This window comes from Ruditapes philippinarum, unplaced genomic scaffold, assembly GCF_026571515.1.
Source record: "Ruditapes philippinarum isolate M1 unplaced genomic scaffold, ASM2657151v2 ctg345_1_1_1_1, whole genome shotgun sequence".
Classification (NCBI taxonomy): domain Eukaryota; kingdom Metazoa; phylum Mollusca; class Bivalvia; order Venerida; family Veneridae; genus Ruditapes; species Ruditapes philippinarum.
The window spans coordinates 3,238-147,416 of NW_026857384.1; the positions used below are offsets into that span (position 1 = coordinate 3,238).

At 32.5% G+C, this 144,179-nt stretch overlaps 5 protein-coding genes and 1 long non-coding RNA gene across 8 annotated transcripts; 2 read left to right on the top strand and 4 right to left on the bottom strand.

The window, feature by feature from the left end:
* Positions 1-6,305: 6,305 nt before the first annotated feature.
* Positions 6,306-11,128, bottom strand: LOC132749553 (rabenosyn-5-like). Its single transcript, XM_060739363.1, has 5 exons — positions 11,111-11,128; positions 10,500-10,715; positions 9,792-9,862; positions 9,037-9,123; positions 6,306-8,099 (listed from the first exon to the last, which is right to left on the bottom strand). The coding sequence occupies exons 1-5, from the start codon at positions 11,126-11,128 to the stop codon at positions 7,583-7,585; spliced, it is 909 nt and encodes a 302-aa protein (XP_060595346.1). The 3' UTR covers positions 6,306-7,582.
* A 689-nt stretch (positions 11,129-11,817) lies between these two features.
* Positions 11,818-16,221, bottom strand: LOC132749555 (uncharacterized). Its single transcript, XR_009628436.1, has 5 exons — positions 16,045-16,221; positions 14,198-14,363; positions 13,794-13,934; positions 13,328-13,472; positions 11,818-12,461 (listed from the first exon to the last, which is right to left on the bottom strand). It is a non-coding gene; the product is annotated as an uncharacterized LOC132749555 (long non-coding RNA).
* A 126-nt stretch (positions 16,222-16,347) lies between these two features.
* On the top strand, positions 16,348-22,861 carry LOC132749554 (uncharacterized). The gene is made up of 5 exons (XM_060739364.1): positions 16,348-16,679; positions 17,218-17,459; positions 18,116-18,319; positions 21,380-21,475; positions 21,878-22,861. Exons 1-5 carry the CDS (start codon positions 16,469-16,471, stop codon positions 22,679-22,681), a joined length of 1,557 nt encoding a protein of 518 aa, XP_060595347.1. The 5' UTR covers positions 16,348-16,468; the 3' UTR covers positions 22,682-22,861.
* Positions 22,862-24,225: 1,364 nt separating this feature from the next.
* LOC132749556 (PRA1 family protein 3-like) lies at positions 24,226-37,864 on the bottom strand. Its single transcript, XM_060739365.1, has 3 exons — positions 37,676-37,864; positions 32,156-32,373; positions 24,226-31,742 (listed from the first exon to the last, which is right to left on the bottom strand). Exons 1-3 carry the CDS (start codon positions 37,852-37,854, stop codon positions 31,603-31,605), a joined length of 537 nt encoding a protein of 178 aa, XP_060595348.1. The 5' UTR covers positions 37,855-37,864; the 3' UTR covers positions 24,226-31,602.
* A 936-nt stretch (positions 37,865-38,800) lies between these two features.
* Positions 38,801-88,339, top strand: LOC132749557 (serine/threonine-protein kinase mTOR-like). Its single transcript, XM_060739366.1, has 50 exons — positions 38,801-38,902; positions 43,266-43,536; positions 44,008-44,243; positions 46,026-46,127; positions 46,425-46,523; positions 47,167-47,301; positions 48,281-48,343; positions 48,921-49,088; positions 49,663-49,775; positions 50,496-50,675; positions 51,376-51,668; positions 52,227-52,310; positions 52,734-52,852; positions 53,290-53,386; positions 54,366-54,571; positions 54,965-55,087; positions 55,450-55,533; positions 56,414-56,506; positions 56,947-57,081; positions 57,730-57,868; positions 58,381-58,628; positions 59,440-59,526; positions 60,077-60,244; positions 60,893-61,005; positions 61,522-61,777; positions 62,408-62,551; positions 62,742-62,884; positions 65,218-65,380; positions 66,244-66,377; positions 66,735-66,813; positions 67,633-67,873; positions 68,410-68,603; positions 69,085-69,192; positions 69,816-69,941; positions 70,417-70,548; positions 73,373-73,491; positions 74,077-74,308; positions 74,574-74,671; positions 76,976-77,072; positions 77,404-77,625; positions 78,046-78,228; positions 79,043-79,177; positions 80,198-80,372; positions 81,380-81,515; positions 81,811-81,958; positions 83,562-83,684; positions 84,190-84,272; positions 84,598-84,745; positions 85,235-85,370; positions 86,043-88,339. Exons 2-50 carry the CDS (start codon positions 43,311-43,313, stop codon positions 86,384-86,386), a joined length of 7,410 nt encoding a protein of 2,469 aa, XP_060595349.1. The 5' UTR covers positions 38,801-38,902; positions 43,266-43,310; the 3' UTR covers positions 86,387-88,339.
* A 6,030-nt stretch (positions 88,340-94,369) lies between these two features.
* LOC132749558 (wnt inhibitory factor 1-like) lies at positions 94,370-143,626 on the bottom strand. 3 transcript variants are annotated; one of them, XM_060739367.1, is made up of 9 exons: positions 142,656-143,626; positions 135,315-135,454; positions 113,749-113,851; positions 107,609-107,752; positions 107,138-107,242; positions 105,655-105,798; positions 99,606-99,716; positions 97,038-97,133; positions 94,370-94,896 (listed from the first exon to the last, which is right to left on the bottom strand). In XM_060739367.1, exons 1-9 carry the CDS (start codon positions 142,822-142,824, stop codon positions 94,574-94,576), a joined length of 1,335 nt encoding a protein of 444 aa, XP_060595350.1. In that variant the 5' UTR covers positions 142,825-143,626; the 3' UTR covers positions 94,370-94,573. The 3 variants fall into 3 exon arrangements, with proteins under 3 accessions (XP_060595350.1, XP_060595351.1, XP_060595352.1); XM_060739368.1 differs by having other exon boundaries at positions 105,703-105,798; positions 142,656-143,625; XM_060739369.1 differs by lacking the exon at positions 99,606-99,716 and having other exon boundaries at positions 105,703-105,798; positions 142,656-143,625.
* Positions 143,627-144,179: the final 553 nt, after the last annotated feature.

A 144,179-nucleotide genomic window follows, 5' to 3' on the forward strand; every position in this document is an offset into this window, starting at 1 on the left:
TTTTTATTCATTCCTTCATAAATAACAGTTATATATTAACACAACATTAGACATAAGCTATAATGTACATCTGTATTTATATAAAACAAAAATTATTAAATTTTATCTTTAAAAACATCATATACAAAATTATGCATAAAAGCAATACATATATCATCTAAATACACACGTATATTAAAGTTTAACAAAAAAAAGCATCTAATATCTGGTGGGAAATGTGGGGGAAAGGAGCCCTTTAAGCAGCAAAAACTTAATGGAATAATTATGCAATAAACTCTAGCAGTGAAAGGGTTAACCCATGACCGGCTGAATTTCTAAAATGGACTTTTCCAGCTTCCATTTTTGGAAATGTCCATTATCAAGTTAGGGGATATCAGAACTGAAACTTTAAAATACAGTATAAAACCTGGTCAGACTGCATGAATGTGTCCTGTTTAGATGGCAGTTATCAATATAACCCGTGCAAAGTGGCTCAGGTTATATAAGGTAACAGTCATTTAAATTAGGCCATATAACCTGTCCAAAAAAATCCTTTAAAACTAAACATATATATCTCACAAAAATGTCCCTGATTACAGAGCTATGAGACAGCTTTCAGTACATACTATCTGTACGTAATCATTTATATCTGATTGCCCTAAGAAATTATTGCAATACATGTAATTTGCATACTATTTAAAATTCAAATATTTACATTTAATTAATTTAAAAGCAATTTTTATGACTATTCCAAGATTTCTATAATATGTTTTGTAATTTTTTTTTCCAATGTACCCGCTAGATTTTTATGTAATGATTTTCATGTATTTTGTATTTAATAAAAAAAAATTATTATATGATTTCATTAAAAAAAATTCTTTAAAAAATTTTTACATTTTTATAAATCAATGTATTTAATGTTTTCATTAAATATTTTTTACATATATGAAATTTATAACATGTGTTCTTATCCCCAATAGCAATTTGGTTAATCATTTCAATTTTTAATAATTTAATATAAATTGTGTAAAAAAACCATTGTGTTTACCAATTTCAAAATACAATGTGTTTTAAAAATTTCATTAATAATTTCTTAAGTTATACCATGTAGTAATGTTTTAATGCAAGTTATAACCCTAGCAAAAACTTGTACTATATCCAAAAAATGTTTGTAAATGGCCTTTCACTTTTAAAACAATGTTTTCAAAAAAAAAACCCCCTTCAGATTCATGTGGTTTTGTTTTACAATTAATGATTTAAGAAAATTTTAAGAAATTTTTTTTTTGCTTAAAATTTGAAAATGTGCAAGTATGTCAAATAAAAATTTTAAAATGTAAAAAAGAAAGTAGAATATTTTAAATTGTAAAATAGAAAATTTTTATTTAGAAAAATAATGTATGTTAAATGAAATTTTTTAAATTATAAAATTTTTGAACACTTAATATATTTTTTCTTTCGTTTAAAAAAAAGTAATTCCCTAAACCCCCTTTCCCCCTAAAATCTTTTAAAGGGCTTGCCCTCTTTGATCTGGACAAACCCTTTTTTATTTTTTGGATGTTTGTTTATGTTAACGACTGGGTTTGGTATTTCTTGCCCAGGGGTTAAAATTTTTAGGCAATTATCAAAGTACAAACATTTTAACCAATGTAATAACTGAACAGAGAACATAATAGACGCACATCACACAGACCACACCTGGTGACCTCGCTATAAATGAATGACATTTGCCTGTCCGTATTACAGGCTGCCCCTTTTCGTTTATTGCTTATCTTGATGGTGGTAAGCAACAAGTTCAGACCAAGATCAATGGGCATGATAGTGCTGGCTGATTATCATCTGCACTGTTCTCTATACAGTCAGAATTTATTTAATCCCAAGAAGCAGCATATCAGCTGGTAAAGGTTAAATCCCCAGGACCAGTATATAGCTGGTAAATGTAAAAACCCCTAGGACAAGCATATCAAGCTGGTAAGGTTTAATCCCAGGACGAGCATATCAGCTGGTAAAGGTTAAATCCCTAGGACAAGCATATCAGCTGGTAAAGGTTTAATCCCCAGGACCAGTATATGAGCTGGTAAAGGTTAAAACCCTAGGACAAGCATATCAGCTGGTAAAGGTTTAATCCCCAGGACCAGTATATGAGCTGGTAAAGGTTAAAACCCCTAGGACAAGCATATCAGCTGGTAAAAAGGTTAAATCCACAGGACGAGCATATCAGCTGGTAAAGTTTAAATCCACAGGACGAGCACACAGCTGGGTAAAGGTTTAATCCCACGAGCATATCCCCGATTCTGTTGCCTTTCGTCACTCCTGTCTCCCCTTATCATTACTTTTTGTTTGAATCAATGTCGGGTTGAGAGGTTAAGGTTAAAGCCCCAGGACCAGTATATCAGTTGGTAAAGGTTAAAGCCCTAACGACAAGCATAACAGTACCAATAATGCAAACAAGAGGGCCATGACGCCCTGGGGTCGCTCACCTGTACATAGGCCCCCGGGGCGGGGCGCATTTTTTTTTGTTTTAAACAAAGGGCTTTTTTATTTGAAACAAACTTGGAAGACCACCCATTAGAAGATGTTCATGATGTTAAGTTTTTACTTATACACATATAATGAAAAACAATGACGCTTTTTGCCCACTCCCCCCCCCTGGCAGGGCAATTTTAACCCAAGGGTTTTATTTGAACAAACTTGGTAGACACCCATTAGAACATGTTTCCATGCTAAATATCTTAGCTCTAACTCTTTGGGTTTCTTTAAAAGAAGATTTTTAAGTTTAATTACTAATATATGCAATATAGGGGAAAATCAATGACCCTGGGGCGGGGCCAATTTTGAACCCAAGGGGCTTTTATTTGAACCAAACTTGGTAAGACATCCATTAGAAACATGTTTCATGCTAAATATCTTAGCTCTAGCTCTTTGGGTTCTTTAAAAGAAGATTTTTAAGTTTTTACTCTATGTAATAATAGGGAAATCAATTGACCCTGGAGCGGGGCCAATTTTGACCCCAGGGTTTATTTGAAACAAACTTGGTAGACACCCATTAGAAGATGTTTCATGCTAAATATCTTAGCTCTACTCTTTGGGTTATTTAAAAAGATTTTTTAAGTTTTTACTATATGCAATATCGGGAAATCAATGACCCCCTGGGGCGGGGGCCAATTTTAAACCCCAGGGCTTTCATTTGAAACAAACTTGATAGACATCCATTAGAACATGTTTCATGTGCTAAATACTTAGCTCTAGCTCTTTAGGTTCTTTAAAAGAAGATTTTTAAGTTTTTAACTACATGTATATAGTGAAAATCCAATGACCCTGGGGGGGGCCAATTTTGACCCCAGGTTTTATTTGAACAAACTCGGTAGACACCATTAGAAGATGTTTCATGCTAAATATCTTAGGCTCTAGCTCTTTGGGTTCTTTAAAAGAAGATTTTTTAAGTTTTTACTATATGTATATAGGGAAAATCAAAGACCCCCTGGGGCGGGGCCAATTTTGACCCCAGGGCTTTTATTTGAACAAACTTGAACAAATTTGAACAAACTCACTAGAAGATGTTTCATGCCAAATATCTAAGCTCTAGCTCTTTTGGATTTTAAGAAGAAGATATTTAAAGATTTTTCTTTTGGTTGCCATGGCAACCAGAGTTCTGCATGGAATGGAATTCTTTGAACAACTTTGTTAAGGCTTCACACAAGGAACATCCCTGTGAAGTTACATTATGATCTGCCTTATGGTTTCAGAGGAGATGTCGTTTTAAAAGTGTGAACGGACAATGGACGACGGACGAAGAGTGATCCTAATAGCTCACCCTGAGCATATGCTCAGGTGAGCTAATAAATGGTCACTTTGGCCAATTAACAAAGCTAAACACATCATCTTACTATAAAGAAAAGTGCAAATATCTATTTTTGGCATTAACAAAACTGACATGAAATCCTATCCCAGGGGGAAGAGCTCTATAAAAAGGTGCTTTATTTGTGATATAAGAATCATTATGTGTGATGTGTCCTAAAAAAAAATATATCATAAAATGCAATAAAAAAAAAATGGAAATGTACTAGTATTGCATAATTTTACATTATTGTTATAATGAAATGTAAAATGTTTATACATATGCATATTAAATACAGTATATGTAATATATTTATATTATATATATAATATTGTAAAAAAACATAAATAAAGGAAACTGGCATAAAGCATCAAGCTATCACAATAACAAATACATGTAAATTTTACATGTATATCTATAAACAAAGTTAACTCCTTAACCTGCTGGTACAGAAAGTGACTTGCTTTGCCACCAGTATAGAGCCAGACCAGCCTTAAATTCTTGCAGTCTGACCAGGCTCTATACTGTAAGGAGCTTTAATGTTTATATTTAGATAATAAATCCTTAAACTTTGAATGGACTGTTCCAAATTCAGATCCAGAAGAACTACCACTTCACAGATCAGCATGTTAAGGTTCAACTGCCATATATACTAATAAATACTTGTCCATTTACAGTTCATGGACATTTAGGTAAAACATGTTTTACATTTTGCCCCTTTACAGAATGCTCAAAATTAGACTTGTGGTAAGAATATTTTATAATTAACTTATTTATAATCTTGAATTTTTGCGACTCCGTAAAAAATGTATGCGGACTGCATATATTTTTGATAGAGTTTTTGCGTTAAATAACATAGGGTTAAAATGCCGCTAAATGTTAGTGTTATATATAGACATGTCAATGAAAAATGATTCTTTTTCACTTAAACGGTTTTACTTTTGGAATATAATAAATAGAATATTAGTTCATTACTGATTTATTTTGAACTCACATGAAAAATAACATTATGCTTGCCAGAGGCCTCGCAAATATAATTTTATTAAACTTCATTCAATAATTCAGTATTAAATTACACTATAAAATTTAAAAAAAGTGTCAATTTTTGATGACTATTTAGTGACATACTATTCCTTTATTTTCGGGTTTGGGGAAATTAGCCATTATGATTTTTAAAAAGGTGTTTTTAACCAATAATGATAATTACAAAAGTTTATGATAAAATATTAAACTCTAAAAATTAAAAAAAGCGTTCTTGCCCCACTTGAAAGGGTTTTATGTAGAAATTTTCATGTGCCAATGGGTTTTGAATTTATTATAAGTATATGTAATTAAAACAAAAATGGAAAAAAGTAAAATTTATTCAAAAATTTTTCTTTATGTTAAATGATTAAAAAAAAATTTTTTTTTTTTAATTGATTATATCATTGTTGAAAAGAATAAAAAATAAGTTTAAAGTAAGGTATTGATTGGGGCAAAACAAAATCCTAGCGTTTCATAATTATAATCAGAACCCCATTTTTTAAAGGGTCTGAGAAATTGAAACCCCTTTTTGAGCTGTTAAAGGGGGCCCGTGTATTAATTTTAGGGTTTTTTTGAGTTCCCACATTTGGAAATCTTTTTTTTATTTTAGAAGTACCGCCAAAACGGGGAAATTAATGATCCCCCCTCCCCTTAAATTTATAAATTTACATAGCAATTAAGTATTGAAAATTATCTATATATCAGTCAGAAGAAAATATGTCATAATCGGACAAAATCCATCAGTCCAAAGCCATAGGGGCTTAAAATCACCGAAGGTTCTAATATTTTACCCCTAATACTACTACATGCATATAAAACTTCACCTTTTGACAACATTGTGTTAATTCTTCTTAAGCAATTTTTTTTCAAACTAATTTTTTTTCTGAAAGTATATAAACTTTCTTTACTCAATATTTCCTATCAGTATATCAATTACAAAAGTTCTTCGAAAGAAATACTGTTCTGACCAAAATTAACTGAAAAACTTTCTAAGAATTTTATTGGGATAAAAAAAAAAAATCTGTCCATATGTTGAAAAAATGAAATAAGACTAGATAATTTCTGAGGTAAAAACAGAATTGCTACATGAAAATATTTATCTCATCTAAAGCACTCACCTGTATATAGGCCCACAGAGCGAGGCCAGTTTAAACCCCAGGGCTTTTATTTGAACAAAATTGGTAGACACCCATTAGAAGATGTTTCATGCTAAACATCTAAGGTCTAGCTCGTTGAGTTTTTAAAAAAAGTTTTTTAAGTTTTTACTATACACATATACTTAAAGCAATGAACATCCTAGGGCGGGCCAGTTTTTGACCCAGGGCTTTTATTTGAACAAACTTTAAAGACACTCACTAGAAGGTGTTTCATGCTTAATATCTAAACTCTAGCTATTTGTTTTTATTCAAAGAAGATTTTTAAGTTTTTTGCTATACATACATGTATATAAGGAAATTAATGTCCCCGGGGCAGGGCCAATTTTTGACCCTAGGGCTTTTATTTGACAAAACTTTGAAGACACTAACTGGAAGATGTTTCATGCTTAATATCTAAACTCTAGCTATTTGGGTTTTTTCAAAGAAGATTTTTTTAAAAAGCTTTTGCAATACACATATAAGGAAAATCAATGACCCCCGGGACAGGGCCAATTTTAACCCAGGGCTCTTATTTGAACAAATTTGGTAGACACCCATTAGAACATCTTTCATGCTAAGTATCTTAGCTCTAGCTCTTGGTTCTCTCTAAAAGAAGTTTTTTTAAGTTTTTACTATATGCATATAGGGAAAATCAAAGACCCCCTGGGGCGGGGCCAATTTTGACCCCAGGGCTTTTATTTGAACAAACTTAGTAGACACCCATTAGAAGATGTTTCATGCTAAATATGTTAGCTCTAGCTCTTTGGGTTCTTTAAAAGAAGATTTTTTAAGTTTTTACTATATGCATATAGGGAAAATCAATGACCCCCGGGGCGGGGCCAATTTTGACCCCAGGGCTTTTATTTGAACAAACTTGATAGACACTCACTAGAAGATATTTCATGCCAAATATCTAAGCTCTACCTCTTTTAAAAGAAGATATTTTAAGTTTTTTCTATCGGTTGCCATGGCAACCAGAGTTCTGCATGGAATTAAATTCTTTGAACAATTTTTAAAGGTAACCACCAAAGGAACATTCCTGTGAAGATTGGATGAAATTGGCTCAGCGGTTTATGAGGAAATGTCATTTAAAGTAAAAGTTTACGGACGCCGGACGAAAAGCGATCACAAAAGCTCACCCTGTCACTTTGTGACAGGTGAGCTAAAAAGAAATTATATGCAAAGACTAGAAAGTTAGTTTGAAATAGCATTGAAAATGAAATCGAAATCTTGATTAGTTGATACAATGCCCAATTACTTAAGCATTTTTATCAAATAAAATAATAAAAAGGTAAAGTTGTGAAACAATATCAATGAATAATTGATATAAATATCTATTGTTCAATACAGATTTGATGAAAAAAAATATTGACAAATAAAATGTCTAGAATTGAATGTAAAAAAAACCCCTAAAAACATCACAGCTTTTTCCATATCTTTGTATTTAACACTAACAATTTTGCTTACGCAAAAAAATGAAACACTTGGTGATTAAATACAAATATGTTAATTAGCAAGTATGTTCTTTTTTTAAAATTTTCTTTTATGAACATGTAAAAGAACCAGCACTTTCCCTTGGCCTTTTTTGTATGAAATTGAAAAATCAACACTATGACCAGGTCTGTTTTTGTTGACTAGAATATTCTTTCTGCAAATCTTTAAGATTTTGTTCCAGCATATTCACCTCGTCCCATTTCTTTGCTTGTTTAGCCTGCTGAATATAAACTCGTATAATTTCCATTTGCTGCAACATAGGATCCTCATCTGTCCCTTTCACATTATGTTCGGTAGGTTTCCAACCGTCACTTTTATTTCTAGAGTGTTTCTGCGCGCTAGGTCGCTCGTCGTCCCGACTGGAAGTTCCGTGCTTTTCCTTTTCGGCCATTTTTTTCTCTTCGGCTTGAGCCTGTTGGACAGCTTGCCTTTCTATGGCAATTTGTCTCTGAACTTCAGCTGTGTGTTTCTGCTGTAATTTTTTATATTGTTCCTCTGATGGCAAGTTTTGCAAGCCCATCATGTTCTCCTGCATAAAATTGGAAGCATACACGCGGATCGACTTCTGCAACAAAGCCTCTTTCGGTGAAAGCCCCTCCTCTTTGTCAGAATCTAGTAAGGCAATTCTTTTACTGAAAGAATACACATGATATTCAATGACCAACAAAAGATTCTTTTTTTACAATGTACATGTGCAAACATGTAAAATCTTCAAATATTTTGTTTCATATTTCATTTCAGAACATTGTATATGTGCATAAAATGGAGAAGATTTCTAAGAAAAACAAGTTTATTTCTTATAAAATACGATGGGATAGTGGTGCCTGGCCAAATGGTTAACATACAGCATACTTGTAGTAAAGTTACTGGCCTGCATTGGGTTCAAACCCGTAGGGCAAGCCATTGTTTCTTTGTTGCAAATAAACAACAGCACTTACTGCTTAGTACTGGTTGGTACCAGGAATAGAAAAAACAGAATATTACTTTAAGTTTGTAGCCTACTACACAATTAAACTTTGAACTTTAATACGTTTTGTTTACACTTGTGTTCTGCAGTGTTTTCCACAAAATTGGGAACATCACCTTCTTCAGTTACAAGTATGAAAACAATGTCCGTATCATTATCTGTAGACATAAACTGCTCATACATTTTAAAACAATAACCACCTTTAGTGCAACTGTCAATATCGCCTATAAAAACCCTGTACTTTTAATTGTAATTTTCAAAATCTTAATTAAACTTCATATTAATTAAAGTGTTTGTCATAAGCACTCTTGAAGGAGTCAACCACAGTTCATGTTTACCATAAATGCATATAATTTAGACTTTGGCATATGTTAACCAAAGTGGGTCGGAGTTCAACAATAAAAAGTTGGCTACACAAAAAGTAACTGGTTGATCAAGTGAATGATCGAACATCCGAGTATCAATAAACCTGATTGTATCTAACTCGATTGTCATTTTGGTGATTTCTGGTGACCCCAAAACATTGAAGATGATCCCCTGACTTGCTATAAATATGAAAAGTCCTAAAAGAAAGCCTTGAACAGAGAGAAAAACTAGTTTACCTTATTTGATCGATGATTTCATATTTTTTCACTAACTCCTGTCGTCTTCTTTGGGCAGTACTTAAACTGTAAGTTGACTCCCCTAAACTGAAAACATTAAATACTAACATATGATACTCATATGTACATGTAGACTGCATTTAAACGTTCAGAGAACCATTTAGTAAAATATTGTTCCCAATATTCACATAAAAGGGTCTCATTTATGTCATGTACATAATATTAAATTATGTAAATTTACCCTATTTATAATTCAGTGTCAATTTAAACGAAACATTCTATTTTTCATGTTTGAAGCATTTTACTCTGTTTTTTTTCCCCAAAAAAATATTGAAAATTTACACCTATCAATGGAAGACATAATCATTATCCACTAATAAACTTTTTTTATATCTTTCAAACATTAAAAAAAATATCATTCATGTTTTAATACTTTACAATTATGGAATAAAAAGTCACTTTTTCCCCCATTTTTACTACATTTTTATATCTATTTATCCCTCTTCTTTTTTGCTAAGATTTTAAATTACACATGTACACAGATACTGATAAAATCACAAGGTCACTTAAGGTAATTCGCACACATACCTCACTGTATTATTTCAGGTAAATACCGGAGACTGACCAGAACCATTGTCTTCCGTAAGTTAGCATGATGTCTACCTCACAAAAAAATATTCAATTTAGCCATTCCAAAAAGATTCGCATATAAAATTACATATATTTTACTGCATAACAAGTGTAGAAAAACTTACCTTAGAGATTCAACCATTGGCAAGTAATTTTCTAGCATCACTTCACACTCTTGTATACACATTTTCATTTTCTGAATATAAAATAGTTTTATGTAGTACTTTTAACTTTATATTACAACTTAATTAAAAGGCCCAGTCAGGCTAGTTTTTTATTTAAATTATGCCAACAGTTTTAAAATCAAGCTTGCCAGTTTTTTTCTATGCCACAAGAAAAGCATCAGGCCAGCCTATAACTTGCCATTGCCACCAGTATTGAGTCAGGCCAGTCTGTGACTTGTCATACACAAGGAAACATCAGACCAGCCTGTGACTTGCCTATGCCATAAGTTCAGAGCCAGGTTTAGCCTGTGACTTGCCTATACCATAAGTTCAGAGCCAGGTTAGCCTGTGATTTGCCTATACCATAAGTTCAGAGGCCAGGTTAGCCTGTTGACTTGCCTATGCCATAAGTTCAGTCCAAGGCTAATGTGATTGATTTTACTATTCCACCAATGCAGACAGACCACCCAGTCTGTGCCTTTTACTATGCCACCAATACAGAGTCAGGTCAGTGTAAGTCTTGCCTATTTCAACAGTTTTGAGTGAATAAAACCTGTGACTTGCAGTGACGTAAGTTATAACTTTACGCTGTATGGTATATCTGTTTATTTTCCAGATTTCTCATTGTTTCTATCATTTTCATATTGAACAAAACATCACAAGTTAAACCATACTCATACAATAAAACAATGCAGACTTTGAAGATTTCGCTGTTTCCATCTGTTGGTCACGCCTCTCTAGTAATTTTCTACATTCTTCGCAGGCACGTATATGTGGGTCACCCTCGCTACTGAACAGGGAATCAAACTTGAATGCTGCACTGAACGCTTGAGAAATCCTGATCACGACCTCCCTCAAAGTTAAAAGAGGGGTTTTGCAATTTTTCTAAAAACAAAACAAATGGTACATGTTTATATGTATATAATATTTATAAGAGCTGTAACAATTACTTGGATACTCAGATATTCATGGTTCAGACCATGACATCATGGTTTTCGGTGTTCGTTAAGGAACAGTCAGATCTGAAGCGTGAATCGAAGTAGATCGCCACCAAACTGGCAATAAACAGACGCTCATATCTATCCCTATAATTTGATATACACTGTATTTATAATATCTGAATAATCTTAAAAGATATTTTATGAATCATCTCTTATTTGACCTGTTCATGAATAATTATTGATCTGAAAAGTTTCAGCGCAAACTATTATTTAATTAACTTGTGTATGATTTAATATATCACTAGAGGAATACATTGGGGGTAGTATTAGTTACATTACAGTGATAGGAAAGGACATTAGCTATACCAAGATAAGTAAGGAAATATAATTTATACACCAAAGTCATATGGAAAGGTCTAGTCACCTTTGAGAGGTTTATGTTATCAATATTGAGAGGGGGCAAAGGCTACATTGAGAGGTCCAATAAACAAGGAGAGGTCTAGAAGTAAGACAATAGGGGTGAAGGAATTGGGTAGTAAGTGACCGCAATCTTTAAATATAAGAACATTTCGCTAAAAAAAGTTTACTTATCAAATCAAATATGCTTAAAATATAGCAATTAAAATGATGAAAAATTCCACACCATTTTCCAAAATTTTTGCATATTAGAAATTAAAACTGTTTTTGAAAAGATTTAAAGTAAATCGATGAAAAGTCCTATGCCATTTTTCCAAAATTTTTGAATATATGAAATTTAACTGTCTTGAAAATTTTTTCAGTAAATCAATGAAAAAGTCCTACGCCATTTTCCAAAATTTTTGAATATTGAAATTAAAACTGTTTTGAAAAAAAAATCATACCTGCTGCACATCCTAAATCAACAAATCAAACATGACATGCCTATACATGTATACAACACAAGCATTCAGGAAATAGAGGGATATTGAACAAGTGTAGGTTTAAACTGAATTTTATTGAACAAGTTGAATAAAACTATATCATGCGAGCTCTGGCACAACGCTTTCAAACTTTGGGTCATTTTTCACAATAAGAAAAAATATTCTGGAAAAATAGTCAGAGAATAATCTGAAATTTGTGCACAAAAGTCATTGGTATAGACCTATATCTTTTGGCGCGAAAATCTTGGAACACTTTGTTCGAGTCCCGTCATGTCGTAAAAACTCTCTTTATGTGTGTATGTAAAATAATGCTGAACTAAATTCAGTGCTCAATTAATATACTGATGGTTATTTAAGTCTATTTGTGCCACATCTGTCAACATTTCGTATGTAAACATTCCTTTCTAAATAGTGTTCATACATTGCACTCAAACACAGGCTGATGCAAACAAATTCTATAAAATTTTATACATTATTTGAATAACCATTCATAATACACTTGTTCAAAATCAAAGGAAATCAAATTATTGAACGAAAAAAAATCGAAACAAAATCCGTCTTTTTGGATACATGTAATAAATAATGTTAAAACAAGCTAGGCAATCCTGCAGGTACATAAAGAAAACTTACTTGCATAATCGTGTGTAAGGAAATGCGAGCACCTGTCACACATGATCCCCACAAAGTCTGCAATGATGTCGACGTCGAGTCAAGTTAAATGATCGGCCACAATATCTACAACTTTTTGCTCTCACTATCTGGCAACCACATAACAACTGTCTTCTCAAAGGCTGAGAAGGAAAACAACAATTAGTTTTAACAATATTCACAGGGATTTCATTTAAACTCAACTTTAGATGAAAGTTTATTGGGACTTCTCTTGAGTCATTTCCTGGAGCTAACAAATACTGGTGCTTTATAAAGAAAACATGGTTTTACCTCCAAAGGGCTCAACCCAAGATTCCTGGAGATGCAGACACTAGAACCACTCCGTTATATCACACAACAAATTTGCCACAATATATTAGTTTGTTTGTTTTATTTTAAACCTTTTCCCAAACAGTATTTCAGTCATAAAGGTGGGTAGTTTCCTAAACCATTGTTCCTGAGAGTTACACCAGTACTAGACTACCTTCCTCCGCGCTAAACTACCAAAGCATCTCCCGGGGATCGAACCCATGACCAGAGAGAGGTAACTGGATTAGAAGTCATCGACTCTAACCTCTCAAAACACGGAGGCGGTCGCCACAATATATAGACTACATGTATTTATACCAAGCTCTTCTACACTACAGATACATGTAGGCAAAACTTCAAGCTTCATTCATGTTTTAACCAAAACCTGCTCAAATGATTAAATGAACTTGTCAAACTTTGAATTTGGAACAGTCCATTCAAAATTTTAGGGATTTCAATATCCATATACAAAAATTAAGCTGCCAAGAGTAAAGAACCTGGTCAGACTGCATGGATATGCAGACTTGTCTGGCTCTATACCGATGACAAAAACTTATATCACTTTTGGTTTCTAGCAAGCAACAGATAATAAAGCTACGAAATTTAAAATACAAGAAAAGATTCATTTACTTTGTTTTTTTTTTCATAATGGCTCGACTGTTCTTCTGAACTAGACAAGTGAAAAATTAAAGATGATTACCTTTTCTTTTGCCAGAATCAGTTGGGATGTCGGAACTGATTAGTTTGTCTAATCGTATCAATATCTTGTTTGTTTTCTACAACATACTTGTCCACTCGCGCATCTCGTATACCTCGGAAAAAATCAGTCCAACTACGTGTCTTCCCTAAAACATCAGATAAATATTTTTTTAGCAAAATTTTTGATATTCTGTTACATAATATATGGATATATTTCTTTATCCGTTTTTTTTAAGTCTCTCAGTCTCTTTTTTTACACCTGCTACTACTTGTGTTTCTGTTATTGAAGTTGTTCCAAATTTATTGTACTATTGTTTATCATGTGGTGTCAAAAAAAACAAGATGATATTAGCTAATCATCACAATTTATGGAAATTTTAAAGCTTCAAATATAAATTTTTCTCAACAGTTTTTGTCAAGCAAAAAAAAAATCACGGGCTAAATATACAAGTGTATATGAGGTTTACCTGTATCTTGTGGTTGCCAGTAATCTACATCATACAGACTTGTTGACTGTGTAATAGAAACACTACTACTAGCTTTTATGCTATCTGACAAATCATCTTCTTTATCACCCAGAAACTTTTTCTTTGCTCTGTCAAACAAGCCTGGTATAAAGTAAAATAAAACATATAAAAAGATTAAAGTATGTTCAGGGCTTTATTTTTCTTTCGTAAGCAGGAGACATTTCAGGGAGGCTTTCCTGAAGGAATATTGTTGAAAAAATGTAGTTTTTCCATACAATTAGATTAACATCAAGCTGTTTCTTCTGGTAAAATAAACTGTCCATGATATTTAAGAACCCACAAAATGTTCTTTATGACAAAACACGAAATTAAGTGAATTCACAGTATAAGTAGAATGATGTTACCTCTGAGTTGGTTAGAGTTGCTTTGTCCTCTGTGCTATGTGCCTCCTCAAAGTGGGACTGTAACTGACTTACAGTTCCTAGATCTTTCATACACATGGGGCACAAAAACCCCTCTCTTATCTCCCCACCATGGGCTGACATGATTACCCACTTTTCACTTGCTGATCTGAAAATAGATAAAAATAATACAAATAGTACAAATGTGGTTTATTTGGCAAATGATTTGAATCAGTCTATTTTTGTTTACCATAGTCTATATAAACATTATGATCATTAACTTTGTAAAAAAAAAATTAACTTTGAAAATGCAGTTCAGTATAAATCTTAACTTGTGGTATTACACATTGAATTGAATCAAAGGAAAACATTAACATGTTATCTTAACATCAAAACCATAGAAACTTCAAAGTGGCAGATACCAACAATCACTACATTTCTTTCCATTTTAATTGAAAGACTTCCTTAAAGGGACTCCACCTTATTAAGAATTGGGGCAGGTAGAAATTTTGTATGCCAGAACAAAGAGTGGTTCAATCAGCCTACAGGTAGCATTACTTACCTTTTATGTATTCTTGGTAAACTTTATGATTTACACTTAAATAACATCTGGGTGCAAAGGGGTTTGTACATTTACTTATTATAATTACCGCATAAAGTATGATAAGCAAGGATAAGAACTTCATGAATACAAGTAAAGAAATCTAATTTCAACACTGTTTTGCATTTTCAAATTTTTACTGCTGGAAAACCAGTAACGAGTAGGTAATTTTCATGATTTCGAGAGAACAAATGCAAAGTTTTCCATGCAACCCTACAGGTAAGAGCTGTCATTGATTCATAGCAAAGCATATTGACGATACATTGATATTGGATGACATATATCGGCGATACATCGAAATATATCACTATATACTCCTAATTTCTTTTAAATAATTCACTTTCATACCTGTTTAAATGATTTTAGTAAAATATATATGTTCTGTTCATACAAATATTTTGTGTCCTATTTATAAATGTCCTTTGCTGGACTATTTCATAACCATTTTTTGTCATCACTGCTATGAAATGTGTCCATTACGTAACAAAAGTTTAGTGTTAGACATGGCTACCTGTTTCTGTATTTTTTTTAGTTAAATCCCATAATTCATAGACATTACAATAATAAATCAAAATTTTCGATATTTTCAAATGTGTATCAATAATTGTTCGACAGAAAAATATCAAAGATACATCAATATCGTATCTATGGATGACAGCTCTACTGCAGGTAAACTGGCAAAACTATCTTGCCCATTTAAAATTGAGTCTATTATTTCAAGATTAGGCCTACTTCTTTCAAATAATTTTTTTCTTCTAACAAAAATCAACAATCTGTTTTGCTTCCACTGACAAAAATATTTTGATACTTCTTTTAATGCCTATCTGTAAAAACTGGTTTAATGGCATAGCTTAAAATAGCTTTCTCAGGAAATCTGATTCATAAGGAATGTGAAACATATACAGTGGTAATCAGATCTATCATGTAGGAAATAAACTTGTATAGATAGCTACTATGTATGATCATTTGGTAAAAATGGGTGTGGCCAACACAAAATCCCTACAAATCTTCGGTGTTTATAAAAGAAAATTTCTGATATGATTTCTTCTTTGAGCTGTTGTTAAGAAAATAACCACTAACACGATCTCAGTAATATAAATTCATTTATACTTGGCGAGTTTCGTACCACAAAGTACGAATAGTTTCGATGACGAATACATTTATGATATTGCAGCTTTTATACATAAACGCAAACACGCATTTTTTTTACTTATAAAACAACAAGTTATTTAGTTCTTAACATACTCACATATATCCTTTTTACGTCGTCAAAGCCGTAAATACAGATTTTTTTCCTGGTCATTTGGGGAGTCTCAGAAAAATTATCGCTTACAGCAAAGATAAAAAAATACACAGGGTAATATTCAAAACAATTTAAAACGAAATTAAGAAATGCCTGTGTATGTTGTTTCCATATGATTTTACTTCAGCAAGACACAAAGACGTACTTATTTAAAGGTTGGATGTAAAAGTTTGATCTAATAAACTTTTAAAAGGCACTTTTGTAATAGATTAAAAAATGAAGCTTTTGAGAAACCCCCAGTCATTTTGGTTCTGTAAGAGTGCTTTCCCCTTTGTTTATGTCTGCATTTTCCATGTGTTTTCATTTGATAAGATTTGTATTTGAAAAAGAACCATGTAAGTGAAAAGTTTGCCGGTTTGCTTCATCAGAAATGGTTCACCAAGTATTCTTGCAGTACAACACAGTGAGGGCATGCTGTCTATTAAGTAGAAATTGGCTGACATTGTCACAGTTGTGTGGGGTTGATAAAAAGCAATTTTGTTCAAACACCAGTGACAGCCACAGTGGACAAAATAATGAAAATCTGCTCCCTTTCAAAGAAAAGATGATTAGAAAACATCATTATCCACAAGAGGAGCATGGTATTTATTTTTCGTATTGCCTTGGAAGTAGTAAAGTGTAATATTGTAAGCAATCCAGGCTTATTACAAAGGAACTTGATATTTAATGACAAAATATACATGTTATTTCCCCTGTGTTATAATCAGTTATAATCAGTCGGAATCTCTCTTCAAATTGCAATAGTTGCAGTTGCACATGGAATTCACCACATGTGACATTGGGAGACCATTTCATTTACATCATAGATAAGGCATTTAAGTTATTATAAGATACATGTATATATTGCACAAATTCCCAACACAGGTTAGCAAAAGTCTTGTGGCAACTGTCTCAATATAACTGCAGAAAAATGCTTAATGGTTCCTTTTTCCCCTTTACTCAAGGATTACTACATGAATAAATTCTGTATTTAGATAAACAAAATTGAATCAATCGTTTTCGTATAAAATTTACAAGGTAGCACTTGGTAAAGTAAGTTTGTTTGCTTTTATATTAACATTTAAACATTCATTTTTTGTTGCCGTTTGTTGTTAATTTGCCATGTATTTAATTTTTCAGCCAGGCTATTACAACAAAAGTTTCCAGAACCAAAGAAAGTTGTTGATGATCTGTTTGCACCATTCGAAAATGTTGACGAAAGTCTATTACCAAACATTGAGAAGACCCACAAGTTGGGAAATAGGATATGTGTAACAAAACTAAATTTGAAGTGGCCAAAATCAGTAAATATTGTTGGAAAACATGAAGATGAGAATACGTCCACGGAATATGCTTACTTGAACACCTGCGATTTTTTAACGGTATATATTTCATTTGTTGTCAATAAACTCAGTGTGTAAGTGGATATTACTGTGTGTCAAAAAGTTAGGGAATTTAAAGTTTCAGACATTTTGCATCAGGAAATATTAGTAGATCGTGCAAGAATAGACTTTAATGACAGGTTAAAGGTAGATATTTACGCAAGAGCATATTTGTCAATTTGCCAAATTCGCCTTTATTTTCGCATTGCTAACTTAACCACTTATACAGTATACTGTCTGATATTTCAAAACAGATGTAAATTGAAGTATGTAAACAAATGTTTTTCTTTTACTATACAAACAAACATTTTGATTAATTATCTCCCTTTGTTTATATTTTTACATTTTCCTAATTTTTCTCAAAATTCAAAACAGACAATCATTTCAAACTTGAAATAATCATCAAGGGTTGGTCATTCTGCCAAGCAGAATTACGCCCCCTCAATCAATTGCTTTTATTATAGTAAAACTAAGTATCCAGAACTAAGAAAAGTGGATGGCACTTACTCCTCAAACAGCTCTTGTTAAAAATTCTTTACATTTTCATGATATAGCCATGAACATAATTATAACCAGTTTTCAAAAGTCAGCAGTCTCAATAGTCTTTTTAAAATCAGAAATCAGTTTTTCAATAAAAAGTTGTATATATTTTGTAGAAAATTGGCTTGGTGAAGATTCCAATGGCTAATGAAGAACTTACAACCAAGCCATATGATGCAGATAATGTAATTAAAGTTTTGGAAGAACTAGCTAGTATGCAGACGGCTATTGCTGGCTTTGAAACAAGCAATTTCCGTGTTCTTAATCTACTGCAAAACGATAAAGAGGATGATGACATATTCTGGAGCTCCAGTATAAGGGTGATTTTGTTTACTTAATTATCTTGTGGATTTTATTTTTATGCATGTCTATTTCATATACCATTTACACCTACCGTAGTTAAGTTTTGCATATTTAGCTTTATTTTAGAATCATTTGTTGTCAATTGAAGAAATTTATCAAAATGAAAGTATTAAGCAGTCAGCAGCATAGAATCTTGTCTGACTGATCTGTGGTGATGGTTGGCTTGGCTTTACAATACTGATGCCAAAGCAAGGCCTGTCATTATCTCAGCCTGTCCTTGCTGTATATTGATGCAAGAGGTCTGTCATATCTCAGCCTGGCCTAACTGTATATTGATGCCAGAGTTCTTTCATTATCTCAGCCAGGCCATGGCTGTATATTGATGCCAGAGGTCAGTTATTATCTCAGCCTGGCCTTGCTGTATATTGATGGTAGAGGTCTGTCATTATCTCAGTCTGGCCTGGCTGTATATTAATGCGGGAGGTCTTTCATTATCTCAGCCTGGCCTGGCTGTATATTGATGCCAGTTATTATCTCAGCCTGGCCTTGCTGTATATTGATACCAGAGGTCTTTCATTATCTCAGCCTAGCCTGGCTGTATATTGATGCCAAAGGTCTGTCATTATCTCAGCCTGGCCTGGCTGTATATCGATGCCAGAGGTCTTTCATAATCTTAGTCTGGCATGGGTGTATATTGATGCCAGAGGTCTGTCATATCTAAGCCTGGCCTAGCTGTTCTCTGCCTGGCCTGTACAGTATATTGATGCAGAGGTCTTACATTATCTCAGTCTGGCATTGCTGTATATTAATGCCAGAGGTCTGTCATTATCTCTGCCTGGCCTGACAGTATATTGATGCCAGAGGTCTTTCATTATCTCAGTCTGACCTGGCTGTATATTGATGCCAGAGGTCTGTCATATCTCAGCCTGGCCTGGTTGTATATTGATGCCAGATGTCAGTTATTATCTCAGCCTATTGATGCCAGAGGTCAGTTATTATCTCAGCCTGGCCTTGCTGTATATTGATGCCAAAGGTCTTTCACTGTATATTGATGCCAGAGGTCTGTCATTATCTCAGCCTGGCCTGGCTGTATATTGATGCCAGAGGTCTGTCATTATCTCAGCCTGGCCTTGCTGTATATTGATGCCAGAGGTCTGTCATTATCTCAGCCTGGCCTGGCTGTATATTGATGCCAGAGGTCAGTTATTATCTCAGCCTGGCCTTGCTGTATATTGATGCCAAAGGTCTTTCACTGTATATTGATGCCAGAGGTCTGTCATTATCTCAGCCTGGCCTGGCTGTATATTGATGCCAGAGGTCTGTCATTATCTCAGCCTGGCCTGGCTGTATATCGATGCAAGAGGTCAGTTATAATCTCGGCCTGGCCTTGCTGTATATTGATGCCAAAGGCTCTCACTGTATATTGATGCCAGAGGTCTGTCATTATCTCTGTCTGGCCTGGCTGTATATCGATGTCAGAGGTCAGTTATTATCTCAGCCTTGCCTTGCTGTATATTGATGCCAAAAGTCTTTCACTGTATATTGATGCCAGAGGTCTTTCATTATCTCAGTCCTACCTTGCTGTATATTTATGCCAGAGGTCTGTCATTATATCAGTTGATGCCAGAGTTCTTTCATGATTTCAGCCTGGCCTTGCTGTATAATGATGCAAGAGGTCTGTCATTATCTCAGCCTGGCCTGGCTGTATATTGATGCCAGAGGTCAGTTATTATCTCAGCCTGGCCTTGCTGTATATTGATGCCAGAGGTCTGTCATTATCTCAGCCTGGCCTGGCTGTATATTGATACCAGAGGTCACTTATTATCTCAGCCTGGCCTTGCTGTATATTGATGCCAGAGGTCTGTCATTTTCTCAGCCTGGCCTGGCTGTATATTGATGCCAGAGGCCTGTCATTATCTCAGTCTGGCCTGGCTGTATATTGATACCAGAGGTCTGTCATTATCTCAGCCTGGCCTGGCTGTATATTGATGCCAGAGGTCTGTCATTATCTCAGCCTGGCCTGGCTGTATATCGATGCCAGAGGTCTTTCATTATCTTAGTCTGGCATGGGTGTATATTGATGCCAGAGGTCTGTCATATCTCAGCCTGGCCTAGCTGTATATTGATGCTAGAGGTCTTTCATTATCTCAGTCTGACCTGGCTGTATATTGATGCCAGAGGTCTGTCATAATCTCGACCTGGCCTGGCAGTATATTCAGGCCAGAGGTCTGTCATTATCTCAGCCTGGCCTGCCAGTATATTGAGGCCAGAGGTCTGTCATTATGTCAGTCTGGCCTGGCAGTATATTGATGCCAAAGGTCTGTCATTATCTCAGCCTGTCCTGGCTGTATATTGATGCCAGAGGTCTGTCATTCTCTCTGTCTGGCCTGGCTGTATATTGATGCCAGAGGTCTGTCATTACCTTAGTCTGACCTTGCTGTATATTGATGCCAGAGGTCTGTCATTATCTCAGTCTGACCTTGATGTATATTGATGCCAGAGGTCTGTCATTGGCTCAGGCTGGCCTGGCAGTATATTGGTGCCAGAGGTCTGTATTATCTCAGGCTGGCCTTGCAGTATATTGATGCCAAAGGTCTGTCATCTCAGTCTTGCCTGGCAGTATATTGATGCCAAAGGTCTATCATTATCTCAGCCTAGCCTGGCTGTATATTGATGCCAGAGGTATGTCATTATCTCAGCCTGGCATTGCTGTTTATTGATGCGAAAGGCCTATCATTATCTCAGTATATTTGTTCCAGAGACCTGTTATTATATCAGGTTGACCTGACTTTATACTGATGTCATAGGCCTGTCATTTACCCTCAGCCTTCTGGCTACAACAGCTTCTACCAGTGCAACCAGTGCTGACCAAGATCGGCCAGCACATCCATGCCGTCCCTTAATGGTTTGCACTGTTTGCTTATCTGTCAGTACTATTTCAAAATGATGAATAGTTATAAATGTCCAAATGGAAAGATGGACAAGTCAAGTTAAGATATTTAGCATGATAAGGGTAATAAGAATCGTAGAATTGCTGATGATACCTTATAAAACCCAGTATTATTTTATATTTTCAGGTTGCTTGGCCAGTATCTTTTACAGTCAATTCCAGATCAGCTTGTTTAAGTTTGGCTTACTACCAGTCTTGTCTAAAAGCTATTATGAAACTTAAGGTAAAATAACTCTTTAGAAAGTTGTTATTATCTTTCTATATGCATTTCTTTCTATTAACATTTAACCTTCTAGAACTGAAAGTGATTATTTTTTGCCACCAGTGCAGTCTGACCAGGCTCTATATTGTGGGAAACTGAATTTTTGTATTTTGGTTTCCAAAATCCCTTCAACTTTGAATAGACTGTTCCAATTTGCACATAGGTTATTGGTCAAATTTTAGTGAGCTACATCAAATGGTACACAAATCTCTGAAAAATATTTCTAGGCATGTCATGCCAAAAAAACCTCTGTGGAGTACCTTTAAAAAGCTATTTTATGACCTGATTTTAGAAATATTAGTAGCTTTTTTCTTGAACTAAAGAAACTGATAAAACATAACTGTTTTTGTTTTATTTTGTTAGGGTTTGGGATACCTGGATCAAAAAAACCATCTTAAACGAGGAATTTTACTATCATTAGAGAGGTATGGTACTTACCCATGGAGTTCTTCACAAAATAGAGACCTGACAAATCCGGATTTTGAGCTATTTGTTGATGCATCAAAACATGGAATTGGTGCCTATTTGATCTCAAAAGACGATGACAGAATAAGGTGGATGGCTGACCGCTGGGTGGAGAACAAAATCAAATTTGACCCGATGATTTGTTCAACAATGTCAGAGTTTTATGCTTTTTTAACAGCGTTTTACACTTGGAAACATAAGTTTGTGAATAAAAAGATAATCGTTTATGGTGATAACGAACTTGTAATTAATATTATAAATCAAGGGCTTTTCATGTTACAGCGTCCAAAACTTAAACATTCATTATATAAGTTGTACTTATTGCTTATAAAGATATGCCACGAAAACAATATAACAGTGGTGGGTATGCATGTGCCGAGATTCAAGAATGTAGCTGCAGATCAACTATCACGGATTCACGTGAATACTTTCAAGCAAATGGTGCCGGCAGCTTATGAGAACCCTAAGAAGTCGAAGAAACTCTGGTTTTATGACTTTACTTCAACGCAAAATATTGAGAAACTAAAAAAAGATGGTGAAAACTTGGAAGAGAAAGGTGAAAATTTAGAAGAGAAATGTGAAAATTTAGATGAGAAATGTGAAAATTTAGAAGGCAAATGTGAAAATTTAGATGAGAAATGTGAATATTTAGATGAGAAGGGTGAAAATTTAGATGAGAAAGATCCGGAACCGTCCAGATGATGTTTTTTTTTCTTTCTGAAAATATACTTCAACTGATACTGACCTGTTGTTTTTATACAAATTTTACTATTTTTTATTACCGTACATTCATTACAGAAGCATATTGTCTAGGTTGATGTAATTTTTATATAATCATGCTTTAACTTTTGTTTAATAAAAAAATAAAGTGCTCTCTCAGTCCATTGTCCTTTTTTATCATTAAAAATCCATATGTGTGATAAAATAGTAAATATTGATATTTTACAAAATGTACTTAATGAATGGAAAATGTCACATGGACCATATATTTTCTAATTAACACCCTTCCCCCATAAAACAATATCAGTTTAATATAGACCTAAGGAAAGAAGCATAGATTTTAAAGCTGCATACCTCCAGATAAGCCAAAATATTTCAAGAAAAGTTGAGAAAAATGTATAAGATTTAAAGAAAGTAAAAAGATGCAATTATTCAAGGAATAATTTACATGTCCTGCACGATTAATGACAAATATTGCAGTTTTAAATATTTTTATCACCATATTAATTGTCTACTGCGTGACTAATGCAGTAAGGACTGTTTTTGCATATGTTGACCTCTTTTTGGTATATTAAGTGGATTGTAAGTGCTGTTTACTTTCTTCGTTCACTTCACAATATTTTACTTTTAAATTATTTTTAAATACATTTTCAAACTTTTTTTTATGAAACTTAACATGAATCGGGAGACATGCTGCTTTAACACAGTATATAGATGAACCAATGGAAGAAAGCTAAAAGACAGTGAAATTCTTCACATTTTAACGTTTTCTTAGACACCTTTATTCCCGTCTGTTTAGGAAATGTAATGCCCTGGGCAGTAATCAGAGAATAAATGATTTCTATTTATCTTTTATATTGGAGACTTTTTAGTCTGTACCACTGGCATCTTATATTCGATGATAATCCAATGAACAACCAAAGTCTTCTGCTTATAATGATATCCACTGTAGCTTTTATGCCTCTCAAAGCCTGTGCCTGGAATTATCAAGCTAGCCTTGAAAGAGCCAGTGGTTTGAAATCAGTGCTCGTCCTCGAAGGGAACCTGGAATATTTCTTCACCAGTTAAGGAAATTGTAATTTGACCTTTCATAGTGTCCATATAACTGAAAACAAACCATGAATATCTTAACAGATCCACTCGGAGAATGTCCTTGTTGAAATTTGTAGAGGTAATGTTTTGTATCTTCTATTTTTTTTAAGCTGGATTTTACGTCGCCCAACAATGTAATCATACATGTGAACTCTCCCACTTTAGGCGGGAGACTCCCATTTTTTTTCAGCCATATTTTCAAAGATTTTTCTAAAAATTAGGGGTATTTTCACAAATTAAAGAAATCTCCCCATTTTTGATGTCAGAATTTACTTCTTTGTTTATTGCATATTCTAAAAACTCCCTCTTTTTGAAGAAAAATCTCCCACTTGTTCATTGAAAAAAGTTCACATGTATGTGTAATGATCCAGCAATTTGTACAAATAGCTTTGCCAATAGGTTTCACTAGTTTTGAATATAAATAAACTAACACATTTTATTTCATTTTTTTTTTATTTTTGTTCAAAAATGTATGTCACATTAATAATCAAATAAAGCAAGGAGTAATATATAAATAAAATATAAATTGCGTATTAACATGGTCCTAAAATAACACAAAATTACAGCCTGGAAAGCCACTAAGGGTTTGCTTCGGATTTTTTTTTTTTTACAATAATTATGTCAATACTTCAAAACCATCTTAAATTCATTTAAAATTATCTAGTTTTCTTTTTTTTTTAAATAAAAAAAAGGGTTTACTACAAAATTACACACGGTAAAACAAATGCAAGCCACAGCAAGATTTTACAGTGAAGGTGTTCAGTGGATAGAAATAGTTAATTATAGTTATGTTATGCAAAAATATTTAAGCAGGAAAAAAGCCTTGAAATAAGTAATTTTCAAATGTGCAGAGATGAAAACGAGTGAATAGACTAGACTCGATAATATCATATTACAGTAGACAGATATAACAATATAAATTGGACAGTATTATGTATACCCTTATAAGTGAATAGATTACTGTATATTGTTTATTTCATGTATGAACCAATCATGTTAGGTAAAATGATAAGTTACATGTATTTTCACTTTAAAACACAAGCAAGTAAAAGAGAAACTATTTACTACATTTTTGGAAATCTTTTTCACATTTGATTACATACTGTTTTAATTTCACCTTAAATTCCAACACACAAATAGAAAAAAACAACAGACTTTCATTTTTTTTGTATAAGTATTACCTCTTGAACATGAGTTTATGTTCATTTTATGTTTTTCAGTAACTATGGTAACAATTTTATTTAGTTGGCATAAGTAATAAGTGAATGTGTGTTATGAAATTGTATAGACAAATGCTCTACACACAATATTTAAAACTTCAAATATTAGGTACATGTGTGCAAAGTAAAATCTTGTGATCCTTCATGTAAAACAAATGATAGGCTGCATATTATCAACCCAACACAAGAGAAGTTACAACTATTTTGATATGTTTTATCATAAAAAGGGCACCTGTATTTGTAAATTCATTTTGAAGTGGTCTCTAAGTGCTTTAGACACTTAAGTGTTTTAGTAAAACATGTTCAAGGAAAATATCTTAAAAAAATTCCTTAAATGAAATATTTTTTTGTTCAAGTCTTTATGTTGTTTCTTTTTGTTGTAACAGTGTTTTTTTTTAAACAAGGAAAAATACCACTGATGTTATTTGTACATGTTAAGATATGTTATTTTGTACTGGGCTAAATAATTAGCAATGTTCTATAAACAAGAACAAAACCATCGCAATTCAAACAGGAACAAAAACATCTCAATAACACTAATGTTGTATGTTCACAGACAAAAATAACACAAATATTGTTTGTTCGAATCCAAATATAACACAAAAGTTTTTTTGTAATGTTAGGAAAAAATCAAACTTTTGAATGATTTACCATAAAGACTAAAATTAATGCTCACATACTAAAACAAGGTACTAGATACCTGTATATACATGTAGTTAAAAAGTAGATAATTATAATAATTTAAACTTAAAGTTAGATACCAAAACCTTCACCTGTATACATATGATTTAATTATAAATAAGGAATAACCATTACAACACTATAACCAGTATATTGTTAATATATCCATAAAAGTTATATAAACAAGAGCCGGTTGAACCGGGTGATGCTCCCCGAATAGGTTTTGGACACAGGAAGGTATACCTCTTGTTGTGTCAGAGTTATGTCACAGATAAAGTTCAAAGTGTAAAAACAACCCAAATATTGTGCACGACACATTGTCTCAATATGGTGATAATTTTTGTGAAATAGTTGTAAAATCTGATTTCAAATAACAAAGTTATGCGCCTGACATTATTTTGCTGCAAGGTCATGCTGTGACCTTGACCGTCAAGGTAGTGACCCAAATGTTGCATGCGACACATTGATTCAATATGGTGATCATCTCTGTGAAATAGTTGTTAAATCCGACTTCCAGTAACAAAGTTATGGGCCAGACACGATTTTGCTGCAAGGTCATACCGTAACCTTGACCTTCAAGGTAGCGACCCAAATGTTGCGCGCGACACAATGTCTCATTGTGGTGATCATTTCTGTGAAATAGTTGTAAAATCCGACTTCAAATAATGAAGTTATGTGCCGGACACAATTTTGCTGCAAGGTCATGCTGTGACCTTGACCTTCAAGGTAGCGAGCCAAATGTTGCGCATGACACGCCATTTTAATATGGTGATCATTTCTGTGAAATAGTTTAAAAATCTGACTTCAAATAAGGAAGTTATGGGCCGGACATGATTTTGCTGCAAGGTCATGCTGTGACCTTGACCTTCAAGGAAGCAACCCACATGTTGCGCGCGACACATCGTCTCAATATGGTGATCATTTCTGTGGAATATTTTTTAAATCCGACTTCAAATAACAAAGTTATGGACCAGACACGATTTTGCTGCAAGGTCATGCTGTGACCTTGACCTTCAAGGTAGCGACCCAAATGTTGCGCGCGACACGTCGTCTCAATATGGTGATCATTTCTGTGAAATAATTTTAAAATCTGACTTCAAATAACAAAGTTATGGGCCGGACACGAATTCGGGAGGTACGTACGGACGGACTGACAGACAACCCGACGACTATATGCTCCCCCGAAATTTTTCAGGGAGTATAATAAAAATGTAACAGGATGTCTGTAACTGGCAGAATATTTGTATTCAGATAAAAATTATACCAAAGTATCAAAATTGGAAGAAATATTTTTTGTAAATTTCTGATAAAGCAAGTGGTGCAATTTTGAAAAGATCATTGCTTCATCACTAAAATCAGTAGTAGAGTACTCTGGTAGGAATGTCCGTTTTCTTATTTACATGCTTTTCTTGCATGATAAATAACCAAGACCTCTCTCCAGATATGACCAAAAGAATATTAATTAAAAGCTGGTGAACGAACAATGTTTGTTGATGTTGTTTTTTGATCTTTAAACTATATTTCATAGGGCTGTCATTGAATATTGTCATATCATTATTTCTTTACCTAAGTGCAGTAACGGGTTAACTCCTAATATAATTTAATAGGAGTTAACCAGTTATTGCGTGAATATTCAACATTTGATTCAATATTGATTCACCATTTAGAGTATCAATACAATTTAAAACCGGCTTAATCTCCCTGTCATGGGTTAAACTCAATTGTCTCCCCTTTCCTTGTCTTGCCTGAACCCTGAATTTAATTTTGATAGGTCAGTATTAAGAACCAATAACAAGAAATAACCTTTTTTTGGCATGTTGTATTTGTGATAGCTAAAACAAGCGTGCTTTTGCATAACACCATAATAACAGATTCCATCACATGTTCAAATGGATTCCAATGTGCTAGCTATTTAATTTGATATTTTGTCGATATATTCAACTTTCGATATACACAAACAAAATTTTGCATCAATGACAGCCCTAGTATTTCATAAGTTATAGCTTTATACCATTTACATACTTAACTATAAGAATTCTTTTCTATACAATGAAAATTATAGAAAATGTTTCACATAAAAGAAATAATTTCTTTTCTATAAAAACAGTGTGTATAAAACTTTGTTTTAATTTGTTTAATTGCACAATCCTTTCATATTATGCTTCATTTAACAATGCACATAATAATATAAATTTTTCGAGATTCCAAAAAAAATTTTTTTTCTTTACCAATAATAACGATAGCAAAATGTATGGTGGCAAATATGGACCATTTAATATATATGACAATACATATCGACTATTCAAATTATAGCATTCATTTAATGAAAAAATAAAGACCATATTAGTATGTATAATTAAACACTATATAAAAACTTGAATGTGACGTACAGCGAGTGCCACATTTATATTTATTGACAATTTATAATTATCGGCAGTCTATAGATATAGGCAGTCTACAGTTATCGGCAGTCTATATTATCGGCAGTCTATATTATCGGCAGTCTCTTAATGTTAAATGATTAAATTTATTTATTTATTTGTCATATTTACTAGGAATCCTATTTTGAGGTTTGATTGGCTAATTAACAACAGTATGTGCCAAGGAAACATACAATTGCTTTAAGGAAACATATTAATACGTCCAAAGGAAACATGTAACATAATTGTCCCAAGGAAATATAATTGCTTAAAGGAAATATATAATCATAATAATGTTCAAAGGAAATAAATAACAGTATGTCTAAAGGAAACATACATATATCTCAGGTTTTGAGTAAAAACCATGTGGTATTTATTAATATTGCACATAACACTAAAAAAGGGACTTAAGTCACAAATGGCAATTAACACTAAATCTGCTAAATTTCTTAAATGGACTTGTCAAGCTTCCATTTTTGGAACTGTCCATTGACAATTTTGGGACAATAAGTTGATTATTTAGTCAATTATCAGTATAGAGCCTGGTCAGACTATAGGAATATGCAGGCTTGTCTGGCTGTATACACATAACAAAGGCTTATCACTTTTGGTTCAAGCAGAGTAAGGGTTAAAAAGGGACATAATTCACAATATGGCAAACAAAATACAGCTTTACATGAACAAATGTAAAAGGAATGAAAAATAAGGAATCAAACAAGTCACTTGTAAAAAGCAATGGCTGTTATCATAGCATCACATATCTTTTTACAGAAACATTAAAACTGACATAACAAGCTCTACCATTGACTGAATTTTATATTTACTAAAAAGCTATATGTAACTTTTTGATTCTTAAGATTTCACAAAAAAAATTTATCTGTAAGAAATAAAAAAAAAACCTGTGTGTAAAACACAAGCCTCCAACTTTAAAAACCTGACCTTGTAAGTCACAGAGTCAAGGAAATCGTGGCCAAGATCATATTGCAAAATGTGAAGGTCAAAAAGTATGCTATCGAAGGCTATAGCATATAGAATGTTATGTTATGTCCAAGGATAAAGTTTACCACAGACGGACGGACAAGCTAAATAAACTGAAAATGCCCATGATCTATCAATATATACATGTATGTACATTTAAAGGATTAATTTTGTTAGCCTTTTCATGTGAATTATACTTGTTGCATACTTAAATTATGTATATGTATATACTATAGTATTCATTAAGTGACATAGTATTAGAACTTCTTGAATAATCTCATATAATACACAACACAGATCAAAGTCAAAGCACACATAACTTACAAAACTTTTCTACAAACATCACAGTTTGACCCAATTATGTCTGGAGTATATTAACAATATCCTATTTTCTTTGTTAATTACATCTACTAATGGATCTCACATCTTAACAAACCTAGGAACACCACAATAAAGTCACACTTAAAATTCACAAGTAAATACGTTTTAAAAAATACAACATCCACTAAACAGACATTTCATACCAATATGTACAACATTTCATCTACTGTAATATCATTATTATTTAAGGGGTGCAAATTTTTGTGGTTTTCGTGGATAGGTCAGTCCACAAATTTAAGATTCAACAAAATTTCATGAAAATGTTCTTTGCGACAAAACAATAGTGATAAATGCATTGTGCTTATTTTCAAAGTTAAAATTTAAAAATTTGTTTGTACACCACACCCAACCCTGACTAGCTGGGAAAACTGAAAATATTCTTAATTACAGAGTAAGCCTATTCAAATTATAGCAACAAGGAGAATAACTCCAAAATGGCAACTTTACCATCTTAGCCATGTTAGGTTATATCATCTTAGCTTTTAAACCAAAACCTGTATAGGTACCTCCTCATCCACTTAAATCTAATTGAGTAAATGTATCTTGCATGTTTCGAAACAAAATTCGGACATATTGGAATGAAAAGTTAAATGCTATTTTTTAAAAAATCACAACATTTAATACTATGGTATACACAAAACTGACTTACACAATCATTATGATGCTATTTGTTTAATATTACTTAACAAACAGTTGAGAAAAATTGACATTTTTTGTTATAAAACAATTGACATTTCATTATCACAGGTTCATGTGTTACACATGAAATATTTCAGTTGCATAACTTTGGATATGGTACAATGTATTTGTTCGTCTAAAGTATGAAACTTGGTGTTTTTTCCACACATAAAAAGACATACAGGTCAAATATACGCCAAACGATAGGCAATAGAACTCACAGTTGGTAAACATGTACATGTGAGTAAAAGGAGAAAATCAATGCTAAATATTTCTTCATGTTAATAAATTGTGCACACATTTTTGTCCCTCACTCCATTTGTTAAATATATGTAACAGCAACATAGAATAAAATTCCACGATCTAATAATCGTTGATATTCATTTTAATGGCAAGATATTTTAGAAGGGTATTTCAAATTTTTATAATTGATAGTGTTAATGTCACAAAGTGAGAAAAATGTGCAGCCTGACCAAGACTTGAACCCGGAACTCTCGGATGACAGTTCTGCAGCTCTACCAACTGAGCTATCTGGCCGTTTACACATCTTCTCCCCTAAATAGTGAACAGTTCTGAACCTTGACATTAATAACACAAGAAACATGTTATCAGCATTGAGTCAGGGCAACCAGCACATTTAACAACTCAACTTTGGCATTTAGATATCAAAATCCCTACATTGTTCATGGACAATTCCATTTTTAATACAGGACAAGTCTATTTCACAAATTCAGGAGGTTCAGAATAGTCAGAGCAACACTATTATGCTGAATCTTCTGCATATATTTTGAGTTTCACCTTAACTTATGTAATGAACTTGTCCAGCATTGAATTAGGAACTGTCCATTTCCAGTTTGAGGGACTTTATTAAGATCAAAGGTTAAATATATCACTATAACAATGATGATTTTAAATGCAAATAAAAAAGCAATACTCTTATAAGCAAGGTGATAAAAAAGTTCAAATATAGTTAGAAAATACAAAAATCCTGCGAATTAAAAGGACATGCCTTAAATATCAGATTTTTAACAAAATTCAAGTTCCCAAAATAGATGTCTAGTAATAATTGCATAAAAGAAATATTCTCAGTAACTGCTAAACACTGTATATTGTACATTTTGAATTTGTAAAAAAAAAAATTGAATGAAAAAAAAGAAAGAAATTAGTATCTATTTAAGGAAACACATTTTACAATGCGACAGTCCTCTTCCAATATCAGTCCATATGTTTAACATAATATATATGCTTAATTATGTATTTTTTTACCATCAGTTCAGTTTAGTTTTTAAGGATGATTTCTAATTTTGGCATATCCCTTTAATGCAAAACAGCTGTTTCATAAATTTTAATAAAACATAGGCTACAAGTTAAAGTGTTACGAAAATTTATAACATTGGTTCCCAGCTACCCTAGTCAAGAGACTCAAGACCCTCTGGAATAAATGTATAAAAATTCATGACACTGGTTCCTGGTCTTGACCAAGTCCCTCCAGTATTATCCCCATTGGTGTCCTCTTCAGACCTACAGTTTCCAACCGGTTTGTAACCTTGTTCTTTATGCTCCTCATCCGGAATGATGCATGCATCAGTATTACTGTAAAACAAATAGCATGCAGATTTTCAGAAATGAGGAGTGCCAATAAGTAAACATTTCCAAGTTTAATCGTCACAATATGCCACTTTGTCATGTAACGAACTTCATGCTTAAGCGGTGGACGAAGCCTTTCAAATTATAGTAAGAATCTATTATAATTGTGATAATTAACAATCCATAACTTGATATGTTACTTCTGTACTTTTATAATCTTACACATATTGGTACAGTATACATTATTTCTATATTAAGAAATATTTTTTCATTTTAACATAGACACCTGTCAAGTAGATAAGTAATGAATGAAAATGTAAAAAAAAATATATACATATATATTTTAGCTATGTGAATCGGGAAAAATTTTTATAGCCTAAAATCATCCAGAAATAAATCTGCACTATTAAGATACTTACATAGCAATGGGAAGGCAATTCCAAACATGAAGACTATTACAGCTCCAACCATATACACCAGCAAATAACCAGACAGAAGTATAACAATTACACTTATGATCGGGTGGTCTCGTTTAAAACGCCTCGCCTTCCATCTAGAACTAGTGCAGTAAACAAACCCTCCAAAAGCTACGGATATAGCTATAAAGCCACATACCATCTGTACAGGATGAACTATACTGTAAGAAAAAAAAATAGTGCAAACATTTATAAATTCATTTAAGCTTTATGCTTTATTGCAAAATAAGTATTTACAACTTTTATGAATCCATACCACAAAAAATATCTTTAATGCCAGGCCTTGACATTAACTTTTTTATTTGGTTGTCCTGTCGGGCAAGTACTTTTATAAATTACTTGCCCTGACCCAAAGCTTGCTTGCCCTGACCTAAACCTGTAAAGTGTTGAAAACAACCCTACATTTATTAGAAAGTTTTGAGAAAAAAGTGTTGGCAATCTTTGAAAATGGGGTTTATTTATTCCCTAATCATGCATGGGTTTCATTATAAGCTGTACAGGCTATTTTAAGAAATTAAGACATTTTGTGACAAAATCATACTCATATTTATTTTAAGAAATTAAGACATTTTGTGACAAAATCATACTCATATTTTCACTAAAATTGGTTGGAAATAGAAGGAAGGTTAAAAGGGGCTAAATAAGATTTTAAAATGTTTTCAGTAATTAATTATATGTATTTTTGAAGAAAAAAAAGTAAAAAAAAAAAACATGGTTATTCTGACAAAAAATCCAAGTTTTGTGCATTTGATATATAAAAATCACTTAAATATAGTACTTTCTTCATAAAAAGAATTTTTATAATGTTGTGGATTTTTTTTTTGTGTTTACCACATCTTAAGTCGCGAAAATATGTGACAATTTCATTTACCGATTTTGTTTCTAAATTAACATCTTTTTTCCTTGTGGATATGTCTCTGTATCACATTTGCAGATGAATTGTTATTATTTTCACAATTATCTACAGGAGAAACGTTTTTTCTTTAAGGATATACGATAAATTTTAGATTTTAACGGCAAAAATAAACAGCCAGAAATCGGCAAATGTTTAGACGGCTAAATTAAACTAAGTTTGAACTTTAACAGGGTTTGAACACCTTTAATAAGAAGAGGTGATGACATAATTAATAATGTTAATCAAGTTTTGACATATTCATCAGACAACCGGATAGTCTGTGTACATGTACAATTGCCCCTGCTGTGAGGTTCGTTGTTCATCGTCTCCACAAATGTGATCCGTTCTAATTAAGTCTAATTAAGATTGAATTGTAATTTGCAAGGATTATTGGTCATTATATTGGAATTTTATATGTTTACTTATGATTTTTTTCACTTGCCCTGTCGGACAAGTTCTTTTGAAATTCACTTGCCCTGACCAAACTTTTGGTTGTCCCGAATCCGGGTCAGCTCGGCCCTAAAACGTACTCGGCCCCCGAGTCAGCTCGGCCCTATTCCAACTCGGCACGGGTCAACTCGGCCCACTTTTCAATTATTAATATTTAGGTTTGTGTTATCATTATTTATTGTAATTATTGTAATTATTTGTAATACACCTATTGATAGTTTATGAATTAGCAGCAGACAGGCTTTTCTTATCAGTAAAATTGCGAGTAAAGATAACCGATTGCGTATATCTCACTGTATTTCTGACTTTAATACCTTTAGTGTCAAACAATGTGTTGAAATTTATATTGTTATGGGCTATTATTATCAATCAGTGAGTATGTTAAGGATACCGATTAATTAGGTGATAATTATGATTGACTCATTCATTCATTTGAATAGTGACCACCTGCAATTAATTAGAAGCTTATGATATGAAGTAAACACGTTTTTGTTTAATATTTTTTTGAATATTACTTAACAAACAAAATGCCTCTAAGGAAACACATTTTTATTAGATCGATCTATATTAATTTTATCTGCAAACAAATAAATTAAAAATATCTAAATGTACTTATTTCGGCAGAAGTATAATTATATAACAATAAGATATTTCTCATTATTAATTTACCTTAACAACATGCAAAGCAAAGTTAATACGTTATTTATATTTTTGTAAAGTGGGCCGAGTTGACCCGTGCCGAGTTGACCCGTGCCGAGTTGGTATAGGGCCGAGTTGACTCTTTTCCGTTGTCCCGGGCAGTCGGACAACCGTTAATGTCGAGCCCTGAATGCATTTATCCATCTTTCAATCTGGATGAGATTACTATTTTTTTTTTTTTAAATTCCAAAAATATATTGACTGAAAAGCAAACAGTGTAGATTATGATTAGATGGCATAGATGTGCTGACCTGACCTTAGTCTGTATTTGGTGCATGTGTATGTTTTATAGCCACCAATAGGGTAAGGGTTAATCAGTTTTAAACTTTTTAGTATGCTTCCTGGTGCTGCTGTCAGACTAGGAAAGATAGTGTCAGATCAACCAAATTATGGCTTAAACCTGCACTCTCTTGGTTGGCAGATATCTTTAAAACTGTCCTTTGCTCCCCCTTAAATACAGATCATTATTTGATTTTTTTATATTATCTCATTCATGAAATATAAAAAGATTACTTTTTCAATAACAAGAACTGTCGGAGGACAGTATTGGCTCAACTATTCGAAAAAGTTGTCACAAGGGTGTTTTATTGAGTATAATAATGCTAATTACCTATGAATACATAAAATTGACCGAAAAGGTACAAAGGCTTGTTATTAAGATGTTTTATCAAGTAAATCACTGCTTTATTATTATGAATGCATAAAATTGTCCCAAAAAGGCACAAACCCTTTAGTAGTTATGGAGATAACAGCTTACAAGTAAAACTTTACCATGAATTTCTAAGTTGAAAAAGGGGAGAAAAATCAGCCTAAATGCAAGATAGAATTATGGATCTTTGTCAGTGACCTACAATTATGACCCTAAATGCATATGTGAAGTTTTAAATAAATATTTTTAATAGTTATTGAGATATGTAAAACTTGCATATAAACATTAACCAAGAGACTAAGTAGAAAAGGGAAGATGAATCAGCCTAAATGCAAGATAGAGTTATGGAACTTGCTCAGTGACATACAATAATGACCCTCTAATAATGACCCTTAGTACATGTGTAAAGTTTCAAGTAAATATCTTTGAAGACCTTTAACCTTTAACCAAAATTTCTAAGTTTCAAAGGGGCAAATACTTTTGCAAATATTGCAGGCAGAGTTATGCAATTTTGCAAACTGATGTACATTGTTACTATAAAAAAGTATTGTAAGTTTCATTTGAATACCTCAAGCAATAATTGAGATATTTGACTTTACAAAAACTTTAACCAAAAAAGTTAAAAAGGGGCATAATTCTGTCAATATTATAGGCAGAGTTATCCAACTTGTCAATCTGATGTACCTTGTAAGTATAAATAAGTATTGTATTGTAAGTTTCAATTGAATATCTCAAGCAATAATTGAGATATTTGACTTTACAAAAAATTTTTACCAACGCAGACGCAGATGCGGACGCCTGGGCAACTACAATGGCTCTCATATTCTTTGAATAGTCGAGTTAAAAACAACTTCAAACTTGTCTGATTATTAAGAAATTTTTATGCTCATTCTTTAAAGTACAATGTTGTACTATAAAATCAAAGAATTTTTTTTATGTTTGTTGATTTATTTGAAAAATTATGCCTCAAAGATTAAAAAAAAACTTCATGGTTTTTCAAATGACATTTATGTCCCAAACCACCTAAGAAATACTTGAAAAACGTCAACTTGTATGAATGCAATTTTTAACGAACTACAATCAGAGCCAAAAAAACCTTTGTAGAGGCCGAATATGTAGGCTGCTTCCCCAACCAAACTAGCCTCTTTTTTCCCCCCAGTTTGGTCCTCAAAATTCCCATCTTTTGAAATTTCCCATAGAATTTAGAGCAAAATTAAATGTTTTGTTAAATTTTGCGTTAAATTTGAGACCCATTTTCCCAAAGTATGCAAATCAAACATTTTCCCCATGAAAAAGGCTGAGGCCACTTCCCCAAAAATGGTGTTTTTTCGCCCTGACAATGATTTCCAAGATAATTATCTGCATTTAGTCAATGAAACTTTGATGTGCACGCGAATAACGTTTTATAAAACACACAAGATGCCTTGGAACAGTTCCTCCTGTCAATCTTTATAACTAAGAACTACAGCACAACTGATTGACCTTTATATGGACAGGTATGGATAGAACTCCTTTCGTTTTGAGGCTGCCCGGGTGTGGAACAGCCTCCCCAGTGACATCAGAAGAGTAGAAAACTTCAAAGAATTTGGGAGGCTGGTTGGCACCTGGACAGGCCCAAAATGTAAGTGTTCAATGTGCCGCTTGTAGCCTTTTGTTAAACACATGTGTGTCTAACATGTGTTTGTATGTGATTAACATGTTTTTATATGTGCTTTTATGTATAGTCTTTAGATGTTGCAAATATTATACCAATAAATGTTTAATGTTACTTTTTATTTGCATTATGTGATAGTCCTTGTAATTTCGTTGTTTTGTTTTATGTTTTTTTTACTTATGTATGTCTTTTTTTTTATATATATCTATTATATTTCTTTTACAGGTATGTACATAGGTGTATATGTATATCTTTTTTTGTACTCTTTTTCTTGTAACTTTTGTAGTTTTTAACTTATCTTAAATTTTTATTTTCTTAATTTCATATTCTTAGATGTGCTTATGCTTATTTTTATACATGTCTGTCTTTAACTAATATATAACTCTTTTACAGGAATGTACATTATTTATATTATCAGTTATTTGTTTTATCTTGCTTGTAATTATTGTAACTTTTAAGCATGCATGGTGCTATAATAACTTAAATCCATGTATTTAGATGTGCTTATGCTTATAATTTTTAGTTGCTTTAATATCTTACTTCCATGTACTTAATTGTGCTTATGCTTATATTTTCTTTTTAGCTGCTTTACTTTTGTTTAGTTCATATACTATTGTTTGTCGGAAAATAGCTCATGAGCTAATGTTTTCTGTTTATATGTATCGGACGTAAAATAAATTTTCTTGTATCTATATAATGAATAAATGGCAGGTAATCTCCTTGATTAGACCCCTATGTATTTTTCAGGTCTAAAACTTGTATATAATACACTAAAGAAAACGGGATGAACCTTATATATACTCCTGGTTTAGATCCCGGGGTCTAATCCAGGATATAGCCAAATGGCATACATTTATAATTGAAATATAGACAAAAATTAGCATTGTCACGTTATTTGCGTGCACATCAAATTTCATCAAACTACTGGCATACTGTACAGCCTTTTAGTCTGTTTCAGGATTTTTGCTTGCTGATGTCGTTTGTATCTAATTTTTAATATTTCTATAAAAGATTCTTTGACTCTATAAAAGGAACAGTGAAAACAGACTTAGTATTTCTTAGACCGGTCTTATTTGATAAATTATCTGTCCAAAATGTTAAACATCCGAAAATTACCCTATAAGGAGGAAAACCAGAAGAGCCGTCAAAAAGTAATTTGTCTGATAGTACAGTAAGTTGTTCAGAACTCTGTTAGCCCATTTCTCTGGATCTTTGACGTTTGGAATTTGAAATCGAGCTGACTCCAAAAGAAAATCGCCAATAGGACGTAACGGTGCTAATTGCACATCGGCCATGTTGACAGTTTTTTCGTACCTTTAATATTCGTAACAAATAACTATATATCATTAAATACATCTGTAATTTCATCTTGCTATTAATTGTGGCAAATAACCAAGCAAACTTTTTATGTTAATCGTCCTAGATCTCTGCTTGTATTCATGTGAAATCAGAAATCTATTTTTATAATTATAAAGGAGGATAATTTAGTAAAAATGATGATTAGCATGACACTTTCAGATAATTGTCATTTTTCGTCTGAACATAGATCTAATACTTTAGGCACAGATATATAAACAAATTTAGCTCCATGCTTTATGCAATCACATTTTCGTTGATACCAAAAAGTAAAAATGAATTAAACTTGCAAAAGACGGTCAATTTCATTTTTGCATAATTAGTAGTCCTGACGATTTCACTGGCTTTGAAAATATTATCTGTAATGATTACATTTTGTTTCTTGCAATCTAATAATTTATACCAATAACTGTTTATTCAGCCAATTTCTTGCGTCAACTTGTAATTTGTAATCTCCAAAATAATATACACACTTTATAGTGCGTTAGCCTGCATCTTTATATTTTATGCACGTTTTTTACGTATTTCTTCGTAACACGGACTTAAATGTCAATTAAAATCCTTGTTAGTAATAACTTAAATACGACCATGTCCCATTCCTTACAAATTATATTAGTACTAACGCATGATTGTTATTTACTCTAAGTTAGAAAGTTATTTGTTAAATCAATTAAATTCTATGGAAGATAAGAGGAAATTTATGTCTTGTTCAACTCTTGAAAGACTCCGAACAGTCCTTGATTTTCGTTAAGTTTACCTGACTTCTTTTTATATATTAGTCATAATATACAGTACTTTTATTCTATAAATTTAGTGCAAATCGGGGATGAAGACACACATAATTATAGCAATACTAATCCCAGATCTAAATGAAATCCGCGATGACAACAATATCAAAGCATATCATTCGGAAATACATTAACGGAGGAAACGAAAAACTGCAGATATATCGATGTCTCAAAAGAATAAAATGGACTGACCTACAGGGTAACAATCATCAATTAAATTTGTCTGTTTAATTTAGAAAAGATTTATAATCAATACATATCGAAACAATATGAATTTCAATGAACTTTTTCTTAAATATTTACTGATCGCGAAAACATATATCAAAACAATGACACCACTGACACTGTCCAGTTTCTTTTTGACATATTTACAGTGCTTTTTTAAAAATGTAACACTTAAACAAGGACATTAAAAGACCTTAAAGATGTTGTGGAAAAGCCGTTCACAATTCTAGAATGCCAATTTCACTATCAGCACAAAAATGTATTTGATCAGTTGGTTGATACATTACAAAGTTCTAGCCGTACGTGAGTCATGTACAGCTTGCTTTGACACACTAAAATGTCTAGCCGTATGGCACTTTTCAATATTATATGAAAGTCAAAAATGCATATATGTTATTATATGTCTTTAAGCGAGGATTTTAACCAAGAAACCACTATTGTGTCCGTTTGTTTACTTTATAGAGAATAGATGAATTGCCATGTTGGCTACAGTAAAGAATGTACGAATATTGATCTTTATCATCTCAAGAAGGCAAGAAAAAAGAGCGTTAAGTTGCAATTGATTAACAATTTAAATCGTTTACATAATTATTATAATAATCTTTTTTTTATTTCAATAAGTTTAATTCTCAACACCTTTAAAATGAAAAGTACCGAAAATATTTATTGTCGGAATCTAATAATTGCATCAATTATACTGACAGTAAAAGTTTGTCCACCACTAAGAAAGTTTTGTATGTTCTGTGAAACACATTTTTAATTTAGGCAAATGATTTTGATTTTATGTTCGATATTTATCTATTTAAAAATAAAATTATACATCATTTAGTGCTCGCCACTTTTTTAAGCCAATTACCCATGAGGATTTTTCAAATTTTCAGGTTTCAAATCTTAATAGAACAGATTTTATATAAACTGGATGTTTTATATTATAAAACGCAAGTTGGCGGAGCTAAGTTTCGAAGAGCACTAAAGTGCAATATACGCATGTGCAGAGATCTTAAAGTTTACTGCTCCTACTAATCAATATTTATGCATCATGTTTTTTCCGTACACGCACATGTATATCGTCACTACGGCATAGAATTAAAAAAAGAGGTTCATTGAAATGAAAACAGGCAAAATAACAGTAAAAATGTTTTATTACTTACGGTAAAAATGTTTTATTACTTACGGAACCAGTATCATTTTATAATTTCCAAATAAAAAGTTCACCTTATTCCAACAATTTTTGTCACTTTAATCCAACACAATGTATTTATGTATCCATAGTTATAAATTTGTTTCGACCATAGTTTATTCATATAAGATCTATTTCTTATTTTTTATGCTCCCCGAAAAATTTCGGGGGAGCATATAGTCGTCGGGTTGTCCGTCCGTCCGTACGTACGAACATACGTACGTACGTAGGTACGTTCATCGTGTCCGGCCCATAACTTTGTTATTTGAAGTCGGATTTTAAAACTATTTCATAGAAATGATCACCATATTGAGGCGACGTGTCGTGCGCAACATTTGGGTCGCTACCTTGAAGGTCAAGGTCACAGCCTGACCTTGCAGCAAAATCGTGTCCGGTCCATAACTTCATTATTTGAAGTTGGATTTTAAAAATATTTCACAGAAATGATCACCATATTAAGACGATGTGTCGCGCGCAACATTTGGGTCGCTACCTTGAAGGTCAAGGTCACAGCATGACCTTGCAGCAAAATCGTGTCCGGCCCATAACTTTGTTATTTGAAGTCGGATTTTAAAAACATTTCACAGAAATGATCACCATATCGACACGATGTGTCGCACGCAACATCTGGGTTGCTTCCTTAAAGGTCAAGGTCACAGCATGACCTTGCAGCAAAATTATGTCCGGTCCATAACTTCATTATTTGAAGTTGGATTTTAAAACTTCTTCACAGAAATAATCACCATATTGAGACGATGTCTCGCGCGCAACATTTGGGTCGCTACCTTGAAGGTCAAGGTCACAGCATGACCGTGCAGCAAAATCGTGTCTGGCCCATTACTTTATTATTTGAAGTCGGATTATAAAACTTTTTCACAGAAATGATCACCATATTGAGACGACGTGGCACGCGCAACATTTGGGTCCCTACCTTGAAGGTCAAGGTCATAGCATGACCTTGCAGCAAAATTGTGTCCAGTCCATAACTTTGTTATTTGATGTCGGATTTTAAAAATATTTCATAGAAATGATGACCATATTGAGATGATGTGTCGCGCGCAACATCTGGGTCGCTTCCTTGAAGGTCAAGGTCACTGCATGATCTTGCAGCAAAATCTTGTACGGCACATAACTTCATTATTTGAAGTCGGATTTTACAACTGTTTGTGTTGTGCACAATATTTGGGTTGTTTTTACACTTTGAACTTTGTCTGTGCACAACAAGAGGTATACCTTCCTGTGTCCAAAACCTATTCGGGGAGCATCACCCGGTTCAACCGGCTCTTGTTCTTTATTTTATAATATTGTACGGTTTTCCTTTTAATAATTGTTGGGTCATATTTCTGAGCACACTGTCTAATAACAATTTAATGCACAGAAGAGTTAAAACTATTCTCTAATTAAGAACGAAATAACGGTCTGAGGCTTAGGTTTCTTGTCTATTACCAACTGCTGGCTAGGAATTTGCATTAGTTGCGTAAATGTCAAAGAATTGTTCTCAAATTCGAAATCTTCATTGAAGAATTGAAGCAGTTCTTGGTTGAGGAGATCGAAATCATTATGTGCCTCCATATTGTCTGATTTACCTAGACAGAATGTGGGAATTAGCTATGCAAAACACTTGACCCGAAAATGTGTACCCCTACCGACTTCCAAATATGGTTATACACATTTAGGCTATTGTGTGACATCTCGCAGTGTGTAGGGCGGAAAAAAAATTGGGCGGAGCACTAAGCCGGTTAGAGTGCATATTGGATATTCTTCGTAAATAAGAAAGCTACAGTCGCCTCGCAAGCTCCGCTCCAGCTTTTCTTATTTACGAAGAACACCCAATATGCACTCTAACCTATACATTATTAAGGCACTACACCAGGGTTTTAGTGAGAATTCATTTATTTTTGAAATTAATGAAAACCAGCTTTTTTTTCAATGTGCTGAATTAACAAATAAATGGTTTAATAATTCATCTTTCATTCAAATAAAACAACAAATCATAAGCATGAAAAACAATGATTTTATAAAATAATTTTGAAAAGTGCCATATGGCTAGACAATATAGTGTGTCCTGGCTAGCCGTACATGACTCGCGTACAACTAGAACTTTTGGCTAGCCGTACAGGCCAGCATGGCTATTCACTTCCTTTACAAAAACAAAAAATTTAGAGACCACAGGCACTATTATAATATTATGTAAACCATTACCACCTTAACTGAGTGTGAACAGTTAAAAACTGCCTGTAATTTATCATATATCAATTGAATTACACAGGGTGTTCGTTAGACTGAAACTTAAGGGTCAATGATCCGCCATGGATCAAACCCAAATATTCAAGGGCCAGCATACTAGTTGAGTATCATTGATCTAAATTTAAACAGTTTATTTAGCAACCACATGTATAAAAAAGAATATATTGTATAAGGAAAAGTATCTAATTGCTATTTTTTTAAAACAAATTAAGTCTTATTCAACACAGTCAGACCTTTAAGGCTGAGCTTTGTGCTGTTTGTTAAGGCTCTTGAATTTTAGAATTGATAAGAATTCTAGCATTATTTTTGCTAAGTCCAAGTAATCTGGATTTTTGTTTTGATGTCTTTCAATTGCACTATTCTAAAAATTGTAAATTTGTGCTACCTCCATTTGCATAATAAGTGTTCTTTTTTGCTGTTACATGTACAAAATAATTTACATTGTCAATCAAAAACATTCAATTCTGGCCATTTAAATTGTTCTTACCAAATTTCCCTGAATGTTCTTTTGGTTGAGAATGTTAAGTGTCAGAATGTCTTGGGTCAAACAGGCTTTTAATTGAGCTGTAACAAATTGCTTGTCAACAGCACATAGACAACCTAGAATGTTAGAACTTGTGAAATAAACTCTATATGGACAACAATTCAAATATGCTGAGAATCTTGATCAATGAAAATTACCTATTCAGTTGCATAATATTTTGAAGAAAAACATTGTTTTCTGTTCTAACCAGCGGAAAGTAAGATTTTACAATATTTAAAGAAAGGCGTCGATAATTAACAAATAAGGTAGGCTAAAATTAGGGACCTGCAAAAAAAAAAATCTCGATCTTGTTAGATGCAAATTTTTCTATGCAGCAAGTAGCAAAATACAAAGTTATTAAATTACTTTGATAATCTTATATTGCAGATACTGTCAGATAATCAATATTGATAAAGGAGCATCTCTCCCAAAATGTCTACTACAGCTGCTATGGTACAGTTTGTGTCGGGACTGAAAAGTCGCAATGAGGAGACCAGGATTAGGACAGCCCATGAGCTGCACCATTTTGTCAGTACAGAACTTCGGGAAATGCCCGTTGATGAGCATACACATTTCATGGATCAGTTCAACCATCACATTTTTGAAATGGTCTCTAGTTCAGACCTAAGTGAAAGGAAAGGGGGAATTCTGGCCATAGGTAATGTACAACAAATAATTTATTAATTATAACAATGATTTTCATTAATACAGATTAAATATATACTTTTTTTAAAAAGAAATCTACCCAAAAGTTAATACCAAGACAAGTGGCAACATAATAAAACACAAGTTTTTGTCATTCGTTCTTTGCAAAAAAAATTGTATTGAGAGTATAAACTTTTTATGCCCCCATTAAGGGGGGGGGGGCATGTACTATAGATTTGCATATGTCCGTCTTCTCACTGTCTATCTCATAATTTGTAGACTAACCAAACAATAGAATATGCTGGCATCTGTGTCATATGGACACATTTTAAGTTTCAGGTTTAACTTGTACATTCCTTTTCTTACAAATATTATTTGACTCAGTATTAACACAAGCCATGCCTCCAATGATGCTGCATTGTACAAGCTTCATCTTGTATGATGGTGACATTGTATTGTTTTACAATTGACATTATTATTTCAGTGAGCTTGATTGGAGTAGACGTTGGAAATACAGCCACCAGGATAAGTCGCTTTGCCAACTATCTACATAACTTACTACCTTCTAATGATGTGGTTGTCATGGAAATGGCGGCTAAAGCAATGGGTATACTGGCATTGTCCTCGGGTACCTATGCTGCGGAATATGTTGAGTTTGAGGTAAAGCGAGCACTAGAATGGCTGACTGGTGACAGAAATGAAGGGAAAAGACTTGCAGCTGTAAGTTGGTTTAAACATTTCTTAATTTGTAATAGAAGATTTTATTTGATTTTAAGCCTTTTAAAAGTGTTTTGAAACTGAAAAGATTGAGTTTGTTTGCAGTAGATAGATTAAGGGGCGTTCTTAGCTGGGTGGTCAAGGTTGTTGGCTTCAAACTACTTGCCTCTCATTGCTGTAGGTTTGAGCTGTGCATGCATCATCAAATTCTACATGTGAGAAAGCTATCCAGCAAGCTTATGGAACATTGGTGGTTCTACTCAAGTGCCCATTTGTGCCTGAAATAACATGTAGTGGGGCACCTATGGTCTTCCTCCACCAGAAAAGCTGGAAAGTCGCCATATGACCTATACTGTGTTGGTGCGATGTAAATCCCAACAAAAACAAAAAGAGATTAATCTTGTTTCATATGACAATACCATTCTTGTAAATAATATTATGTATAAACAGTAACAATAAAATCATTTGTTATCCAGAGGGCACTTGTTGGATTCTGTCTGTGACAATTGATTTTAAACATTGAGTCTAATAAGTATTTGTCTCTTACCACTGATTCAGAAATCCTGTTGGAATAGTTGTTTGTCACTTGTACAGAAATTGTTTTTTACTGGTAAATTATCAAGGAAGGCTGATTAAGTGGACCGACAGTTGAGTTATGACCTTAAATGTGTTGAAATCAGCATTAAAAACCAGATAAATAAACAGACAAGCATAGTATATTATTTAATTTTAGTGAGATTTCAACTTCTCCTCAACTCCTAGTTATGCCCCCACAATGTGGGAGCATAAAGCGTTGCACTTGTCCGTCCGTCAGTCTGTCAGTCCGTCCGTCCGTACGTCCCGAAAGCTTGTGAACGCAACTCCTGTTAAACCGGATGGCAGATTTTGCTTAAACTTACAGGGATGAACAACCTTAATGTGTAGATGGTAGTAAAAGAAGGAATTTTTGCTGCAACCAAATTTAACAGAATTATGGCCCTTTGTTGATTTTTTCACTAGCTACTATGTAGAAATTTTGTGAATGCAACTCCTCTTAAACCGGATGGCAGATTTTGCTTTAACTTACAGGGATGAACAACCTTAATGTGTAGATGGCAGTAAAGGAAGGAATTTTTGCTGCGACCAAATTTAACAGAATTATGGCCCTTTGTTGATTTTTTCACTATATACTATGTAGAAATTTTGTGAACGCAACTCCTCTTAAACCGGATGGCAGATTTTGCTTTAACTTACAGGGATGAACAACCTTAATGTGTAGATGGTAGTAAAGGAAGGAATTTTTGCTGCGACCAAATTTAACAGAATTATGGCCCTTTGTTGATTTTTTCACTATATACTATGTAGAAATTTTGTGAACGCAACTCCTCTTAAACCGGATGGCAGATTTTGCTTTAACTTACAGGGATGAACAACCTTAATGTGTAGATGGTAGTAAAGGAAGGAATTTTTGCTGCGACCAAATTTAACAGAATTATGGCCCTTTGTTGATTTTTTCATTATATACTATGTAGAAATTTTGTGAAGGCAACTCCTTAAACCGGATGGCAGATTTTGCTTAAAACTTCCAGGGATTAACAACCTTAATGTGTAGATGGTAGTAAAGGAAGGAATTTTTTGCTGCGAACAAATTTAACAGAATTATGGCCTTTGTTGATTTTAGTTTTCAACTTGTGGCACATGTAGTCCAAAAAATATTTGACCTAGAGTCATAAGATTGACAGAACAGTGGCGTGTGGGGGCATCAGTGTCCTATGGACACATTTCTAGTTTTTATTGTGATTTCAGGTGTTGTGTGTAAAGGAGTTAGCTGTTAACACGCCTACATTTTTCTTCCAACAAATACAACAGTTCTTAGATTGTATTTTCACAGCAGTCCGAGATCCAAAGGTAAGTTCATAAAGTATATGATTTTTTATGGATTAGTTTTGTAAATATCCACAAATATTTAAGAAATGTAACATGCGAAGCAAAGACGGCTGATTTTAGTGTAAAATTAACATCCTGCCTTATAAGAGGTCTGTCCTGTAATTGAGTAAATATGGTTCTTGTGTACTTCATCAGTGAAGTATGATGCATACCACTCACTGTACATCATTCATTTACTGATAGTGAACAAATATATCTGTTTATGTTCATATAAGTTGAACAATAGTAGTGTAATTGAACAAGTATTGTTTATTATAGCCAATGATTCGGGAAGGTGCAGTGGCTGCTTTGAGAGCGGCGTTAGCAGTAACATCTCAACGTGAAGGGAAGACTAGTCAGACAACGCAGTGGTACAAGGTAAGACGTGACTCGTACTTTAAAAATGAAAATCTCCGTCTGCTTATAGCCAGTTTTACATTGAATAGGTATTTTAAATGCAGTTATAGTTAGTTAAGGAAGATTGGTGGAAAAGAATATGTAAGCAATTCTTTGTTTTATCTGGCATATGAAATATGCATTGAAAACATGTTTTATTCGAGTATTTTAAGTTTTTTACTAGCATTGTAACTGACCGATTACACAACTTGTAAAATCTAGGGGTTACAAAGACCTGTGTTAGTGGTAAACAAACCATTTGTGAGGAAGCTATCTCATTAGCTTATAGAAAGTCACTGGTTCCGCCCATTAATTTGCATATGTCTGGATGAAATCAGAGGTGTCCTTTTGAACCTGAAATAATGCATGGAGGGGCACCTTAAATTTTTCCTCTACCAGTAAAAAGTCCCCAAATGACCTTGACAGTATTGGTACAACTTTAAACCAAACCAAAAAGAAAATGAGAATGAAATCATAGACAACTTCATTTCATAGTCTACCAGGATGAAAATCAGCATGTGCCTAAGTTAATACTGAAAAAAACTTTCCGATAACTAGTAAAGCTTGAAAGTCAAATGACTATAATACTCAAGGTCATAAAACACACATTATTTTATATTTACAGCAATGTTTTGATGAGGTGGACAAATGGTACGATGATGCCAATGGCCGTGAAAAGAAACTAACGAAGGATGATTGGGCCCATGGTTCCCTGTTGATTGTGAATGAACTACTGAGATGTAGTAATGTTGAAGGAGAGGTGTGCATAAATGTTATTATGATAGAAACATGCATGAAAACTTGTTTTCTGCTGAAACTGAAAATTATTAACCTATGACCAGATTCTATACTGTTGGTAGAAGTCCCTTAAATTGCAAATAGACTGTTCCAAATTCATAGCAGGGCAAAGTCATTACACAAATTCAGCAGGTTAAGGGTTAAGTAAACTACTGTAGCAACATGAAGTTGGTGTAATTAAGCAACAAACCTCCAGATGAAAACTTAAAAATTGTTCTTTTCCTTTTTAAATGAACAAACCTCCAGATGAAAACTTAAAAATTGTTCTTTTCCTTTTTAAATCAACAAACCTCCAGATGAAAACTTAAAAATTGTTCTTTTCCTTTTTAAATCAACAAACCTCCAGACGAAAACTTAAAAATTGTTCTTTTCCTTTTTAAATCAACAAACCTCCAGATGAAAACTTAAAAATTGTTCTTTTCCTTTTTAAATCAACAAACCTCCAGATGAAAACTTAGAAATTGTTCTTTTCCTTTTTAAATCAACAAACCTCCAGATGAAAACTTAAAAAAAGTTCTTTTCCTTTTTAAATCAACAAACCTCCAGATGAAAACTTAGAAATTGTTCTTTTCCTTTTTAAAAGCAACAAACCTCCAGAGGAAAATTTGAAAATTGTTCTTTCAATCACCCCTTTATACAAATGTTATATGACGTGGTCGAGGGGTTAGAGTCGATGACTTCTAATCCAGTTACCTCTCTGGCGTGGGTTCGATCCCTGGGAGATGCTTTGGTAGTTTAGCGCGGAGGAAGGTAGTCTAGTACTGGTGTAACTCTCCAGGAACGATGGTTAGGAAACTACCCGCCTATATGACTGAAATACTGTTGGAAAAGGCGTAAAATGAAACAAACGAACAAACAAACTTAATTAGCTATCATCAGACTAGACACGTGATCATTGACCCCTCTTGTTTTTAATATCTATGAATTTATTTTGGTTTCAGAGACTTAGAATGGAGATGGAAGAGATTACAGCACAACAATATTTGCATGAGAGAACACTTAAAGTAAGTCATTTTACTTTTATACATAAAGTCTAGTGCTAAATTAACTTTATGAATTTAGAATTTTGTTTCACACCTAGTTCATGTATAAAAAGATTTTTTATATAAATTCAATGAGAAAATTATTATTTAAGATTTTTAGGACTGTCATTGATGGAGTATTTTGTATTGATATATTGAGAGACAAAAATTGACTATATATCAACTTTGACAATAGATACAATGAAAAACATTTAAATATGTGCTATAAATGGGGATCATCGTGCTATGTAGGCTTGTATTGGACATTACAAGTACTACAAACTAACAGAAAGTTTTTTTTTTTCTGTTATTTTTGTCACTGGTATTTGAAAACTGAGTTTAAAGTTCACCTTTATCAGATAATAAATATCGATGCTATAACAATATTGCGATATTGCAATGACAGCCCTAAAGATTTTAAGATTAATGTTTCAAACAAATTTTCACAGCAACTTAAAGATAGATGTGTTCTTGTATTCAATCTTACAATGTAAAAACTATGTTGTCATATTTCAACTATTTTGGTGAAAATCTTGATAGTGTTTTTGTAACATTGCAGGAATATTCGAGGAATAAAGTGCATGGAAGCTTAATGGCCATGCAACACTTCCAACAAAAGTCATCTCCCCTTAATACCTTTGGTCTAGGTGGGCGGCAGATTATGAGAAAACCCACACTGTTTGAAAGCAGATATTGTAAGGAATTGATGGCTGAAAATTTTGATAAGGTTAGTATGTAGATAAACTAAACACAGATTCTTAAAAACCAGTGTCTCTGGTGACTGACATTAATATTTAGTTTTCCCTTTGCTAAAAATTCTGCTTTTTCATGAAGGAAATTGTAAACAATATTCATCATATACATTCAGATGAAATAATATTACAAATGTTTTTGAAAAAAATTTCACTTTGACTTGTCTAAAAGAGAACTATTGGAAAATGTTTTCAGAGAATACAATTTGTGTTTGACTACACATTCAGCAATTTAACCAGACTATAAGATGTGGGCTGATCAGTTTTATGATATTGAAACCCCTAATGAATAAAAATTGAACAGTCCAAATTTAAAATAAGGCAAGTCTATTATACAATGAAGGTGTGGTAAGGGTTCAGTGACCTGATTCGTATGGTACATTTGTGTATTTTGAGGGTTGACCACAAAACTGTTTTAAGTCCTTCTTTATTTCATGTAAGTTAATGCAGTTTTGCAGTCAACTCTTGATTTGTATTGAAACAATAGTTTTTCAGTTTGCAAATGATGGCTACTTGCATAATTGATATGTAATACTGTTATTTCTACAGGTTTGTGGCCTTGTTTTACGTCACAAGTCCAGTAGAAGTGTGTATGTACAGCAGACACTGCTTATTGTGTTTCCAAGATTGGCAGCGTTCAATCCAGAATTGTTCTGCAGACTGTGAGTCCTGATTTAATATCTATAATTTAACCTGTTCTTACATTTTCCCTTACAAACATATTTCAGCAAAAACTGCACACAACTTACATGTTTGATTTTTTAGATATTAGCTCCCTGGATTTAATGATAATGATTTAGATTATAATGATTTAGATTATACAGAATTCAGTTAAATTTATTTGTGTTTCAAGCTATAAATTACAGAAACACTTTCAGACACATTCCTGGAACTAACCAGTAGTAAGCAATGAATGCCAAGTTTCCCAGTCAAGGAAACAAAAGCTTGTCCCTGACTGGGCTTGAACCCACACAGCCAACAATCCCATATCACCAGTAATTATCCAGGCACACTTTTGGCTTCTTAATTTTAGCATTCTGAAATTTTGACATTTGAAAAATAATTCTTGTTTTAAAATTTTTTTAAATTCTTGTGTGAAGAAGAAAGCCAAATAAAATTCATTAAATAAAGTTGGTGGGGTAAATGTTGATTAAACAAGCATTTGATTTTAGCATAAGAGATAATTATGCATTATTTGAAATTAACAAAGCGCTTACAGCTAAAATCTAGAAAGGTACTCAAGCTAAAATTTTGCTCAAAATTTCTTTCAAGAAAAAAAAGCAAGTAAAAGTAAAGTAATTTTTTTTCATTGGGTAGATATTGGTATAGACAAATTTTGTACAACTAAATGCGAGTGGTTTATACTTTCACATTTATTACAGGTATTTAGAAGAAACCCTATATTTCCTGATTGCTGCACTAAAGTCTCAGAGAGAAAAAACGACAGCGTTCCAAGCAATCGGCCTTCTTGCAATATCCGTAAACCAAAACATTTCCAAGTACCTCTCTCGTATTATGGAAATTGTACGATTAGCTTTACCTTCAAAAGATACACAAACAAAGTAAGTTAACAGATTGTTGAATTAGTCATAATAACATTTGGAATATTTTCTTTTAAATCATGTATGTTGTACCTAAAAATAATTTAGTTTATACAGAATTTATTATAGTTTGATTGGATATGAAGTTTTTAACACACTCTTGAATCCATTTCTGAAACCAATTTGTACAGAGCAATGAGTGTAACATTTCTTGCTCAAATGAGCAATGGCTTGCTTCTTAGTGGGTTTGAACCCACTGGGCTAGCAATTCTTACATTACTAGTCTGACAAGTTAACCACTAAGCCATGGCACCACATAAAAAAAGCAAGATACAACAAATTTGAACTGTGAATTATCAGAGAAATCTGTCTTTCTTAGGTAGGAATTTATGTACATTTTTAAAACTCTTTCTAAGTATTTTTTGTGTTGCACAGATTACATAGTATTAATGGAGTAATTAAGTTTCATTAACCAATTAGCAAATCCATGTTTATTTTATAAGGAAATGATAAAATTTGACTTTAAATTCTTTAGAATTTGTTTTGTTTGAAGATTTCAATGTCAACAATATTTTAATGTGGCAGATTTTCGAATTTTGCCTATCATTGATGATTCAATTCCAGACAGCAACTGGGATAGAATCATCCATAAAATCTGCAAGAATTATCTTAAATATTATGAAGGAAATGAATGTAATACTTAGTTGAATCTCTGTTTCAGAAAACACAAGAACTTTGTTGTTGACCCATCTGTATTTACATGCATAAGCATGTTAGCAAAAGCCATAGGACCTGGCATGCGCAAGGATGTCCATGACCTTCTAGAGTCAATGTTGGCCACAGGTTTAAGCCCAGCTCTGACAGCGGCACTGAGGGACCTGGCCGCACAGATACCCCAATTGAAGAAAGAGATTCAGGATGGGTTGTTGAAAAATCTGTCTCTTGTATTAATGGGTAGACCATTGAAGCACCCTGGAGCTACTAGAAGTCCAGCTACACCATCCCCTGCTTCAGGTAGTGTATGATTTTTAATAGTTAAAGTTGGCTGAGTGGTTGTGGTCGCCTTTTTCAAACCACTTACCCGTCACCACTGTTGGTTCGAATCCTGCCAGAAACTTTGATTGTTTCATGTAAGAAAACTATTCAGCTAGCTTGATGAACGTCAAAGGCTCTACTCGGGGTACTTTCTAGTGCCGGATATAATATATTGAGGGAAACCTGATGTCTCCCTCCACCATTATAGATGGAAAGTTGCCATATGTCTTGTGACTTTAAAAACCCAATAACAAACTCATGATTTTTGAAGGTTACCTCATTAATTTGTCTCTTCTTGTACAGCCAGTTGAAATACATGTAAACTATCCAGTGTTTCTTTCATGTGTGGAGACACAATTGTGACCTGCCAAAAACTATCCAGTGTTTTTTTAATATGTGGAAAAATGATTCTGACCACAGAAGGGGTCAGATACATGTTCCTTTGATTGAGGGTTAAACATTTAAACTACTGGGCTATCTCTTCCTGTCTGAATGTATAGATTGTTACAATAATTACAACTTTTCTATGTTTTACAGGATCATCTGGTACTGTTGTAGAAGTTCAAGATGTCACCAGTATTACTCTGGCATTGAAAACACTCGGCAGCTTTGATTTTGAGGGTATGTTAGTATAGAAATCTTCCATGAGATATAACCTGACAAACAACTAATATTATAATACTGCAAGTTTGTAAAGTCGTTTTCCATTGGATAATTGTGACGTTAATATAGTTAGTATACACAGCTCCTGTCAATTTTTAAAGGAATCTCTCTTTTTTCTCTAAAAAAGGAAGTGTGCTGTATTATAAATTTGTTATAAAGATTCTTGACAGGTTATATGGCCAAATGTAAACAGAAAGATTCTTGACAGGTTATATGGACATATATAAAGGGTTGTTTTCAAATATTACCTACACCTAGTTTACAAACAACTGTTGATAAAGGGCCAAAAGTCTTTCAAACTAATAATGTACTGTGAAATGACAGTGTACAATTTCATTATGATTGTAAAGTTAACAAAACAGTTTCTCTTGTTTGTTACAGGTCATTCTTTAACACAGTTTGTACGACACTGTGCCGAGCATTACCTGGCAAGTGAGCATAAGGAGATAAGGTCAGAGGCTGTGAAGACGTGTGCGAGACTTCTCTCCCCTTTACTCAATGTAAGTATTCATCTGTATAGGACAATGTATCTGCAAAGTCTTAAATGTCTCTTTAACTTTCAACCCATAAATATAGGGTTTGAATGTTTAAAGGCTGAAATGTTCCCCTGCCTTTCTGGTGTAATTACCATGCTTCCTCACTCCTAGGTACCAAGATGGCGAAATGGTTTGCTCGCCTCATAGCTTTTCCAGGTATTTTGAATAATTTCAAGCTATTCAGCTTGACGATGAAAAGTCTTAAGGTTCTACTTAGATGATTGCTTATGACTGAAATAAAGGATGTAGGGGTACATGTTTACCTCCACCAGTACAGCAGGAAAGTCCCCATATGATGTCAATGTGACTTTTAAAATATAAAAGTTAAATAAAGTTAAAAAATATTGTGAAAAATTTCACTATTTTATACCCAGACTTCAAGCGTAGTTTTATATTTTCAGTTGTTGGCCAGTAATCAAGGTCAGATAAGCATGGCAGCCATGAATACTGTAGCAGAGGTACTGAATAAACTTCTAGTTGTTGGTATAACTGATGTTGGTAAGTTATCATACGTATTCATTGATTTAATGAAAGGTTTGCCAACGAATAAGGGTTGTTGACTTAATTACAGTAAAATGTCACAATTTTTTTAATTGTGGACCATTTTCACTCTATATTTTGATACTTTGGTTCTAAAATTTGCATGACTTTGAAAATTATTCAAAGAGGTCTGAAGCAAAAACTTTCTAATGGTGTAATAATGCTACAATTCTCAGTCAACTGTCATATAAAAGCTGGATTTTAGTTTCATTCATAACCAATAGTGATTATGTAATGAACATAATTCCAGAGAAACCTGGTTAAATTTCTCCATGACAATAAATGATTGGCATTGAGTGTAACAGTCATATGGCACAGAAGTTGGTAATTACTAGTCAGTTATCCAGGAAAGCTGGATAAGTAGGCCAACCACAAAGATATTCCAAAAATATGTTTATGGTGTTAAGACAAAACAAAAAAATCCTGTGAATTGTAAATTAAGTAAAATTTCTCACTTTTATTGAAAATTACTATGTCAAGGTATTTTATTGCCACCAACAGATCATGATATATAGAGGATATTGAATGAGTGTAGTTTAATACTAAATTTATTGAACGAGTTTAATAAAATCATATTATGCGAGCCTCTGGCGAGCATAATATTGTTTTATTCAACGAGTTCAATAAATTTAGTATTAAATCTACACGAATATTATATTCTATTTATCACATATATAAAATAAGAACAGTAAACTGTTATTTAAAATGAGTAATTGTTCAATGACGCGCCTATAGTCTAACGCTTACATCAGCGTGCGTCAACGATATGTTTATATATAGCGCAAGTGACGTCACGTCAAAGTGTTATTACAATAGTGTAATATTGTTTTTATTAAATGGCTTTATTACACTCCTGCGCCGCGGTTTATGTGATAAAAGATTATACGTCTCATGTATTGAAAGTTATTATATGAAGATATTTTATCACAATCTACAGATCCTGATATAAGACTATGTGTGCTTGGTTCCCTGGATGAGAGATTTGATGACCATTTAGCTCAAGCCGAGAACCTGTCTGCACTATTTGTTGCCCTTAACGACGAGGTGTTTGAGATCAGAGAGATTGCCATCTGTATGATTGGACGCTTGAGCAGCAAAAATCCAGCTTACGTGATGCCGTCATTGAGAAAAACACTCATTCAGGTAAAAAAAACAACTTTCTGTCATTTGACACTATTGTCTCACTAACTGCCTCTTGTTTGTTATTTTTAATTTTAGAACATTAATATTGAATTTTTTTTTTTTTTAAATTTAAGTCGTACAAATATTCATGAAGGATTTTTTAATTCAATCAGATAGAAATTTCTTCCTCATTTTTAATCATGATAAATACTAAATAAGTAAAACAGCCTAAAAATTCAGAGATAAAATTTTAATCTTTTTAACACGAGCAGTGTGAGCAGTAAAGAGCTTGGTCTGACTGCACAAACATGGAAGCAAGTCTGGCTCAATACTGGTGGCAAAGGCTAGTTACTTTTGTTTTGTTTGACCCGTATTTGTTGTAAATAAATATATATATTTTTTTGGAAATTTTAGATTTTAACAGAGTTGGAGCACAGTGGTGTTGGCAGGAATAAAGAGCAAGCAGCTCGGATGTTAGGCCATCTTGTAGCTAATGCTGCAAGGCTTGTCAGACCTTATATGGATCCTATCCTAAAGGTAAAATTCTAAGTTGGAAAAAGTATTGAAAATTACAGATATTTGATGCGGTGAAGTTGCAGTTGGTGCGGTGAATAGTTGCCTCTTGTGTTTCTATCTCATGTATTAAAATATAAAGTGTAGTATTTTTCAGGGGGAGAGGGTGGGGATGGCATATAGATTTGCCCTTGTCCTACTGTCTGGCTGTCATGCTATCCATGCTAAGACTTACTGAGCAATGGGGCATCCATATCCTATAGATTCATTTCTACTTTATCTAATATTCTTTTTAGCTTATATATTTAATGCAAATGAAAACATATTATTAGAGTTTTCAAAAACTTTTAATATTTAAGTATATTTTCAAATGGTCTTTCCTACAGGTGTTGATTCCAAAGCTTAAGGATCCAGATCCAAATCCTGCAGTGACTGTCAGTGTATTGGCTGCCATTGGTGAGCAAGCCCAGGTAAGTTAACTCTTAACATGCTGAATATTTTAAATGGACATGTCCCATTTCCATTTTTGGGACTGTCCATCATCAATTTTAGGGATATCAATTTGAATATTTAAAGTTTGTAAGCCAACATTATAGAGCCTGGTCAGACTGCATGGACATGCAGGCTTGCCTGGCTCTATAATGTTGGCAAAGGCTTAACGCTTTCGGTTCCAGCACTTAAAGGCTGAATATAATCTTTGGTCTCTCAGTTATCAATGCCGGTGTAATAGGGCTTCTGTGGCTGAGTGGTTAAGGTAGCTGACTTGCAGTCACATGCCCCTTGTTATATGTTAGAATCTTGTTAATTGGAAATTTTAAGTTCAATGGAATGTGCAAAGGGAACCAGGTCTGTATTGAATTTGGATCTGTTCATTAGGGATATCAAGTTCAAAATATTAAATCGAAGCATCTAAAAGTTAACAGTCTTTTCAGAATATGCAAACTGACCCTATAATTGTAGTCTTAGTCTTCTAATATTCGTGTTTGCCTCTTGGCAATGAACCCTAACCTGCTCAATTTGTAATGAATTGGCCCTACTTTGAATTTTTAAAACAATGATTTAAACAGGTGAGATACATGCATACAACACCAGATCTATGCTTTGAATTTATCAATGCTTTGTATTTTGAATAACAAATTTAAAGTTTAAGGGATTTCAACATCAAGCTGTCACCAGTATAGAGCCTGGTCTGACTCTATATCTGAGCAGTCTGGCCTAGCTCTATACTGAAGGCAAATTCACTTTTGGTTTTGGCCGTATAAGGGCTAAAGAATATGTCAGATACTATAATCAATTTTCCGTCACTGTTTGTCAGTATATGTATACCTTATACATTGTATATTTCTTCAGGTTAGTGGAATTGAGATGAGAAAATCCATGGATGAACTGTTACCTATAATACTGGATATGCTACAAGACTCCTCAGCTCTACAGAAACGTGAGGTGAGTTCAGGACAATATACTTTACACTAATATTGATAATTAACAAGTGTATTTATTTAAACTGTGGCAGTTTTTGTGGTAAGGAAGTCCTGTCTGTATAGTGCCAAGTATTGATCGTAGGGCAGAGATTGGTTCTAGTGTACACATCTGAAGTTCGACATGGCTGAAAATTGATCAATTCAGAGATATCCTGTAGACCTAATAAAGGTCAGTGTTCCACCTAGGTATTGGCTTATGCCTGACAACATATACTGAGAGACACCTGAAAGCACCCTCCATATATAAAGCTGGATAGTTACAGTATGACCTTAGCAGAGTCCTGGTCAAAGCACACCTGAAATGTTTATGATAATATTAAAATATCAGGAATAGGTGCAAAAAAGGAAACTATATTGAGATATGTAAATAAAATTTTCATAATTATTTTATATGATTTGTAGGTTGCACTGTGGACAGTGGCACAGCTTATTGAGAGTACAGGATATGTTGTTGAACCGTACAAGAAATATCCCAAACTTCTAGAGGTACTTCTAGATTTCCTGAAGACAGAACAGTCCACAGGCATCAGGAGAGAGGTTTGTACCTTTACCTTACCTTTACCATAAATTTGTATTGTGTAGCATTTAGTAATGAAGTATTTCAAATACAATGTAGCTTTTTTATATGAAACAAAAAATTAATTTCCTAGCATAGGAGTTCGAAACTTTAATGGCACTACCAAAATAGACTCTGATAAAAGAATGGGAATATGTTTTGGTATTTCTTTATCACGTAGGATTAAAGTTCTTTATGTTATATCTAATATGGCTTGATACAAATACTAACACAAACTGACAAAAGATTACTGCAGAATAAAAAATGTGGTGCTAAAACTTGACATTTGTTTATAAAGATAGAAACATAAATTCTTTTGGGCAAGTTACCAAACACTTCTACCAAAAATGTATTGCTAGTAAACATTCTCTGTCATTCTTTATTAAAAGGTTGATTAATTGTCCAAAACTTGAGTTAAAAAAAAATATTTCTGAATATTTCCAATCTTCTCCATTCAAATACAAGAACTATATAAATAGTTACACATTTTCAGCAGGAAATGTTCAGCTTGGCAATCTTAGAAATGTCTCATAGATGTTAGCCATTACAAATACAAACGTATTAGACTAAATAAGTTATGGAAAGAATACACAAGTTTATATTGTATGAATTGATTGATATATTTACAGGTATTACGAGTTCTGGGTGTCCTAGGTGCACTAGATCCGCACAAACACAAGATGAACCTAGGTTTGATACAGAAAGGCGAGTCTGGAACAGTACTCAGCATGTCAGATCCCAAAACTGGTCAGGACTCTGCTCAAGAAGGTAAGCTGGCAGTTTGTTTTTTTAGAAATCGAGTCATTTTGAATGGATAGAATACCTACACTTAGGTCAATTTTTTGGTATATCACTGTATCTATTGATCAAGTCGTTACATGTAAACTGGTGCATAGCCAATTCACTATTCATAGTGAAAAATAATTATGTTTTGTTCACATTTTCTTTACTCAATATCAAGAAGTTATATGATAAAAGGTAAAATACATGAATGATTGCAAAAAGTTTTGGTTCCTAAGGGCTTGTGTGAATGTAACTTTACATACATGTAGTCAACTTGTTGTCCATAAAATGAATACCAAATGTAAATTATCATACAAATATTTTGAATTGATATAAAAAGATTTAAAATCACTTTTTACCTTCTATACAAGTTATTTTATGTAATGCTTTGTATAATAAATGTTCTTTATTGTGGCAGTAAAAACGTCATCATTTTTAAGGCTTTCACCCTTAATTTTAACAAAATGATCAGTTATCCACTGTACTTTTCTCTTCAGAAAACACGAGTGAAATGCTGGCAAACATGAGTGCCTCAGCCACGTTGGAGGAGTTCTACCCAGCCATTGCCATAGCAACGTTAATGAGGATTATACGTGACCCCACCCTGTCCAAGCACAACTCTATGGTTGTCCAAGCTATAACGTTTATATTTAAAAGTTTAGGTATTAAGTGCGTACCATATATACAGCAAGTGATTCCAGCCTATTTGACTGTGATACGAACAGCTGATCCCTCATTTAGAGATGTAAGTTAAAGTCTTGGGTGTTTTAGTCTATTGTTTGCAGCTTTATAATTTTAAATGACTGTAGGCCTTCAGGTCTGTATCGAAGCTGACGTCAGATCTATGACTCATAGCAGTCATGTAACGATTACTGTTGCACTTACTTTATTGTTTCAAGTCATAAGAGAGAAGGTGGGCTGTTCTATTGATTAAGTCAACTCCGTGGTTGAGGGGTTAGAGTCAGTGACTTCTAATCCAGTTACCTCTCTGGCATGGGTTCAATGCTTTGGTAGTTTAGCGCGCAGGAAGGTAGTCTAGTACTGGTGTAACTCTCCAGGAACGATGGTTAGAAAACTACCCGCCTATATGACTGAAATACTGTTGAGAAAAGGCGTAAAATGAAACAAACAAATTTATTGATTCAAGGCATAAGTGGGAGGACAATGCTACTTGAAGACCATAAGTTAGAGAATGGGACTTCTATATTTGTTCAAGTCATTAGTCAAGGCTTCTAAACTGGTTAGAGGCAGGGCTTTAAGGCAGCCTTCAGCTTTGATTTTCTGTTGGAAAAAACAGTTATGTGTTGTTTCATACTAAATATTTCAGTAATTTTATCACTGTGCATTATATCACTTTTAAGCATTCTTCAAAACAGTGTCCCGAGAGCTATTTATAACATACCACCTTAATTCTTTTGATTTGATAATTTTTTTATGAAACGATTTATCTAAAACATAACATATTTAACCAACTGCAGTATTCATACAAATGATGCAAGTAAAGTTTTTAAAGGAAGTCTTATATTTGATACTGTACCATATCTATTATTTTTCAGTCACTATTTCAACAGCTTGGATTAATTATCGCCATTGTGAATCAGCATATCAAAAACTACCTGGATGATATATTCAGTCTAATCAAGGTAACATATAGATATATACTGATGATTACATTTATAGCAAAACCAATGGTGGTTTTAGTGTGTATTCTAGGCTTAATGAGGGTCCATCCACCCTTTCAGGCACCCAGAGTATGGACCTTGAGGTGATTTTAGTATATAATATTCACTTAAAATTTAAAGTCATTTAAATTTAAGTCATTTAAGCTCGCGTTAGCTCAATAAGGAGGGTATTGGACTTGTAATTTAGGGGTCTCTGGTTTGATCCTCAAGTGAGGCACGTTGAGTCTAATGGTCATTTGTCACTGCTGATCTAGAAATCATGGGATTAGTAGTTGGTCACTTGCGGAAATGGTAATTCCAGGTTAATTATTCAGGAAAGCCAGTAAAGTGAACCAAGATGAAACCAAACAAATGAACATGTCACTTTTAAAATTCTTTAATTGACAAGCTTAAACTTAGGTCTCTTTCATTTTGAGGATAATTTGACTTTTAGTTAGAAATATTGTGAAAATAGTTTCATAAGCTTATGCTGAATGATTGAACTAAAATGCTATTTTTTTTATGCATACAGGAATTTTGGACACCAAACAGCCCAATGCAGAATACTATTATATTGTTGATAGAGCATATTGTTACTGCACTTGGTACAGATTTTAAGGTTTACTTGCCACAGATTATTCCCCAAATACTCAAAGTGTTCATGCACGATTCTAGTGCTCAGAGGGTCGTAACAGCTAAGGTAAGTTTACACTTAGAAGTTTCCATTTACTTGGAGTTAATTTAAAAAGATGTATTTAAACTAAAATGATATCAACAGTCATCGAATTTAGCAGTGGCCTGGTGGCCCATGGCCAGTTTAATTAGTTCAGGCCAGTGTAAATTTTAAGAAAATTTAGTTAAATATATTGTAGAATAAAATCAAAACTGGAATTTGGGCCAGTAAATTCAAAATCTTAAATTCATTGACTGTATAAATATTTCTCAAGTTTTCATCTATAACTTTCAATAGTCTTGTTGATATTAAATAAGCAAAAGTGGTAATGACCATTCAGGATTCATCCCCCAACCATCCCAGGGTTGAAAGGTCATTTCTTTACCAATTAAGCTACTACAATCTGCAGCTGAATATAAGTTACATGTAGTTAGTTATGAAACTGTATGCCAATTTGATAAAATTAAAGTGCAATTTTTTACCACAACTTAATTCCAATATTTGGATTGTTTTTGAAAAGAATACTTGGGCATGAAATCACCTGTAATTGTGCTTCTATTGGTGATATGTAAATGTTTTTCACCAGTGCTCTTTTCATTCGTGTCAAAACTTTTCAGCTTACTCTGGCCTGTTAAACAACTGAAGTTTTAGTATGGAGGACTTGTTTTATTTCAGTTATTAAATGCCCTACAGCTGTTTGGTGCTAACTTGGATGATTATTTACATTTGCTACTTCCTCCTGTTGTAAAATTGTTTGACTCAACAGATGTACCAATACCTGTCCGAAGGTATGTTTAATTTCTTATTTTATTAAATATATCTTCATAAAGTTTAGGAGTTTCACCAAGGTGTCAGCACATGCTGATGGACACATTAGCTGTATCCCAAGCTTGAATTTAATCATGTTATTTGTAATTCTATTGAATATGAAACCGGTTTGCATGATAGACCTTGTATAAATAGACTTACTCCAGAATTATTAATATTTGGGGTTTTCCCAGCAAATCCGTAGGTACAACAAACTTTTACAGTTACAGATTCGAAAATAAGCGCAGCAGGTTGACTAATCTGTTGTGACCGGTAGGGCACCATGAAGCTATAACAATAACAGGTTTGTTTAAAGTTGGGAATTTACTTGGAAAACCCACATTTGCCGAGTTCTTGATAGCATCTATTGAGTCCAAGAAATTAACATACATTGTATTTACTTTCGAAAGAGAGTGCTGAATTTTTAAGATTGTCTTACATATTTTCACTGACTTTCATTATTGATTATTACATTTCTGTATGTTTAAATATTACAGGGTTGCCCTGGAAACCATAGACAGACTGACGGACAATTTGGATTTGACTGATTTTGCGTCTCGTATTATACACCCCCTGGCTCGAACCCTAGACATGACTCCCGAGTTACAGTCAACAGCAATGGACACCCTGTGTGCCCTGATCATGCAACTAGGACAGAAGTTTCTCATCTTTATACCAATGTTGACGAAGATAACAACAAAACATAAGATACAGCATCAGAGATATAACATCCTTATGTGTATGATACTGAAGGTTTGTTGATTTTAAATTTTAAAGTTGATTCTTGAAAACCTAGTAGCATAGAATGTCATTGTTATTTAACACATATGGATTTTGTATGTTAAGTGAGCAGAATGTTTGTGAACAAAATATAATGTTGATATTTTTAGTAGTGTTTTGATATTGAAACCCATGAAACTGTTAATAGATTGTTCAAAATTTAAAGCTAGGCTTATCCATCACACAAATCAAACATGTTAAGGGTTAAAGGGACTCAACTGAGGTTTTTTGACATTACCAGACTACAAATAATATTTCGAGAGTTATGTTCCATTTGTAGTGTCTAGACCAATAACTAATTTCAAACCAAAACTTCAGATCAGTCTTTCTCTCCATTTTTCCAGAATGATTATTTTAATTGTGAAAAATGACCTGAAATTGAAAAGAGTTGGAATGTTTTTCACTCAAATTTGACTAAGAATACTACAAAAATAGGAATTTCAATTTATTTCTGAGTATATTTTCTTATTATCTTTTGCATATCATACATGTATTGTTTGAAGTACAGCTGTTGATCTATGCCAGAGATTAAAATTTAATGTTTCTGGGCTTTTGAACCCCTCAGTGGAGTTCCTTTAATATAATAATGATTTATTCTGACAGGGTACTACAATAGCCGAGGAAGAGGATGATCCTATATTAATGAAGTACAAGAGAAACAGGAGTAAAGTTGTCGAGTCAGAGAAGAAACAGTCAGAGCAGACGGTCATCAAAAAACTTCATGTTAGCTTTATGAATCTACAAATGGTATGTATTTTAATATTATACATGTACAAAGAGTGGTTAGAGCGAAACTGGTTTATCTGCTTCTTTTTCTATATAAAGATGGACAAGTTTCGCTCTAAGCCCTTGACATGTATCGGCTCTGCTCTGAAACCTTATGAATAGTGTACTTGATGAATTTTATAGGAGATAATTAGATGAATATGTATTGTAGGCTCTGGGTGCAGGAAGACGTGTCTCAAAGGAAGACTGGATGGAATGGTTGAGACGATTAAGTATAGAGTTATTGAAGGAGTCACCATCCCCTGCCCTCCGTTCATGCTGGGCCCTTGCTCAGTCCTACAACCCTCTTGCCAGGTTAGTTCTTACTTATGATAAACTTCTACGTTAGACTACACAAGCTGGATAGACAGCTATAGGTGTTTGTTTTTGTTAAAATGCTATTTTAGAAGGGATGATTTGGATAAAAACCTATAAGCCAAAAGTTCCACGACTGGTGTTTATAACCACAAGTTTTGTAGGTTTAATTATACCCCCGCACAACAAAGTTGTAAGGGGCGTATACTGGAATCAGCTTGTCCGTCCGGCTGTCTGGCCGTCCGGCCGTCCGTCGGTTTTTTCTTGTCCGCCCAATAACTTAAGATTCCTTTGACCCTTAGTCTTCATATTTGGCATGGAGGTTAGTCATGATTAGTAGATGACCCCTATTGATTTTGAGGACACCAGGTCAAAGTCAAGGTCACAGGGGGCCTTGACTTCAAAAACCTTGTCCGCCCAATAACTTAAGATTCCTTTGACCCACAGTCTTCATATTTGGCATGGAGGTTAGTCATGATTAGTAAAAAGACCCTAATTGATTTTGGAGTACCAGGTCAAAGGTCAAGGTCACACGGGGCTTGACCTTTCAAAAGCTTGTCCGCCCTATAAACTTAAGATTCCTTTGACCCACGTCTTCATATTTGGCAGGAGGCTAGTCATGATAAGTGATGACCCTATTGACTTTGAGGTCACCAGGTCAAAGGTAAGGTCACAGGGGCCTTGACTTCATAAAGGTTGTCCGCTCAATAACTTAAGATTCCTTTGACCCACAGTTCTTCATATTTGGCATGGAGGTTAGTCATGATTAGTAGATGATAACCTATTGACTTTGAGGTCACAGGTCAAAGGTCAAGGTCACAGGGCCTTGACTTCAAAAAAGCTTGTCCCCAATAACTTAAAATTCCTTTGACCCACCTCTTCATATTTTTGGAATGGAGGTTAGTCATGATTAGTAAGATGACCCCTAATTGACTTTGAGGTCACCAGGTCAAAGGTCAAGGTCACAGGGACTTTGACTTCAAAAAGCTTGTCTGCCCAATTTAACTTAAAGATTCCTTTGACCCACAGTCTTCATATTTTGGCATGGATTGTTGATCATGAATTAGTAGATGAAACCCCTTTTGATTTTGGAGGTCACTGGATCAAAGTTCAAGGTCAAGGGACTTTTAACTTCAAAAAGTTGTCCACCATTAACTTACGATTCCTTTGACCTACTGTCTGCATATTTGGCATGGAATGTTGGATCATGACTATAAGGTGACCCCCTATTTATTTTGAGGTCACTGGGTCAAAGGTCAAGGTCACAGGGATCTTGAACAATATAAAAGCTTTTCTTTCTCAATTGCTAAAGAATGTCCTGTCCGCAATGATTTGATTGGACAAATTTTTCACATTTGAAGCATGTAGAATAGCACATAAATTAGCAATGCAACTGGCTTAGTAACCTAGTTGGAGGGAAGTTGTTCTTTGAGCTCTAAATGGCCACTGTTGATTCTGACAAAGTGGTATGCGGGGGTATTCACGCCATGATAGTGGCAGTTCTAGTTTGTGTAGGAACACTTAAATATTGTCGGAATTGGAGAAAAATGCATTGGTCCTTAGGAATTTTCTAACTGCCAAATCTGCACATTAATGAGATGATACTGCGATGCAGGGTCTGAGGAAATATTTGACTAGATGCCAGATCCAGTTTCTTAACAGCGAGGCATAAAAGTATCTTTAAGAAACTTAACTACTTGTAGTGTGGTCCAAAGTAAAAATCACCTTCCTGTCTTGCCACAAATAATCCTCCATCTTGAAAATTGTACACTGTAACCGAAAAACACAACACTGTAAAACATTCCCTTTAGTGCTGATACAAAGAAAAATTAAAACTTAATAGTGCTATGTGGTTAAATTTAGCTGAAAAATCAAAGTTTCTTTATAACAAATTTATTACAGATTTCTAAAGATTTGAGCCGCGTCATGACAAACCAACTTAATGGGTTTGCGACTAGCATGGATCCAGACCAGCCTGCGCATCTGCGCAGTCTGATCAGGATCCATGCTGTTCGCTTACAAACCCTATTACAAGTAGAGAAACTGATAGCCAACAGCATGGATCCTGATCAGACTGCGCGGATGGGCAGGCTGGTCTGGATCTATGCTGGTCGCAAACACATAACATTGGTTTTGTCATGACACAGCTCATTTAATAACGTATATCATAATCGGATACAATTGAATAGATATATTAATCTTTATTTTCTTTTGTGATGATGTTTCTGATTTAATCAAAAACAAATGCTTGTACATGGCAAAAAATCTTTTGGTGAAAAATTAATGGCATGCCGTATAATATTATTTTGGTGATATATGAATAAACATTCCAGGGATCTGTTTAACGCAGCATTTGTGTCATGTTGGACGGAGTTGACTGAGACGCAACAAGATGAATTGATCAACAACTTAGAACAGGCATTAACGTCACAGGAAATACCAGAAATCACACAGACCTTGCTAAACCTTGCTGAGTTCATGGAACATTGTGATAAGGTAGTCAATAATTTCCTCCCTGAGTTTGAAAGATCAGAATTACTGGTCCATAATTTGTCCAAGAGAAATGAAAATTACTGGTCTTTTGTCCATTGTTGATGAATTGAAATTACTGGTTAATTGGCCATCTTCATTAAAGGTTTAAACCATGTTAAAGAAGTTATTTTTATATGAGGATGTCATATAGGAAGTATGTGATAGATATCTTATAGGAAGTATGTGGTAGATATATCATAGGAAGATATGCTAGATATCTCATAGGAAGTATGTGGTAGGTAACTCACAAGAAGTATGTGGTAGATATATCATAGGAAGTATGTGGTAGATATCTCATATGAAGTATGTGCTAGTTATCTCATAGGAAGTATGTGGTAGATATCTCATAGGAAGTATGCGTATATATATCTCATTGAAAATATGTGGTAGATATCTAATAGGAAGTATGAAATAGATATCTCATAGGAAGTATGTGGTAGATATCTCAGAGGAAGTATGTGGTAGATAATCTCATAGGCAGTATGTGGTAGATAATTTCATACGAAGTATGTGGTAGATATCTCAGAGGAAGTATGTGGTAGTAATTGATTGCCTGAGTGCACCTGTTTTTTTCCCTTCCATTAGTAACTCGTACTGTAAATGTTGGTGATGTTTATGCAAAAGCAAATTAAATATAGATTTTAAGCTAGCCCTTGACCTTGATAATGTTTCATGTAATATTTATATTTGATCACTCCCAATAGTTGTACAGAATTTTAAAGATTTGGGCTCTTTAGGTTCAATGATTTTACAACAGTTGATTTTTATATGTAAGGGAAAAAAAAAGGTTATTTGATACGTATTGAATAATACATGTATTGTTACAGGGTCCATTACCACTGGAAGCCTCATTATTAGGTCAGCAAGCTATGAAGTGTAGGGCATATGCTAAAGCTCTTCACTACAAGGAGGAGGAGTTCCACAGAGGCCCAACAACAGACACACTGGAGGCTTTAATAAGGTATTATGATTGAAAGAAGTCAAGATTTGATTTTGTTTTTCACTGTTATGAAAAACTGTTTAAGATATGTAAGCTTTGATAATAAAATTGAAAATTTCACCTTTAAGTTTTTAGGTCTTCAATCTTTAAAGTTGGGAAATTGCTATATGACCTTTAAACACAACAAAATTAATGAAACCAAACATTTTATAATTAAAATAGTAATAATTATATGCTGCTTATTTCCAGAAATTGTGAGTATTTACTAACAAAGTGCAAGTGAAAAGTGTTCGCTAGCTATTTCTACCAGTTTTCTGTAAACCTAATAGTTATATGTGTATAAATGGACATGTACATTTCTAAATATTTTAATTTTAGTATCAACAACAAGTTACAGCAGCCAGAATCAGCGGCTGGGGTACTAGAGTATGCCATGAAACATCACAGAGCTGATCTGGTATGTATATATTGTATACAGATTATCCCTATTTCCAAATAAATTGCATTGCAAATGGTCTGTCTCAGGTCCTCAGCATCACCATAAAGCTTCTGTTGGAGGGCTGTATCCTGAGGCCATGTTGCAGCTTGCTCCTGGTCATGTCGCTTACATCTTTGGAGGACATGCTCTGCAGTTTGGTCTTCTTCTCCATACGGACACATTGAAGATGGTTTTCTTTGATATTGGTGAATTTGTTAAATGATTGAAACCACAGGTGCCAGCCTTTTTATTACTTTTTAAAGCTACACATTCAAAGATAAACAAATGATGCAAACAAAATCATTACAAATTTTAGCGTTGCTGTTTACAATGATTCAATGTGGGGTTGGTATGTGGCCATCAGGTCCTTAGACTTAAAAGTTTTGAATTCAAAGCTTTGTCAGATTTTCTTACGATTGGTTATAGGCCTTTTGTCTTCTCCAGTGATGCATGTGAAATCCTCTGTGGCTGGATGATTATGGTCATTGTATTTATATCACATGCCTTTGGCGAATGTTGGTTCGAATCTTTTTATGGACTTCAAAGTTTGTATTATGATGATACCTTTAAACTAACTCACAGAAGGTATGTTGTTAAGGTCCCTGTTGTGACTGAACTTATGCATAGAGGACACACAAGTACTTCTTCCCTCAGGAAAGCTGTACTGTCAAGTGATATTTATTTCCCTCTTCTTTCCATCACTTACACAGTGATGCTTATTAATAATGCCAGCAAATTCGTGTCTTTCCATGCATTTAAACTAGTTAGTTATCAGTTTTTGTTTTAAATCTTCTGTAGAAAATCCAGGAAGGCTGGTTTGAGAAATTGCATGACTGGAACCGAGCATTGGAAGCTTATCAGGAGAAACAGTTACATAACCCTGAGAACGTGAACCTGATGCTAGGGAGAATGAGGTGTCTCGAGGCCCTTGCAGAGTGGAATCAGTTACATCAGTTAGCCTGTGAGAATTGGTCCACGGTCAGTGATGATGTGAGGAGTAAAATGGCCACCATGGCATCGGCTTCAGCTTGGGGTTTAGGTATGTTATCATTTTCACCATGTCATTTGCTTAGGATTTAATATTATTAAAATTGTCACCATGGCTTTGGCTTCAGTTTGGGGCTGCCATATGGTAAAATGTTTTTTTGTTATTTCTCTTTAGCTCTAGAAGAATTCAGAAACGTTTAGAGGGAAGAAGTTATCCAATTTGTGTAAAGTTGGTTTATCTATCTTCCTTAATGACTGAAGAAAAGATGCTTTGCAACATGTAAAAAGCTACAAAGTTGAGAAAAATAAGAAATCCTGAAATTTATGTTGCTACTGAAAATATCATTGACTTTCAATGAATATTATGTAGGATATAGAAATTTATTTCATACAGACTTGAGCTCTTTTTGGGGGTCAAGGCCACGATTTCTTATTTGACAACTGCACTGATTAGTTCCAAAAGTGTTCTTGAAAGTAGAATAAATTGTTTCACCATCAAGCTGACATAAATGCATGTACATGTATATTTTTACTTAAAGCTAGTGTTATTATTGAGAACTGTTTGAAATAGTTATTTATTCACCTCAGGTCAATGGGACACTATGGAAGAGTACATGTTATTTATTCCACGGACAACTTATGATGGAGCGTTTTATCGTGCCGTGTTTGCCGTGCATTCTGAGAACTTCCTCCTAGCACAGCAGTGTATCGACAAATCACGAGATATCCTAGATACAGAGCTGACGGCCATGGCTGGCGAGAGTTATAGCAGAGCTTATGGGGTAGGTACTTGAATATTTAAAAAAAAATTCACTTGAAAAATACTAGAATTTCTTTTTAATATTTATAGAAATTTGAAAGTTCATATTTCACTGTTAACTTTTCGTTCGTAAATTTGGGTATCTAGGAATACACAATTAGTATGATTGTGCTTTTGTCTTTTGTTAATTTTCATTGATTCAGACAGGGGAATCTGAAGTCTAGTGGTTAATGTCACTGTCCTCAAATCTCTTTCCCCTATTAAACTGCTTTGGGTTTGAATCCCATCAGGGACAATTGATTCTTCATATGAGGTGGGTTATTCTACTCATGTGTCCTCTTGGACTTGAAATAATGCAATTAGGGGCACCTGAGTTCTTCTTTTACCAGTAAAGCTGGAAAGTCGCCACTTGACCTATACAGTGTCATTGTGACTTAAAGTCTTACAATACAAAAAAAACATTCACTCAGATATGATCACATATATGTAATATATTTTGACAGGCAATGGTGAATGTTCAGATGTTATCAGAGCTGGAGGAGGTTATACAATATAAACTGGTTCCTGAAAGACGAGATGCCATCAAACAGATGTGGTGGGACAGACTACAGGTTAAATTTATAAATAACTTAAATGTTTGGTCATTGAAAGTTGATGACTTCGAATTATTAACTCCTGTGCCTTTATATGATAGAAAAGGCCAATGTTTGGATTTTTATGTTCAAACATTAATTCAAACATCATTCTTTTTTAGTCCAGTTTATAACAAGTAATTAGACATCTTTTATTTCATGCTTTTCGGTGGTTTATAGAAATATATCAGTGAAATATAAACTGATAATTTCACTGTTTGAAACAGTGAAAATATCAATTTGATAATTTTCACTGTGTTGAATTTAAGCCTGTTAAGTTGTTTCAGTGAAATGCCAGCATGTACAGTACTAGGAACCAACATACTGATGTGACATTTTAAATGACGTCAAGTTGTATTATTATTTAGTGCTAGGTAGTACTAGGTTAAAATGTCTTTTTAACGACAAATACTATTTATTTTGATAATGTAGGCCTATAGAAAAGTTTTTTTTATAAATTTTAAAAATTATTTTAAAAAACTACAGCAAAACTAAGTATGGAAAACAAAACATCAATTCAAACAAATTATATTTATTAAAGTGTCTTTTCTTTCATGTCTTACATTGATATTGAAAAAAATATTTTATGTTCATTTGTATAGGGTTGCCAGCGTGTAGCCGAAGATTGGCAGAGGATTATCCAGGTTCGATCCCTGGTTGTCTCCCCTCAGGAGGACATTAAAACATGGCTTAAATATTCTAGTCTTTGTAGAAAAAGTGGAAGACTGGTAAGTTTGTTTATTTGTATAAATATCCATTTCTTTACCCTTTTATGGCCCCCAAGTATTTGGGAGATAGAGATTTGCCCATGTCAGTCAGTCTGATTAGCAGTGGAATTGACTTGGAAAAAAAATCAAATTTGTTATTCCTGTAAAATGACATGATATTTCCTTTTGGTATGTGCAAAGAGAGGGTTGCTGTAAAGTTGCATATATATTTTTGGCATAAGGAAGGTTTAATGTCTTTAATAATAATGCCAAGTTGGGTTGATGATTTGATTTTCAGTTTTCAGTCTGAAAAATAAAAAGTTTGTGCAGTCCATGTATTTTCCTAATTTAAGTGTTGAAATACTTTCCTAATTAAGTTTTGAAATACTGAAAATTTCTTATCAATATCTTATATTCTTTTTTCAATATATTGATATTTTATATTTAAATGAGTGGGTCAATTTGCATATGATGTACAATTTGTATATATTTTCAGGCCCTGTCACACAAGACACTGGTCATGTTACTAGGAATGGATCCTAGTAAGCAACCTGACCAGCAAATACCTACAGTCAATCCAAAAATTACGTTTGCTTATCTTAAACATATGTGGAAAAATAACCAAAGGGTAAGTACAGTACATTACTAGCCTACATGTATTTGTATTCCCTTTAATTTCTAGTGAAAAATTACATTTTAAAATTATGTTTCAAGGCAGTTTCAAAAATGAATCAAGTTTCATGTTAGTGAGAAAGCACAACACCTCTCAGATTCATTCAAATTCTTTTGTTAATAAGTAAAGTGTTGATAATAATTGAAGCATTGTTAAAGGTTTATATCAAGAAATTTAAGGTAGCCTTTTATTTTCAAAAAAAAACAAAACAAAAAAATGCCTTTACTAATTTGCATGTAGTAATGGGTTGGAATTTTTTTAGGGTTGATCGCAACACTGCAGTAATTTATATGAAATAAAGAAGGACTAGCAACTGTTTTGCAGTTAACCCTCAATATGGTGCTTTAAATAGAAAAAAAAAATCAGTCGTATTTTGAATAAAATTGCAAAAACTTCAAATGGATTGTGAATATTAATCCTAAACGTGCTAAATATCTTATTCTAACACGACTCACATTTTTCCCTATTGAACATAGAAGAACCGAAAGTGTGTGTTATTATACCCCCAAAAACGAAGTTTGGGGGGGTATATAGGAGTCACCCGGTGGTCGGTCGGTCGGTCGGTTGGTCGGTCGGTCGGTCGGTCCAGACGTCCGTTGCATTTTCCTTGTCCGGAGCATAACTTGAAAACTAATGGTTGGAATTCAATATAACTACATACAATGGTCTAGCACATTGAGAGGAAGTGCAGTGCATAAGAACCATAACTCTATCTTGACTAATTGCAGAGTTATTGCCCTTTGTTACTTTTCCTTGTCCGGGGCATAACTTGAAAACTACTGGTTGGAATTCAAAACAACTTCATACAATTGTCAAACACAGTAAGGGGAAGTGCAGTGCACAAGAACCATAACTCTATCTAAAGTAATTACAGAGTTATTGCCCTTTGTTGCTTTTCCATTTGCTTTTTTTTTTGTCCGTTGCATTTTCCTTGTCCGGAGCATAACTTGAAGACTAATGGTTGGAATTCAATATAACTACATACAATGGTCAAGCACAATTGAGAGGAAGTGCAGTGCGTAAGAAACATAACTCTATCTTGACTAATTACAGAGTTATTGCCTTTGTTACTTTTTCCTTGTCCGTGGCATAACTTGAAAACTACTGGTTGGAATTCAAAACAACTTCATACAATTGTCAAACACAATAAGGAGAAGTGCAGTGCACAAGAACCATAACTCTATCTAAAGTAATTACAGAGTTATTGCCCTTTGTTGCTTTTCCATTGCCTTCTTTTTTTTGTCCGGACCATAACTTGAAGACTAATGGTTGGAATTCAATATAACTACATACAATGGTCAAGCACATTGAGAGGAAGTGCAGTGCATAAGAACCATAACTCTATCTAAAGTAATTACAGAGTTATTGCCCTTTATTACTTTTCCATTGCTTTCTTTTGTCCGGACCATAACTTAAAGACTAATTGTTGCAATTCATTATAACTTCATACAATGGTCCAGCACATTGAGAGGAAGTGCAGTGCACAAGAACCATAACTCCATTTTGACTTATTACAGAGTTACTGCCCTTTGTTTCTTTTCCTTGTCAAGAGCATGACTTTAAAACTACTGGTTGGAATTCAAAACAACTTCATACAATGGCCAAGCACAATAAGGGGAAGTGCAGTGCACAAGAACCATAACTCCATCTTGACTAATTACAGAGTTATTGCCCTTTGTTACTTTTCCATTGCTTTCTTTTGTCCGGACCATAACTTGAAGACTTATTGTTGGAATTCATTATAACTTCATACAATGGTCAAGCACATTAAGAGGAAGTGCAGTGCATAAGAACCATAACTCCATCTTGACTAATTACAGAGTTACTGCCCTTTGATACTTTTCCTTGTCCTGAGCATAACTTAAAACGTACTAGTTGGAATTTAAAACAACTTCATACAATGGTCAAGCACAATAAGAGAAAGTGCAGTGCACAAGAACTATAACTCTATCTTCAGTATTTATAGAGTTATTGCCCTTTGTTCTTTTTCTTTGTCTTTCTGGACTTATTACAGAGTAATTCAATTAAACTTCATCAATGGCCAACCACATTGAAAGGAAATGCAACATACATGAACCACAATTATCTTTAATTGCCCACAACCATAACTCTATGTTTCAATTCTATTACAAGGTATTCTGTTACTAGTTACATCCTCATTTCCGAAGCAGACTTGTGGGGGTATTAATCACATTTAGTGATAGTTCTAGTTATGCTATAAAATCACTGTTTGACGTTCTATATTTAGACCTGTGACGTAATCATTATACACGTGACGTAACCACTAAAAATGTGACGCGCTGACAATAAGTACGGAAACAAAAAAGGCGCAATTTACCTAAATATCAGGTACGGCAGCATTTATTTGTTGATGTCGTGTTAGAATCGAAATAATATATCCAAATCGGTGATTTTATTGCTTGATAACATCACTGTTTGTCGTTCGGATGCGCATCATTATATCACTCGGGCTACGCCCTCGTGATATAATTCCTCGCATCCGAACTCCAAACAGTGATGTTATTGAGCAATAAAATCACAGTTTGGGATATATTATTTCTTAAATAGACTATATAGATTTTTCAGTGTTCAAATGGCTTTGATGTGCTGGCTGACTGATCTGGTCTGCATTGGTTGCATGGGTAAATCAGTTGCAGACAGCAGGCTTTAATACATTTCTTAACAACTTTTCTTCAGTGTCATTTAAGAAAATAATACATCTGTAGGTGTGCAGCTTTAAAGTAAAGATTTTATTTATGTATTAATTGTGACTTTTCAGACTGATGCATATGAGAAGCTACAGATGTTTGTTAAACATTCTTTACAAACAAGAACATTACAACTTCTCTCACCAGAGGATGTTACACAGAGAACTGAGCTTAATAAACTCATGGCCAGGTAGGTCCCCCTACCATTGTACTTGTTTTTTTAAGTTTATATAAGGACATAATATATTTTGAAGTCTTTGCTTGCAATTCCAAGTGTATGTTGGTCCTGGACCAAATTTCTTACATTTTTACCAGGTCTTTGTATATTAGATGGGTGAATGTCAGTAGGTGGTTAGGCAGTTGAGTGTATTCCAGCTCAGCTTTCACAGAACAATAATCATTAGATGCACTGATGCATAATGTGGGGTTTTGAGATTTGATAATTTTACATTCCCACTTAACTTAATTTGTTAGATGCTAACTAGGAATCACTTTGTCCTGTTCTTCGAGTCTAGATTGTTTTTCTTAGCCCTTTGTGGGAAAAAAAAGCATATTTTTGTTTCAGCTACCAAAAGACTTATTTACAAAATGTGCAAAGTAAAAGGAGTTTCATATGTTAACATGTAAACAGATTCTGTTGAATTTTTTTTAAATGATCATTTCATAATAATTTTCATCTTATAGCTATGAATTTGAATACAGAGAAGGGATTTTTTTCATGGTATGAAAGTGTCATATTTGAAAAAAAGTGAAATATTTTTTCGTTTTGTTTCAGATGTTACCTGAAACTAGGTGACTGGTCAGAGGCCAATCTAGGCTTGAACGAGCAGACCATACCGCAGGTGCTAGATTACTTTGCCCTAGCCACTGAGCATGACAAGAACTGGTATAAGGCCTGGCATATGTGGGCACTCATGAACTATGAGGCAGTGTTGTTCTATAAACAGAAGGATTCCGGATCACAGAATCAGGAGATCAATTTGCCTATAACACCAAGACCAGATACAGTATGTAATATACATGTTTGAAAAAAATTACATTTCAGTACCAATTTGTCTCCCTTGATAGAAAATGAAGTGCATTTTATAGAGATTATCTCCCTTGACAGAAAGGCGGTGGATTTGATAAGACTTTCTTTTCTAACAATGAAAACATTAAAGATGTATATGCGCTTACCTGGACAAGTAATGCATTGATTATGTCTGGCTTACTTTATTTGACAGAAACCGCATATATTTCAATAATAATAAACATTGTCTGTTTTTTTCTCAGATTGCTTCCAAGATTCATAAGTATTGTGTTCCAGCAGTTCATGGATTCTTCAAGTCAATCAGTCTGTCCTCACAGAACAGTCTTCAAGATACACTAAGGTATATACTATGTGATATATAACATTATATAAATAACACAAAGCTTTATGAGTTACAGTAAAAATATTTGTTATACAGTTTGAGGTGATGGGGGTCGTATTTGTTTTAAATAACTATTTAATCCTCTCAGACTGTATTTAAGCTATGCTTGACCTGGAATGGATGCTTAAATGTCCGCTCTTTCATGCATTCAGGTTGATACTTTTGAAAATATATAAAGTGCTGGTGACACAGGTAATGAAGTAATCCTGAGAAGTTGAAACTACAAGGTAGCAGAAGTTTATTAGATAATTATACCCCCAAAAAACAAAGTTTGGGGGGGTATATAAGAGTCACCCGGTGGTCGGTCGGTTGGTCGGTCGGTCGGTCCAAACGTCCGTTGCATTGTCCAGAGCATAACTTGAAGACTGATGGTTGGAATTCAACATAACTACATACAATGGTCAAGCACATTGAGAGGAAGTGCAGTGCACAAGAACCATAACTCTATCTTGACTAATTACAGAGTTATTGCCCTTTGTTACTTTTCCTTGTCCTGGGCATAACTTGAAAACTACTGGTTGGAATTCAAAACAACTTCATACAATTGTCAAACACATTAAGGGGAAGTGCAGTGCACAAGAACCATAACTCTATCTAAAGTAATAACAGAGTTATTGCCCTTTGTTACTTTTCAATTGCTTTTTTTCTTGTCCGGACCATAACTTGAAGACTAATAGTTTGAATTCAATATAACTACATACAGTGGTCAAGCACATTGAGAGGAAGTGCAGTGCACAAGAACCATAACTCTATCTTGACTAATTACAGAGTTATTGCCCTTTGTTACTTTTCCTTGTCCGGGGCATAACTTGAAAACTACTGGTTGGAATTCAAAACAACTTCATACAATTGTCAAACACATTAAGGGGAAGTGCAGTGCACAAGAACCATAATTCTATCCAAAGTAATTACAGAGTTATTGCCCTTTGTTACTTTTCCATTGATTTTTTTGTCCAGACCATAACTGGAAGACTAATGGTTGGAATTCAATATAACTACATACAGTGGTCAAGCACATTGAGAGGAAGTGCAGTGCATAAGAACCATAACTCTATCTTGACTAATTACAGAGTTATTGCCCTTTGTTACTTTTCCTTGTCCGGGGCATAACTTGAAAACTACTGGTTGGAATTCAAAACAACTTCATACAATTGTCAAACACAATAAGGGGAAGTGCAGTGCACAAGAACCATAACTCTATCTAAAGTAATTACAGAGTTATTGCCCTTTGTTACTTTTCCTTTGCCTTTTTTGTCCGGACCATAACTTGAAGACTAATGGTTGGAATTCAATATAACTTCATACAATGGTCAAGCACATTGAGAGAAAGTGCAGTGCCAAAGAACCATAACTACATCTTGACTAATAACAGAGTTATTGCCCTTTGTTACTTTTCCTTGTCCAGAGCATAACTTGAAAACTACTGTTTGGAATTCAATACAACTTCATACAGTTGTCAAGGACATTAAAAGGAAGCCAGTGCACAAGAGCCATAACTCCATTTTGACAAAATACAGAGATACTGCCCTTTGATACTTTTCCTTGTCAGGAGCATAACTTAAAACGTACTGGTTGGAATTCAAAACAACTTCATACAATGGCCAAGCACAATAAGAGGAAGTGCAGTGCAAAAGAACGATAACTCTATCTTCAGTATTTATAGAGTTATTGCCCTTTGTTCCTTTTCTTTGTCCTTCTGGACTTATTACAGAGTAATTCAATTAATTTTCATCAGTGGCCGACCACATTGAAAGGAAATGCAACATATAAGAACCACAACTATCTTTAATTGCCCACAACCATAACTCTATATTTTAATTCTTTTACAAGGTATTCTGTTACTAGTAACATCCTCATTTCCTAAGCAGTCTTGTGGGGGTATTAATCACATTTAGTGATAGTTCTAGTTTTACATTGAAGTAGCTTTTTTTACCGTAATGAATCTAAAGCTGAAAAGGGGCGTCTGTGGCCAAGTGACTTCAAACTACTTGCCCATCACTGCTGTGGGTTTGAATTCTGACAGAGACTTTGGATTCTGTCATGTAAGGGAGCTAGCTATCCACCTAGCTTGCGGAACGTTGGTTGTTCTACTCGGGTACCCTTTTGTTCCTGAAATAATGCATGGAAGGGCACCTGAGGTCTTTCTCCACCAGTAATGCTGGAAAGTCGCCCATATGACCTATACTGTGTAAGTGCAACGTAAAACCCAACCAAACAAAGATAAAAAAAAAAAAAAGCTGAAAACTATTTTTCTGTCAACAGATTATTAACTCTATGGTTTGACTATGGACAGTGGCCTGAGGTACATGAAGCTCTGATAGATGGTATAAAGGCTATCAAGATAGATAATTGGCTACAGGTAAGATAATTGGCTAAATTACAGGTATGATAAATGACTAGATAGAAGATAATAAGCTAAATAAGATAAGTGGTCACAGATAGAATAATGAATCTGATGTTATTTTTACTACATTTTAAGGGTTAAAAATATAAAAAATTTATATTCTTTACTGTAATAATTGTTTTCTGTATTGTAGAAAAAGACAATACATGTATTTTGACACTCTTTTTTTTTGGAGAGGTGTAGATGCAGGAGATTTTTCTGTCACTTTGTTCATTCATAGACTGTTGTGGCATTTGTGGAAGCTTTTATGATATTCATATAGTAATAAATCTATTTTATTCTTTAGGTTATTCCCCAGTTAATTGCAAGGATTGACACATCTCGCACTCTGGTTGGAAGATTGATCCACCAGTTACTGATGGATGTAGGCAAGGAACATCCCCAAGCCCTTATCTATCCTCTGACAGTAGCATCCAAGTCTAACGTAACAGCTCGACAGAATGCCGCTAACAAAGTGCTGAAGAATATGAGGGAACACAGTAACACGCTGGTTCAACAAGCTATGTTGGTAGGGCAAACTTTTCATCTTTGGTTTGTTGTTGTAATTCAGACATTACTATGCTAAATATCTTCAATGGACTTGTCCATCCTTCATTCTGGACAAAACCATATATCATTTGAAGTGAAAACTTCAAAAATATGTACTGACTCAATAGCCAACAGCACTGAGTAAGATGTGCCATCTGATCTTGATAGCCCCTCAAGTGATTATGGCCAAATGGTTAAGATTGTTGGATCTCCTATGTACAACCTCAATGATTATGATACCAGATATATATGAAAAAAGATATATAGCTGCCTTATGAAAGGTGAATGTTCTACCAAGTTCCTCACCATGCCTGATACCTTTGGTCATAAGGCTAGTTCATTATATAGAAATAGCAGTGAAAGATGTGGATAAACAATATCTTGATTATGTCCTATTCAGGTGAGCGATGAGTTTATTAGAGTGGCTATTTTATGGCACGAATTATGGCATGAAGGCCTGGAGGAGGCGTCTAGGTTATACTTTGGAGAGAGGAACGTGAAAGGAATGTTCGCCACTTTGGAGCCGCTACATGCTATGATGGAACGAGGACCTCAAACACTGAAAGAGACTTCATTTAACCAGGTAAATTTTATCTATCTGTTCTTTTATTTGGCAGTAGATGAAATACTTTGATGAGTGGATGAGAAGGTTGCTAACCACTTGGAAACAATTCATAAAAGAGCAGCTGAGGTCTTCCGTCACCAGTATTAATGCTTTAAAAGTTGCTTTTTGATCTTTACCATGTCATTATGACTTAAACTGATCAAATAAAAAATCAGATAAATATTTTGAAAGGTAGAGCTCTATTAGAAGGAAAATTTGCTAGCAAAATTTAGTAAAAACTGTACAGTTTTTGTTAGTGACATACCAGCAAAGACATTGAATTTCTAATTTAGCAAGAAAGAATATACTCATAACATTTGTATTGATTATTATTCAGATTCTGTTATGCAAAGATTGAAGATTAAGTTTTGAACTTCTTAGGAACAATTTTTAGTCTGTGAGAGGAAAATGTAAATGCATTAGAAATAATGTCGCCAAGGCTGGGATTCAAACTTCTAACTTCCAGACTAGAAGTAAAAGTAAAAAGCTCTAAACCACTAACCCAAAGAATCAATTTCCTCATGCAGGTTGTACTGGTAGTTATGAAGGTAGATCATATGAGCCGATGACAAAACCGACATAATGCGTTTGCCACCAACATGGATCCAGACCAGCCTGCGCATCCGTGCAGTCTGATCAGGATCCTTGCTGTTAGCTATCAGTTTCTCTACTTGTTATAGGGTTTGTAAGCGAACAGCATGGATCCTGATCAGACTGCACATACTCAACCTTAACAAATGGTAGAAAGGTTATATATAATGATTTGACATGTAATGACTATTTCATATTGCAGGCATACGGGAGAGATTTGATGGAGGCGCAGGAATGGTGTAAGAAGTATCAGAGGTCTGGGAATGTTAAGGACCTTACACAGGCATGGGATTTATACTACCATGTGTTTAGAAGGATTTCAAAACAACTTCCGCAGGTACTTACCATGTTATGATAAATTGCACATTTATTAACCCTTTGCCTACTGTAATCAAAATGAATCCATTTTAAATGTTCTTTATTTCTAGAGACAAAATGAATTAAAAAGTTTCAATAGTTTTAGAAATTAAATACTATTTAATTTAAAGACAGCTGAATGGTTAAGCTTGAAAATGTCAAATCATTTGAGCCGTGTCATGACAAAACCAGCATAATGGGTTTGTGACCAGCATGGATCCAGACCAGCCTGCGCATGCGCGCAGTCTGATCAGGATCCATGCTGTTCGCTTACCAACTCTATTACAAGTAGAGAAACTGATAGCGAACAGCATGGATCCTGATCAGACTGCATGTATGCGCAGGCTGGTCTGGATCCATGCTGGTCGCAAACCCATTATGTTGGTTTTGTCATGACACGGCTCATTTGCTTCTCACCGCTGACTTTGAACTGTAACATGTGAGAAGGCTTTACAACTTAGTAAAGGTTGGTGGTCCTACTCCAGGCGTATTTGAACCAGAAACTATACATAATGAGCCACTTGAAATCATCCTTTACCAAGTTCAAGAATTATGTATAAAATATAACTCTGTTTATCACATAGCATTATTCCTCCAAGCGTTTCTTATAGACCAAAAAAAACAACAATAAATATCTTACTGAACAAATGCAGTATAGGACACCTTGATTATAATGAAAAGGCAAAGCCAAAAAATATTCAAACACCTAAAACTATTTTTATATACTGAACCAAAAAAGAAACTTTCGCAAAGTATGTGCCAGTTGTTCAAGGGTACCACTTAGATGTACACACTTGTATACATGTAGTAGCTTGTAAAACTCGTTTTGTTTGCAAAATCGGTCAGCTAATCCCCGTATAAAAGCCCAATATGTTTATTCAAGTAAAAATCGAGTTTCAAAAGGATTGAAAAACTGTACTAACATATCTACATTCAAACTTGGAGAAAGTTTCTTTTTTGTTTTAGTATATTTTCAATATTTTTCTACAAAATATTCTAGTTAACATCACTGGAGCTACAGTACGTTTCACCAAAGTTATTACGATGTCAAGAGTTAGAGTTAGCTGTTCCTGGCACATATGATCCCAAGCAGCCTATAGTAAAGATTCGCCGTGTACAGAGTAACTTGGCTGTTATCACATCGAAACAGAGACCTAGAAAAATCAGTGTGTTTGGTAAGTGATTTAGAACTTTTTTTTATTCTTTTTGGATCATATAGTTTCTTGTTGGTATGTACATATTGTATCTCATAACCCTTTTATTGGTTTCTATGTAAGATACAAGCCATGGTGGTACGCCAACTCAATAGAGAGAGCATCCGGATTGTAATCCGAGGGTCCGTATTTGATCCGAGGGCAGAGCAAAATTGTTCCATTACAAGCGATCGTAGACGATTGAGTCTTATGGTCAGTAGTCTCACCTCTGATTTAGATATTATGAGGGATTATTAGTCAGTTACTTGCAGAGAAATGGGAATTGCTGGTAAATTATCAGGAAAGCTGGTTAGATTGATCGCCCTCCAAGATATGACCAGAATTGTGTTAAATTGGCATAAAAACAACAACAGACAGACAGTTTGAATAAGCATAGCTGAATAATGAAACATGTTTATGCAACTGAAAATATTCACTTTCAAGTTTGCTTCTTGGTCTTATGAGTACTTATGCCGATACATGGTGTGATGAATGTATGGCTTGAACACATAGTCCTAGGATTGAGATGCGCACACTTTAACCCATTGACCTTTGCACCTCTTTGATAATCAGTTTATAATACCCCACAAATATAAATATGAGCCGCGTCATGACAAAACCAACATTATCGGTTTGCGACCAGCATGGATTCAGACCAGCCTGCGCATCCGCGCAGTCTGATCAGGATCCATGCTGTTCGCTTACAAACCCTATAACAAGTAGAGAAACTGAAAGCGAACAGCATGGCTCCTTATCAGACTGTGCGGATGCGCAGGCTGGTCTGGATCCATGCTGGTCGCAAACCCATTATGTTGGTTTTGTCGTAACGCGGCTCATATATGGATAGATCGGCCCTTCTCTACTTCACTGTCCATAGATGGACAAAACATTGGAACATGGGGGCACAATTGTCCTTTATACAAATTTCTAGTTATTGATATACATGTAGTTTACGATGCAAATTCTACACATTGTTAATGTTGTTACAGGGAGTGATGGACAAGAGTACCAGTTCTTGCTGAAAGGTCATGAAGATTTGAGACAAGATGAACGCGTGATGCAGTTGTTTGGATTGGTCAATTCTTTGTTACTAAGCGTCCCAGAGACATTCCGTAGAAATCTAACGTAAGTTGCAACTGCATACTTTCTCTTACTTTTGTCTTTCAGTGTTACAAACACTGGTATTTTTAAATTGTAATACTCCAATTACATAACTGACAAAAAGTGAAATATGGGAGCATCTGTGTCCTTAGGTTCCTGTGTTAAGCTGTCATATGAATATTGTGTAACAAAAAACAAAAAAAGTTTTAAGATTTTGTTTGTGAAATCCCTGAAATTTTACAATGGACTGTTCCAAATTCATAGTTGGACTAGTCCATTACACAAAATCAGTAGAGTAAGGGTTATTTTTACATTTCAGGATTCAGAGATTCTCTGTTATACCGTTGTCAACAAACTCCGGACTAATAGGCTGGGTACCACACACTGATACCCTACATTCTTTGATTCGAGACTACCGTGAAAAGAAGAAGATTCTCCTTAATATTGAACATAGACTCATGCTAAGGGTATATCACTTTATATTTACTTTTTTTCTCAGGAGTGAATATGGTATTTATTTGAAGCAAAATTATTTTTCTGGATGTAAAGGGGTCTTGATGTTTCAGTAAAATTCGAATTTACTTCTTGTATTACCTTGAACAGTGTTGATGATCCTGTTTTTATTTAAAAAATTGAAAAATGAATGGACAAATTAAAGTTATTATAAAGTTTCATAAAAATTATACACAGCTAACACAGGACATCATAGATAGGGCTGATTTTAAGGGAATGGCAAGTTAAAATAATTGATGTAAACATAATGGTTTATAGAATAAAAAGTTCATGTTTACTGATATGCTTTTTAGATTTCAGTATCCATTAAGATTTAAGTAATATTACTTTGATACAGGAAATCACAACTTGTGTAAAATTGAAGCAAAAATGAAAGGCTGATTCAGGGGAATGGCAAGTTTGTCAAAATATGTCATTTGGAATTAAATCTTCATAACTTGTATAACGTTTTTTAGCTCGACTTTTCTATGAAAAGGGGAGCTATCCTACTCGCCCCGGCGTCGGCGTTAGCGTTAGCGTTGGCGTCACACCTTGGTTAAGTTTTTCGTACCACCCCACTTTATTTCAGAAGTATTACAAGTATGGCTTTGAAACTTACCATACTTGTTCACCATCATAACCTCCATCTACAGACAAGAGTACATAACTCTGTCAAGGTTTTTGACAGAATTATGGCCCTTTTTTGACTTAGAAAGTGTATTGAGCTTGGTTAAGTTTTTTGTACCACCTCACTTTATTTCAAAACCATTGGAGGTATTGCTTTGAAACTGACCATACTTGTTTACCATCACGACCTTCATCAACAGACAAGAGGACATAACTCTGTCAAGGTTTTTGACAGAATTATGCCCCTTTTTGACTTAGAAAATACATTGAATATGGGTAAATCCACTTATTGCCTTAACCCTTTGAGATATTGCTTTGAAACTTTTAATGCTATTTCACATCATTACCCCCATCTGTACGCAAGAGAAGGTAACTCTGTCAAGGATTTGTTTTAAAAATTAAGGCCTTTTATCGACTTAGAATCTTGGTTAAGTTTTTAGTACCAGTCCACTTTTTGACTGAACTGTTTGAGATATTAATTTGAAAGTTGGAATACTTGTTTACCATCATGGTCCCAAAACATGGGCAGGAGAAGGTAATTCTGTTAAGGATTTTATTTGAATTATGGCCCTTTTTGACTTAGAAACTCAGTTAAGATTTTCATTCTTGTCCACTTGTTGACTTAACCATTTGAGATATTACTTTGGAAGTTGGAGTTCTTATGTGCCATCATGAGACCTATCTGTAAGCAAGAGAAGATAACTCTGTGAAAATGTTTCTTGATTTGTACTTAGAAATTCCTAGTTAAAGTCTTGTGTGCCCTTAACTGTCAAAGTTTTGTTTTATAGGCAAGCACTAAAAAAGTCGAGCGCGCTGTCCTTCTGACAGCTCTTGTTAAGATTTCAATATCTATTAAGATTTCAGTAATCTAACTTTAACACAGCAAACAGCAAATTGTTTGAAAATTAGCAAAATAAAGATATTTAAATATTGATTCTTCTTGTAAAACAGATGGCCCCAGATTATGATCACCTGACATTGATGCAGAAAGTGGAAGTGTTTGAGCATGCCCTAGAACACACACAGGGAGATGACCTGGCAAAGATACTCTGGTACAAGAGTCCAAACTCTGAGGTAATACCACAACATAATACATTGTTTCATAATGGTTTGATATTTAATAATATCCGGCTATTCCAACTGTACTGAGTTAGAGACTTTTATGCACTCTGTCCATGATTTACAGATGGCAACTAAGTTTTTAGAATTTAATTTTTTTTTTTTTAAATTGGAACCTTTAACCTTCTGAAACCGAATGTGATTAGTCTTTGTTTTTAGTATAGAGCCATGCCAGCCTGATTGCCCATGTTGTTTGACCAGACTCTACATTGTTGCATGACAAACTTTAAATTTTTGTCTGGATAACTTAAAAATTGACACTGGACAGTCAAAAATATATTAGCTGGGCATTTCTCTTTAAAGAAATTCAGCATGTTATAAGTAAAAAGCAAAAAAAAAAAGGATCTAAGAAGTTTAACCAGAAGCTTGATTTTTCTAAGAAGTTTAACCAGAAGCTTGATTTTTCTAAGAAGTATGTTTAACCAAAAGCTTGATTTTTTTTTCTCTCTCAAAATTTAAGATATGGTTTGATAGAAGGACCAACTACACACGGTCTCTGGCTGTGATGTCAATGGTGGGCTATGTTCTTGGACTAGGTGACAGGTAAGTGATCTTTTGAGTCATCATTTTCAATGTTCTTCATATTTATTAGTAATCATGATAAATTCATAGATTTTTTTTTTCTTTCATTTTTATCTAGGAAAAATTTTTATGTGAAACAAAATTTCAAATTTATTGAGAAACATTTTATGGGAAACTAATAATTAATTTTTATGCATGTTAATTTTGTTAAGCAATATTTAATTAATTTAGCAAAGTTGCTATTTTTGCAAATCTCATAAGACCTGAATTTGCATTCATTGAAAATTAAAGGAAAAGGCAACTTTTAGATGAAATAGATAATCACATTGATGTATTTTGTTTGCAGACATCCTTCCAATTTGATGTTAGATCGAATGAGCGGAAAGATAATACACATTGATTTTGGCGACTGTTTTGAGGTTGCCATGGTGAGGGAGAAATTCCCGGAGAAGATACCTTTTAGATTAACACGTATGCTAATTAATGCCATGGAGGTACGTACTTATATAGTGTAAATTTTTAGATCCTGTCTGTAAAGAAAGACCCTGAAAATTAACTGATAACTTTTAAGTATTTTTAGCTGGTAAATTGATCAAACTAGTTTGTTCTTTTGAGTATCGCTGGATTTAGAGTTATGAAGCATCTCTCATTAAATTATCTTCCCCACACAATTGTGAATTTGGTTCTGTCATGGGTTTTGAATTCTTTGTGCAACAGTTAAGAAGCAATGAGAGTAACTCACAGGTTGTAGGGTCAAGGTAATTGCCAGGTCTTTGCCTTAAAAACTGCTTGGAAGATTATTTTGAGCTTTTCTTCATCAGTAAAGCTTAAGGAAATTGCCAAAGTTATAAAAATTTTGTGCGACCTGTTTGAAACTTAATGAAATTGTATATTCCCGTTCTTTAAATTATATACTACATTTACTTTATGCTTAAAACAGGTTAACTTGAAACTTTACTATTAACTCATTTATTGTATTAAAGGTGACAGGTATCGGTGGCAACTACAAGATGACATGTGAAAGTGTCATGTCAGTATTGAGAGAACATAAAGACAGTCTCATGGCAGTGTTGGAAGCCTTTGTATATGATCCATTACTTAACTGGAGACTTATGGATAGTAAGTTATTCTAACCCTTTATTATGCTGGAACCAGGAATGATTCGCCTTTGCCACCAGTCTAGAATGATAGTAATTATTTTCTTACCATATCTGTTATCATTTTTGTGTGAAAATGCTATGGAAAAAAGTGAATGAAAGATGGTTTCAGCAGTAATGACTGCTTTAAGCAAATAACCATCCCAGTTTACATTTAACTGTTACGTTTTCTGGTTGTTGGCCACTAAATTTAAATTGTGAAATATATGTTGCTTCAATTATATAAGATTGGAACAGATACAGACTGTTTATGGTCATTGTCCTGAAACCACTTGCCCGTTGTGGTAGGCTATGTATCAAAGATTAAAATTGTGAGTAAAGACTTCACTGCTGTGGGTTCGAATCCCACCTTTTTTTTTTTCATGGATTCTTGTAAGGAAGCTTTTCAGCTAGCTTTCAGTAGTGCATTGGTTCTACTAAGTAGCCTTTTTGTGCCTGAAATAATACACGTAGTTGTGCCTAACATCTACTATCAATAGTAAAGCTGTAAAGTCGGCATACAACCTTTATAGTGTTGAAGCGATGTATAACACAACCAAAAAAGAAGGAATATGTTTATTGAGAGCTGTAACAGGTGATATAAAATATATATTTTGGATATTTTTTATTTATGTTATTTTCCTTTTCTTTTCAGCGACCACAAAAACTAAGACGAAATCAACGCGCTCGGATCCAACCTACTCTGAGAGCAGTAACGACCAGGGAGACAACTTTGAGAACGTAGAGTTGACACAGTCTAGTCATAAGAAATCAGTAGCGGAGGCAAGCCAACCCGCAGCTGGTGATAATTCGCAACAAGAGAGTCTGAACAAGAAGGCTATTAGCATCGTCGAGCATGTTCGTGCTAAACTGACAGGTCGTGATTTCTCCGTGGAGACGCCAGTGGATGTAGCCAATCAGGTGGACTTATTAATCAAGCAGGCAACATCGCACGAGAATCTATGCCAGTGTTATATTGGTTGGTGCCCATTCTGGTGAAAAAAATAAATAAAACAGTGGTAAATAATTTTAAACTGTATAAACACAACGAGGTTTATCCTGTAAAACCAAAATATATTTGTAAAGTATAGATAAATGTTAATGAAACAGAGACAAAGTGTGTAAACATTAAAATCAAATGAATAGGTCAAGGACTGTTTCTAATTTTATTAATCCTAGAAAGCTCTAGGACAGTATTAAAGGTTAAAAATATGTTCTACATGTATTTACAATTTTTCCAGTTAACAACACTTGTTGGAAAGATTGAAATGGACACCTCCATAGTGATGTGTCAGTAAATCATTTACCCATCAATGTTTTGGGCATAAAATCATACCAAAGATTTGGATTCTCATAATAAGTTGTAACAAAGGTTGATGGTTTAACATGGGTGCCTGCTTGTGCGTGAAATAAGATATAAAGAGCCACCCAGAGGTAATTTTCCACCTGCTAAACTGACCTCCACTGCTAGGTGCAACTCGATTGATATGACCCAACCAAAGCGAAAAGAGGATAATTATTGTAATGAACTGGTGTTTTGATATATAATTCTTGGGCAATCACTATAGAAGTTTGAAATTTTTACACTGAAAAAGAGATGCAATATTGACGTAAATTTTTTAATTTTTATGACATGGTGTGAACAAAGTTCTGTGTAAAACAATATTGTTTAAATTTCTCGGATAATGGTACATATATGTTTCACATATTGTGGTGCTGTTGATAAACTGTATCTTTAGACAATATCTTACAGGAGTATCTTTTTGTCACTTCAATATGCATATTTGTTTTTATGATTGATGTCATTCACATATGTTGATATATGCAATCACATATTATGTTATTTATGTGATCACATTTTATGTTATTTATGTGATCATACATTATGTCGATTTATGTGATCAGAGTCCTACATTATGTGGATTGATGTCATTATGTATTGTGTCGATTTATGTGATCATAAATTGTTTTGATGCATGTGGATATGTGTGAATTATGTTGATACACATCATTTACAAGGGGTGTTCGTGGCAAAGTGGTTATGGTCGTTGACTTCAAACCACATGCCCCTCGTCGCTCTGGGTTTGAATCCTGACATGAACTGTGGCTCCTTTCATTTGAGGAAGCTATCTAGTTAGTTTACGGAATGTTGGTGCTACTCGGGTGCCCGTTCATGCCTGAAATAATGCACGGAAGGGCACCTGAGGTCTTCCTCCACCAGTAAACCAAGAAAGTCACCATATGTCCTATACTTTTTGGTGTGACAAAATCAACCCCCCCCCCCCCCCAAAAAAAAAAAAAAAGATGTGATCATTTATTATGTCGATTAATGTGATCACGTATAATGTTGATTCATGTGGTTATGTTGTTATATATATATGGTCATATTTTATGTTGACTTATATGATCATACATTATGTTGATTCATGTGATTATGTTGATATATATGGTCATGTTTTATGTTGATTAATGTGATCATTTATATTAAACATGTAAATGTTGATTTTGATTCATGTAAACATGTTGATTACTGATTTCAATCACAGTTACACAGATACACTACAAATACATTACATTTTACCTTTGTGAGTTATTTAGCTATAGTTTTTTTTGCAACCAAAAGAAAATTCAGACAAACAAAGAATACAACTGTTCCTTGGTTTTATTGTGATGCTGTAAGTCTAACCTTTAATCTTGTTTAATTTAGGCATCAAAATAACGAAGTATTTGATATAATCAAGTGGTGAAAATGTGTGCTCAGAATGGGGAAAAACTATTGTCATTTACCTTACCTATTTTCATTGATATACTTTGTAAGTTATTTTTTTCTTCTAATAGTGAATATGTATTGTTAAGAATATATTAAATGATTCTTTGGAATTAATATGTGTATTAATGATAAAAGGTTTTGTTCGTTTGTTGCATAATGAAAATAAAATAATAAAAAATGTATTTCAGAATTATTGTTCTTATTAGTTTACTTCATTTACCTGAAAACATCATCAAAGGGAAATATTGACAATTTCCAAAAACCTAGCTTAACACCATTTTCAGGTGTGTTACGGATTTAGCTCTGAGGAATTAAACTTCATGGTTTGGTTTAAACATATTTATTTAAGCTTGATTGCAAAACAAGTTCTTGCAACTTATATTAGTCACTTTTGAGTCCGCTTAAATGAAGAAACATGGTCGTGACCCGAAAAGGGCTCGAACCCATGATCCCTGGGTAGAGAGGCAGACACCTTAACCACTAGGCCACCGCTCCCCTTAAACTTAATGAACCTGTTATAACCTGGTGTTTACCCCTCACCGCTGTGAGTTCGACTAAGGCGCCCGCTCAGTCCTGAAATAATGCAAGTAGGATTTTTCTATTCTAGTAACGCTGAAAAGTCGTATCGGTGTGTTACTTGAAAACAAATAACACGTAATGCTCTCAAGGTTTCTTTATTTCAGAATTTTCATTTCTTATGATGATATTAAATCCGATTTATACTTATTTACTTCGCATACACATCACGAAACAAGGAAGGAAACAGTTTCTCATAAAACACCGTCCATATGTATTTTATCAACAGAGTAAGAAATGAGCAAAGGTTATTATATATTAATTTGTAACATTTAATAATGTAACCTAAGATCACGCTAACTTACTGAAGAAAACACGAAAATCATCATTAATGTCTCACCAGAGATTTCTCTTTCATAGCCTAATAATTAGATTTTCGTCTGCTCCATATCTTAAACCATACTAGGCTTTGTAAACACTCGTAACACTAAAACTTACGGAAGCTCAAAACGGCCTTAATGGACTTCCGCATGATTATCTAACTCAAAAACGGCCTCAATGGGCTTCCGTATCTAATTCAAAAACGGCCTCAATGCACTTCCTTATCTTACTCAAAAACGGTCTCAATGGGTTTCCTTATCAAACTAAAAAAACGGCCTCAATTGGTTTCCGTATCTAACTCAAAAAACGGCCTCAATGGGCTTCCTTATCTACCTCAAAAACGGCCTCAATGGGCTTCCTTATCTTACTCAAAAACGGCCTCAATGGGCTTCCTTATCTAATTAAAAACGGCCTCAATTGACTTCCTTATCTTACTTAAAAAAACGGCCTCAATTAGCTTCCTTATCTAACTCAAAAAACGGCCTCAATGGGCTTCCTTATCTAACTCAAAAACGGCCTCAATGGGCTTCCTTATCTAACTCAAAAACGGCCTCAATTGGCTTCCTTATCTTACTCAAAAACGGCCTCAATTGGCTTCCGTATCAAACTAAAAAAAACGGCCTCAATTGGCTTCCGTATCTAACTCAAAAACGGTCTCTATGGACTTTCTTATCTTACTCAAAAAAACGGCCTCAATTGGCTTCCGTATCTAACTAAAAAAAAACGGCCTCAATTGGCTTCCTTATCTAACTCAAAAACGGCGTAATGGGCTTCTGTATCTAACTCAAAACGGCCTCAATTGGCGTCCTTATCTAATTCAAAAACGGCCTCAATAGGCTTCCTTATCTAACTCAAAGCGGCCTAAATGGGCTTCCGTTTCTTATTCAAAGCGGCCTCAATGTGCTTCCGTATCTAACTCAAAACGGTCTCAATGGGTTCCTTATCTAACTCAAAGCGGCCTCAATGGGCTTCCGTTTCTTATTCAAAGCGGCCTCAATAGGCTTCCGTATCTAACTCAAAACGGCCTCATCTAACTCAAAGCGGCCTCAATGGGCTTCCGTATCTTATTCAAAACGGCCCAAATGAGCTTCCGTATCTAGCTCAAAGCGGTCTCAATGGGCTTTCGTATCTACCTCAAAAACGTCCCCAATGACCTTCTGTAGTGACTAGACTGTGTTGATTTCTGAACTCATTTATTTTATTAGAATAATAATTTCTGATCAGCACTTTTTGTTTTGAATTAGCGGAAAGTTTTTAATTAAGCTATCAGGGATAGAAACAGAAAATAATTATAACTAAATCTTGTATGATCCTCACATTATGGCACTCCTCAAGCACCGCCCGTCCTACTTTTTGGTACTATAATATAATCGTTTTCCCTTTTTAACCGAGTCGTAACTGGTATCCACATTTTCTGGTTGAACTTAAAGGGACTCCACTGAGGTTTTTTGACATGACGGGACTGTAAATAATTTTTTGAGATTATTACTCCATTTGATGTAGATCTTTACTTATAACTCATGTGCAGAATTTCATATCATTAGCTTGCTCCGTTTTTTCCAGAATAATTATTATAATAGTGAAAAATGACCCAAAATTGAAAAGCGTTTAAACGATTTTCACTCCAATCGGACTGAAAATAGCACAAACATATGATTTTCAATGTATTTCTTGTATATTTCCTTATTATATTTTATTTATATTTCTGTGTTTATCTATGTGAAAAATTAAAATTTTATGTTTTTAGGCTTATAAACCTCAGTGGAGTTCCTTTCAGCCTGAATGAGATTGATAATGATGTTTTGCTTTTAATCATTTCAATGCAGCCGGCAAGCATTGTTGGCCTTTGACAAACAACGACAATTGCATTCTGAAAATGACTTTATATAGTCAGCTTCTATTCTATGGATTGTTTTTATTTTCATTCACTAATAATATCAAAATTAAAAAAAGAATAATATGAAAGAATCATTCAATTTTGACGTTTATCATGAAAACCTAAACAACTGACATATCTGGTTAATTTAAATATAGCTAAAGTTAATATAACGTGCAGCCTTAGGAATTGTGAAAGAATAACACTTGAACAGGAGGTTTTTCAACACAGGAAAACAAGTTTTTCAAGAACCATCAAATTGAAAGAATAAAAATTGAATTGAAATAATGAATTGTTAAATCAGTACAAATGTATTTATAAATCTCAAAACAGGAAATTGTATTATAATTGTAATAAAGGAAAATATTATAATTATAATTATTCAAAAGGTAGAATTAAACGGCAACATTTGATCTCAATACAGGCAACTTACCTTGTAAGTGATCATTTTGCAGATGTTAAACGGTTGCATTTGATCTCGATACTAAAAAAAAGTTATTGTTCAAAAATGAATCGTGGCATTTGATCTCGATACAGAAATATTATTGTTCAAAGATGAATCATGGCATTTGATCTCAATCTTACCTTATAATTGTTCATATTGCAGATGTTAAATGGTGGCATTTGATCTCAATACAGAAATAATTATTGTTCAAAATTGAATATTTGCATTAGATAACAACTATAATTATTCAAATCTCATATATTAAATGGTGGCATTTGATCTCAATACAGGAAAATTTCATAATAATAGATTAAACGGCTTAAATTAAATGATTGTTTTGATTGCTTATTCTGTACCCATTATATGGAGGTTGTCTTTAAAACAGGTTTTTATGTAGTTGTGAATATTGTATAACTAGTAGGCTTTATTGGCACAGGAAAGGACCTTTTCTAACATACTTATCTGGCATAGAATATAAAACAAAACAATTCGTTAACATTTAAATTTTATTCCACATATTTCTTAACATCAATTTAAATTCATTTTCAATTTACACAAGTACAATCATTGATATCACATAAAACTAACATTGTATAGAGTGTAAACGAGATGGCTATTTTATGAAAGCTGTAAATTATGATAGAAAACATGAACAAAACTTAAATTTAAATAACTTTAGATAACTTTAAATAAGTGAACCTTTTCGCCACGAAATTTGTAAAAAAAACCAATCGTCCGGTTTTGAATTTGAAACTGTCCGTACTGTAGTTATTATAAAAAGTTTCTGTACAAGATTGTCTAATATGTGACGTCATATGACGTCACATCCAATTCAAGCCGTAGCAAATCTAGCAACAAATAATATTAATGTTAAAGCAGAAATAAATAAAATATGTAAACTCTACACCGTGTATCCCAGCAATTTAACTTTCGTACAAACTCGACAAATTCAGTCACATCCCTATATTTATATTGATAGCGTCCAGTTGCTGCGATTGTCGTAATAACTCTTATACACGGGAAATGGCGGAATATACCGACTTGTAACGATTTAGTGTGTGTACTTATTGCCTTTAATAATGGTTAAAAAGGTGTTTAAATATTTGAATTGTTCAAAGAAATTAATTGATTGTATGTATCAGCCCCATCATATGAATAAGTGTCGTTTACATGAATAAGTAAAAATTATACAAATAAGTGTCGTTCACATGAATAAGAATGAGTGTCGTTCACATGTATAAGTGTTGTTCTTAAATATCGTTTACATGAAAAGCAATGTTGCTATAAATAAGTGTGGTTCACATGAATAAGTAATATTTCTATAAATAAGTGTCGTTCACATGAATAAGTATAATTTCTATAAATATGTGTCCTTCACATGAATAAGTAATATTTCAATAAAGTACGTTCACATGAATAAGCAATATTTCTATAAATAAGTGTCGTTCACATGCATAAGTGAAATTTAAATGCAAAAGAATCGTTTATATGAATAATGTGCCGTTCATGTGAATTCATTTCTAGAAAATGAATGAAAATAAAGATTCAAACTCAAAATGCATTTATTATAAAGTACGTACTACTTATAACATAAGCAGTCAAATTTAAAATGCACTATGTATAAAAACTCCTTAATGTCCCAATAAAAATATAAAATATTAATGTAATATTGCACTCAACTTTATGTTATATACCAAATATCAGGTATTAACAATTTGCACATACTTGCTTATAAAATTGCTAATTGTACTTCATAGGCTATTTAGATTTCAATTTAATGAGAAAATGCCAATATTTCCTTACCATTACCGTTTCCTATTAACCAAATGACGTCATCTAGAACTGTTAAAAACAGTTCACAAGGCTTTTATGACATATGCTAAACAGAAATATTTATTAGAAATAATAAGAGCTATTTTGCAATGTTAAGCATGTGTTCTAACAATACGCCACACTCGATAAAATATCCAATTTGTAGCAAAATACTTGCGTGTTGAATGATCGTTAATTTATTTACAAAGTAATATTTTTGTAATATTCCGGCCTATGGAAATCGCTTAACGCACCATTAATATAAGACCGTATTCTTGTTCTTAAATCATCTATTATTAGATATAAAATGGTTATCATAACAAAAAAGCGAAAATCTTTTCTATTGGTCTAAACGCCGCCAAAACCTTTCAACTGATTGAGTAAACAATTGGCAGAAGATCTTTGCTTGAATTGGCATCTGATTTTTGCTTTTAGTTTGGAAAGAACTGACATCTTAGATGACCTTTATGAAATTAGATTTGACAGACGCTCTTCTTAGAAAACAGATCTCTTTTCGACTGATCCAGTGAAGAATATATTCAACAAATGAGCCGTGTCACGACAAAACCAACATAGTGGGTTTGCGACCAGCATGGACCTGACCAGCCTGCGCATCCGCGCATTCTGATCAGGATCCATGCTGTTCGATATCAGTTTCTTTAATTGTAATAGAGTTGGTAAGCGAACAGCATGGATCCTGATCAGACTGCGCGGATGCGCAGGCTGGTCTGGATCCATGCTGGTCGCAAACGCATTATGTTGGTTTTGTCGTGACGCGGCTCAAATCATTTCGTTTCAAAAATATCTTTGTTTTACAGATATATTAAATGACAGTTCATATTAATAAATAACTTTGATGTCAGAGGTCCAATAGAATGTAGTAGATCTTTTAAATGTATTGTTTTGTAGTTTCATACAGACAAAAATCTGACATAAGGAGTTAGAAAGCGGTAAGGAGTTAGAAAGCGGGTTTTTTTTAGAATTATATTAGTGCATTGAACATAGAGGTCCATCTAGTAATTGTTACACGTCAGTATCAGACGTATTATGTTCTTTTATGTCAGTTTAAAAGATGACGTCGATGTTATGACATTTAAAAATAATGACGTCATGTTTGTTAACATTTAGATTCTATTTTTTTGTTCAACATTTTCTCCAGAATAATGAAAACAACACTTGACCTTCAAGTATATCGTACTACATTGTATTACAACAAAGTCGCAACTTCTATTGTTGCTTCAAAATGCAATTGATATAAAAAAAGTAATTTTAAATAGTCAATATAAATGCGTCAATTGATAGTGTCATACTATGTACAGTTTTAAATAAAAATTTACCCGCGTTTCCATTTAAAATTAAAACACCCTGTAATCCCGTTACATTACGTTAATCCACTTTATTCCGATTGTTCCGGTAATGAGAACACTTTTTCGCGAAAGCTTTCTGTTTCTTTTGGCATCTTTTCCTTCGTTTACGGCGCTTTTTCCGTTGTTTTAGGCACCTTGCTGCTAAATTTTCTTGCCGCTTTTTACATTTTTTAAATCGAGACACATTCTTCGATTTACATTTTTTAGACGTTCTTTCCTGTTTAGTTTTACAGCGTTTGCTTTTAACACAAATCTTTTTAATTTCTTGTGGAAGTCTATCACATGTTTCCTGTCTCCTCTTCTCTTTTATTAATTCCGCAACTCTTTTAGGCCGTTTATCCTCTGCAAACAAAATCAAGCATTTAGAACATTTTGCTTACGAAAGGGAAAATGTGTGAGCTTGGAATTGGCCTATTATGGACACAATTTCTATAAGTATTTAAAATATTGATAAAAACTACAGAAATATATTTTGATACTCTTAAAAAATATTGGATGAAAGAAAAAAATGTAGATAAAATGGTTTAGCATGAACATGAATAATAATATTTTGTTCTGCAACACTTATTATCTGCTATATAAATATGTGTTATATCAGATCATCTATCTTGTATTTGCCAACAACATCCATGTATAATGTTTTCATGATTTGTCAGAATGTTTGATACCAAATACTATCAACATGATTATTAATTGCATTATGGACCGTATCATTATAGACCAATTCACTTTAAACCAAAATTCGTACAAATGTAGCTGTATTTAAATTAATTATTATTATTATTATTATTATTATTATTATTATTATTATTATTATTATTATTATACGTAATGACTGTTGCAACGATTTTTTTCTCCGATTTCGTTCTTATCTGACATCATTTAAAACATAAACCATTTGTAAATAAATAAAGATGTATTCACTTGGCCTAAGAAAAATTTGTAAAATAATTTGACCTACAATATTTGACCATCAGCTTGGAAATTATATAGTAAAAATTATGATGAAAACAAACATTATTAAACCTTAACCTGCTGGTAAATGGTAAAAAACAATGCCACACGTTTAGTGCCAGGCAGCCTGCACCGCCATGCAGTCTGACCAGGCTCTATACCGTTGGCCGACCAGGTTCAAATCTTCATCATCATATTCCCTAAACTGATAATGGACAGTTCAAAAATGAAAAAAATGTCGATTTAAGAAAGTCAGCAGGTTCAAGGTTTACTTATTTTCATCTCATCAATTGTTTTTGAATACAGTGTATAATTTTTTTACAATAATAATGAAAAAAAAAGCATATGATGAGCTTTTTATACACCAGATAAATTAGGGTAATTAAGATGAAAGAAATAAAGTTATATCTAATAAGCACACAGGATTTTCTCGTAATATTTGATACCTGTCTTATTTTTCTTAAAACAAAAAAATGATACATCTAACGGCAGTTATTTTAACATTAATTTCGTTCAGTTGTTTGCTTTACTTAAAAATACATTACTAGAATTGGAGAAGCTCGCTACATGCTACACGACTCGTTTAAAACACATTTGTGCTTGAACCCCACCCACAAAAACTAACACATCTGAGCGTTTCTATAAAATGATGAACGAGTATAAGATATTACGATTACATTGGAACAAATTGTCTGCTTATGTAAGAACATAGGTGCTTCTTGTTATAAGAACTTTAAATTCCATCTCTATAAAATTAATTTCAAAGTGAAGATTTGTTTTCAACGAAAGAGCTAAGAGAAAATTAAATATTTAGTTTGAGACACAATAATTTTTTATGAAAAAAGTATAATTATTGCTCATTTAATGACATAGACTATGAATAAACGGTTTAATCATTTGGTAACTTTTATGGCAATTAAATGAAAAAAAAAGCTCTAAAATATATCAAATGTTAATTTTGAAATTTAAGAGCATAACCTTGGGTCACTTGCTATGAAAAATAATCTCAAAATTGCAACTCATTCTTTTTTGCAACTGGGTAGTAAGATGATATAGGAAAAATAATTGCTGTTATATTTTACGTTAAATCGCAAAGAATTATCTGGATATATAGAATATGAATCATTTGATATATTTTTTTTTTCGTTTTGATTTACTGAAATTTAATTGTTTATATGAAGTCCTAAGGAAGTACACATTTGTGTCAATAGCAACTAACATATTCCTTTGTAATGGTACAAAATAATCTTTATATACAATATTGACCCTTACCACCCAAAATATCTTAAATAGACTTGTCCATCTTTCATTCTGGACAAAACCATTCATCATTTTAGGGAAAATTTTAAAATAAATATAGTCTAAATATCGAACAGTGCAGACCATGATCAGGCGGTACAATTGTGCCTGCCTATCTTGGTCTGCAATAGTCACGAGAGTGATTTAAGTTGTCGCCAATAGGTTAAAGGTTAAAACGCCCATGACTACAGCCTGACCAAGGACTATGATATTAATAGGAAAATAATTACTATTTTCACACTGCTTTCCACTGAAGCCCGATTTACAGTTACACTTGTTGGTGCCAATGCACAGTCCACCATGCTGGCATGGCTCGACACACCAACCTGAAATAAAAAGATAGATTTATTTCTTTACAATTGATCGTTTATTTTTATATTACAAGTCAAATTAGGGAAAGAGTTCGGTTTTCAAATCTACCTTGCAAGGTTGAATCCCGGGCTCGATACAAGTTTTCATTGCCAGAAAAACTTTATCAAAATGGCGCTCAAACAAAGGCACTAGGTTTGCCAAAAAATGCAACAAACAGAACTTTTGGTGAAACATGATTAAAAAAAAGGCGTGTTTTTTAATCAGTCGAGTCATTTTTATGATTTTACAAAAGAAATGAATCATTTTGAATTTAAGTATATGCCCATTTGATTATTATTTACTAATCTTGATGTAGGGAACTCGGAAAAAAATGAATGAAGCCACGTGTTTTGTAGCATTTCATTATCAATAATGAAAACATGGTTCCACGCATTAATCCACGCATTAATCGGTAACAAGCCGTGAAATTTGCCATATGCCATGGTACAATTGGTCAATTAACCGTGCCGGATAACCTACATAAACACCAGTCAGAAGTAAACAATTCTCCAACCTTGTCAGTGCACCTCATGAAGAAATAAATGAATTTGAGATATGACTTTCAAAATATATTCACTTTATAGAGAACTAGAGAGATATTTCACAATGTATCATTGCGTCATTATGACGTAACCTGCAAATCAATGACCGAAAGACTAAATCGAACCAAATGAATTGACGGGGAAGTTTTTGCTGTTCCGTAAAATACGATTGTTTTTGCAATTATCATAAAATACCAGTCAAAAGTAAGAATATAGATAAAGAAACTATTGCCACCGGATCTTTCTGAAACTCATTCGCATAAAGAAACAAGAAATGGAAGCAGTTCTTGCAGACGGACAATTACATGCTGACATTTTTATCCTATTTTGGCAAGTGTCATTCGACATTATCAAATATACATTCAAAAACAAATATATATTCACGCTTAAATCGTTTCAATATGTGTTCATACTGTAATATCAATATTAAATTATGACGCTACTGGTGCATTGTACTTTTTGATAACCCATGATTACCCAGAATACACCATAAACAGTCTAGGTCATTATGTAACTGACATTTCCTGTCAAAAAATGATAATATGCGATTTATTGGTGTTTTTTTGTAGTCAATTCCAATTTCATACGAGCAATCTGGCTTGACGACAAACATGAAAGATATATTTGTTCTCATAAACATATTGTTGAAAACTCTTTAGAATAACACGGAACAAACAGCAACAATAACGCTTTATTTCAAGACACCATTTCCTCAAGACAATGGGTTTGTTGTTTCAAAAGACCATCTCCGTTCAAATACGAAAAACTATTGTGAATTATATAAGTAGGTTTGGCATTCAAATGGTTTCGAATTTAAAAAATCATATACTAGTATCTAAGGTAATGGGTCCGGTCCGCAATAGATTGACTACTAGCAGATATTGGCTGCTAAAGTTCTATTCAATTGCGTTATGTTCGTAAATGTAAGGCAATATTCAGACTTTGTTTCAGATCATATAAACATTTATATAAACAGAATATATAAACAATCATATTAATTTACAGAAAATTAAGAGACGACAGTTGCGGAAACATTATGTTCACATGATTTTGGCTCAAATGTTAATGTGTTTATTCGAATCAAATTCGATGTAAGCAAATAATAGAAATGCATCATCCGAGAAGTAATGAATTTTATCAAAGTTCTGTTACTCTAAGAGTTTAGAGTTCAAAAAAAGGGAAGAAAAAAGTGCAGACAAACAGAAAGGTAACAGAAAGTTAAAACTGTTCAATGTAAAGCAGAGAAGTATGTTTACCTGCAAACGCAGGAAGAATTACTGTTAGCTAGTGTTTTGTTAACGTTATGGGATTGTCTTGATTTTAATTTGATTATATTTTGGATATATAATGCACAGTGTATGCTAGACACAGGTTATTTAGTTTTGTTATCCAAAGAGTTCACACAAAATACATCTGGTACAAACACACAAGAAAACATGTTATCTGTCAATTCTTAGTAAATATTTCGTAATATTGAAAGACGTAAAGTGACATTATGCCCATCCAAAAGTATATAGTGAGAACATAAGTTTACATTTTGCAATAATTATATTCAATTCACATGGATGATAAATAAATATCATAGCCAAAGGAAATTTCTCTAAATATCTATCGGAATTTACCTATAACGTTCAACTTATAAAAAAAGAATGGGGCCGTCTTTTTGTATCTTAGACAGAGTTATATTTTTTCCATAACATTTTCAAATATAGACTGTTTGTCAATTTTTTCAAATAGATTGTCAATTCAGCTCAACTTGACAATGAAAATGATAAGCATAATGTCACTTTAATTTTTTTTTCATAGTCTCTTTTGCCGCCGTTATAACATTTCTTTAATACTTTTACACCATATTGACCTTTTCTACAAAAAAGTTATAATCAACGGTATGAGATAATTACTCACTAAATTCACAAGCTTCGCCATAGAAACCACTTGTACACCAACAGACACCTGATTTTTGAGCATCCGAGGCTACACAGCGGCCTCCATTCTGGCATGGATTAATACACAAAGCTGAAAAATCATATTTCTTAAAGTTTACAATGCTTACAATAGTAAAAGTTAATCTTTAAAGTAAGGAATTTAGGATTGATCTTAACGAACATTATATTTTATCATTGAGCAATTTCACAGTGCATACAAAAGTGATAGTTTTGCTTTTATGAAAATAACCAAAACAAGTGCTGTTTTTAAGTTTTTAATAGACAAACTTGCGTACTTTATGGTAATGTAAAATGGGAACAATAGTTACATTTGTCTCTAAAGTTATTGTAAAGACTGCACTGTATTTATAGAAAAAAGTAATCATAAGAGCGCATAAAATCGACATTTTAGGTAAATAACGAAGATTGCACTGTTCATGTAAACAATAATGATTTAATTTAGTCCTTAGATTAAAATCAGTCTTTGAAAGTAATATTTGTTCGTTGATATGTAAAACTTCGGTGCATAGATTTGTTCTTATAAAAAGAATGGTACATTGTAAGCAATATCAATACATTGGCTCATATATTTTCTGTAAAATGTACCAGTGCTCGACGAGCAATAACAATACATTTGCTCGACAATTCCTTCATATTAACATGTTAACAATTCTTTGTTTTAGTAAGTACAGGACAATAAACAACACTTCAAAGACAAGAGCGAAGCTTTAGTGTGAGTAAACACCAAGTTAAATCGGAATGGGTGTTTTAATAAAAGTAGTAAAAAATAAAGAAGAACAGTATCAGAAATGGTATGGTTAAAATAATATTTGCTCTTACTAAAAGTAGAGAATCGTTAAAAGAATTTCATTTGCATAAGGTATGATACAAATGAAGGAAAATGATAGTGTATTAATGTTATAGCTTTGGTGACTGATTAAGGCCATGTCGTTTTCTCGCTCTTTTCGCTATGGAAACTGCAAAAACGCAAAAAATGCGGAAAAAAGGGGAAATGCTTCCAAATTTTTAAGCGCATCTTTGTGTTTTTACTTTTAAATGTGACAAGTATGTTAATTAAAAAAAAATAAAATTACAATGGTTAAACACGCCAAAGTTGCATTGTCGTCTCTTCATATTTTTGCATCTTTTTAACACTTTCGTTGCGAAAAAAACAACGAAAATACGACATGGCAGCATGCCTTTAGATTCATGCTAACTTTCAAGAAAATTTTGAAAATGTATTTAGAAGGAATATATTGTGAAGTAAAAGAAAGGAAAGGTTACACGTTGGAAACATCACTTACAATCTACTTGAATTACCAAATAAAAAAAGGTTAACATATGCCAAAATAGCCCTCACTGCGTTAATCATGTAGTAGAAATATGGTGATAAATACTGCAAAATCAGTCAATAATCGCACATACAGATATACAGATTTACTTGAATCTTTTAACTTTTCTTGAAATCTTTGTACATTTTTTTCTCAAGTTTGATTTTCTTGAAATACATTTGTATTTACGCTCATCTTGAGACATACAACTTTAAAATCAGCCACCAAACATAGACGAGACTCGTTTTTATAAAATAACCCATTCCTTTGATCTATAGCCATTGTAATAAATACATTATAGTTTGTATTTGTAATAAACGGGAAATTAATATTAATCGCTCAAGTTACATTAATACAGTCAAATTAGAGCAATAAAATCACATAATATTGAGGTTAAAATAAAAATACTTTTATTGATGATGTTATCAAATGTACAGATATTATTTTCTGATACTGCCAAAGCCATCTTGTTCAAATGTTTTGAAATTCTATTTTTTTTTTTAAGTTTATAGCATCCGATTTTTGAGCATCCGAGGCTACACAGCGGCCTCCATTCTGGCATGGATTAATACACAAAGCTGAAAAATCATATTTCTTAAAGTTTACAATGCTTACAATAGTAAAAGTTAATCTTTAAAGTAAGGAATTTAGGATTGATCTTAACGAACATTATATTTTATCATTGAGCAATTTCACAGTGCATACAAAAGTGATAGTTTTGCTTTTATGAAAATAACCAAAACAAGTGCTGTTTTTAAGTTTTTAATAGACAAACTTGCGTACTTTATGGTAATGTAAAATGGGAACAATAGTTACATTTGTCTCTAAAGTTATTGTAAAGACTGCACTGTATTTATAGAAAAAAGTAATCATAAGAGCGCATAAAATCGACATTTTAGGTAAATAACGAAGATTGCACTGTTCATGTAAACAATAATGTTTTCATTTAGTCCTTAGATTTAAATCAGTCTGTGGTAATAATATTAATCGTTGATATGTAAAACTTCGGTGCATAGAATTTGTTCTTTTAAAAAGAATGGTACATTGTAAGCAATATCAATACATTGGCTCGAATATATTCTGTAAAATGTACTAGTGCTCAATGACCAATAACATTTCATATGCCCGACAATTCCTTCATATTAACATGTTAACAATTCTTTGTTTTAGTATAAGTACAGGACGATAAACAACACTTCAAAGACAAGAGCGAAGCTTTAGTGTGAGTAAACACCAAGTTAAATCGGAATGGGTGTTTTAATAAAAGTAGTAAAACATAAAGAAGAACAGTATCAGAAATGGTATGGTTAAAATAATATTTGCTCTTACTAAAAGTAGAGAATCGTTGAAAGAATTTCATTTGCATAAGGTATGATACAAATGAAGGAAAATGATAGTGTATTAATGTTATAGCTTTGGTGACTGATTAAGGCCATGTCGTTTTCTCGCTCTTTTCGCTATGGAAACTGCAAAAACGCAAAAAATGCGGAAAAAAGGGGAAATGCTTCCAAATTTTTAAGCGCATCTTTGTGTTTTTACTTTTAAATGTGACAAGTATGTTAATTAAAAAAAAATAAAATTACAATGGTTAAACACGCCAAAGTTGCATTGTCGTCTCTTCATATTTTTGCATCTTTTTAACACTTTCGTTGCGAAAAAAACAACGAAAATACGACATGGCAGCATGCCTTTAGATTCATGCTAACTTTCAAGAAAATTTTGAAAATGTATTTAGAAGGAATATATTGTGAAGTAAAAGAAAGGAAAGGTTACACGTTGGAAACATCACTTACAATCTACTTGAATTACCAAATAAAAAAAGGTTAACATATGCCAAAATAGCCCTCACTGCGCTAATCATGTAGTAGAAATATGGTTATAAATACTGCAAAATCAGTCAAAAATCGCACATAGCATATACAGATTTATTTGAATCTTTTAACTTTTCTTGAAATCTTAGTACATTTTTTTCTCAAGTTTGATTTTCTTGAAATTCATTTGTATTTACGCTCATCTTGAGACATACAACTTTAAAATCAGCCACCAAACATAGACGAGACTCGTTTTTATAAAATAACCCATTCCTTTGATCTATAGCCATTGTAATAAATACATTATAGTTTGTATTTGTAATAAACGGGAAATTAATATTAATCGCTCAAGTTACATTAATACAGTCAAATTAGAGCAATAAAATCACATAATATTGAGGTTAAAATAAAAATACTTTTATTGATGATGTTATCAAATGTACAGATATTATTTTCTGATACTGCCAAAGCCATCTTGTTCAAATGTTTTGAAATTCTATTTTTTTTTTAAGTTTATAGCATTACAGAATAGGTATATACAGATAATAGAGTAATAAACTTCATATCAATTTTGATATTATATGCAGATAATTGGTTATACGCAGAAAATTTATTCAAAACATGCAAAAGCAAGTCACATGCAGTGTATTGCAGAAATATATCAAGAATAATCATCAAAAAGAAGAAATAAAAAAAAAGACTGTGTGGGATATATTTCATTTTGGTGTGACGAAATACCAATTTAGAGAAACTTCAATGGAACGGTAATAAATACAAGTTACAAAATGATTTCACTCAAACTGTATTTCTTACAATACAGAAAATGATGACAACATTTAATCGAAAAGTGTTACTTATTTTGTAATGGTATAAAGTTTTCTTATCATTACCTTTTAACCTTTTAAATGTTGTGTAAGATTTATTCAAAGTTTAAAATGTTTCATTTATGTAATTTGCTAATTCAAGTCTTTATAGAAAGAATAAAGTTCATAGCTTTTTGATAACTCAATATTTTATACAAAAGCATGTGACAACTATGGATAATCCATGTTATAAAAGAGCCTTTCATTTTGTAACATTTAATGCTTATTTAATTGTATACAAGAGACAATTGGTAAAATAATAATATTTTCCAAATCTAATAAAATATTATCTTATAGTTTGCAACAAAGTGGTTAACAGAATATAAATATGCCTTTAAACTTCGATTGTGGTATTGTTTCGTTACAAAACATTTTATAGTTCAATACAATGATGAAGATATATGTTTATGACAAATAAGATAAAGACCTATTCAACAAATGCCTACTTGTTCAAATATCATTACTTTATTTCAGACGCATTTGAGAATGTTTCTATTGATATATAGTCTGTTTGTCAAAATCTAGACATAACATTAAGTTGAATATGTATACTTTTAATACATTATTTTGAAAGGTACAAAAGACTATTAATATACGTACTTAATAAGTATAAATCATGACCCAGTAATGCATTGTTAAATTAATTCAATTACCTACATTGTACTTATATAAACTAAAACAAATACTTTCAGCATTAATGAAAAAATGTATATTCGACCAAAATGAATGATACATAAAAAAGAAAATAAGACTAAACATAAGGTGTTTCAGACATTTCAGCATTGTCTATTAAAATGAGAGTCAACACAACACATCTATATAAACAACTGCAATTTGGTTCCAGTTAACACGTTTATATACAGAAACACAAATATTGTTTGGGCTTTGGGTATAAGCAGGGTCTATCAAATAAATAGATTCTATTTGAAAGATCCTAGTATGAGTTAGCAAATCTATATAAAATGAATACAAATGTATTGGTTATGAGTTAACACTTCTATATAGATATATACAAACGTTGTTATAAGCTTTGGATATGAGTTAACGCATCTATATGAATGTACACAATCGTTGATTGAGCTTTTTGAATGAGTTAACACATCTATATAAACGAATACAGACAATGTTTGAGCATTGTGTTAACAAATCGATATAAAATGTATTCGACGTTGTTTGAGGATTGGGTATGAAGTTAACACATCTATATAAAATGAATTCAAACGTTCTTGAGCTTTGTGTATCAGTTAACACATCTTTATAAACTGTATACAAACGTTGTTTCAGGATTGTATGAGTTAAACACCTATATAAATGAATGCAAACGGTGTTTGAGCAATGGTTATGAGTTAACGTATCTATATAAATGCATACAAACGTTGTTTGATAATTTGGTATGAGTTAACACATCTATATAAATGTGCACATTGTTTGAGCATGAAGGTATTTGTTAAAACACGTTTATAAATGTATACAAACATTGTTTGAGTTTTGAGTATGAGTTAACACATCTACATATATATAAAATGTAAACAAACGTCGTTCAGGTTTGTGTATGAGTTAACACATCTATGTGAATGAATACAAGCGTTTTGTGAGCATTGTGTATGAGTTAACACATTTTTTATAAAATATATATAAACGTTGTTTAAGCATTTAGTTCGAGTGAAAACATTTATATAAAATTAATGCAAACGTTGTTTAAACATTGCCTATGAGTTAACACATCTATATAAATGTATACAAACTTTGTTTGAGTATTGGTTATGAGTTAACAGATCTATATAAATGTATACTAACGTTCTTTGGGGATTGGATATGAGTTAACACATCTATATAAATGTATACAAGCGTTGTTGAGGTTTGGGTATGAGTAAACACATCTATATAATTGTATACAAACTTTGTTTGAGGATATGGGTATGAGTTACCACATCTATATAAATGAATACAAACTTTGTTTGAGGATATGGGTATGTGTTAACACATCTATATAAATGAATACAAATGTTGTTTTGATAGCAAACCTGTGTCAGGCATATGGTGAACATGCATGCATTTGTGTTTTCGGTTACCTTTCTCGCAACGCTTCCCATAAAAGCCGTCTAAACAAAGACACATATCAGGGGATATACACGTGCCATTGTTTTCACATTTTGGATTGCACATATCTAAAATTATAGAAAACATAATACACATCATATGCAACATTTTTTAGGAAAAAGCACATATCTTACATAAATACAAGACCAATGCTATTTATGTTTTTGTTAAACTGCTCACATATCAAATAAAAGAAAACATCATTGCCATCAACTTTTGGAAAAGCGCATATCTTTGATATAATACTATGAATTTTTGATCTGCCAAATATTTTTTGGAACAAGGAACGAAAGGATAGCCTTGTTATCATATATTGCATTGCAATGGCTTTTCAAATAATAAGAAAATGTGTCCAAGAAACGTAATAAATGATTCTATATTTTTCAGTTATTATATAACAAACTGAGAGCGGATAAGTAAAAGAAAATCAAGAGTGTGGAGTGAATTCAGGTTGAAATATTTACAATAAATACAATAAGCAATTTCAACGCTAATTTGAAAAGCATTTTTTACACTTCAGGTTACAAACACCAATAAATATTATATCAAAGAAATGATTTCTTGCCATTTTTAAAAGAAATGTTTTATTTAGATACAGTACACATTAGCTGAAAAATGTTCAATTTGCTTTGCATGAAAAGCCAATACATAAAAATCTTAATTATCCTATAAGATTTGATTAGGCAAATAAATTCTATGTCAGTAAGTTACATATGCAAAGACCATCGTTTAGCTTCTCTTTTTTGTTTAAGGATTTCAGCTTCTTTTGTTATTTTTCTATATAAAATAATACCTTATGTACATCGCGTCTAATTATTTCAAATTTTCAAAACATTTATTCTGGCGAACTTTGTTTACATCTACTTCAAATGTTTTTCTATCTTATTCTATCTATATTTTAAAACCATTCGCACTCCTTTGTATGTTTTTATGTGCAAATAACCATGTAATACATTACCACCATTTTCTTTACCTTTATAAATTAAGTAATATATGAAAATTTGCACAATACGATTTCTTGGAAATGCAATATAATGGTTAATACATGAACACATTGTTTGCTAGACGAAACGTTAACTTGGACTTGCAGCTACCATTGAGAGGATGTATACGTTTGTTTCATATGAAGCTTCATGTTGCAATACAGATTGATTAAAACCTAACAAAGCTTTACGGTTAAAGAGAAAAAAATTAGTTTAAACATATTTTATTGCATTAAATACATGTTTACAAACATATCATACAAATAATGAGTATATATCAAAATGCAAATGGGTTGGGCAACAAGTTCTTACAACATTAGATTAAGCCCTTCCGAGAGAAAAAAATCATCTTGTAAGGGCAACATTGTTCGATTGCCGAATATAACATAGACAGGCTTTGGGTATAAGGCATTTGCAGAATTACCTATTTCACAGTATTGTCCATGATAGCCCTGCGGGCATTCACACTCTCCGATCTGATTACAACGGCCACCATTCTGACAGGGCATTTTACACAATGTTGTAGTTTCTAAAAAGTAAAATGAAACATTTCTTAAAATACTTAAGGCGTGTATACTGTAAACTTAACTTATTGCAAATGTTGATGTCAAAATCGTATGTCACATTGTAAATAAGTTTCGATACCAAAAGAAAAAAAAATCTAAATCGTCATTAGATCGTAACTAGAAAATTCAATTCCAATAGACACACATAATCCCAGTTTATTTTAATTTTACCTTTATGGTTATATTCTACAGTGCATCTTTATTTAACCGTAACAACATATGATAAAAAAGCAATCGCAAAGCAACCTCGCCATATAAAGTATAGAAGTTAAAAAAAAGTGTAACACTTTTGACATTTTTTTATAATGATAAAAGAAAATGATTCTCACCAAATTTAAAACATCGTTTTCGTAATCTAAGTTTAATAGGAGATCCCTTGATTGCCTTGTTGTTCTGGTCCATAATTCTTAAACCCAGTATAAGATGTGCCACACCCTCATCTTTGCCCGTACAAGGAATTGACATCTGGAATACTGTAAAAAGTAAAAATCCAGTAAATAATAAAGAATGATATAATATGGAAACAAGTCATCATTAATTGACATCTGGGATACCGCGAATAAAGTAAAAATAAAATTTTGATATACTGAAATGCTGTCCATAAAGTGAAACTTTTATCTGAAACAATTTCTTCATTATTTGACATTCAATTTGGTCAACTGTAAATAAATATAACTGCAATAATGATATAATATTGAAACAAGTCGTCCTTAATTGACATCTGGTTTTCCGCTATTAAAAATTAAAAAAAAATCAATTTTGATATAATATGGAATTAAATCATTCTTTCTCTTGCAAGGAATTGATATCTGTAATAATAGAATAAAAATTACAAACAAACATTACACACAATATTTTTGGTTGTCAAATGGCTTATGATATTGCCCTGTAAAGATATTTAAATCTTAAAAAATATCTGTACTGTAAATGCAAGATAGAGATTTTTCATTTCTTATGAGGATCTTTAAATAATTTAAATTATAAGTATTTATTTATGTATTGACATATTACAATATTCGTGCAAAAAGGCATGTTTTTTTTAAAAAAAAAATGTTTTTTTGTTGCTTTTACCTATTATAACACACAAAGATTACATGAAGTTCATAAGCAACCACACCAAGATAAACTGGCTCTAGCTGGAAAAGGATTCGCTAAAGAACATCCAAAAGGGCAACATTCAAAATTTGTTGACTCAGTTGCAGACAATACGAAAACATATATACCGCATCCACTTTCACACTTATCAAAACCGAAGTTTATTAACTCTGTTCCTACGAACCAAAATCTAGACTCCTATATCAGATACCTTCCCCCCTTTAATGCAGTTAATTTATTGTTTTCAGATTTGCATTTTATTTTTTATGTCAATAAATTATTTCAAGTGCAGCATCTTGCAGTATGCCGCTGAAGATATTATGAGTTATTCACTATTCAGTTACTTGATTTATTTCTTAACGCATTTAGAGGGCTTTCGTATTACACCACAAAACTATTCCACTTGGAATTTGAATTAAGATTTATTGAGTTAACATGTTCTCAGTAATGGCTCATAGGCCTTTAAATTTATAACACTTATGTTTCATTGCCGGTAGATATGGTATATTGGAATATATTTTCAAACATAATAATGTTCCAGTCTTCAGAGATTTTGTAACAGGTGTGCTGAATATACAGTATTTATACATTTATTTAAATTGCCGATTATTTTCATATAAATACTAATTGATAAGTTTTATAGCTTGGGATGAATATCTTATAATGGAACAAACAATTTGAATGATTTAGTGCAGTAAAATATTACGCCGAGAAAGAAAATTTGATTTTTTTTTCAAGATTTTTATTTTAAATCTTGTTAGAACTAACTCGGTAAAAATGCCTAAACGATAGCAGTGAGTTATTTAACATGTTGTCAAAATCAACATGATTAAATGTTGTTATTATAGCATTTAGTCTTTAAAAATGTTGTTAACATCAACAATGCTATTAAAATTACCATGCACTTTTCAAACAACATTTCAATTTTGTAGAAACAAAATCAAAGTACATACAGAACTGAAGGAAGGTGATTACTGACTATGCTTGACAATATGGTTTATTCCGGTGGTAGGGGTATACAAACAAAATACACACATTTTCTGGCAAACAAAGGTCTCGTGCGCGTTTAGGAATACTATTTTAACGTTAATAGAAGTATCAATATGCAACACCAAAATGATATATATATTATTTCTATGAAACAACAAAACTGATGGTATATTAAAAATGATTATTTTGTTCATATTTCTGTGGGTTTTTTTCAGAATCACTTCAAGGCTATGAACTTATATTGTTATGCGCATGGATTTTGATTGTTTTAGGTCCAAGTGAAAGGGCAGACATAAACAGGACGATTCGCCGCCTTTAAAAAAATTATCCGTGTTTGCTATTATTTTTTCTTAATGACACAAAGGTGTATTTTCTAAGTGCCATGTAAACATTGTTGTGTTTGGTGGTTGAAATCTAGGAATGATCAAATCGGACATGCAACTTTAGCGACTAATTCTATTTTATACAATTGCCTTTATCACAAATTCAATTTTTCTTTATAGCTACTGTCTTTAAAGACTCTATGACGTTGTTCACCTTCGTACCATATTGTGCGTTTGAGATATTGTTATCAAATAAAGTTTTAATATAAACAGCCACAGGTATCACCTATTGCAAAAGGTGCATGTAAAGATATCGGGAACTTAATATAAGATTTTTTTCTGTCCCGTCACTTTAAAACATCTGCAGTTATTATTAATATTCACATTATATAATTCATATGTATATTACATTCCGTTTAAGATTTATATTACTGAATTATATTTATGATTTGATCAATTTTCCAACTTATTTCTTCCTCGACTTATTCTTGACGAAACGTTTGGCAATATCAACTGACTTTGATAGATTTATACTTGAGAAGATTCAAGTATTTGCCAATATGCATCCCTTGATTATTTCTTAGCTCGTCTAGACTTGATGTTTATAATTAGCCCGTGCTTATAATCACTAACTCCGGCGACTGAAAGCAGAAGGTCGAATATATATCTTAATTTATTGCTTTGCTAGGCCAGTCTGGCTCCAGTCAATACTTCTGTTGTTATCGTGAGATTTTAAGCAGAATGGCGTAAGTCTATTATAATTTATCAACATTTACATTTTTTCTGTCTGCATCGTGCAATTTCCGTGTTTCTGTTTGAGTATTAGTGCGTTTGTTGTTTTGTTTCATAGTCTGTGCAAATGATAAGATAAACTAATAACAGATACTTTTGTTTAAAGGCTAAATGAAAAATCCACTCTTGAATTAGACGGTTTTGTTTTTGTAATAACTAGTTCGCGTCATCAGCTTGGTGAACTACTAGAAACTCTACAAAACAACGCAATTTCATTTCATTTAATGCAATGGACCAAGAATGAAGAGATGAAAATGAAACCAATGTTACGCGCTCTAAGTTTTGTTTCAACAGCAAGAGGTTTTTCACCGCTTGACCAAAGGTCACCTGCTCATTTTTTATTGATTGCTTAATGAAGGTTATTTAAATTCGGGTAGTAAACTGTTCTTAAACATATACCTGTTTTTAAGCAATACAGGTTTAAAAAAATGTTGTGTTTTTTACAATACGCAATACGGGTTATAGAATAGTACATATAGACTATCTTTCATCATTAATAAAAAACGAAAAAAAAAAAACAACAAAAAACACGCGCAAGTATAAATAAATAAAAAAATTCAAAAGTCCCTTCGCTTGACTCGTTAAAGATAAAGCTACCTCATTTTTATTTGTATACATCTAATTTTATAATAATATTGCAATATAAGCAAATACTATGGTAAATCAATATAAATATTATACTATTACATAAACTGGATTTGCTAAAATCATTTTGGTTTTACAACCATTGATAAAAGCAGTTATAGAATATACATACATGGACCAAGTAACTACGGTATACATGTTCATGTGGCTAATGACTTGATGAATTACTAAATTCTGTACCCGGGTTAGAGTGTATTATGTCTTTGCTTTATAATGCATCTGGAATGTTAGAATTAAAATTTCCCACATAATCTAGATAATCTTTCAAAAGAATCTATCCTAAGATAAAAAAGGGGTTCAAATCCAGGTTTCAGTTCTTCTAGCAGAGGTAGTGCACTTAATAAATATCTTTTCTTACATAATGCATGAGAGATAAAAGTTGACGAAATTAATTAGATTCTAAATCCACTCATGGAGTAATTTGAAACAGACATAATTGAACTTTCTCAATCAAGACCTTAAATTATCGAATTTGAAATATTTTTCTTTACAACATTTTGCAAAGGAGGGGATTTAAGGAATATCCCAGCCTTTAAGATATGCACTCACTACGGGTTATCAGGTGCATTTAAAAATTAACAGTTTTACAAGCCGATTAAAATCGAATTCGCGTTCCAAAACACTAGATTTATAAAGAGTTCCGTTTTAAGAAGTAAATAAGCTGAACTTAGCCAAGTAATCTAATTTAGTCCAAATAATTTCGTTCTTTGTTCAAGAATGGATTTACAAATATTTTAATACCATCTGGATAGCATTTATCATGAAAAGTTACTCTGCGACATTTATTTACCTTTTTCTCATGATCTTTCATTGTAACAGAGGATTTTACGGATAAATACGCCTTTCAATTCGCCGCCTCTTTGATGTTAGAAAATAAAGCCGCGCTGCAGATTGATCATCATGGTTTATTGCTTTTTTATTAAACATTAATTTCTCTAAAAAGTCTTTCTGATAATGAAAGCGATATTCAGCAGTAAATTACGATTTAATTGATAAGTATATAAATCAACATCGTTTCCACATAAATAGTTTGAAAACCAACTACATCTGCGAGGATGCTAAACTGAATAAAACCAAACTTATCTGATTTCGCTTCCAAATGCTTCAATTGTCGCTTACACCGCAGATAGATATTGATTATTTTTTCAAAGCGCTTAAAAGATTTTTCTGATAGCGTTAGAGTTATGCAAGTTGTTCAAGGAACACTCCCCAAAGAAAAAAAAAATTATTTCAAGAATTGAAAAAAATATATTCGAATGACAGACAAATCCACCAAATGCACTGAAATCTTTCTTTGTGATTCAACGGCTTTACCTAAGATAACAACATTTTTTTATCATTACTTGAACCTACGTGCAATATTCAGACAAACTGTTAATAAAATTCAAACATCTGAAAGATCACGGTTTACATGCATATAGTGATGTTTTGATTATCATAGGTATTTCATCGTTTCATTTAAATTGTTTGGGTGTTGTTAAGCAAGAGGTCAAGATTCTTTTCCATAACCGTGTCTTAAGCACAAAAGAGTGTGAGAGGAAAACTTTGAAAATCTGTTGCATATGCTAAACATAATCTACTTTTTCTAATGATGGGTGGGGATCAAAGACCACGTGTCAAAACATCTGATTATCGCTTAAACTCCGGATTTGACACTTATATACCTGTTAAATAGCCTGGAAAGCTTTTCCTGCTTTACTGTGAGAATTCTAATTCTACGTGTATGGTCTACCTTCCAAAAAGATAACCTTGTAATTTTTTCCCATTCCCTTTTAGCAAATTATCGTTGAGAAAACGAGTTAACCCTTGTTACTCTAATCTTAGTTATCTTTCAGCTATGGCATTCTCGAAACTTGAGGAATAGTTGAAAAGAAATTACCATAAAATTATGACAGGTATTCATAAAATGTACAATTCGAACGATGTAAAAAAATTCAATTTTTCAAAATAGATTTTCATGAATTTTCCCTAAATATTATTTTCCCAGGAAAAAGCATTTATTTGACATGATATTTTCAAGAACTGATACGAGAAGCTGAACCGAGTGTCTGAGATTGTAAAGTGAATTGATAATATTCAGGATTGTATAGATTTGGCAATAAGTGTTGGAGTGGAAAAAACTAACTAAAGAAGATACTGTGCTTTTCTGAAGTAGGGAAAGATAAACCTTCCCATTCAGACTAATTTTTTCACCTTGAAGAATATGTACATATCGTCTGGGTGAAATATTATATGCGATACTTAAGGATTTAGTTCGACGGTTTCTAAAGAAACAAACATTTTGCAGCATTTAGATAAGGTAATGGTAAATTTAGTAGAACGTCGCAATTTAATGCGTGTACCCTGCTTGGTGATTTCATTTTATGCAATGGGACCCATTGCTGCATTCTGATACAATCAAGACACATATCTACATGTAACCACTGGCAAATCTAAATACCTATTTTTGTTATTGAAAACAGAATACTTTACAATTTATAAATTAAAAGTACATTTCATGTGCGCAGTGTTTCCTAAAAATAAAGTAATCATTTAGAGTACAATTGAAAATGTTCAGTACAGTATGTCATGTTGATTCACGCCTTTACTTTTCTATAAAATAAAATTATTGAATGACTTTTTACCTTTTGGTCCTTTTGGTATGATACCGGATGCAGGAATGCTCAGAAGTGGGTTGTACAAAATCGTCTTGTTCTTCGACTTGAGATTATCAAACCAATATGTATACTGAAAGAGAAAAAAAATATCATTCATTATGCTCAATGGCTTTTTTTAAATGTGTTTGTTTGGTTTTAACGCCGATTTTAAAACATTGTCTTATCTCGGTGGTCAGCCCATTTAACCTGCTTTCCTGGATATAGTTTAATAGTTTTTGTCTCATCAATAACCAATAAATGCTTCGCCTGTGACCAACTGACTGCTTATCCCACAATTAACTGAAATTCATCGCCATGGTAAAACAAAGTGCCACAAAAAGAATCCAAAAGAAATAAAAGAAAGGGCTACATCTTAAAATAGACCAATTGAAATAGATTCGTATCGCTAAAAATTGATGTAAAGAATTTGATTTAAAAAATCGGTACAACATGTTGTGGGAAAATATTACAAATATGCGAAGAAAAGCCACCAACTTAGAAAACTAATCATATAAAAAAAGATTTAAGATCCAGATCATTCAACATTAAAGAAAGAAAAAGCATTCGGGAGCAAAAACGAAATCATGTATGAAATACTGGTATCTACGTCTTATCGAAGCAAGTATGATATTTAGTAAAGTAATGTTACAATCCCTGTACAGTACACGCGTTGTATCTCTCCGCCAAGTGAATCAACTTTTTTTACAAGAACGATTTGACACATAGGTCTTTAAAACTACAACAAAAACACTCTCAACTAATTAAAGTAATCAGTTAACAGATAGAAATAGCATTGAAATGCTACTCATTCTGTATTTTAAATTGCATAGTTTACGTTTGTACAAATGCTTATTCATTGCAATGTAACCATATGCAATCTGGGTGGGAAAATCAGCATGCGACCGTGACATTTTGTGGATAAACTGTTGTATTTACGATCTCCTATACATGCATTTACAATCTCTGATATATATTCACAATCTGATATATTCACAGATCAGTGAGAAATACTTGTAATGACAAGAGAAACAGGTTATAGTTACCTATTCGATGTGCTTCTTTGACCATGTTTATTCAAAGACATATTGTCTACACGTCAATAACTTTGGTTAAAACAGTGACTCACAAGTTCAATTAGATTAAAATATAAATAATATTCACATAAATTTGTGCTTGTGTGCAAGTATATACAGAATTAGCAACCAAACGTATAGTGTATGGTCAAAAGTGACGCTAGTTTGTGATTATATAATATTCAAACATAATTCACTTCTTAATCATGATTCCATGTTATAAATGACAATAAACAGAAAACATTAATAACAATAAAATTTGTAAAATTCTCAGTCAATTTGGTTGAACTCTTATTACATAAAACCAACCGCATTAGTTACTCACAATTTATAGCTTATTTATTACCGCAACAAATCACAGTCAATAAATTAAACGCTATTTTACATACAATATGAACGATTGCCTAATCACCAAAGGGAAATAGCTAAGTTATTAATTATTATTATGATAATAAATACAGCAATCATCTCGATGACTTGCTGCTTATACTTTATTTATTGTCATGACGACTTCACCAAAAACCGCGAATTATTACTTTACTTGCTTTACGAGTATTTCCATGTTGGTCTTCCGTATGTAAATTGATGAGTAGGATATGATATAATAAAGCTTCTAGATTAGATCTTATTCTAAAACTTTATCCTTTTTTCTTCAATTTTTAGCTATATTTATGTTCATTCTGAGACAGTGAAAAAAATGTTTAAATAAAATATCTTTTTCCTTTCAACCGGAATCAAATTATATATATCCTATTGTATTAACTGTAGTACTGATAACAGATATAAGAGCTCCTTGGAAAGTATAAACTACTTCATTTATGCCCAGCCGGATATATGAGCTCTTACTGTTTAAAGTCAAGAAGGAGCAATAACTGGTAAATTCTAAAAGTTGAAAAATGACATCTCTTAAAAATTTCATTAATTCTGCAACAATTCCAAATATTTCGTAACAGTTAAATCATTATTATTGTAGAATTGCTCAATTAGAAACAGATCTTGTTGCGGTTGATTTGTACAAGGAAGAAAAAAAGATTTCTCAATCGCCTATCAAAATACAAGATAAAGTTGTAGTTAAGCCTAATTCCTATCGGCTTTTTCGGTAATTCTTTGTGGTTCCTCTAATTACTAAGACAAAGGGTTATAGAGCACATGATGATAATATTACATGAATCATCTTCCAGATTCGTTTTTGCTTTTTATTGCCTATTTTATTACCAAACCAGTTATTGAGGCAAATTATTAGCGGGGTTATTATGTGTCTCTGGCATTGCAAAGAAGTCTGTCCATTCGTCTCTATGTTTTTATATATAGAATTCTCCGGAAAATTGTCTTTTGCACGTGCGAATGATTCGAATTTCGGTCATTCCATAAATGCGTGGGTGTAGGCAGCTTGCAATTTTTACGGCGCAAATCGATCAAATTAATAACAGGTGATTTTTTTCTGTAAACAAAACATACACTCATAAATATATTTAGAAGTTAATTTTGATAAGCCGTACGTCACTACGTCATGCTTATTGCAGACGAATCTCTCTAAAATTTGCCAGGCGCCATTTTTTTCATCCTCACTTCCAAAGCCAATATGTGTCACTATAACAGAAGTTCTCCTGTCATCATGTCATTAAGCATTAAATATTTTCTAAAATTTTGGGAGGAAAATGGTCATTGTATACTTAAATACTATATGGATAGTTGATGCCATTTTATTGTAAAAAGTAGATGAACCTCTGAAAGTTGATAGAAAATGATAAAAATATCATTATGTGTATAATTAAGGTATGGCATTTTTAAGAGAAAAAAATGCTTGTCCTTTCCTAAAGCTATGTGTAATATTGCTTTTGAATATATTCATATGGAAGGACAAATACATTGTAATTATAAAAACTGTATATCAACCATTTCCACGTTAAATATATTAGATTAACTCGTGTTTCTTTTAATCCGGAAATATTATTCATAATTTAAACGAAAATATGTATTAGCTAAATGGAGTACAGTACAGACAATGATCAGTCGACAGTGGACTTACAGCTGATCCTGGTCTGCATTTTTTGCTTGACGAGAACATATTGCCGCCCACAGTCTCATGGCTAAATAAATAGTAAACTCTCTAGTCAGAAATGAAATTCCTTTATTTATTTACCACCCAAAAAACTTGTTGCTTTCATAATCAAATGTATCACGCTATCCAAGAGTATTGCAATGAATAAAGAACAAGAAATGAGAAATTGAAGGATAAAAATGAAAACGTAATATCTAACTCAAGAAATATCTCGGTTCTTTTCAGAAATGACTGAAAGATAGTGCTTTTTTTGAAGAAAAAAAAACAACAAATCTTGGCAAACTTGTTTATAGGTTGGTCAGTGAGTCAGATACATATTCAGACTATGTTAATATAAATAATATCTGACATGACATATAATTTCCGTAGAGGAAACAAGAAAATAACAACAGAAATAGGACTTGGACCGATATAGACCAGCGAAAAAAATGAATAGGAAACAATAAGGCTACGCAAGTTTGATTGTTCAAGAGCATGGTACAAACCAATATTAATTTTATATTTCATCTGTCTGGACTTTATTTTAGATTGTGTGAAGCTGTAATTTCCGAAAATTTCATATTCCTTAAAAATTCAAGAGAAACGACAAAAATTTAAAAAAGATCAAATAACAACAATCCTCTCTGAAAAATAATATTAAAAATACTGGTATTTTAGAATGTTTCACGATGATTTCGTACATGCGCTTACAACTTTATCAGGAATGAACAAGCAACCTTTTTCTAATTTTTATTCATATATAACTTTCGGTTGAGTTTTGTTCTTCGATTAAAAAAAGTGAATATTGTAATTTCTTTTCTTTCATATACATGAATAGTCGAAAATATGTATTTTAAAGGGTTTCTTATTTGTCCACGCCCCCTCCCTAGCACCGGCTTAAGTAGAAACGCCACAGATATTAATAAAAAGTGTCATCGAACTCTTAACGTTTGTTTTTATATTTGTATACATTTAGTTAAACGTTTTTTTGTTTATTTTTTTTTTCTATAATTCTGGTTAAATGATATTTTATTTAATAAACTAATTGTAGTTACGATAAGAAATGATTGGTATGTCATCAATGAATTTTATCAATTTTGGCTTTCCCGAGATTTTACATCATTTTACTCTTACTTTTACATAAAGTGATTGACTTCTATAAAGATGTTATGCTTTATTGTGATGCATGTCATTTGCAGAATAATTGTTTCTATTGTTAAAGGAACAATACCATAGTAACTAAATTGAAAGAATAATGTTTGTAAATTTTCGTTTCAGCGCAAAACCATTGCTAAACCAGATAAAAATAGCAACTGAGTATTTTGTTATGTCATTCAATAGACCATAAGATTAAAGTGAATACTAAAAAAAACAATAAAAAAATAAATAAATAAATAAAATAGATAAAAAAAATGCTGATGCAACTTTTTCGAAATTGATAATTAATTATAGCGTAAGTGTATCTTATGTCCCTTCAAATGAAGTTACTTATACAAGGAAGGGCCCACGAAAATGTTGTTAGAACTTTTGGCCCAACCCTTTTTGCATGTACATCTGATCATTACAGTATGTTTGTAAAATTGTGAACTTGTATATTGTGTGTATATCTATACAATACAATATTATTAAACTTAAAGAAGAAAGTACTAAATGTGCAAAGGGCACTATTTTGTTGGTTTACATTTTCATCTCATCGTACGATCAAATGCTTTCCTTGGAAGCTATAATTCTTATACTGCATCCTTTTTCTAAGTATCCAAAACAGATACAAAAAATACAGATTGAATATGCTATTATCGTATCAAAATAGAAGCAAAAATAGTGGAATAGGCAATAAATTATTTATAAGCATTCTAGACTAGCTATTCAAATACTCATATCAATAAATTTGTAGTATAACAGATGTAATGTTCAGAAAGATAATTAATAATTGAGAAATAGAATTGAGAAATAACGAAGAAGTAAAAGCTGTAATAGAATATATCTGTGCAGCGCCCTGAAATGATTGATTTGTTTATTTTCTCAAAACCGATCTTTGAATATTTTCTTTTACATACGAGCACTCACTCATTGTTCAATTGTATTAATAAAATAAATTAATGAAGAAACAATAAAAAAACACGTTTATTGTACTAGAAATTAGTAAAAAAGTGCATACAAATTTCACGATTTGCTCGTATGAATTTAAGAACGTTGGTCAACACGTCATATGATGTAACAAAAGATGTCATTAAACCACATGGCGTAAAGTGCGTAAATATATAACTTTTGACTCGGAATATACTGTAGAGCATATTAGAATGAAAAATGTACCATGAACAATACGGCAACATGCAACCAGTTGATATATTTCCATCAAACAAGTACTTATAGAGTGCAGAGTTAGAACTGAAGATTATAGCTCTAGATGCAATTTTGCAAAGACAATTATAGCTTTAGTTTCTATTGCTTTAGGCAGATCTGTACTTTTGTTATTTGTATACAGCTATACTGTTTAGTTTTAAAAGATAGATAGTATTATCTATCATGGTCAATCAAGGACACCAGTTTCAAATAGCTTGTCAACATTTCAACATCATTTCCAGAGCCTATTTATTTTCTTGGAGACAAATCTATGACGAAATCACACTGGTATTAACTTATAAGAAGTCCTTTGACTTACAAATTATTTGAATCATGTGGCAAAACAAAAATACAACTTTATGTTTACATTCCATTAATTGCAGAAATGGTACACCTCACCGCTTTAAATGAGTAACGTAGTTTTTGCTTGTTTCGTAAGACATCAAACGCATGGTTTGTGGTATTTATAACATGAGTTATTTGTCAAGTGTTTCTGGAAAAGCAATCATATTTAGATAGCTATCAGAAAGTAAGCAGCAATGGAACGAGCAATTTAGCTCACATGTCTCAATAAATGCCACAATTTATCATCCACAACAACCAGAAATCAAAAGAAATCACCTAATACCTTTCTCTCGTGAGAATAACCAACCGTGACGAATTGTAACGCGTCGACGCCAAAGACAACAAATAAATAAGACTGTATTAGAGTTTCGACAGAAGCAATAATTACAGATGTCAATCAGGAAAACAAATCTCTATCTCGCTATATAAGAAAATCCAATTTCTATTTTAGAAAACATAGACAAAGTCTTGAAATATTCTAAAATGTTTTGTTATATGTTGCTGAAGAGTTAGATTTTTTTGTTTGGCATGAAATTAAGTGAATAATTTATTTTAGTTCCCATGATAAGCATCTATTTTCTTTTATCCTATCAAATAAAAATAATCACGAATAGGTGAATTTTGCCTGTTTGCAACTAAATTGGTATTCTATTATCATTAAAACTTATTATTGCGCCTATGAATAACTTAAAAAAAATAAGGAAAAAAATATTTGTCATTTTATTATGTTAGAAAATCTTTATTTTAAAAAAATAAATGTCTGATTAAGGATATCTGCATTACTGTTGAATGAAATGATGATACGTATATGATGATATCTGAATAATTCATACGCAATTTGTTTAATGAAATTATATATTATTACAACATCTCTCCACAAAAAAACACCACCAACTATTACATCAACAGTTAAAAAATGAATAAAGAGTGAATGAATGAATAAATAAATGAATGAATAAATAAATAAATAAATAAAGTAATAAATGAGTGAACGAGTGAATAAATGAATGTATTAATTAATGAATTTACCATATAATATTGTCATTTATAATCATGTTTTTTTTTTATATATTAATACTTTTGATTGGAGGTTTCTGGAAACCTAAACAACCACTGACTGACTTTGTGTCTTTAACAGCACACATGGAAGAACAATGCCGCGCATTTGACAAGCAAACTATAAAAAATGAACAACGGAAACAAAAGCTTAGTGGATTATATGAACGCTTTGAACCCGGCATCTATTCTAATCCTGGCATCGTCAAATCAAAATTGTTTTGTGTGTCTGGTCTGTGCAGTTGGCAGTTAAAGGAATTCCATTGATGTTATACAAGGGAGCTATCAGAATCAATTATGTATACTTACAATTGTATATGATATTGCCTGTAACAAATGTTTTCCACAGACACTGATCGTTGCATCGTTCAAGTAGTAAATGTTCACCTTATCGATATAACAGACAATAGAGTGGCTGAAGAGATTCGTGTTACCCTACAATTTTTCCTAAGGAATATTGTCAATTTTGAACACTGATATTCCAAAGCATGGACTGTAAAGATCTACAAACTATATTTGTAAAGATAAGCTCATTTATTGTAAAATTTCACTCTATTCTTTTAATTATAGTTATTATGAGATACAGTATCTTTATATAATAACTTTCTCGCTGGCTTTTGTATTCATAAATACGTTGTACATTGCAAGGTTAATCTAAAAAACTAAATATATCTCGAAGTTAAAGCTATATAAATCGAGATGAGCCAAAATATTTCAAGAAAAACAAACTTGAGGAAAATGTTTTAAAGATTTAAGAAAAGTAAAACGACTCAAGATTGTACTAAAAATTTACATGTTTTGTGCAATTTTTGACTGATTTTGCAGTGTTTACCACCATTTTTCTAGTTAATAACGCAGTAAGAGCTATTTTTGCATATTTTGACCTTACCTCATTTTGGTTATTGACGTGGATTTTTATTTTACATAAAAACAAGTGATTGATTTCCCTTGTTGATAAATTTCTCTTATATTTACTCTTATTTATTTTATTTCAAACAAATAAAAAGTTTTTTGAAAAATACTATACTACACAAAACTATATAAACTGAATTTCAAGAATAGATATTCATTTCAAAGAGGCTTGTAGTGATTATCAATCAGAAGATTACCGAAAGAATCAATGGTTTATGATTAAAATACCTTTTAATTAGAAAACCATGAAAGTCTAATTTGATATATAAAATAACAATAAACGTGCAGCGCAAAATATTACTGTTTTGCCATTTCAACATTTCAAAATTCTTTGAATGTTTATTTTCTTATTATTATTATTTATTAGATTATAGTCGCTAAATTTAGAATGACAAAGCAGAAATGGTTTATGTTGATTATTAAGATATAATAAATTTCATAATACATGTACTCAAAATATGAGTACTTGTGTAAAAACCGCTTCATTTATATATTTTGCACACATATACTACCACTTATTTCAAGGGGAATTCAAAGCGTACATCAAAACTTTCTTTACAATATCTAATATATAAATAAAAGCAAATTAATGTGTACTATTTAGTGGAAAGGGGTGTCCAATGACCTCCATAATACCATCACAAAGTGAATAAAAATCTGTAAATTCAGTATAAACAGTCATAACAACATGTTAAATGTGGTTAATGTAGCTTTTGTAACATAAATGTGTTTGTACTTTCTTACAAAAAGAATATATCGTTTCAAACTTAAAAGTATTTTATGTGCTTGTTATGTGTTTTTATTATTTTCAGTGCTGCCTTTAACAGTTTCACTTCTTTACAGTTTTTTTTGCTCTAAAGGCTTAATTGTTATGTTCACTTGGTAATTCAGATATACCGTTATTTGTTTGACATACAGCCAAATGTCGCAAGTAAACAAAATAACACTTAGTATTATAGTTAGTCGGTTTTGTCCATCTGTTTCTAAGCAGGTGTAGTAGTGCTTTAAGCGATTTACATTGAGCTCAGAATTCGTTTTATCAAAATGCTATAGTTTATGAACTGCATACAATGTTCCAGAACTTTTGTAAGTTCACACTGAATTCGTGTTATAAATGGGAACAAAGATCAAGAATTTAGAGAGACGTAAATTCACATAACACAGCCCTATAAAATAGTGAAAATAAGAATCCCTTAAGAGAGCCCAACACGACAAAATTGAAAATGTTGCAGGCTCGGTTTGATTGAGCCTGTTCATGGACGGTACTGTCAAGTGCAAACTACCGTCCACGCCCCTTAGCACTGGCTTAAGCAGAATTCAACATTTAACATGAACTGGTACAATCTTGAATTTTGAAACACGTGTTTATATGGCGGTTATCATGGAACCTTCAATGTGACACGTAAGTCACATTCCATATCACGCGGCGTATGGTCCAAGTAAAAAAAGTGCGTGTGCCATAAACGAGAAAACAACGAGCAGAACTAAATACAAGACGGTCATGATGGCCCTGAGGTCGCTCACCTGTATATAGCCCCCCCCCCCACACCCATAAGAAGATGTTTCATGCTAAACATCTAAGCTCTAGCTCATTGGGCTTTTTAAAAGAAGATTTTTTAAAGTTTTTACTATACACATATAGTTAAAAACAATGACACCCCTGGGGCGGGGCCAGTTTTGACCCCAGGGCTTTTATTTGAACAAACTTTGTAGACACTTACTAGAAGATGTTTCATGCTTAATATCTAAACTCTAGCTATTTGGATTTTTTCAAAGAAGATTTTAAGTTTTTGCTATACACATATAAGGAAAATCAATGACCCCCGGGGCGAGGCCAATTTTGACCCCAGGGCTTTTATTTGAACAAACTTTGTAGACACTCACTAGAAGATGTTTCATGCTTAATATCTAAACTCTAGCTATTTAGGTTTTTTCAAAGAAGATTTTTTAAGTTTTTGCTATACACATATAAGGAAAATCAATGACCCCCTGGGGCGGGGCCAATTTTGACCCCAGGGCTTTTATTTGAACAAACTTGGTAGACACCTATTAGAACATGTTTGATGCTAAATATCAAAGCTCTAGCTCTTTGAGTTCTTTAAAAGAAGATTTTTTAAGTTTTTACTATATGCATATAGGTAAAATCAATGACCCCCTGGGACCGGGCCAATTTTGACCCCAGGGCTTTGATTTGAACAAACTTGGTAGACACCCATAAGAAGATATTTCATGCTAAACATCTAAGCTCTAGCTCATTGGGCTTTTTAAAAGAAGATGTTTTTAAGTTTTTACTATACACATATAGTTAAAAACAATGACACTCCTGGGGCGTGCCAGTTTTTACCCCAGGGCATTTATTTGAACAAACTTTGTAGACACTTACTAGAACATGTTTCATGCTTAATATCTAAACTCTAGCTATTTGGGTTTTTTCAAAGAAGATTTTTTAAGTTTTTGCTATACACATATAAGGAAAATCAATGACCCCCGGGGCGGGGCCATTTTTGACCCCAGGTCTTTTATTTGAACAAACTTTGTAGACACTTACTAGAAGATGTTTCATGCTTAATATCTTAGCTCTTAGCTCTTTGAGTTCTTTAATAGAAGATTTTTTAATTTTTAATATATGCATATAGGGAAAATCAATGACCCCCTGGGGCGGGGCCAATTTTGACCCAAGGGCTTTTATTTGATAAACTTGGTAGACACTCATTAGAACATGTTTCATGCTAAATATCTTAGCTCTAGCTCTTTGGGTTCTTTAAAAGACGATTTTTTAAGTTTTTACTATATGCATATAGGGAAAATCAATGACCCCCTGGGGCGGGGCCAATTTTGACCCCAGGGCTTTTATTTGAACAAACTTGGTAGACACTCACTAGAAGATGTTTCATGCTAAATATCTAAGCTCTAGCTCTTAGGGTTTTTTAAAAGAAGATATTTAAAGTTTTTTCTTTCGGTTGCCATGGCAACCAGAGTTCTGCATGGAATTAAATTCTTTGAACAATTTTTAAAGGTTACCACCAAAGGAACATTCCTGTCAAGTTTGGATGAAATTGGCCTAGTGGTTTATGAGGAGATGTCATTTAAAATAAAAGTTTACGGACGACGGACGGACGACGGACGAAAAGCGATCACAAAAGCTCACCCTGTCACTTTGTGACAGATGAGCTAAAAATGGAATTTTGAAAGGGGATCAGAGATTATGAAGTTTGTTCGATGAAGTTGTATGTATGAAGTTTGTTTTTTGTTCAAAGTTTGTAAGTTATTGCACTAAGGTGACGATATAACATTTTTGTTCTGATGGAAGCCGTGGCTATTGCGGCGTTACTGTGATAAAAGTATATGCCATATTCATTTCCTGAAAAGGAAAATGTTTCAATGGTTTCACTGTTATATCGGAATAATAACAGATTTGCAAGTATCTAATTATTGCAATAAACCTAATTTAAAGTAACTTGAAACTTGAATAACTTTTAAAAAGTCTATTTTTACTGGAAACATTCTCAATGGCATTGAATAATAATAAATAGCATTTTCGAATGAACTTCTTGTTTTCGAAACTATAATAACTTGTTCTCAAATTTAGCCCAATCAATTTAAAAATCTGCATGCCATGCCAGTTTGAAGCAAACTGGAAGGATAAAATGGCTTGTGTAAGCAAATCTTCATTTTATCAGCTCTGATATTTATGGTAATAACTTTATAAGTATGCGATTATCTTGATTCAAGAGCATATCAGTATAACTTTCAAACATAATGAAGACAACTCTTGATGTTTCTGGTGAAATGTTAGAAATATAGGATAAATCATTTATCCAAACTTTAGAAATAACATCAGTTAAATCCACTACACGCTGCGCAGCAAGACTTAGTGATATGCAATCTTGTTATTAGCACTGTACAGTTGCAAAGAGTGCCTCAGAAAACTATATTCTTTATCATTTAAATGCTTAAGAATACTTAGTAAACGCTTAGTATGGGCGTTTCCTTACATATTTGAAAAATTAACCTTACAGTTTGAACATGTAAAAATTATTTATATCTTTACACACAAATGTCATGTAAGCTGTCATGAAAACCACAATTATATATTATTTTCACTAAAATACGCACAATTACATATGTCTTAAGTCATTAGTAAGATGACTTGTATTCTTCTTGAAAAAGCGGCCTCTTAATGAAAAAAAAATTATAACATGTAAACTATTTTAGAAATGAAACAAAAAATGACTAAAAGAAAAAAAACCCACAAAATCACACACAAAAATACGCAATTATAATAAACAAACCAATCACTGCCCCAAACACTCACCCCCCCCCCCCCAAAAAAAAAAAAACCCAAGAAAAACAACAAAAAACAACAACAAAACAAACAACCACAATAATAATGGAAAACCAACAAAACAACATCCCCTCGAAAGAACTTAACAAAACCCTCTAAAATAGTATTTTCACAGCTCCTATTTTCATTACGTTTAGTTATTAATATATACATCTCTCGACTTCTCAATTCTAAATTTTCTTTTAGTGCATCATTTCTTACAGAACAACATTTAAATTCTGTTGTAACAATGATTTACCCCTTTCCTTAAAATATTGATTGAACAGATGTCAAAATACAATAATACTATATCATAGTGCCAATCTGTTATCTCTATTGATATCTTGAAAAGTTAACTCGTTTTCTAACTTCGGAGCGGAGTCTACAGTACATTCCAATAACATGCCATACGACTTGGATGCAGACTATTAAAAGAACAAGTATATAGATATAAAAACATTTGTTGCAGGTTTCATGCCATAAAGACCACTGCGATATAAGTGGTTTGTGAATTATATGTAAAGATATTTTCAAGGTATTTGCCAATATTGCAACGGATACCCGATGTGCATAGACAAGAACAAACGAATAAATATAATTGGCAATTTACCGCGTTTTAACATAAAAATATCTCGTACTAATGTTCAATACATGCTGGGAAGGCAAGAAACGGGAAAACATCAGCACATTGGAAACTGAGATTCAGAAAAAAGATAGTCATATAATACAGACATGAGAAGAATATTTGGAATTTAACAAATTTGAAGTACAAATATTTTGCTCCAATGAATGGGGTGATTTCACTTAGGATAAAAGCATGTAAGGTGTATGTAAAGTGCTAGATATTGTAAAAGAATGATCAAGACCACCGTTATATATCTTTGATACAGTGCAATGTTCGTAATTTGCAACGAGACAATCTCTTGATTGTATGATTATTGAATTCGTGAAAATCTTGTAGGTATAGCGCTTGATATTTTTAGATAAAAGATAAGGTGATTTTGTAATATGTATCTTCTTGTAACGCATTAGGATAATCTCATAACGAATGGAGAAGAAAGCTGATATCAGTTAATATGACTTTGGCTTGTTTATGAAAAGCCACATAAAACAAGTAAGAAAACGTAACAACTTTATACCCATTTTTTTCAAATACCAAGATATCAATATTGCTCTTCTGATATCAACAATGTGTACATTTAAATTACATGTATTCTGGTAAAAAGGTCAGCGGTGTACCACAACAGTAGAAAACATAACAATCTATCCAATGCCATTCTTATTGATTGTTTAAATGAAAAACCTGATAGTAATACAATAAGTTTATTTTCGTTGAATGACAAAGTCATGTATCACTGCACGAAAGCTTTTTGGCAAATTGCATCTTTTACATCCAACTCATATATCATAGAAATACAATTAACTCAAATAATGTTCAACAACCTTTTGTATATTTGTTTTTAATTTTAGTAAGACAATAAATCTGGATTTTCCCTCACTTTTTATGTTATTATACATAATTTATTGGCTTAGAAATATCAAGTTTAGAATAAACTCTAGGAGATCATCACAAGATGTTTGTTTGGACCATATTCAACTCAATTCCAAATAATTACCGTGGTAAACCGCATATTCAAGAACTTTAATAATGCATAAATCTACCTGTACTTAATTACACTCGAAGTTTCATGTCGAGAAATTCAAGCGAGTCTAGACCGTTTGAAATTCACATAAATAAATCAACATCATTAGGTAAGATGCGCTGAGTTACCGTGTCAGTATAGGACAGTTATTGGCAGCTCTTTCAACGCCTTAGCGTCTCCTCCTACCCGCCAAAATAAACATTGAATTAGAAAAATAAACAAGGTAACATCTAAGCAAAGGTGTATTACAAAAAAAAAGAAAATAATTGCTATTCGAAGACGAAAAAATTACCCTTTAATTATATTGATATGTCTGTTTGAGAAAATACATACTGTCACTTGAAAGTTTTCCGGTTTTTTTAAGTAGTATCTTTGAATTTGTGTATATAATTAAAACTGATATGTACAGTAAAAGCGTTGTTTGTTTTTTTGTTTTTTTTTACAAATTTGAGTCCAAAATCAACAAAATGTTTGTCAATATTTTTCTTGACGGCGATATTGTTTAATTTGCTTTTTGCGGACTGATGGGATGATATGTTTTGTTTTCTAGAATTAAGGTTAACGAAACGAATATTTTATTTGTTGATAGAATACCGTAGCTATTGAGAAGTTTGGGTGTGATTAAAACTTCAGATTCTGAAATAAGAATTCTTGAAAGATTCATTTTCTATCCAATTAAAAGTGTTTCCGAAAAACAAAATTAGATCTAGCCCAGTCTATCCACCTAGTCATATGAGTATGAAAAAAAAAAGAATAATGCATTAAGTGAAGCAAGTTATGATGCCAAAAACTGTCAAATGAACGTGACTTAAACACACTATGTATCTGAAAGGAATATGAAAAAAAGAAGCAATTCCGCGCCTTGAAATGCCAAGTGCCAAACATTTTAGAGACTTTAGTAAAGATTGTATTGTCTTTGGTCTGACGGGGCTTGGAATAGAACCACTCGAACATCCTGATCAATATCAGACAGGGTAAAAGAGCAAGGATAGAGATAGCGTCACACAATAATACTTTGATGTTAACAAAACTATATGAGGTAAAAACAGATAATCTCATTTTCATTGAAGAAAAAAAATCAAATCATATCAGGAAAGCAACTTCATGTACCACTCATTTGTAGACTTTGTGAATATTATAAGAATAAAATTAAATTTTCGAACGTTTATAAAAACAAGGGTATTGATCAGATGGTAAAATTGATGTTAAAATTGAAAAGAAAAATCCCCAAAACAACACAATTTATTTAGAAATTAGTCACTCTTTTTTAAATAGCCACGTTGTATCTAAATGGCTTTTATTTTAAACATCTTAAAAAAATCTTACATCGCTACATTAGAAATATAGTGTCATTCTAAATTTCATTTAAAGGGATCCAAACGCCTAAACTATCCGATATATATTATTGACTTCAAATTGACTGAACTTAAGTTTATTAGTTTTTCTTTTGAACATCATTTATTTGATATTTGCCTATAATTGCATCGTCGATGGTAGATAAACAGAGCATGTTTGCTCTACAGGTTACGACCACATAAAATCTGTAGTAAATAAAATAATACCAAAGTTTAATTATATTGTACATATCCGCAGGAACAAAAAGAACGTAAATGTTGCGAACGAGTATGATTTATCGTGTATGCATACATTTCGAAATTGAATATGCGTTGTTCAACAAACTCTGTAGTAAAGAAAGAAAATTACAAACTCAGAGCAAACATAAAATTTAGTATTTTACTGTATAATATTTAAAAAAAATGGAATGTGTACGTGAGATAATATGTAGACACTAAAATAACAGTATGTTAGAAAGCGTGTTTATGCGAAAGAAATGCTTATTAAATTACAAAAAGATTGGTTTGGAAATGAATGGCCATATATTTCGCAATTATATAGAATATCCAATATAGCATGACCAGTGAGTGGTAATATATTTGTCTCAATGTCACAATTAACATTTTGTAACAAATGCTCACGCTTCTGGGAACAATCCTAAGAGATGAACTAAACTAGCTAATGTATTGTATTATCTATTGTGAAACATCTACGTTATCATGGAGAAAAGAGCGTTTAAGTATCAAATAGTAATAGATTAACCATCAAAATACTAGAAGCTAGTAGCGTTACATGGATACACGACTTGCAAAAATCATACCAAGCAGAACAAAAGAAGAGTATTACCAATCTTTTGAGTGTTTTAATCGTTACAACGAGTTGTCTTATACATACATGTATATATTAAGGCAGAATGAAATTTTCAATAGTCCATTCAAAGTTTAAGCAATCTTAGTCTTAAAACACAAAAATTGAGCCATCAACAGTATAGAGTCTGGTCAGAGAGCATTGATGTGCAGACTGGTATGGCCATATGCTGGCATTAATGACTTATCCCTAGCTTATACCAGGTCAAGGGTTTAACACTGAATCTGTAAAATTTACTCATGACCCATTGGTCTCGAAAGTTCCCTTTTTCACAGATTTTCGTGTATTTGTATGGTATTATCTTACTTAAATGTCATGTTCAGTTGTTGGATATGGACTCATATAATGTGATATTCATTTTGTTGGTCAAAATGTTGTAGATTTATTATAAGAAAATATTCTTATAAATATTCAAGCATGTGTTTTAGTAAACATTGTAAAATGGTATATAATAATGTAGGTATTCTCGCAACAAAAACATTTCAGTTGATGTCAGGGTACGTACTTTGCTCAATAATTTGCTGAAGACCATCCTTTTTAAAAGGACCAAAAGCAAAATCATATGAGAAGCGAATATGCTGGATAATTACTGATCGATTACATATACGTGTACAATGTTACCTGTTAAAGACCAGGTGCTTCAATGCACTTTGTCTTTAAACATTTATATCTTGGCTTAATATTATTTACCATCTTCATCTTGGCTAAATATTTTTTTACAGTTCATGTCTTTTCTGGACATTTTTTTGTCTTGGCTTAACTACTTTACGCTTCTTGGCTTAGCTGGACATTTTTACTCTATGTCCTGGTTGATCATTTTACGGTCCATGTCTTGGTTGAACATTTTTTATTCTCCTTGACTTAGCTGAACATGATTTAAGTCCATGTCTTGATTGAACCTTTTTACAGTCCTTTGCTCGGTCAGGGTCTTTTAAATATTTGAAAGACCCTGGCTCGGTGAACCATTTTACGGTCCATGTCTGAGCGGTCTTAGAATTCAAAAATGGCGTCCAGAATAGCCGCAAATTCTTCTATAATAAATTAAGATTATCTTGTTTTGTTACTATCAAAACGTCATCCGGATATGTCATATTCTTTTGGAAAAAATGCATTTTCTACAATATCCTATGAATCATTAAGCTTTAAAACAAATCTAAATGTTTATTTGTTTTGGTATTAAATTTGATACTCGTTATCATACCGGCGACAAGATATCATTAAATCTATGTAAACATTTTTATTAAGTCATTTACGAAAAAATGATTTATAATTTCAGAAACAGAGAAGAAAAAGATTAATGGATTAAGTCATTAAGTCGTGAGAGATGTTCTGCATCCGTTCTTTGAAGTGTTACTATTAACACCACTGATAATGAGAATGTTGCTGCATATGCAATGTCGAATATCCGGTGGCAGGAAAAATGCATAATGGATGATGAGCACCATGAAGTATTAGAGTGATATACCTACAGCAGATTACATACTTATACTTTACTTTGGTTTGCACTTGCAGATATATTTTTTTGCTTGCTCTTGGCATCAATACGTCGATTATTGTTACGCGAGTAAAGTTGAAAAAGTCATTGCAAAGCTTCTGTGAGAAAATAATTGTACTTGAGCTGTGTGAGAATTTGATATAATTGCTGGAATGTGTTCATATTATATGTATATCAGTTGTTTTTTGTGTTTTTTTTTTATTTGTTTTCTTTTCGGGAAATTTATAAAAGGAATCATTTTTATATTACAGATAATTTCCATTCTTTGCTCATTTCTATTGCTCTAATATTAACTTTGGATTTTGTAAATATCGTTATACTCATAAAACATTGTGTCAAAAGATTTGTTTTGAAAGTATACTTATGATATTTGGCATTGAAGGATCCTTGCGACTTTGATGTCCTCGACGATTTCTTTTTGATTGCAGTTTATTATTTATTATTTTTAATTTTATTCTTATATTTTACATAATACTTTAATAGAAAATACCATTGATATCCCGCCAATATAGAGAAGATTTGTAGTGTTGCACACGATTTGTAGTGTTGCAGAAGATTTGTAGTGTTGCACACGATTTGTAGTGTTGCACACGATTTGTAGTGTTGCAGAAGATTTGTAGTGTTGCACACGATTTGTAGTGTTGCACACGATTTGTAGTGTTGCACACGATTTGTAGTGTTGCAGAAGATTTGAATAGTTCCACAAGACTTTAGGTGTTGCAGAGGATTAGTAGTGTTGCAGCTGATTAGTAGTGTGGCAGAAGATTTGTTGTGTTGCAGAAGATTTGTTTAAAAGACATCATTTTTTCAAGTATTCATACCACATAGCAAACATAACAATGCGTTTTTTTTTTGGATAGATTTTTTGTGTATCAAATTCCATCATACAATAGCCAAGAACGATCAATTAGCAAAAATGATATGCTGAAAACATCTACTTTAACATATAATTTTATGTATGTTAGAATACAATCAGATTAAAATGAACTTTGTTATAAATAAAAAGCTGAGTCATTCTAATTTTCATAGAGAACTATAAATAGAACTAGACACTACCTACTGTTATGTTGCATTTTGAAACTAATAGAAACCACTAGGTACAAGATTATCTTGTCGTCTGCTATTAATAGTTTAGATTTGATATATTGCAAAATATCAATTCCTAGTTGAAATAATAGTATATATAGTAGATAAGCGAGAACTGTTTGAGCTATAAATTACATTTGATAGATGTAGTAGACTGTTTAAAGTAATAGCTCATCTAATGTCAGCGCCCTACAGGGTTAATTGTACATAAGATCGTTTTGTTTTTACGTACATATTTTAAAATTTTATATATAGATATTTATAACATATTCATAACATTTTAATGCTTGTATGATGTCCCTTTTGAGGTGAGTGTCATTTCTTCTTGTAGATTTTTCAATTGTACACTTATTTGCAAAAATATTACCTTCCATTTTGTCGCCGTTCCGTTACTGGATGGCGACATATACTATTAACAAGATTTGACCATTTCTACATGTACACCGCCTGCCGTAAGTCAATCAAAATGAAGCTTTTAACAAAATGGACGACAAAAAAACTAAAAAAGGGGCGCCTTCGGGTCACAACATCCGCCATGTTATTTGTCGGGTTACCCGTATATAAAATTGACAAACTTTCTTCATGCTCGAAGCACGAAACAAGTTTGTAGGCTCCTATTTGGTAATAAGATAATGAAAAGTCATATTCCTTAAAAAGAAGAAAGAAGAAACATAAGGTCTAAATATATATTTTAGGAAGAATCTATTTCAAGAAATATTTTTCCGAATATCTGACTGAACGGCGATTCCTAGCATTTTTGGAAATGCTAATACTTGTTATTATTTTAACTTGGCTATATAACATTGTTTACCGAAAGGTATTGTTTTTCTTATAGTCGAAAGTTCTATCCGTGAAATTGGTTTTGTTAATTTCACAACGAGTGTATGTCTAGGGGAAGAATTTTGGAAATGAAAAATTTTTTTGCGGTCTGTTTTGTAGACCAAAAATAATGCTTTTACGACTAAGTTTTTGTTATATAACTATGTCAACTTTGATTTATATAATTTAATATCAAATAAACTGTACATAAACATGTATGTAAATGTAAGCATATGGAAATCGTCACATTTTCCAATAAAATATCATGATAAAATTTTAGTTATTATGCCTACTTTAATCGCACTCATTTGCTTCAGAATTTTTCACTTTACAATCCTTTGCTATTCGTTTTCAATTTTCGAAAAATTAAATTCTGTTATAAGTGACCTTCAAGTTTTTCCTAAAGTAATTTCCAGTATTGAAAAAATAACCTATATAGTATAATTATATATTAATAACTTATTTGAGTGTTTAGAAAAAAAGTTAAAATATTCCCTAGATTTAACAATACTTTGTACGCACCCCCCACATTTTTCTGTACCTAAGATACCATCAACTTATAAAATATATTAAAGTCTATGTAATATACGTTTTAATCGACTGATCTCAGGCACTAAAATTCACAAAAAAGAATAAATCATTTAACACTGAGAGCTTCTAATCTTTCCAAACAGATGAGCGGCTTTTTCAGTCTATTACCTTAGAAATATGGGCAATCTCTAAAAGTGTGCTATAAATCGTGTAATTAACACGTTTAGCTGATGATCGCAATAAGAGGTGCTGTTGATTGACTGATATTCCTTGTAAGCGTATACAGCAAGCTGTCTAAGTACCAGACACTTGGGATATGCATTTCATTTTCATTTTCTTGGAGGAAAATATATATCAAACAAATAGATGATCTATGATTAATTTTCTATATAAATTTCAAGTTTTAATGCCACGAATAATTCAAAAAGAAATTGCAAAAACAATAAAACACAATATTGCTTTCCCTATAAATAACAAACGCCTTTCAATAAAAAACAACTTTTCTTAATTCAATGTCAAAGTGGAATTTGTGAACTTAGTTTCTAATTTCGAGCTATAGCTTAGAATTTCTTCCGAGTTCTTTTCAAGGAGATAATTATGTTTGTTGTTAAAACAATTTGAATATAGAATTTATCTCTGATTTTGTTAATGCTTCAGCATATAATTAACTTCAAGGAAGATAAGCTTGATAAAGAAAGACCACTTTGTTTGCTTTAGGTACACATTGCATTTGAAATATTTATGTAATCTCATTCCTCTGTCAGTTATCTTTGCATTTAAACTCATGGTCACAGTTTCGTTTTGTCACAGTTTCATTTGGTCACATTTTTGCTTTATCACAATTTCTTTTGGTTACAGTGTCGTGTAGTTACAGTTTCATTCAGTCACATTTTTGTTTTATCACAACGCCATTTGGTTACAATTTCAGGTAGAAACAGTTTATTTGGTCACAGTTACATTTGGTCACAGTTTCATGTAATTACGGTTTCATTTGGCCATAGTTTCTTTTGCCGGGGGAGGGGGTATGCCTCAATAATCTTTGACAAGTCAATAATAAGTATCTGATTGACGTCTCGCCTTTAAACTTTTTCTTTTATCGGTGTTTATAAATCAATAAACTTCATCCAAACTTGAGAGCACTTGTAAGATCTAAACATTTATTCAGCAGAAATATTAAAAAAAATGAAGGCAGATTGTTTTAGTAGCAACCATATCAAATTGTGATATAAAAACTTTGTCCAAACCACTATATAATTATAGACATACTTATAATGCTTTGACTTTAACCCTTTCTGAGGTTTAAGCTTTTGGATTTTTAAGAACACCATAAATATAATGATGCAAGATGAAAAACTTTCCACGCTGATAATGGTTATTATGTCATTATGTGTCGACATTGTTTACGTAACTTGTACTCGTAAATGACGTCATATTTGACGTCAGCGTTCGAAATGATTTTTGATTGGACAGAAATATGAAGAGGAGATTCATTTTCTTTCTTAGAAATAAACCAAAACCCATGATAATTTTATAGTATAAACAATTCATGTGTATGTGTGTGTATATAATCTAGGCTAAATACCCCAAACAAAACAATTCATTCATAAGCAGACGACTGTTAAGGTTCCATTATTCAATTAAAATACCAAATTATCTAGCCAAAAATACTAAGAACCAGTCTTACCTGTTCATCTCCCGCTTCCCAAGTTAGATTCACAGTATCAATGTCTGATTCTAAGATAGGTAGGTTTGATATTAAATCCACGTCATTCATATAATACACTAAAATTCCTTCGTGTATGATGTATAAGTGCATAGGAAGCCCTGAAATATATACAAAATGTAAAACGAATAAGATTTTAAAGATATTTTAATATATTTTGATAACAAAATAAGATATTGATGTTTCATATTTACTCTACCCTTCACTGTAGTCAAGCAGGCCTGCATGATGTAGCGTTCCTTGCATATGAAGATTAGAAAAAATGTTTATCTTGTAATAAAAATATGGTTTGTACACAAATATAATAAATAAGTAAATGATACAGTAATACATTAATACAATACAATACAATAAAATACAATACAGTACAACACAACACAAGGCAACACAAGACAACACAACAAAGCACAACACAACACAATACAATACAATATCATTTCATTTGCAATGAAAAGCCGCCGGTCCAAAATACAATCAATAAGGGATCAAACATTTGACAATTATCAATTTATAATTTTTGTAGCCGCACAATTTACAAAGGATTCTGAATTCTGTTCAAATATGAAATCAAATTGACTAATAACATATTCGAAACTTATGTAACGAATTAAAACGATATCAAGATAATTTGTATACAAAGAGATATAGGGAACAATTCGTTTTACTGATATAATTATATCTATTCACAAACTGATTTAAACTGCATATACAAAATTGCATTTTGAATATTTATATGGCGAACAAAATGCTTGAATTTGGTTACATTTGTACTAATTTTCCTTACTTATTGATATCTTTTGAGTAGATTTTGGCAATCCAAACCGTGCAATGTTTCAGAAATATCATCTTATTTACAAAGGTTTTTGTAAGTTTTATTTCGCAATTTCCCGCTTTTTATTTACAACCGTTTTTAATTGCGCACGCTTTATAAATTAAGTATTGGCGTTTTATTAATATTATCATCTAAAAAAAACCCATTAATATGTGGTTCTTTTTTTCTCTCTTTCTATTCAGTCACTGCTTTTATATCTTAATATAAGATCTCTTGCCAAAATAGTTTATATACTAAGCCACTTTTTATGTAATTGTTATTTTTCTGCATGACATCTTCGTTATCGTAACAGATTCAAGTATGCATTTCGTGATACTATTCAATAAATATGACATATCGTTTATCTCGCAAAACATTCATTTTTACATAGTTATTGTTCAGAAAGAAATCTTTAAGACAATAAATTATAAGATTATAAAAATGGAAGGTTTAACTGATAGGTGATATCAATCGTGTTTCATGGGTGATGCAAGATTTCAGTTCTCGAATGCCACGAACATTGTTACATTTTATCAGGTTTTACTTATCCTATTTTTTTTCTCTCTCTTTACAGGCTGTCAGTTGTTTCAAAATATAATAAATAGCTTTGCGATTGCATGAAAGGAAAGAGTCATCTTGAGTTATCAATGCCGGGCAACTGCTTTGGAATGGAACAGCATTATTTGTTTGGGAAAATTATTCGTTATTGAAATTTTACAATGCCTATTTACGCTTTGTTACTTTGACAAAGCATTTTTGTTGACTCTTTCGCCATATAAGACCTACAGATTCGTAAGAGTGTTGTGGTGACATTTTTATAAATGGTGTATCATAGAAAGATTTCATAATATTGACTATTTAAAGGCTTCAATAGTTTTACAAATATATAGTGTGCAAGTATACCTTTTAGGATACATAATCAGTAACTTTAACTAAATCGAACCATACAAGTGTTTTGTTATTATAAGAGTATGTAAACATTTAATTATTCCAAAAGTGACATCAGGAAAAGTCAATTCAACCGACAAACGGATGGCTTTACTGCCAAGATGGAACCTATGCCTTTTCTTCTGCTTATATTTTTTTCTTAATAGACGGCATTGACTTTTATTTTACTATTAGGTGATTGGAACTTTTGTACTACTTATCGGTCCCTAAACACAAATTGATTTCAAGAGCGGACAGAAAGCGCCAAGCCACAATACATAAAAAAAACAACAACAAAAAAACTATGAGCATATTAAGGTATTGCAACAATGCAAACCATTGCAATTAAACTTGCATTCTATCACACGAAACACCACACTCTCATAAAATAACTTCTCGTTTGAAATCATATCTTAAACCTTGCATAAAATTCGTAATTTCTTAGATTAGAATAAAAAAAAATATATTATTAAATTAGAGAAAAAAAAATGATGTAAGGCTTAAACGATTACTGGGATAAATCGTGTTGCATGGGTGATGTCATATCAAAGTGTATGAATACCATGAAATTGGTAACATAAAATCATGTCTTACTTATCACAATAAAATATTAACAATTATGTTATTTTCCCTGTTTTCTGTCAACAAATTATTATTATGTGTTTCTTTTTTTCACTATCGCTATCACCAGAAGAAACTGTTTTATTACGAGACCCATTTTTTGTGACCTGTTTGTATAACGAGAATTTGCGGTATGCTTTTATAAACAGCAGTACCTGTGCATGTGTTTGTCATTGCATACAAGTCGTCCAAGATTAAAAAGATGAAACAATTTTTTACATTAGGAACTGAAGTTAAAAAAGGTGTACTTTGCATGAATGTTAACTTTAATGTTCAAACGAAATCTTATTTTCTTTATACAGAAATATGTGTAATTTTTTTTACTGTTCCTCTCAGTCTTCTTTTGAATTAATTTGTCCAATATAAATGTTAAGAAATATCACATGTAAGAATCCTTGTCGGAAGAATCCAAATGTAGTGACGTCAATAAACAAAGTTATCAATGTTTTTGAGTCAACTCTCCAACACAGATACTCAACCGACTGCATTGCCAATAGGTCAATCGCCAAACCCCTTTGGGGGATATATACCATTCTATAAATGTCACTCTGGCAATATTGAAGCTGTCACACATTCAAGCCATCGCCAAAAGTAGTTTCCCGCGGGAGTCCGCTGTCTATTCACTAACCTGGAAGTGCACATAAAAGATCTCCTACTGCCAGACTATATTAATCGAAGGCCAAAGCAAATGACTGGTAGTTTGATGGTCAAAATATGTTGTCCTGCGAAATCGTATGACTAAACTTGAAAACATCAATAAAATCCATATGTGCGTGATTTCAATTAAATAGAAAACATACAAATAATTGTAGGCATTGTTTTTTGTATTACAGAAGGAATGACAAATATTATAGAGATATTTATACATACTAGTTAGTTTGGATAATTTCATGACGGGACACAATTTGTTATAAGAAATGGTACTAAATCATCAATTTTATCCGTACTATTTCTTCATTTCTTTCATACTGATTATTCTTATTTTGTAACATATCTAATATTTTTTTCTGAGCAAAAGTACCATGCTTTTAGTAAATTATGTATTTCTATATCTTACATAATTTATGTAAAATTTTTTTAAACATTGCTCGTAGAGTATTATTTCAGTTTTTTGTTTTCTTCGGGAAAGATATCATCATATTTGTTCATTCTATACGTTTTTAAACGAACAATTTTCCGTCACTTGCCGTTATTATACAGTACAATGTTACATCATAATGCCAAACCAATTTTGACGCAATGTTTCAACACACTTAACAAAAAAGATGAACACACAAATAAATAAACGAGGCTTTCCGCGTTTCATCCCGTAAATTATTCAACAGGTACAAAAAACTTACCACTTGTGCAAGATAAAATATAATCAACAGTTTACCACGGTTGAAACTAACATTGTGTAGTACAGATAGGCTTGGAGAAGTCTCTGATATAACTCCGTGTTTCAATGATAATTTACAGATAAACCGTATGTTTATGTAAATGATGGCGCACTCTTCTATTTACTGTAGTAAAAGATAATTTACGGCGTTTTTTATACATCGAACTATTATTTACGGAAGTTATTAAAAATACATTTTGGTAAATGAGATGAAGCCAAAGAAGAAGAGATTTTTTTATTCGTCTTTTTTTTTTTTCGTTGGAAACATAACAGTAGATTGATGTTTCCAAAAAGTTGTCAGGAACGCTTAATTTCAGCGAGTTAATAACAACATCATCATTAGGCTTTTGCAATACAAAAAACTGTTCTCAAAATGAGAACTAATCGCTGTTGATGATCATTAAAAGTATGGAAATAAATATAAAATAATGTTGTTTAATGCATTTATGACCTAAGTTTTTAGGTAAATTTAAGGCTAATGCAAAGGTAGCATTAAAGAATGTTATTTCTCTTGATAAATCAACGAACTTTGCGTTAATTTGACTTGGCTAACAAATGTACAAATGACACCTGTAGGTACCATTGTTTGCGCAAAGGAATTTAATGTCATTGCCGAGTGCTTGCACACACCTTTTGCTTATTGCAAAGATAAGGTCTTTAGGCGAACCTAGATTTGGGCGTGACTAGATACTCGTGTCTGTTTTAAGAATTTATTTCTTTTCGAAATTCCATAAATCATGCACCTGCACTTTGTTCTTGTGGTCATTCTGATGGCGTCTTTAATTCTGCTTAGTCATCTTGCACTTCCGGTGGACAATCCTTTTCCTAAAGAAGTAGTTCCATTTGCTTTTTTTTTACATTAAACCGAAGTAGCAGTCCGTGAAGTACACACAGCTTAATATTGTATCAGTTTTATTCATAATACATTAAGTTTTATAACTTATTGATAAATTGATAACCATTCATTGTTTTTAGATATTTAGATTATTTTAAATTTTTCAGTCGCAATTTCATTTTAAGTGGTAAAAGGAAAACGATATATACAAATGTCATCGTTTTATATAGCCACACTAACTAGTGTTCATTACTTCAGTAAGTGCATACGAAGCAAACTTTATTTACGATTTAAAAAAACCCAACAACACACACAAATAAATAAAATAAATTTAAAAAAAGAAAAGAAGAAGAAAACAGATACCTTATAAATTTGAAATTTGTATTAATTTTTCAATTGACACTTAAATTTAATTCTACAAAATAACTTTATTTGTACACTTAAATGACGTTACTTAACAAGGAAAAAGTACAACTTTTTAATTCTAATACTAGGCATATAGCACAATCTGTATTTAAATACTTCAATGGAATGGCTAAGTATTAAAGCAAATTTAACAGATATATATGAACGAAATCCAAACAGTGTCACCTAAATGTACCAATAGGTATGATACTGTTTTCCTCTCTTTTCTCTCTCTTTTGTTTCCATTTCACACGCGTAATCCCATTGCAATAATTTATAAATGAAAAAAACATATATCTTTACATCAGAAATTCGTCTCTAACATTAGATCTTGTATTCTTTTCGTTATCACGTTATTAATAATCTATGAGAGGTCTGCACACTTACTTCCATGTCTGATAAGCCCAGTTTCTGTTTATAAAATCTTAATAATTTCGATAATGAAACACACACAATCTTTTTTCGTTATTTTCATAATATGCTCAGCACTGCACGTTTGTATTGCAATAAAAGGGTGATACCGCGTATTTTATCCATTATTTATCGATACAATTTTACAATGTTATTAAAAGGTTTTGTTTTTTTTATCTCTCGGGACAAGTAGGCCTTTGGATTATCATATTTTTTATTTTTTTAAAGGTTTGGGAGGGATATATTTAACATACTGTTAACCTTAAAAAAACTCATGTAAAAATGTTTACTCATTCAGTAAATAAGACGTTTTAAAATGAGTAAATCGGGAGTATAGTACTTTGCGCATTTAAAGGCAATTATGTAAATTATTACGAAAAAAAACAACAAACAAACAAACTAATGTTATCCACTCAATTGCGACTTACGTACACCTTTTAACATAATACATCCTCAAATCACCCAAAATCCCGCGAGATCATAGTTTTTTTTAAGCATTTCCTGTCACTATCAAAAATTGATGTTCTGCAAGCGTGCATTAGAACTTTTCCTCAATTATTGTGAAAAAGATGCGCCTGAAAACTTAATAGATTTGAACCGGTATGAAACCCAGATAAATGTTTAAGCCTTATCTTAGTTTGGCATTGTAATCCTCGAGGAATATAGCTGCCATTTTTTTTATCTACCTTTAACTCCGCGGACATTAAAAATATTCATAAATATATAACGTACGTAAATATGCGAACGGTATTGGATTTTGAAATTCAGACACGTAAACTCACAACAACAGATGGTTCAGAAACTAAGTGCATTATTTTAATTAATTTTCGATAAAAAAGTACAATTGAATTGTTACTAGTGAGCGTACCTGGCAAGCGAGATAAAACAATCGTTTTAAACGTAAAAAATACGTTCCAAAGATAACGCAGGTTTTTCTAATTTTAGACGCTCTTTACACATTATTTAGGCAGTTCCGATTTTAATCTACTCTTTTCTATCTATATTTACATTGATAATGCAGAAACAGTTTAGGATGAATTGAGCTCGATAGAGTTCAGTTCAGAACATCACTTTGAACAAATTTGTTGAAACAAAAATATTTTGAATAAACGGTATAAACAAATGAGAAAAAAATATTGCGAAAGGTTTTTATTGGGGGAATGACGTGACTTTTTCAGTGTGAGTAGAAAAATATGTGTGCATTTGATTAGATAATACCTTACAAAACAATGCATATGGCTAATCGATATATACATGTATATACATATGTATGATAAGATGTAATTGTTAACAAATTATGATAAAAAATCTGTTTTGTTTCACTTAAATGTTAATGTGAACAGGTCTTCTTTTGTCACGTAAGAGATCAAACTTGCTATACATCAATAAAATAATTGAAAAAGAAAAAAGATAAATGAAATAATTTATAAGAAGAAACCTTTCTGACATAAGATCTAAACTTATCTTATATAAGAAATGCGAACATACAGTTAAACCGTTTACTATCATACTAAAATGGATTATTTAAAAGTGTTTTTATTTTTTTATTTTAATAATATGTTTTAATATTTCATTTTTATTTTTATTTAACACATTGAGTTACAAATGTTTTTTTTAAAATAAATCTAAAAGAAGTAAAAGTTACTATTACTTTTTTAATATAAATAGTTCATATCAAAACTTAACAAAAGGGTGTGATGTAGCTCTTAAAATAGCAATTTTGTTTTTGACCTTACTTTTCAACATCCCTTTAGTGAATAGTATGCTATGACGATATAAAAATTATTTTTCAAACATTTTAAAAATGAAAAAAAAATATCCAAGAGGAATATTGAAACAAAAATAAAGATAAAAAAATAAAATTTTAGAATATAAGAAAAGACAAATAATATGTTTGAAAATAAATCCCCATACCTGCAACATTTTTTGTAATTGTTTGCACTTGTCCCTCGTCTATCCAGAGAGAGAGTTTACTCCTAGCATTGCATTTTGTCATCATTAACACTATTACTAACAACAAACAGCAGAGTAAAGACGCCTCATTCATTGTCTCGGATAACCTACGGTAATTTACTGCGACCATACGCTTAAGTCTGATCAAGCATCATTATGTCACTTAAATAATCCAAACTCTTACTAAATACAATAATTCCCGTGATCGTCATCTGATCAATAGTGTTTGATACTTTCCCAGTGATCTTCCTTTATTTATATAAGTACGTTTTTTTTTCCTAGTCTACGAATGAATGAGTCGTAGTGGAACGTCAATCCATGGTTCATTTCTTTGTACACACTGAGGTAAATCTTTCCAATTCCATTTTTATACATCCATGCATTTTCTCCCAATCACATCTCATCAAACGCACTGATTATAAATTAGCCCGAGTTATGCAACTTTTTTTTACATTTTTAAGACGGTGTCGTGTGAACTAATATTAATCAAAATCACAATCAAACACGTGTAATCGAATTTACATTAAAAGTACGCCCAAAATCAAATTTATCTTTCTATCATCTTATCTGCTTAAACTCCATTGAATCGAAAACTATCTATAAAATGCATTGTAAAATGTTCGCTCAATCGAAGTACTAAAATTAAAAAATGATAAAATAAGGGTTAACCTTTAAACCCTAAATTGTTAAAATCGCCATAAATCCGTGCAAATGTTAATGAAAAACTACTTAAAAATATGCTGGCAGCTATTATCAAGGATCCCTAGTTTGAAAAAAAATCAGTTAACAATCAAGCGAACGCTTTGCTTCTCTTTAACCCTTGTGTTAATTTCAAAAACGTTAACCATTCAAATTTGCTCTCGTTTCACTAGTACGAGCGAGTCCATCGTGCTTACCATCGCATCACTAACTTAAGTTACCGTAGAACTTATTTACAATAAATGATCAGGTAAACAGTCTTTAGTTCAAACAGATTGTTTAAGGTACTGGGACATCTTGAGCGAAAATCAAAATAGATTTTCTTTCCTATAGATATCCGACGATAACTTGGCAATCGACACCTGCCAAAGTTCTATAAATAGGCACGAAATGTTCTGATAATTGTTTGTGATAGATTATTGATCATGTGATAGTAACATTGATTTCTAATTGGTTGTTGGTTATACTATATGTGATATATATATTTGATATTCGTTCTAACGTTTTGTTCTAATCAAATTTGCGGTGAAGTTATCGCAGTCGATCTATACCAGGTGTTTTGTTTTATATTTTATAATACCGAATCTAAACACATATGCGAACACCGTTTAAACATAGTGCTTGATGGATGAACATATGTGGATAATAAATAAAAAATCATTTTTAAAACCTGTTTTTAATTTGTTTAACCATTCGCAATTATAAAAAAGAATGTTTCAAGGAAGTATAAAAATAAAATATTTCGATGTAAGCAAATTGAAAAATTTTAATTGAGCGAAAATATGT

Coding starts and splice junctions, on each gene's coding strand:
- LOC132749553 (XM_060739363.1), bottom strand. Junction 9,124..9,791: donor CCAATGGTTGAATCTCTAAG/GTAAGTTTTTCT, acceptor TAATGTTTTCAG/TTTAGGGGAGTCAACTTACA. Junction 8,100..9,036: donor GAAATCATCGATCAAATAAG/GTAAACTAGTTT, acceptor GTATTCTTTCAG/TAAAAGAATTGCCTTACTAG.
- LOC132749554 (XM_060739364.1), top strand. CDS start 16,469: ATGGTTCACCAAGTATTCTTGCAGTACAACACAGTGAGGGCATGCTGT. Junction 18,320..21,379: donor TCTGGAGCTCCAGTATAAGG/GTGATTTTGTTT, acceptor TTATATTTTCAG/GTTGCTTGGCCAGTATCTTT. Junction 21,476..21,877: donor AAGCTATTATGAAACTTAAG/GTAAAATAACTC, acceptor TTATTTTGTTAG/GGTTTGGGATACCTGGATCA.
- LOC132749556 (XM_060739365.1), bottom strand. CDS start 37,854: ATGGCCGATGTGCAATTAGCACCGTTACGTCCTATTGGCGATTTTCTT. Junction 32,374..37,675: donor CTGGTTTTCCTCCTTATAGG/GTAATTTTCGGA, acceptor TTTTTCTTACAG/TATAGTTCATCCTGTACAGA. Junction 31,743..32,155: donor AATTGCCTTCCCATTGCTAT/GTAAGTATCTTA, acceptor TTTGTTTTACAG/TAATACTGATGCATGCATCA.
- LOC132749557 (XM_060739366.1), top strand. CDS start 43,311: ATGTCTACTACAGCTGCTATGGTACAGTTTGTGTCGGGACTGAAAAGT. Junction 52,853..53,289: donor TTCTCTCCCCTTTACTCAAT/GTAAGTATTCAT, acceptor TTATATTTTCAG/TTGTTGGCCAGTAATCAAGG. Junction 74,672..76,975: donor AGTCTTCAAGATACACTAAG/GTATATACTATG, acceptor TTCTGTCAACAG/ATTATTAACTCTATGGTTTG.
- LOC132749558 (XM_060739367.1), bottom strand. CDS start 142,824: ATGGTCGCAGTAAATTACCGTAGGTTATCCGAGACAATGAATGAGGCG. Junction 105,799..107,137: donor TGGACAATACTGTGAAATAG/GTAATTCTGCAA, acceptor CTATAATTTTAG/ATATGTGCAATCCAAAATGT. Junction 94,897..97,037: donor TGGAAAGCAGTGTGAAAATA/GTAATTATTTTC, acceptor TTTTGTTTGCAG/AGGATAAACGGCCTAAAAGA.